The 124,986-nt window shown below is 53.9% G+C and overlaps 3 protein-coding genes across 8 annotated transcripts; 1 reads left to right on the top strand and 2 right to left on the bottom strand.

Moving 5' to 3' along the window:
• Nucleotides 1-3,649: 3,649 nt before the first annotated feature.
• RRBP1 (ribosome binding protein 1) lies at nt 3,650-61,466 on the bottom strand. Of its 6 annotated transcripts, none has more exons than XM_036824441.1 (24): nt 61,228-61,464; nt 38,673-40,671; nt 26,720-26,868; nt 25,528-25,650; nt 21,000-21,152; nt 20,195-20,313; nt 18,068-18,221; nt 16,339-16,477; nt 14,411-14,580; nt 14,264-14,298; nt 11,726-11,816; nt 11,160-11,252; nt 9,316-9,408; nt 9,157-9,237; nt 8,955-9,044; nt 8,407-8,499; nt 7,988-8,059; nt 7,446-7,541; nt 6,902-6,985; nt 5,288-5,404; nt 4,647-4,730; nt 4,399-4,497; nt 3,927-4,070; nt 3,650-3,700 (listed from the first exon to the last, which is right to left on the bottom strand). In XM_036824441.1, the coding sequence occupies exons 2-24, from the start codon at nt 40,648-40,650 to the stop codon at nt 3,659-3,661; spliced, it is 4,299 nt and encodes a 1,432-aa protein (XP_036680336.1). In that variant the 5' UTR covers nt 40,651-40,671; nt 61,228-61,464; the 3' UTR covers nt 3,650-3,658. The 6 variants fall into 6 exon arrangements, with proteins under 6 accessions (XP_036680336.1, XP_036680337.1, XP_036680338.1 ...); XM_036824442.1 differs by having other exon boundaries at nt 5,297-5,404; nt 61,228-61,462; XM_036824443.1 differs by lacking the exon at nt 6,902-6,985 and having other exon boundaries at nt 61,228-61,466.
• Nucleotides 61,467-77,828: 16,362 nt separating this feature from the next.
• BANF2 (BANF family member 2) lies at nt 77,829-110,647 on the top strand. The gene is made up of 3 exons (XM_036824234.1): nt 77,829-77,882; nt 102,229-102,357; nt 110,456-110,647. Exons 2-3 carry the CDS (start codon nt 102,232-102,234, stop codon nt 110,600-110,602), a joined length of 273 nt encoding a protein of 90 aa, XP_036680129.1. The 5' UTR covers nt 77,829-77,882; nt 102,229-102,231; the 3' UTR covers nt 110,603-110,647.
• Nucleotides 94,169-94,647, bottom strand: LOC118880572 (NADH dehydrogenase [ubiquinone] 1 alpha subcomplex subunit 6). The gene has a single exon (XM_036824233.1). It carries the CDS (start codon nt 94,640-94,642, stop codon nt 94,256-94,258), a length of 387 nt encoding a protein of 128 aa, XP_036680128.1. The 5' UTR covers nt 94,643-94,647; the 3' UTR covers nt 94,169-94,255.
• Nucleotides 110,648-124,986: the final 14,339 nt, after the last annotated feature.

Here is a 124,986-nt window from a genome sequence, read left to right as displayed (position 1 = left end):
TGCAGGTATGTCGGGGCGGGGGGGCTGCCGTGGGGAGGGTTTCGAGCACAGGGATGTGATGTGATGTAAACAGCTCCCAGCGCTCCACTTGACTCCAGAAATTGGGAAATGCTAATAGTCACTTATATCTCTGCCTAGGGGAACTTTTGGATTCCTGAGGTTGGGGCCCAAGAATCCTGCTAACCAGCACTCCAGGTAATTCTGCTGCAAAATTAGAGTTTTGAGACCTCAGCTGACATTGGTGAGGAATAAAACCACAGGTATTCTCTGCTTTCAACACATTTACACTTTTATAAGTGTTAACACATTGCAGAAGTGTGTGTGGAAAGCTGACTTAGGGTTCATTTAATCATTACTCTTTTGTCCCGAGGAAGAAGCAAATAAAGCCACTGCTAACAGAAGTTCAGAGCTTGACTGTGAACTTTGTTACTCAGAGAATATTAATCTCTGAGAAAACAGTGAACACAGTGACTCAGTAAGATTAGGCTTAGTCGAGTGGTTTCCTTTTTTTAGAACTCCTCAGAGTGCCGGCTGGTCCACACACAGAAGTGCAGCTTCTGTTTCTTCACCAGTTCGTGCCTTTTGGACTATCAGAGCCTGGATATGCCCAAGGGCAGACTCATTACTTTGTCACGACTTGGGGCACTTCTGAAACGTGCAAACAGTCTTTAGACCAAGTTCCAGCCGGGCTGCAGCTGGAAGAAGGGACACTGCATGGTTGGCTGGGGGGGCAGCAGGAGGGGACTTACTGAGCCTGCAGCCAGTGCCTCAGTAGTCAGTCCAGAAGTAAAGTAACTTGTCTAAGGTCACACAGCTGGACAGCTCAGGTCTCGTTTTCTGGTCCTAAGCTATTCCCATCACGCCCCTGGTGAGTTCTTCATTTCTAAAATCTGGAGTTCTGAGATTTTATTCGATTTGGGGCGGGAAGGAAAACAACACTGTTCTTTTGGGTTTTGAGTCCTGTTGGCCCCAAACCTGCAGGAAGCTCAAAGAGAAAGCGTTTGTGGAGTGTCTGGTGGCTTCTAGGATCTTGCGTCTTTCCTGCCTGCAGGCCAGGCATCCCGGTGTTTGTGCGTTTTATTGACCCTCACGCTAGTCCAGAAAGCCGCCACCAGCGTGACGGGGCTTCTGGGTCTGGAGGGAATGTTGATGGGCCTCGTGACCCTGAGCTTCAGGGTCAACCCGGGAGCCTCTGCAGGGGGACTTTTGGACCAGATGCTGTCAGAGCTCCCAGCTCTCCTGTCGGGGCCTGAGAGGGCAGGTGCCCGCCCCACTCCCCAGCCCGAGGGTGGGACCTGGCCCAGGGACAGCGAGGCCCGTGGGCTCCCCCTGCCGGCCAGCCGGGAGCCGCTGCTGCTGGGCCTCAGGGCTGGGGGCGGGGGGTGGCGCTCACCCTGCACTGGGCCGCCTTGTCCCCACAGATGGGCACTGGGCCCCACCAGGCGGTCTGAGGACGGAGCCCAAAGGCGGCAGCTCGGCACCCCCAGGGTCTCTTGTGCCTTCTTTCCCGGAAATGACCCATTCCTGTGCCTTCAGGGGGCTTCTGCCCAGCATCAGGGTCCTCAGTTCTGCAGCTGGTGTGGTGAGGGAGGGGAGCTTATTGGAAACGCAGGCTCCTGGACCCACGGTGGCCACTCTGATGGCAGAGACCTGGTTTGGGGCACGAGGCCGGCCTGTTTCCCACCAGAAAACGGCCCCAAACCCCTACCCTTGCGTGAAGGTCCTTGTGTGCGGGAGGGTGAGTCTTGAGCTGGGCGTGGGCTCCAAGCTCACAAACCTCCCCAGGCCTCCTGACCTTGGCTGGTGTTAGAGGCGGGCCTGAAGCCTGCCCAGCCTTTCACCAGGGGAGCCACTCTCACTTCTGCAGGGTTCTTTGCAGGATGGGGGAGGTTCACCTCCCACGGGCACTGAAAGATGTCACTTGAGAACCAAGCCTGTGGCCAGGCCCGTGGCCGGGTCAGGTGTCATCAGTCACTTCCGCTTGGGCTCCTGGCCAGAACCTGTGTCCTGCGTCCCGTGGGCTCCCTCTCCACTTTAGCCCCCTGCAGAGTTCCAGGACGGGTATGACTGTCCCCCTCAGTGCCCTCCTGTCCAGAACCCTTGACTTCATGAGCCGGCTACACAGGGCCCCGGCTACACAGGGCCCTCCCACTCACTCAACCTGTGTGCCTCTGCACCACTGTCCCCTTGGCCTTGACCCCCCTCCTCCTTCCTGACAACGCCTCTATGCTGAACTCCAGCTTCCGCTCACATCTCTGGGGAGCCATCCCAGAATTTCCAGCACCCTGATCCCAACACAGTTGCAACATACAAGTGCCACACAGCAGGGCCAGGTGGCCCGTGTACCAAGTGCCCCTGAAAGCCAGGCCCAGGTCTTGGTTGTGCAGACTGAGATCAGCACTGCCCGGCCTCTGGCAGTGGCTCACGTGGGGCCTTGGGCAGCACCCTGATCTCTCCCTCCCCGAGGTCCTGAGGCTCCTGTGACAACCACCCCCGAGGGGAGTCAAACCCGCCACTGCGATGCATGGGATGCAGAGCTTCCCCAGCAGGTGGCGAGACCCCAGTACTCAGCTGCTTTCCCTGGAGCACCACCCTCCCTCCCATCTGGCTGTACCTGCAGTCTAAGTTCAGCCCATCAGACCCCTCTCCCAGGATTATGGGTCCTGGAACTGAGCTGAAAGTACCAGCGAGACCCCCAGGGTTGCTCTGATTCACCTTCTGTTCCTAGGTTGGTACAACTGCTCCTGTCACCCTGCCTCTAAATCCATTTTTTTTGCTTGAGCTCCAGGTTCCTTACAAAGCCCCTGACACACCTCCTGACCAAAGATTCTGTGGGCCCCTCAGAACACAGTGGGTCCGAGGATCACCCCAAGTTCAGCTGGCTGCCCCCCGCCCTGGGCCAGCCCTCCTGCAGCGTGGATGTTTGCCCAGGTCCGTGTTCATTCCTGGAACTCACTTCACATGACAGCCTAGGCTGCCCACAGCCCTGCTAGGCAACCGCCTCAGTTCCTCGGGGTGGGGCCATAGGGCATCTGGCCACCAGGTGTCACAGGCCCTGCTCCCTCATCCTGCCCGGTGGGCGCTGGGGCCCGGGTGGGGAAAGCGCGTGGGGACCAGAAACCACACTCATTCTCTTCCTGAAGTGCCGGGTGACACGCGGGTTTTAATGGCATCAACACCCAGGAGGTCACACGTCAGTTGTGGTGGCAACTTCTTCCAGGGGTGAGAGCTGCTGCCTCGCTGGGCTGTGACCCTAGTCTGCGCTGCAGCCTTCAGGACTCACCACCCGGACCGCCCATCGCCCGACCGCCAACCCCACAAAAGACACAATTGCACTGCTTGACTGACATACACACCCCAAGGTCCCAGCCCCCTAGCACACACCCGGGTCTGTCACACAGCTGCTGAGGGCTTTGGCATCTGCTGGCCGGTGGTCCAGGGCCAGTCCTAGGGAATAGTGTTTATCGAATGTGACAAAGATTCTTTTACAAACTGGGGTCTGGAAGAGCTACTTCTGGTGCTAAGAGACTCTCGTCTCTATGGCTTCTCAGAGCTACCCAAGTTGGGCCCAGATAACGCTGTGTTGGTTTGTTTATTGGTCAGGAATGTGTAAGGCATTTTGGTAAGTTGAACAGTGACTTCTTTTTCCGCAGGAAGCTCAGACAGAGGTTCCCTCCTTCGAGCTGCTGCTGCCGGTCTCCTGTGAACAGAGGGCGGGGGAGGGGGAGGCTGGGCCTAGGGGCCTCGTCCCTACACCACCCTAACTACCTACCACCTTCCACCTTGAGAGGCCCCTGGGGCTGGAGGAGGCGCCCGAGGGCTTGGCGGGGCGGGCGACAGGAGGAGAGGGGCCCGTGGGCAGCTTTCAGGCATCCCGGGGCGCCCAGCCCTGCCCAACCCCCGAGGGGATGGCCGGCGGCACTCACTGGTCTGTCCAGCTGCTCCTGCAGCTTCTTCACCGTGTCTTTCTCCTTTGCCAGCTGTTCCTGGGTCGTCTTCAAAAGCTCCTGTAGTTTGGTGGCAGCGTGTCCCAGGTCACTGGTTAATTTCTTCTCTTTTTCTAGTCTCTCCTGTGGGTCAAAGGGTTGAAGGGGTCAGCCTTCACGTGACGCACAGCAGGAAGGCCACCTGGCTGCGCCCGTGGGGCCGAGGGTGTGAGGACGCGGCCTCCGGTCACAGGGCTGTGCTTCAGGGTCGGGCACTGGCTGCTGAGCACCTGCCCTGTGGCCGGGGAGACGGAGGAGCTCCGTTTCAGTTCCACTTGATTGAAATCGTCACACTGGTGGCCTCCAGCTGTGACACTGGAGACTTAGGGATCCCCCCCGACCTCGCCAACCTCCAAATTAGGCTGGACGCTGCCCGAGGGGCCTCCGGGGGTGACAGCGGGGAGCCTTGTACCTTGAGCCGCATGGCCTCCTCAGCCTCTGAGGACCCGAGGGCGCTGGCACAGCGGAGCTTCTCCAACTCCCCCTGCAGCCGACTCGCCACGAGCTGAGCCTGGACGGAGCGGGGCGGCGGGTCAGGCCCCATGCGGACAGGAGGCGGGTGACGATGGTGCAGCGAAACCCCCTTGGGCGGGACGTGGCTCGACCCCCAGACCCGCTGCCCTGACCCAGAGAAGCCCCGATGGCGCAGAGCAGCCTGACCTCCTCGAACTCGGCCGTGAGCTTCTGCCGCTGCGTCTGCTCGTCCTCCAGGATGGCTTCCGTCCGCTCCAGCTGCACCTTCAGCTGCGTGCAAACACCGCAAACATGCTCGGAACCTGGGGCGGACCCTCCTCGGCGCCCAGGGCTCCGGGCAGCCTGAGACCTGGGGCCAAATCTTCTGGCTGTGCCCCGGGCCCCCTCGACCCTGCCCTGCCTGGGACAAGCGAGCGGGGAGGCCTGTGTGCCTGAAGCCCCCCCCGGGGGAGGCAGGGCCCTCACCCCTGGGGACGGAAGCTGGTATGGCTGAGAAGAGACGCGGACACAGCCCTCGTGCTGAGACCCCAGGACAGAGAAGCCTAGGCCTGGCACGAGCCCTGGCGGCCTTCCCACCCCGGCGAGGCTCTGGGTGGCCGCCGCCCGGATCAGGGGTCTGGAGGGCAAGGGCCCCACCAGTGATGCCCCAGCCCGCCGCCCCCCCCACCCCCGACTCTGGCGTCCTGAGGAGTCGGGCGTCTGGGCAGTGGGGCCGGGAGCTGCGAGTGGCCGGAGTTTAGCCGGAGCAGAGGCTGCCGTCCCTGCCCTCCAGATGGGTGGAGGGGCCCGCACGGCGGTCAGTGACGGACACCCGGGGACAGGCTCACCACCCTAACCTCGACGGGGTCCTGTTCTGCTGAGGGGGCCTCTGGGGGGGCAGCCAGGGACCCGGCTACGTCACCATCCTCTACGTGGCTCTTCATCTCACTCAACTGCTGCCTGACCTGGAACAGGGAGGGTGGGTTTGTGCCTGGCGTAGCTCGATGCACGCCCGCCCGCAGGCCCCAGGAGGACGGCAGGTGCTCTCAGCGGCCGAAGCCCACGGGGGACCTGCTCTGACAGCTGTGGCCTGTGTTGGCTCCCATGCAGGTTCCCTGGCGCAGGAGAGCCAGCGCCACGAGCCCTCACCCGAGCCAAACTGCGGCCGAGGGGCCCGGGCTGACCCCACGCACATGCTCCATGGCAAGACCAGCAGCGCGGGGCGCCCCCCGCCGGGAGCCAGGTGACCCCCGAAGTACGGTACGCACGGGGCTACGGAATCTGAAGAATGGCAGGCGGCCGGTGGGCTCGGCGCGGACACCACCGCCTGCCTCCCGCTGCCCTCCTGGATGTGGTCCCCGTCAGGGCCTTTTGTGGGGTCCCCGACGAGCTGACACTCTTACCTCATAAGGTCCCCTCACCCCTGAGCTCCACTGCTGGGGGGCCCTAAGCCCCAGACCACTGAGCCTCAAATCTGAAGGTGCAGCAGTGTCACCCACAAAGCTTGGGTGAAGGTTCCCAGCGGGGCTCTGGGGGGGGCCCCTGACAGAGCCGCCCCAAGTGTGTGGGGCCTAACCCTCCAAGTCCTTTCCTCCAAAGGTCAACACCAGACCGCAGAGACCAGTGACGAGGAGAAACTCGGGGCCTGTCCTCTGCATGTGGCCCAGGCCCGGCTTGGACATGGCTTTGGAGAGTGACCCTCAGACTCGGCACCTGCCCTCGCAGGCGATGGTCCCCGATCAGGCCCGAACGACCGGAGGGGGCACCCAGGGAGCCAGAGCGTGCACCCAGCGAGGGGGCTGCTCGGTGGATGTTGCTTTGGGAACGCCAGCCCCCCGGACCACACCTTGAGTCTCCTCGTAGAAAGCCAGACACGAACGTTTTTCACACACACACACACACACACACCGCCCCCCGCCGGTGGCTCAGTGTTAACAGCCAACTCATGATTTAATAAAGACCGTGCAGATCACACGGACCGTGTCTGTGGCCTCACGCGCTGGTACTGGAACCGGAGGGCCCCCCCCCCCCATAAGGCCGGGCTGACCTGGCCAAGGAGCGGGGACCAGAGTCACACATCAAGGCTGAAAACCGGAAGAACCAGAGGCCCCCGCGTGGCTGGGAGCTCCGCGCGGCTGCGGACGAGTCACCTGGTACCGCCCAGCGTGGAGCAGGCCGCCCTGCACACCGCAGATCTGACTGACCTGAGCCACCGCTGGGTGAGGAAGGACCCTAGTCCCACAGAAGGCCACGGGGCAGAAGGACCCCCCCCAGAGCTCCCAGAGCAGACCCGGAGCCCCGTGGTCCCGGCAGCCACAGGCCCAGTGTGCAGCGTGGAGCAAACGTGTGAGGGGCCGTCCTCACCGGGCCCAAGCACAGACCGGCACACGTCCCCTTTGACGGGACGCAGAAACACACACACCCGACCGCAGGGCACACGCCGGCCACACCAGTTCGCTCACCAGGGCAAGCTCGTCGCTTTGTTTCTGGGCTTCACTCTTGGCTGCATCCAGCTGAGACTGAGATTCTAATAAAAGCTGCCTCAACTTGGACAGAAAACAGACCCGGGTGGTGGGAGAAAAGGAGAGAGAGCCAGTTCCGGTGAGTCAGCACCTCACACCCAACCAAGCACATCCACATACGCCACCCGGAGAGCCTGCGGGGCGTGGGGGAGGGGTGGGCACAGGCCCCCGGGAGCTTCTGCTCTTTTTTGAAGACGGAGGAAGGATCGTGTTCAGTACACGCTAGTCTCAGGCCTTCGCAAATGTTTATGGACTGTCTTTTGCAGAGCGAGGCCAGAAGTCAGAGATCGAACCAGGATCGGGGGTGCCAGGCTTGTGCTCTCTGCTCCCCGAATCAGAAAACACTGTCAGATTTAAATGCCTTCCCCGCAGAGATGGTGTCTCCACACCGGGTAGAGAGAGCCTCTCGCTGCCAGGCCGACCTGGCTGCTCCCTGCCCTGGCCGCGGGGCCGCTACCAGGCCCACCCGCGCCAGGACACTCACCCCCGCCACCTCCGTGGCATAGTTCTGGCACTCGGCACTCGCGGCCGCCATGTGCTTCTCCAGCTCGGCCTCCAGATGCGACGTGTGCTCCCTCACCTGGACACGACACACATCAAGGGCCTCGAGCCGGCCGCGGGAGGGCACGGGCCACGGGGCAGGGCGATGGGGCCACCAGGCCCTGGGACAAGGGCTGAGACAGGCCCCTGTGGCCTGATGGCTACGAGCCAACTGAGGCCAGGCAGGGGGGTGCCCCCCAGGCCAAACACCTCCTGAAGAGGCACCCTGGGGCAGCACGTGTTCTCAGACCTCAGCAGCTTTTAGATTTACTTGCAAGGAGGGTGCGGAGTGCGGCGGGGCCACCCGGCAACCCTCCCATGGTTCATGAGGCCACGGCAGAAGCCATGGTGCACTGGGGGGGCCCAGCCACCCCGAGGTCATAACGGCTCATTAAGGACAGGCAGGGACGCGCGGTCGGGGAAGGAAAGCCGCTAGAGGAGCCTCTGTAGCAGGACGGCAGCCCTCTGGACAGCGCCCGCACGCACCTGATCGGCACTTTCAAGTTCCCCTTTCAGCTTCCCGACAGTCTCTTCGAGATGCTTCACTGTGACCCGCGACTACAAAGCAAGAAGGGGGAGGGCCGTCAAGCACGAGCCCCGTGGGTCCGTCCCGGGATGCACCCCACCTCTCGGGAAGCCCTGTGGTGCCCTCGCCCCCCCAGCCAGGTATAAGCAGCAGCCTCTTCCTGGGGGTGGGGCTGGGGGGGTCTCCTTGAGACCAGGACTCAGCTGTCGGTCATTCCACAGTGACACTGTATGTGGCATCACCAAAACCCAGCAAACGTGACTCCCAAGTGACCCAGACGACCCCGTGGGCGTTCCCCCTGGATTGTATGGCATTCTGAGGGAGTGAAGTTTGGGCTCCGAGGGAAGGTGGGCCCTGGGGAGATGGGGCCGCCCCGTACCTTCTGGAGCTCCTCCTCCGCGGCGCTCACCCGGGCCTTCCACACCTGCTCCTCCTCCTCCACGCTCTTCTGCAGGGCTTTGAGCATGGCCTCCTGCGGGGACGGCACTGAGCAGCGCCTGGAGGCCCCCCCCGCCACGCACACCCCCCCGTGGCTCCTGCCAACCCCCTGCAACCACCCGGCTTGGATCCCAGTGCGGCCGGCAGAGCGGGAGGAGGGGGTACAGTTCTGGAGGGGGGCCCCCGGCCGGTGTGCGAACAAGGTTGTCAGGACTCTCGTCTCCGGTGGGTTTGCACCAGGTGGGCCTCAGCAGCCCAGGACGGGGGGCCCAGGAAGGGGAACCCAGGACCGGCCATCGCAGAGGGAGGCTGAGCGAGCGTGGCCCCTGGAGTCGCAGGAAAGCGGATTCAAGCCGAACACTGCCCTATCCCTTCCCAGACTGTGCCCCAGACCTTCAACCTGAGCTCACCCCCTTCACCATTCAGCCAAAGAAACTGGGCCCAGAGAGGGGCAATGACTCGCCCAAGGTCACAGAGCCCAGGCCTCACCGTCTCGGCCAGGATGCTGCGGTACTGGTCGCACTCGGCCTGAAGGCTGCTCTGCGTCTCCTCCGCCTCCCTCAGCTTGGCAGCCAGGTCCTGAGGGCGGAGGGCAGGACAGGGGCCTGCTGAGCCAACACCCGATGGCCGGCTCCAGGCACCCTCCATCCCGCGGACAGGGCAGGGCGCGAGCGACCGCAGCCGCGCTCACCGAGGACTCCGTGTTCGCTGGTGGCTGCTGCAGCAGCTCTGGGCCTTTCTCTCTGAGCTCCTGCAGCCACTCGGCATAATCCTGCGACAAAAATGTTCAAGGTCGGGCGGGACGTGCCCCCCACCCCAGGGGTCCCCAGGGAGCTGCCTCCCCTCCTACCTGGTGGGTGGGGGCAGAGAGGCCAGGGAGCAGGGCCAGCAGGGCCTCCCTGGTCTGGGCCTCCGTCAGGCTGAGCTGCTTCTCGGACTCCTCCTGGGGGCGGGGCGGGTGGGGCGTGAGGGTGGTCAGCCACGGAGCTTAGGGCAGCCCCGGGGGGGCGGGGGTTTCACCCCAGAACACGTCCTCAGCCCTTTAGGGGAGGGACAAGGATCAGAGGAGACCAATGGTGGCTCCGTGGGGCCGGCTGGGCGGGGGTGTGTCTAACCTTAGCAGTCAAGTTCCGGCCACCCCACCCCAGGCCTGGCCAACTTTAGACAAACTCAGCTCTAAGGAAGCGGGATGGCAGCACCCACTACGGGACGTGCAGGTTCGCGGACACCTCCCAGCAGACACTCAGGCTCAGGTCTTTCTGAGCGTGTGCATATGGGGGGCGGGGAGCGCAGAGAAGAGGTGCGGCCACCAGGGTCAGGAGCTCTTGCAACCCTGGGGGCGGGAGGATCAGGGCTCCCACGTGCTGAGGGGATGAGGCAGGTCGGGGTCTCGGCCCTCCAAAAGCTCCTGGGCCCCCTGCTGCAGCCGCGCTGGCCAGAGCCCCCTCCATCCTCCCTGATGCTCCCACTCCACGCGAGAAAAAGGACCCCAAGAAAGAGGGAAGGAGCCATAAGCAAAGCCGAGAAGGACAGCACTGTCCCTGGGGACATAACCCCTCCCCAACACCCTGGGGGCAGGGGGGCGGTGCAGGAGATTTCTGGCTGAAAGTCCCATCTGGTCACCGTCCCCAGCAGGCTGAGGCTGCTGCCTGCCCCTCAGGGCCCGAGACCTGGAGCTGTACTAGGAGCTCCCGGACTAGGGCCGGGAGTGAGGCTCTGTACGTGATTTGGGGGCGGGGGGGATGGATGGCCGGCAGATGGATGCCCAGCCGGACCACAGCACCACGTGCCTGGACTTGAGTCTCAGAAGCTGACCCTTCTCGCTCACCCACTGATCCGTGGCCTGCCGTGGGCCCCCGACCTCGTGACCCCCATTCAGGTGCCCCGGTCATGGGAGTCCAAGCAAGGGCCGAGGACCCAGAGGCCAGCTCCCTGTCTTCTATCTGGCTGTGTGACCACAAACAAGTCAGGTGACACCTCTGGTCACAGCTCTGCATTTGCCACAGGAAGGCCAGCCAGGCGCCCAGGTCACTTCTGGGGAGTCTAAGCGTAGCTCCACACGGCTCCCCAGCTCCGCCTCTCGGAGGCCTCATCTGACACACCCTCGGGCTTCCTGGGAGGCTTGTGAAAGTTGCTGCAAAGCTCATGGTAACAGGACAGACATTAACTCTGCATTGGGGGCGGGGCGGGGGGCTGGGAGGGCAGGCCTGGCCAAAGCGGGTGGTGAGGCCCCGCCTGCTCCTGCTGCAGCTGCAGACCATGTCCCGGCCAGGGCCCCGGACACTGACCCACCCGTGCTCCCCCGACCTCGGCCTGAGTGCTTGCTACTAAAGACTGTCCTTCCCCCAAAGCTCAATCACGGAGCCCCTGGGCCAGGACCGCAGGGGGCCTGAGAAAGCAGACAAACATCAGGGGAGAAGAATAACACGAGCGAAGTCCATGCACAGAACCATCTCGGGGCCCCCATGGCCTCTGAGGGCAAAAGGCCCAGCTGAGAAGCAGGAGACAAGGGCTCACCGCTCCCCGCATCTCGGGGAGAAATGCGCGGCAGGAGGGCAGGAGGGCGGGCAGGAATATGCAGCGGCCGGGCCCTGGGTGGACTTCTGAGACGCCCTGAGGCTGGGGCTGCCCTGCACGCAGTCTGTGGGGTCTGCTGAGCTGCTAGACCGAGGCGAGCCCGAGGCCGACGCTGACCTTGGCCTGGGTCAGGGACCGCAGCTTCTCCTCGCAGCCCCTCTCGGCCGAGGCCAGAGCCTCCATCGCCTTCCAGTTCTTCTCTCGGAGGTCCTGGGAGGAGAGGGGAGACGGTCAACAGCCAGGTTGGTCTCCGCCGGGCGGGCGAGCCCTCTCCGACCCATCTCTGGACCTCACAGGCCACCCCGGGCAGCACTGGCGCCAGGCTGCTCTCGGGTGGCCGGGGCCCGCGGGTGCCTTTCAGGGAGACTCTTCTGCGGGGGGCGGGGGATCTGCCGGCTCTTCAGTGGCAAGAGGGTCCGCCACCAAACAGCCGGCTCTGGCCCAGCCAGGCCCAGGGAGGCACGGAGTGTGTGTGTGGGGGGGGGGGGGGGGGTCCGGGAGGACAGCCCGGGTCGGGGGGACGCAGCCGAGGCTCCCATGCGCCCACCGCAGAGGAGGCGCCCTACAGCCCCCTCCTCACGCCAGGTGACCACATGACCATGCCGACCCAGTGGGAGTCAGGACCCCCGAGCCCACCACGGGGAGCAGCCGGAAGGGACAGGGAGAGGCCCCTCGACACTCACATTGTTCTTCACTTTCTGCTGCTCAACTGCCTCCTTGAGCTCCGTGGCCTCCTTCTCCAGACACCACACCTGCGACTCCAGCTCCATGAGGCTGAGGGGGGATGGCGGCGTCACTGTCGGGCTCCAAGGGCCCGCGGCCCCCGTAGGCCCTGTCTCGGGGCCCCTTCCTCTGCTCCGGAACACCCGTGGGGCCTGGGGCTGCGGTCAGTCCCCTCCCCAAGCCTGGCACTGGCTTCAGGGGAGCCCCAGCAGCCACCGTGGCCCCTCCTCTGAGGGCTGGGGGCCCAGAGGCCAGCAGAGTCCCACTTGGTGACAGTGGCTGCGGGGACGGCAGCGGTCAGGGCTGCCACAATGGCCAGCGCGGGGACGCGCCCTGGAGGGTCAGGTTTTCAGATGCTCTTTCTTCTGGTGAACTGAGCCTGGTCCCACTCTGTCCCGCAGCACGCGTCGGCTGGCCCTTTCCTGCGGCCACAGCTGCCCTCGAGACTGGGCCGGGCCTCCTCGGAGGACGCCGGGGCCGGAGGCTCGGGGGGCACCGTGGCCTGCACACCCATCAAGTGCATCCCTGCTCTCAGCGCTGGGACCGTCCTGTGTCCAAAACCTAACTCTGCTGAGACCCGAAGGCTCCCCCTCAGTCCTGCGCCCGGGCTCCAGGGAATCAGCCCGAGACGACCCCGGATGTGTGCGGCTGGCAGGCCGGGGGGGTCATCGTTTCACACTTCTCTCCGGACTCTAGGCCCTGCGGCTCCGTCCACCCCATCACCCGGAAAGCGAGGGGTGGACGCTCTAGAACTGCTCTGGCTGTTCTGAGGAAGACGCTTCAAATAGACACTTAATACGTCACCTTCTACGTTAAGATTTAGGACAGGGAAGCCCCGGGGTCGCATAAAAGCTGACATCCAGAAGCTGCCAACGCCGACTTGAAGCAGCACAAGCAGGGCCCCTCTGGGAGCAGGAGGAAACCCGTCTGAGGACGCCCCTGGGGGGGGACACGTTCGTATTTCTCCCCGTGGGCCGGCAGTACACCACGCTAAGGAGGAGCACGAGGACCAACCAACCTCAGCGAGGCCGTGCGCGCTGCCCGCCCTGACGCCCCCAGCACCATCTCACTGTCATTCTAAGTACCGTTTGCACGTGGCCTTGAAGACGGCTGTCGACTTCTTGGATGTTGGTTTCAGGCCACAGAACCTGACCCCACCCTCAAAGCTCCATTGGGACCCCTCGCAGCTTCTCCTCAAGCCGCCGGCATTCTGCACCAGGTGGCCCCCCGCACACCCCTGCAAGAGCATCCCCAAAGGCACGAGGCCCCGGGGAAGAAGGCACAGCAGGCTGGTGGCAAGGACATGCTGACAGTCACCCCCTTGGTAGCTAGTGCCCGAGTTCCAGAACATCTGGGGCCGGATCACTCATCTCCACCCGAGAACACGATGGCCTGGCCTAGACACAACTTCCAGATAAACAGTCTGAGAAGGAAATTTTAAAAAACCCTAATTCTGCCAAACATCTACATGATGCAAAAAGCTAGAATCAACCCTGCTTGCAACATGACTTAGGTAACTAGTAATTAGCTGTGCAGTCCAAGAATCTGATCTTAAAATACAAGAAGCAAAACGCTAAACAAACACAACCTCTCTACCCCGGTAAGTACCATGAGAAATAGTTTGCCCAAGCTTTCTGGAAAGGTGCACGGAGAGGGTTTGCTTGAGGCTCCAGCAAGGTGTTTTGGGGCCTCCGTGAGGCCGGCTTCCTTCCCCAGCCCCCAAACCCAAGCCCAAGGCCACGGAACATGGGCCGTGGCCTGGGGAGGCGCTGGGGAGGGGACTCACTGGCTGCAGCAGCCGGAACAAGGGAGGTTGGTCAGTGGACAACCCGGGACATGACCGACCACCTGCACGCTTCACCCCACGTGGCTGCCCTGGGGACCCCCAGCCACGGCAGCCAGGACCAACCCCCCGAGCTCATGGGCATCTGCTGAGGGACACACACCCGGAGCCAACGGTCCTAGGACTTCCAGCCCCCTGGCTTGAGGAGCCCACCAGGTCTTAGCAACAGCAAACACACAGTCCGAGCAGGCCTGGGGCTGGGCCACTGAAGTTACCCGGCATCAACCCTGCGACCTGGTCAGCTGTGAACCACACCGCATCCCAGATCTGTGCAAAAGCCCGGGCAGCCTCCCAGGTTCTCCACTCTGGGCAGGTAACCACTTTCCCGTTTGGGTTACGACTTCAGCCCCTAAATTCCCTCGCCCTGTGGACGTGGAGAGAACACCCTGACCAGCCGGTCCTTCCCAGGGAGAGAAGGATGGATGGATGCATGGATGGACGGATGGACAGCAAGAGGCCCATCCCCCTGCCGAGGCGCAGCCACTCTCCCCACAGCCTCGCTCCTCGAGGCAGGAGCTCCCTGCAATGTGCCCTCTTCCCTGCCCAGCCCGTCCTGGTCCTCGAGGTCGCTGGAGGAATGGGGAAAGGCAGGGCCTCTCAGAGGGCTCCTCCCTGGGACCCCCGCACCCAGGCCACAGCCCCTGCCTCCTCTTACCGGGCCTGCTGCTGGTCGGCCTCCTCTCGGCTGGCCTGGAACGAGAGACAGAGCCCTGCAGTCACGACACCACCTGGCACGACAAGTCATCAGGGCAGGGCCCCTATGGGGTGGGTGGGGATGCTCCCGGGAGGAAGTGCAGCTGACCTGGGCATCCCGGGCCTGGCTCGCCTCCAGCAGGGCCTCGATGGAGCAGATCCTCTCCGTGAGCTGCGAGTTCTGCGCCCTGGCCTCGTCCAGCTGCCCGTGGACGCTGCTCAGCTCTTCACACTTGTTCCTCACCTCAGCCTCGGAGGACTGCAGCTTGCCGTGCAGCTCTGCGGGGAGGGAGGCCAGCGGGTTGCGGGGTGCGGCGAAGGCCGGCACGGACGCCCCAGGCTGCCCAGGGCACGCCCGCGGGCTTCCAGGCACTCCCCTGACCCCTGGGTGTCCTGTTAGCTGGTGGAGAAAGTCACAGCCTGGCTTCCTTCTCAAGGACTCACTAGGGCAGAACAGAACGCCCCCGGATCACTCAGGAAAAGATGGAAATCTGAATGGGCTCCTGTTGCAGTTTCTAAAACCCTGCTCTCTGGGAGATGGGCTCACGTCGCTGAGACCAGGGGCAGGGGGGCGCCTCAGCGTGTCCTCCCTCGGTGACCTCCGCTAAGCCCCACCGCGGCTCTGAAAGTCCTCCATGTGTGTCTGACTCCGAACAGCGGCCCGGCCCTGGTCTCCTCCCCGAGCCTGGGCTCAGCCGCCGGCCACATCCACACACAGCTCTGCTCAGGCCTCCTGGTCCCCTCTCTGTGGCTGTTCTGCTTTCCTGTGCCCCCACCTCTCACTCATCTACCAGGCCTGTGGATCCAATGTCCACTGCCTGCCGAATCCACCAGCGCCTCCGTGGCTGCCTGGGGCCAGCCCAGGTGCCTTTGGTCCGATGACTGCAAGGCCCCATCCCTGGTCCCCACCTGGAGCCAGAGCATCCGGAAGTGCAGATGGGATCCCGCCAGCCCTGCCCAGACTCCCAGCCCCCTCATCACTCCACACAGCCCCTGAACTCTTCAAAGGAGGGTCACCCGGCCCTGCCCGTCTACCCCACACTAGCCACTGCCTTCTTCTCCAGTCTCGCTTGCTGACCTGCGTCTGTTTCTTATACAGGCCAAGTTCAAGTTCACTCCCATTCTCAGGGGCCCCTTCCTGGTTTCTGTGAGGCTGGCCTCTTCCCATTATCCAGACCTTGGACTTAAACATCCCTTTCTCCCCAGAGAGGCCTCCCCTGACCACTCAAAGCCACACCTGGCCCATCACAGCAGGGGTCAGCAAACTAGGCCCTTGGGCCAACCCAGCCCACCACCTGTTCTTGAAAATAAAGCTTTATTGGCACGCAGCCAGGCCTGTCTGTCTAGGGTGGCTTTTGCACTGTGGCAGCAGAGCTGAGCAGTTGTGACAAACACCATTTGGCCTACAAAGCCAAAAGTATTTACTGCGTGGCCCTTCACAGACACAGCTTGCCGTTTCTAGAACCTGCTCTAGGTCACGCTGCCTACTTGAGGCCTGTTGACATGGATCCATCTACTGTGCCTGTCTCTCCTGCCGGAACACGGTCCCAAGCCTGCTGCTTCACTCCCGGCCAAGCCCCGGGCGCCCACAGGAGTGCTCAGCCCCCAGCAGTGGCTCCAGAAGTACTGGTGAGCTCTCACCGGCACGGTCTGCCCTGCTTCTCCAAGGGCCCTTGGTGCCCTGGGTTTCGTCACCACCTCCCGTTTGAGAAGGTGACTTGTGAGCACAGGGGGACCATAAAGCCACCTTCCAAATCTGGCCTCCAGGCCTGACTGGGTTGGAAGAGAAGGCCAGCAGCAGCCCCAGGAGCACCACGGCTCCACGTGGGCCCCACAGCGAGTGAGGCCGAAGTGGCAGCATCTCCCACCTCGAGCCCACTCCCATATCCCGCCCCACGGGCCCCGCCCCCCATGGCCAGCCCTCCGGAGCCCAGGCCCGACCCCGAGCACCGCCGGCGCGTCCCCTGACGGGTGGGGAGTCAGGGGTCCCGGCTGCCCGCGCCCCCCGCACGGAGCCGGCCCCCACGCCGCCCTCACCGGCCATCTGCTGCTGCTGTTCCCGGGCCTTCTCGGCGTCCGCCCGGAGGCTGGCGTGGCTGGTCTGCGAGCGGCACAGCTCCCGGCTGACCTCATCCAGGCGCTTCTGCAGGGCCTCCTCGCTCTCCTTGTGAGACGCCTGGGGGCCGGCAGAGGGAGGAGGGCCGGGAGGACGCGGCAGGAGATGGGCCCTCAGCCGGCTCTGCCGTCTAGAGCTCCTCACACCCTGCCATCCTGTGCTGATGACTTATATAAGCCTCCTGGATTTCCAGGTCAGTTCACCTGCTAGAAGAGGCCACCCTGGCCCCTGAAGAGCGGGCTCCCGGGGAAGAGGCCTCAGGTGAAGGCAGGACAGTCCCAAAAAGGCAAAGCCCCATCTTCACCTGAGTGTGGCACAGGGAGAGGCTTCCTACAAGGTAAACGTCCGGCCTGAGCTGGAGATTTCCCGAGGGGGCCTGGTAAAGGTCATGGTTGTTAACCAGTTCTGGTCAAGGCATCTGTGTGTGTCAGCGTGGTTAATCCCCAGCCACCCCGAGACACAGGTACCACCACCACCACACCCACATTACAGGTGGGGAAACTGAGGCTCTGAAATCCGAGGCCTCACTGTCAATACCACGGGGACTCTGGGACCTCAGAGGGAGGAGACGCTTGCGGCCTGGGGCTTCCTGGCTACAGTGATGGTGACAACCCGGGCGCCAGAGCGGAGGCTCCAGCCCCGGAAGCACCAGGGCCACCCGACAGCCTTCGGAGCATAACCACCAGGCCGTCCCCAGGGGCTCTGATCTCACCGCTCAGGGTGGACCTACTTTACACCAAATTATCCATCTCAACTCCAATCCAAACTTTATCTGTGCCTGTTCTTAGGCACACACACGTCAGTCTTACAATTTCGTGTCTGTCGTTCTAGTCCCTTCTATAAAACAGCCCCACTGCCCCACGTGCTACAGCCGAGAGCTTCAACGACTGAGCAGAAACAGGTGCAAAGCTGTGTGGGTCTCCAGGGTTTCCTTGTCCTCCAGAGAAGTTACACGCACAGAGGTATGACAACTGCCCCACGCCTGGTCACCCTGCCCCGAAACAGGCCAGCTGGGGGACGCAGCACTCGTCGGGCCAATGAGCAGGGAGGCCCCGAGACTGAGGGGCCCCACTGGTTGCTGCCCAGCCCCTATGGGGCAGGGAGGGGACAGTCTTCCTCCCTCCGGACAACAGGTGTCCCCCTGGGAAAACACGAACTTCCGGGCCACATCCAGAGGCTGAGAAGAAAGAACACCCACCGGGCCTTAAAGCCAGAGGCTGCGCCTGCCGGCCTGGCTGTGGCCGGAGCTGTGACACCACAGGTGTGGCAACTGTGGGACGGTGACCGCTCTGGGACTGCTCTGGGGCTCAAACCCTGGCTCTGGGTGAACTGGCGGAGTTGCTTAACTTTGTGCCTCCAATTTCCTTCTGGGTAAATTACAAATAATAACAGTATCTACCCCATAAGGTTACAATGAGAATTAGCTAAGCTTATAAACGTTCAGAACAACGCTTGGCACACAGAAAGCACCCACTTGATGCTGACCAGGTATCACTACTAACAAGGCCAAGGTCGAGGGTTCCAGCCCCAGCCCTGCCTGGGTCCACTGCGGTCACAGTCACAGCTGAGAAGGGAGGACCCAGGGTGGCCGTGCGTAGAGCTTGGCGGGCAGGATGCACGGGCACCGAGGCGGCTGCCACCCCAACTCACCTGCAGCTGCAGGACCTGCTTCTCGAAGGCGGCTGCCTTGGCCTCCAGGGCCTTCCGCTGCAGCTCCTCCTGCCGTGCGGCCTCCGACTTCTCCACCAGCTCCTTGCTGACCTTGCCCAGCTCCTGCCGGAGCTTGGCCAGCTCTGCATTCTGCCTGCAAGACAGTCAGGAGCCCCCGCATGACGGACAGAAGAGGGCTCAAGTCAGCTCTCGCCAGCCCCGAGAGCCGCCCGGGGAGATGGGACCGGAGGTCTGAGCCCTTCCTCCGGGGCACCTGCTCTTTCTTAAGTAGCTGCCCAAGTCTTGGAGCCCCTCTGAGACCCTCTATATAATCAGCCACGTGGGTGTGATGTGTTTTGTTGAAGATGCTGTTTTACAAGCACGGTGGAGGGACCAGCAAAAGCCAAGGGCAAAATGTGCACTAAAGCAGCCCACGGAGCCCCTGACAGAAGTGGCTGATTCCTCACGGCTGATCTGGGCCCAAATGAGCCCTGGGATGCTGCCTGCAGGGCCGGGGCCAGCGGCCCATTCAAGTCCACACGCTGGATTCACCGGCCAACTGGACCGCAGCCAGGCAGGGAAAGAGGCTGCAGCATTTTACACGAGACCCCTCAACGCTGCACAAGAGCAGAGTCTCAGGGCCGGCGAGGAGGTTCAGGAGTGATGGAAGGAGATGCGACTGACAGGACAAGGGGCAGCTCCGGACCCGCCTTTCCCAGCACGAGGAGGTCGTCAGCGTGCAGCCCCCTTCACAGCACAAAAGACACCTCTTCATGGCAGGACCGACCGTCTGGCCAAGGGACAGTACCAGACCAGGCGAAGGCGACACAGGAGACGGTCCACAACGCTGGGAGGCAGGAAACCTGGCCAAGACCAGCTCTGCCCTGCTGCCTGGGGAGGGGAGATGTGGGCTCCCCGTCTGCACAGGGGAGGCCGCCCCAAAGCCCTCTGCGGGGCCCTCAGCGCACGCTTTCCAGGGCCAAGATTCAAGACTGGGGAGCCCACGCGAGGCTGTACTCCGGTACCAGGGATGTGGATGGGGATGGGGGAGGGAGGCCAGCTGGGTGGCCCCTTGGGACCGACATGAAGCTCTGGGAGGGACGCAGGGACACCCGTCCCACAGGGCAGAGTGTCCGCAAGCTGATAGAGTCAGCAGCCCCAACTCAGGGCCAGGCTTTAGAGCTGTCTCCAGGATGGAGCCAGTAGTGGACCCTACATGAGAAGGAAGGCAATGTCCCTCCGTCCCCACGGTCACCTTCTGCCGTGGCTGCTGAGGAAACCGCAGCCCCAAACCATCAACCTGCCAGCAGGTCAGGACGGAGATGAAGACAGGGACCCCTGAGAGAAGGGATCAGCGAGGAGGGTGGCCGTCAACCTCACTCCGAGTCAGCAGGGCCGCCAGGAAAAGCAGCCTTGTGAGTACAGGCTTTGCTCCCGGTGCCGCTCGTGGGCGACACTCTTCCCACCTGCCCTCCCGCTACGGACGCCTGCGCTCTCTGCTCTCGTCAGCCTCCTCTGGGCGAGAGGGGATGCTCTGGGGATAACAAGCACCCCAGAAATCCCTACAGGACACCCCGGACGAGAGAAGGCAAAGAAACGGGAACCAAGAGAAAATGCAGTGGGGCTTCCTCCTGGCCAGCCTGCTGGGACGGTGATGCTCAAACCAGGGACACAGAAGACAGTGTCCCTAACAGGGTGAGGCTGAGCCCTGCTCCCTGCGGAGTGGCCTCTGCCGGCTCACGGAGGCCTCCCGGCTTCAGCTCCTGAGCGGCAGACGTCCCCTCCTGCACAGGAGACCCGACCAGGGGGATCAGGGCACTCAGGCCCACGGCAGGGCCCACACCACACCAGACCCTCATCTTGGATGGTCAGCCTGGCTCTGATACTCTGGGCCAGAAGCAGGGACACTGTGAAAACAGACATGAAAAAGTATCTGCTCTCCCAGCAAAGCCAGGACCTGAGGGGATCTGGTGACACGGACGCTGGGCACGGGCTGGAGCTCACTCGCCCTCCCAAGGGCCTGACCACACGAGAGGTTGCCGGCCACGTGTTGAAGGCTCAGAGGGACCCTGCCCACTCCGGGCCCTCGGAGAGGTGCCAGGGTCTGGCCAGGGGCGCAGGGCTTACTTGCTCTCCACCTGGCTCGTGGCCTGGTTCAAGGCGTCCCTCAGGATGGAGTTCTCCTGCTGCAGGCGGGCCAGCTGCGTGTTGGGGCCGTTCTCCAGCTGCTCCTGGAGTGTCCGGATCTGAAAGGTCATCCAAGGGGCATCAGAGGCCGCTCCGCCTGACAAAGAGAGCCACCTCGGAGCAAGGTCGGCAAGATCCCAGCCCGCAGACAAAAGCCCGGGGGGCTCCGCCTTCTCCACCTGAGGTGGGGAGGCCCCTCAGAACAGGGGCCGGAAAAGTGCAGAGCCAAGCACTCAGCCCAAAGCCCCAGACGGTGCTGGTGCGCTCTGCCCCGACCAAGGGTCTGAGACCCAGCAAAGGGCCACAAGCCACAGCCTACGGTTACCCCGAAGATGCCCGTTCCCTGCCCTCTGACCTCCTGGGGCGCGGCCCGCTGGGAGCGGAGTGCAGGGCTCTGACTGTGCAGGCCAGGGCTGGCCCAGCCCTCTGCTGGGGCTGTGCTGTTTTTCGGACCTCTTGTTTTACGGTGTTCTGCCAACCTCGAGTGGAGGAGGTGGAGCCGGCATGACTCCAGGGTCATGGAGAGGCTGCGAACTTGACCCATGGGCCCCCAGGGAAAAGGATGCAGTGCTGACCACTTGGGACCAGAGTGCTTTCAGAAAATGCTCTTTAAAATGTACATACATCTTCCTGGTCATTAACGTTAAACACACACACCATCTGGACAGGTAAAACAACCTTCCCCCAAACAAACCCGATGGTGAGGACCTCCTCCGTGGGCATCCGTGCCCGCCCTGCTGCCCACCTTGCCCTGCAGCTGCTGCACCTCCTGCACATGTTCCCGGTAGCTGGCCTGCATGCGCGCCTGCACGGCCGTGATCTCCTGCTCCCGGGCCACCAGCTGCTTTTTCACTTTGGCCTCCCCGGCTGCTGCCTTGGCCTTTTCCGCTGCCAGCTCCTGGGAGAAAACAGAGGGCAGAGAAGCCGGTGAGGCGGGTGGGCGCAGCTTATCAGATGAAACCAAGACCATCATGACCCGGAGCATGACCTGGGGCCAGAAGAAGCCTGACAGCAGAGCCACAAGACCCCCGTCCTGAGCTCTCGGACAGACCCGAGCAGCCACAGCAGAGAACGAGCAGGGGATGACGAGGGACCCCCGGAATCCCTGCCGGCCTGACTGGTGGAGGGCTGGCCATCAGGCCTTGAACACAGTGGGCGCAGTGGATACAGGAAGGAGCTGGGGAACATGGCATCCTGTCCCCGGGCTCTCCAGGGGCATTGGCTGAACCCTGCTGGGATTACAACACCCTGGTTTGGCTCAGTCCCCGACAGCCAGGCCCCAGAATGCCTTTTCTACTTGAGTATCTCTGTCAGGACCGACAAGGCAGCAAGCCTTGACAGCTGAGGGGTTAGCCCACTCCTGGAGGGCCTAGGTCCCTGTGGACAGCCGCTCGGTCCACCGCCCTATCCCTGGAATGTCTGCTCTGGTCAGTGCCAGATGCCCACAGTGAACACGGGGCGCGGGGCCTGGGGGCCCAGAGCCTCAGGCAGGGGCGGAGCGCAGGGTGGGAAAGGCTGGCCGAAGGACGGGGTCTCCATCATCACAGAAGGAATGGCAGTGGACGGAAACCATGGGGGAGCAGGAAGTGATAGTGTAAGGAGGGGTCCGTGCACCGGCCCCCGGGTGGGGGTGCTCTCTGTCGAGGGGGCCTCTAGCCAGACTGGGGCACAAGTCCCACGAGATTCAAGGCCCCCCCCTGTCCTGGGCAGCGGACCAGAGAAGCGGGAAAGCCTCCTCTTCTCCAGGCCGGGATGCTAGGGAGGTCCATCCCAAAGGGCCAGAGGGTCCCTCCCGTCTGAGATGGGGCAGAACCGGAGGCCAGGGAAGGGCTGGGCTGAGCGGGTGGCCGCTGGGTGCCCGGGCAGCCCCGCATGCCTGGCGTTCCCTGGGACCATCCGGGACCCCTGGCCCTGCTCTTCAAAGACAATCCTCTTCCTGGCTGTGCCCCGGGTGAGGGCCCACAGGGGCAGAGGCCACTCTGGGACACGCATGTGTCTCGTTCCTTCAATCCTCTCAGTAAGGCGAAGCTCCCCATCTCTGGTTTGAAGCTGAGCTCACAGAGCCTCGGGGAGGACACGCTTTCGAAGGCCGAGAGCAGCCCTAAACGACAGGATGGGCAGGAACCTGGGGCCCTGTGAGCCCACGAGGGTCCCAGAAGGCATGGTATGCGCGGCACCCCTCCTCTGGCTGAGCTGGCCGCTCGGCGGGGATGCAGGGCTCCGGCAGGCGTCCTCTGACCCGTGCCTGCCACCCCACCCCAAGCGGAACGGAGGCCCCTAAGTACACGGTCCAGCCCCTGATGAAGAAACAAGCACAGAGATGCCCTCACGGCCACACAGAGGTGGCCCTCCGCCCACCATGCCGGACGCCCAGAGGCTGAGCGTAGGTCTGGGGACGGCCTTCCCCACCCTGAGCAGGCCTCGGGCAGTTCTGGGCATCCACCCGGCTTAGGGTGTAAAGGTCCCAGTCTCCTGGGACAGGATCCCAAGGCCAACAGGATTCAATGGGATTTCCCTTCCTTTTGCCCCTGGGACTTTTTAAAGGCAAAGAAAGGCCAGATTTTCCTCGAGGTCATTTGTTTCATCCTCCACGGCTTCTCTTTCTTCTAGGAGCTCAGAATCCCAGGACTCCTTCTATCTGTCAAATTCTTAGTTCAGTTGCAACGGTTGGACTTATTTTTTTGAAAGGCACGCCCGCTGGTGGGGGCCGGAGCCCCGTTTCCTCTGAGTGAGCTGGGAGGCACCGTCACGACACCACCAGCCCAGAAACTCGCTCTGCTCCCCAGGCCAAGCGGGCCCCGCACCGTGAATCTCCCGAGGCGGCTGAGGCGTGGACTGGAGCACCCCCGCCCTGAGGGTCTCCTTGTCCACCGAGGATTCGGAGCTCAGCCTCTCGGGCCCGAGTGAGGACAGGATGGGGTCCAGCCCAGAGTGTCACCTCGGGACAGAGGCCCTGGTGCCCAAGCAGATGACAGCTGGAGAGACGGTTTTCCAGAAGGACGGCTCCGGAGCCACATGTGGTTCCTCAAATCCCTGAACACGTCCCCGAAGATGCTCAGAAACCAGGACGGAGGTCTCAGGACGCCCGAGCCCGTGAACTGGTGCCCGGAATGGTCTTTGAATCCAACTCTGTTGACTTCACTCACTTGCAAGGCGCCCACTTGATCTGGCAGACGGTCCACACGGCCTCTGTGTCCTTTAGCCACAGACCACGAGAAAAGGAATTCACCAAAACCCTCTTTTGCAACCATATAAACTTCTCTACAAGGACAAAGAAATCGTGACAGGAACTAAACATGAAACGTGGATCCTATCCACCCCCCAGCTCCTGGGAAGATCAAGTTAATCGGAACTTCTACATTCTCAGAAGTTTCTCATATAACTTTACTCAACGGTGCTGGGCTGGGAGACGTGGCACAGCAGTGGAATCCCCTCCGCTCTGCTTGAAACTCTCAACAGAGAAATGCAGGGACTCAGCATCCATGGACTCCAGGGCACAGAAGGACAGATGGCGATGCCTGGGCCTCAGGGGCCCCTGCCAGGCAAGGTGACCTCTGAGCTGAGACAGGAAAATGGGGGCCCCACCCTGGAGGGCTTCCTGAAGGAGGGGGCTCTTTCCAGTGAGCCAAGCGGTGAAGGGCGCTCAAGGCTAATGCAGGAGCACGAGAGGCCCCGGGGAGGCAGTGAGGAGCAGGTGCGTCGGGGCGCAGACTCGGGTCTGAAGATTGGGAGCCACCTGCACGTGAAGAGGCAGCCCTCCCAGGACCGTGTAAGCGCTGAGAGCCCGGGAAGACCCCCTGCGGCTCAGGGAGGAGGATGCCGTTGGGGAGGCAGGGCCCCAGCTGGACGCACCGTCGGACGTCTCGCCTCAGAGCCAAGGCCTGGAGCCCCAGGGACTGCGCCTGTGTCTCATGGTGGGGAGACTGTGCCTGGGTAGGGCTGGAAATGCGTCTGGTCAGGGAGGGGGAGGGGGGTCTGTGGGGCAGCTGCGCTAGGGTTTGGAAACTCAAGTGGCCGCCCCGGAGGGGAGCAGCAAGTGTCCTGCACGGGCAGCAGCACCTAAGGGGTGGCCGGAGACCCCAGCAATGGCCACCATCACCTCAGAGGCTGCACCTGCTCGCTCACGACACGCCCAGCCCACCCTAACCTCAGGGCCTGGCACGAGGAACTGGCCGGGGAGCCACACGGCCACCAGCCGCAAGAACAGTCGCTCCCCTTTCCTCTCACGTGAGCATTTTGGGGGTCAACACGTTTCCTCAGGTTGTCCAGAAAGAGGACACGGAAGAACGACCCCCAGAACCACAGACTCCACAGTGGCTGCTGGCCGCGGGCCCTTGGGGCAGGAGGCCGGTGACTCACGGCCCACTTCCACGGTGCAGAGGCTCCTGGCCTGCGACGCGCCAGCAGCCGGGCGGGCAGGGAAGCGCAGTCGGCTCTTGGGAGCAGGGTGAGTGGCTCCGGCCGCCCTGCATCCAACCAGCAACCCGAGGCCGCGAGGGACACTCCCGAGAGAGAGGACGAAGCCCACCGGGCAGGAGGCTGCCCTAGGGGAGGCCTCGGAGACCGGCCTTCCCCTTCCGCCTCCGGGCGGAGCCGGACCAGGAGCGACCACAGCAAAGCCTCGTCTTCCACTCCCGCCGCCCGCCCATCCCCCACTGAACAAACCTTCCCGTGTGGCCTGGAGCCACGGCCGTCGCTCGGGACAAACTCTGACGCCTCATGAGCGAGCGACGCAGGCGCCCAGACGTGTGGGACGTTCCGAGGCCCTGGCCGCCTCCCTGCACCTGCTGGCCCGCGGAGGAGGAGGGCGAGGGCCATGCAGGGCGCGATGCTGGGAAGGGCAGCTTAGACGGGGAGGGACCAGCCCCGCTGCAGGGGACCCGGACCTCCTCCTCACAAGGAGCGGCCGCGTGCCGCCCCCTCCTGAACGAGGCCCCCAGCCCGTCGGGGCAGCACGGGCCCTCGAGACCAGTGTTCACTGGGTACATACGTGTCACGTGCTGAACCACCACGGGACCGCTCCCCAGACAGCGGGGAAGGGGCAGCAGTCCCGCTAAGCCCTCCCCACGGCTTTCTGCTCCAATTCTCAAGAAAAGGCCCTGGGACCCACTGGGCCCACCCTCCTCTCAGGGCATCACCCTAAAAAGACGGGGCCACAACCACGGAGCCGACTGTCCCCTCCCACCCGTGTGTTCCCAGTCCCGAGAGGGACCCCGCTGTGCAGGGGTCCTCACGCAGCCACAGCCCCCGGGCCGACCCGGCGCCGGCCCTACCTTGTTGAGCTCCCTCAGTTTGCTCTTGGCGGCGGCCGCGTCCTCCTGCTCCGTGGCCAGCAGCTTCTCCTTCTCTTCCAGCTGGCGTTTCAGAATCGCCACAGGGTCACCCTTCTGAGTGGCCTAGAGATGCCCACAGAGCCGCGTTAATGGGGGTGGGCAGACACCTGGCTTGAGACTCACCCCGACCATCAGACCCTGACCCAAAAGCAGAGCGGCGGGCTGACGGTGCGGGAGCGGCGCCATCCGACGGCACACACTTCTGGGGGCGGCCCCCGCCTCTGCCGCCCGGTCGGCCAGGCCTCGGGCCCAAAGCTCCGGACCCCTGGGGTAGTTGTGGGAGCATGGTGCTTCCCTAACCCAGGTCGATGGTGGCCAGGGCCTCTTCCCGGCCTGCTGGGGGCCATCGGCCATCGTCTCTGGCTTGGTGCCCATCCCTCAGCTGCTGGGGGCGGCCTGCAAGCTGCCAGCTGAAGCGTGGAGGCCCGGGTGCAGGGTGGGGGTGGGGGGTAGGTACCTGGGGACAGTGGCCTGAGCTGAGTTCAGGCCTCTCTTGTTGGAGGGGAGTGGCCACCTTGACCTCTGGCCACTTCAGGCCCAGGAGACGGCCCAACGCTCACTGAGCAAGGAGCTCCTGTAACCGCAGGACCCGTCACCACTAAGCAAGGGCTGGGGCAGGGGGGGTGGTGACCCCAGTGGCCTCAGGACACTCCCAACATCTCTCACCACTGAGGTGCCACAAAATCCTCCAGCAAAGTTACCTACAATTCCAGCTGTTTAAGGAACAAACACGCCCCGCGGCACCTCCTGGGGGCAGCTCGTGGCCATAAGCACCAGACAGAGAGAAACCAGAGGGACAAACACCCTCCTTCCTGAGCCCGAGCTCCGGCCACAAACCAGCGGGGCCCAGCTCCTGGCCCCCCAGACGCCCCACCCCGGCCCTTAACAGCCCTCCTGCTGCAGCGGCTGGGCTGCAGCTGAAGCAGAAGCATCTGCAGGTGATTCACGCAGCCCGACCTGGGGAGGGGGACAGAGTTCTGCCGAGAGGCAAGCGGAGGTGTTCCAGGAACACTCCGTGCAGCTTGTCAAGGCGGGTGCGGCCAGCCTGCGGGGCACCACCCAGGGGAGGCCGGGGCCCAAGACCAGGAAACCACTGCCACTCACTGGCCCCTGGGGTAGGGGGAGGGCGCACCTTATGCCACGTGTCCTGGACGACACCTGCTTTCTCGGACAGGATCTCGATGAGCCGCTGGGCCTCGCCCTCACTGAACACCATGCTTCCGACCGTGGAGACCAGCGTCTTGTAGGGGAGGCAGAGCGGGCTGTCGGTCTCTGGGGGCCCTGCACAGAAGGGAAGGGGCAGGGACTCACACTCGGGCACCAGCCACCACGCCCGTCACACCCCAGAGCGGCAGAGGGCAGTCAGAGCCGAGGCCTCCGTCCGGCTGCCCAGGGTCCGCGGGCCGAGTGCAGCGAGCCCGCCCTGGGGTCTCCGGTCCTGTTCAAAAACGGCCGCGGGGAAGGTCCCCAGGAGAGAAAGGCTGAGTGTTCCTGGGTTGGAGGAGATGTCCCCCTACTTTTTCATCATCAAAGTGAGCAGACTTGGGCAAAGCATACTTTCCCATAGGTGCTTTTTTCCTTCCTTCTTTTCCCAGCAAACTGCCTGGGCCAGCTCTGGCTGCGCGCCACCCAGCGAGGCTCACGCCCCTGCCGAGACAAAGCCCCACCGTCGGGGAGCAGGAGGCCGCCTCCCCGACGTCCTGGTTCAGACCCTCTATTTCCAGCTCTCCCTGGATGAAGCTTAAGGCAGGTTTCAGGACAGGGATGGCTGGGTTCGTCCAGAACAGGGCTGCCTGCTCGCCGGTCCATTAGCGCATGACCTGCTGGAGGACACAGAGCCATGTGCCAACAGCCAGCTGTCACTCCTGGACGCCCGACGCCCCCGCGAAAGCTTCACTCTCGCGCAGCCCCTCACACAGCCCCAAAGACACGAAAGGGTGAACAGAGACGCCCCGTCTGGCAGCTCCTCGTGCTGAGGCCCCAAACTGCCCACGAGCTGCGGAACGACAGGGCCCCAAACAAGCTGAAACAAAGCCAAGCGGCCGCCTGCAGCGGCACCTGCAGCCAAGCCCACCTCACTGAGGACAGCCAGGGGAAGGTTTCCATGGCAACCTGAAATTCTCTGGCTTGTCACAATATTTTCACTCCCTAGTCACAATATTTTCATTACAAGTCAAAGCACTTAGCAGGATCCCCTAATAAAGGGGACGTGGCACGTGGGCGACCTGGTTGCTACGAGCACCTCCACTTTAGAACTTTTTACCCCGTGAAGCTCGGGAGTAAAAATAACCATGTTGATGTTAAAAGTCTAGGAGCTTGAGGGTGTCATGAAAACTGGGAGGTGGGGGGAGGCCCCCTTCAGCCTTCATTCCTTTCACTGAAATATGTACGTAAAATAATTTTAACGGTAAACTTCTGCACCCTAGAGACAATTCAAGTACAGCTAAACCAAAAGAGAAGGAACCACTCGGACGAAAACCTCACGTCACCACCACCAACCACCGAGACGAAAATCTCGGTCAGCATTCTGGTCTCTGGGCTTCCTGCTCTGCCCCGTCGGCCTGCAGACCACCGTTTCTGCCAGGGTTTTTCAGAAGAGGGAGGTCGGCCGGAGTCAGACTGGGCAGGATGGCCTCTCTGAAGCTGGCCACTCAGATGTTTTCCTCTCCGGAATCACAGAGGCCTGTTCCTGCGCTGCCCCACATGCTGCCCCCAGCCATGCCGGCTGCCAGGCACCTGCCATGTGGCTGGTGGTGGGAACTGGGGTGGCTCCCAGGGGAGCACACACCAGATTCTGAAAACTTGGTATAGAAAAACAAAAGAATGCAAAATATCTGCAATAATTTTTTTACACTGATTGCATATTGAAATGATAGCATTTTGGATAACTGGGTTAAATGAAATATATTAAAATGAATTCCATGTGTCTCTCATTTGCCTTTTTTAGTGTGGCTCACAGTGTATTTCTGTGGGGCAGGCTGGCTACTCCTTTCCAGCCCTGGGGCCCCAAGGCACCGCCTGCTGAAGCCCTGGCAGCCCGGTCCCTGCAGAGGCCCCAGCGTGACCAGACGCCTAGGCCCCAGAGCGCCTGCTGCACTGCCCCCACCCCCGACCGGGGGAGGGGACACAGACCTGGATGACACAGCTACGCTTCCCTATGGAACGCCGCATCCTTCACGGCCACTACCCCAGTGGTCTCACAAATGCATTCCCTCCAGGAGGGCCCTGTGCACAGAACGTTCCTGGGAGTATTCTGGGAGTGTCATTCTAACACACGTTTGTTACAACTTTCTCATGTAATTATACTAAATTGTATTAGATGTTCTAGTGAACAAAGTCAGGAAAACTTGTAACAAGTGGAACACCCCAAAGCTATGTAACAGCAGAACGTAACTCTCCTTGCCCACCCCCCACAGAAACTTCCACGGCCTTCTCCATTCCCATACAAACACTTCAGAATTATTTTTAGAGAGATATGACTTTACATGTTTTCATTAAGGTAAGAACGGTGCCATCTTTATTCTCCCCAAATCAGGGGAAGTAAAACTGAAAGAAAGCAAAGTACTGGGAACCAGAACTCTGGGCCTCGTGTGAGTGGCATTTATTTCTGGGTTTCAGGCCCACGAGGCGGGCCCGCTGACCCATACACAGAGGACTAACGTGTCCCCCGGCAAAGGCTCGAAGGCTAGAAATAATCCTTGGGGTTGTCAAGTCTTAAGGCCCGAAGAGAAATTTGTCAGAGACTCAACATCTATTCTGTGGAGCCACAGGCTTCACAAAGACCACGTGGCAGCAAACTCCCGTGAGACGGGAGCAGCCAAGGCTTCGCCCACGTTGGTGAGTCTGAAATTCCAGGTACAGACGGGCCTGGACGCCTTGGGGAGGAACCAGGCAGCAGAAGGGCACGGTGGCCGGGCAGGGCCGGCGTCTCACTGCTCTGGAGTAACCCGGGCTCCTGCCTGGCCAGGGACTCAGCGAACACCCCAAGCGCTGGGCCCTGCAGGGACGGGGCAGCCTCCCCTGAGCGGGTGGCCTTGGCCGTGGTCCTTTCCCTCCAGGCGACAGCTCCCACGGGGTCCAGGTCAGAACCCGCAGAGCTGCGGACGCATCGAGGAGAGCTAGAAACGAGATTGCTGTGTGCCATCTCCTGACCTTTAGTGCTGACAGCTAACTCAGTGAAAAATAAATAAAACCACCACGGAGCTGAACACATCCACGGGCCGTTTCCGGCCTGCAGGTCATCCCTGTCCTTGGGCTGTGGGAACCCTGGTCAGAGCAAGGCCCCTGGAGCCAGGTGGTCTGGGCTTGAATCTCGGCTCAGCTCCCTCCCACCTGTGCATCCTTGGGCAAGCGGCTTCACCTCTCTGAGCCTGTTTCCTCGTCTGTGAAATGCGGGCAACGGCAATGTGCTGGGCACAGGGTAAAGCACGGCAGAACCGATCAACAGGGCCAGGAGCACCGCACACCCTGACCCCTCCTTGGGCAGACAGCGCCCCAGTGAGGAACTTGGGTGGGGAGGCAGGGGGTGAAGCAACTCTGCCTTCCTCTGCACCCCCAGCTGGCGCCCACGCCCCCGGGGACAGAGCGCTGGGGCCCAAGGCCCCTGCTCGCACCACTGTCTTTGCACACGAGGTCAAGCAGGCAGCACATTTAGGGAAACGAGGGGCCCTCTGCCTCCCTGGGCTCTGGGCTGCGAAGCACTCAGCGCTTGGATAACGTGCCTCAAATTCCAAAACTACGCTCCCTTTTGTGACCACGCCGGGAGGCTTAATCACCTCAAATTAAACCTGTCCTGCAAAAAGGGCTTAGGAGTCTCCCCTCTCACCGTCGACCGTGGGGTCTCAGCCACCGGGGACTTGGCGCTGTTTCAGCAGCAGCCCCTCCAGGTCCGGGCCCTGGAAGCCCTGCCTGCTCATGCCCAGCTCAGTCAAGCGACCAGGAGGCGTCAGAACAGCTGCAGGAACTGCGTGCACACAGCTGTGATCGAGGGAGTTACTGCCAGGCCCCGGCACGGGCGTCAAGAGCTCCAGCTCCACTCCAGCTGCTGCTGCAGGTGCCCGGCAGCCCTGTGCAGATGGTCTCCAGACATGAAGTATGCACCTACTGTGTACCCTGCAGTCTGCAAAATCCTGGAAAGGCCGGTGGGACTCCCAGCTAGGAGAGGGGAGGAGACCCCGGACACGGAATCAGGCAGCAGAGCCACAGGGCACCTGGGGAAGCAGCCACGGCAGCAATGCCGGCGAGGCTTTTAACGCAGGAGATGCTTGCGCCAAACACTACCAGGCGGAGAGCAGGCGGGGCCAGGGCTTCCGGAAGGGGAGGGAGTGGCAGGGATGACCCGAGGCTGGTGGAGCAGAGGCAGGTGGCGCTGGCGTGGGTCCCAGGGATCCGGGCTTCACCTCGTGGGCAAAGGAGCAGTGCCAGGGAGTGAGCAACGTTTGCACTTGAGGACACCTGGGGGCCAAGGCTGGAGGCAGGTCAGGGAGGAGCCCAGGGCCGGGGCTGAGCGTACTCAGGAAGCGGGGTGGCGGTGACAACCCAGGGCTCTGACAGCAGACACGGGTGGGGTCCTGGAGGCCGGAGGAGAACTCCAACAGCAAAGACGCTCACGTCCCAGGGAACGTCCAGACCGGTTCTGAAGGCCTCTGCTCACACACACAGGTGCAGGCCAAATGGCAGCTGCTAGCTCGGGACCCTGCAGGGGCGTCACCCCAACAGTGTGGGTGGGGGACCTGCATGCTCCCCCCAACAGGAAGCCAGACCCCAGCCTCGGGAAGCCCCCCAGGACATCCCCAATCACCTGAGCCAAACTCAGGTCAAAGGCCAGGGCCCCAGGAAGGGCCCCTGTGCCTCCTGGAAGCCCAGCACTTCCCAAGCAATTGTCAGATTCAGAAACAGAGCCAAGCCCCCAACTCCCGCTGACCCCAAGTCCAGAGGGCGGCCACCGTGTCCAGAAACAAGGAACCTGGGCCACCCCCGCAGCTGCACGTTCACGGACAGTGGCCGTGAAGGGTCCTCCTGAGCCTTCGGGAAAGCAACCCTTCGAGGCCCTCGATGGAAGATCCACCAAATGCGTCAAGAGACGCAGCTGCAGCTCCTGCCGCCCTCACAAGCTGCTGGTCTGCACCGTGGCGGTCAAGGGCAGCACACAGGCGGCCGACCCCAAGCCCGGCTCAGGCTGAAGCCCAGCACTGCCCAGGGCCTCTGCCTCCCGGCAGGGTGCAGCCTCAGATCAGCGGCTGCACTGGACCCCGGCAACGGCGTTTTAAGTGCACTGGAGCAAAGGACAAATAACGTCAAGAGCAACCCTACTTGGGGCCTTTGAATCAGGCCTTTTCATTTGGTTGGAGAAAAAAATAATCTCTTGACAAACTGGGAGACTGTACACATAATGACGTCTAATGGAGTTTTTAAAAAATCCTATAAATCGAATGACTGTATTTTTCCCTTTATACTTTTGCTTTTCCCCCCAAATTTTAACAAAATCAATTTTAAATCTGAAAAAAGAACACATCACAGTATTTCTTAAAGAAATACAACCCCTGGAGGGCCTTTGCGCAAGCTCCTTCCTCGGGCCTGAGGGGACCAGGAGGTCTGACCTACTGCCTGCAGGAAGGACGGGGGACGTACAACCTCGGGCCTCCTGCCCTGGCAGTGATGGGAGCCACAGCGCCACCCCATTTGACAGGACTGAACGGAGAGCCCTGGAAGACTGTCTTCCAGCAGCTTCTCTGAGACGTGACACCAGACTCGCTTCCCCAGGGGATGTTTTGTTCTTTCAAAAAGAAGAAAGGGAAAAGTTGAGTTTGAAGAACTTGCACAGAAAGTGAAAAAAGCTCATGAGCTCTGCAGTTATCTTCAGAGCTTCAGACCCTGAGAAAACTAAGTTAAGTTCAAAAGAGAGGCTCAAACGTAATCTCCACACACCCCCTCTGTGCCTCGGCCTGCGCGGGAGGGGTAGCTGCTGGTGGCCGAGCCTGGGTGGGCGCAGACGGAGACCCAGGCCCGGGGTCCCAACTCTCCCTTCTGGGAAGTCTTGAAACAGAGCTGAGCTTTGGTTTCTGCTATCCTAAAACAGGTAAAAATACAAACCCACCTTAAAGGAAGTTGGGGGATAAATGCACAGAAAGAGCCCCTCCCCACACACCAGGCTGGAGCGCAGTGGGGCCCGTTCCCCGGGACCCCGGCCTCAGGCACAGCAGCCCGCGGGGCACAAAGGATGGGGGGGCGGTGGGACAGCAGGAGGCAGGGGTACAGCTACCGTCCAGTCACACGGCTCAAGATGAGGCCCTGCGGGCTACAGACACCCCGAATGAAGGTCTCCTGGTGGGTCTGGCCCCTGCCCTGTTACGTTACAGAACATGACCCTATTCCTGCATCTCCCGGGGTCCAGCAGCGGCAGGAGGCCTCTCACAGCACGGAGCTGACATCCCTAGGATGCTGCCAGGTCCCGGATGCAGCAACTACCTTTATCTCTCGTCTGACCTCAGTCACCACCATCTGCTGGGTGCCCAGGGGCTGGGGCAGCCCAAGAAGCACTGGCCACTTCCCCTCCTCAACCTGCGCCCCCGAAGGAGCAGGAGTTCTCTCTGCGGCTCAGAGGACACTCGGGGCCCTGAGGTCAGGGCTGGGCTCCCTCGTGGCGCCCGAAGGGGTGGCACCTCCACTTTGGTACAAGGAGGGCCTGTTTCTTCAACTCACAGACAAATAATGGAGTTTTGGTTTCTCTTCCATTGACAAGAATACGTGTTACAGAAAAACTGGAAAATGCAGAAGGGTGAAGGGAAGAAAATAAAATTCACCCACAGTCCTCCCCGCAAAGATGGCCTTTCTGCCCCGTGGACCTGTGAGCGCATCGGACTCAGCCGTCGTGGGGTCGTGCGGGCCGGTCTGAGGGTACCTCCACCTCCTGGGGGCTGGCTGGGCCCTGACATGATGGCCTCTGGTCCCCGGTAGATGGCCCGCGTCCACGTTAAGGGCCAAGGTCTGGCATGATGCCAGGCACAGAGTCCAAGAGGAGGGCCGCCCGGCCTCAGCCTCGCTCGGCAGTGATACCCGCAAACCAAGCCCCCGTGGCAGCACAAGTCCCAGGGCTCGGGCCCAACTCAGTTTCCAGAAGGTGCCTCCTGTCCGGCCCAAGTCTGGGTATCCAGTTCCCCAGGCCTGGCTCGCACTGTGTTTGTGTGGACTCCCTTCCAGGAGCTGAGGAACGGCCCTGCCGAGACGGCCCCAAACCACCCCCATGTCCGCTCACTTCCTGGGCAAGAAGCGTGCTTTCCTGATGAACACGAATACTTGCCGCGGTGGCTCTCGGAGAACAAATCAGCAGAGGCCTGGACAGTGCCGCCGACTTGGAAGCTTCAGTTCTGGAAGTTTCCACTTCGTTATGATTCCGTGAGTCCCCTCTTCTCCAGACACTGGGAGAAGAATCCGTGTTTCTGTTTCAAAACCAAGTGTTTTCTCGTAGTCCACACCTGGGCTCCTGACGGCCCTGAAATCGTCACCATCTCCACGGAGCCACGTGAGCCAAGGTCAGGTTGGGGGGGTGGCGCTCGCGTGGGCCCATCACCACGGGAACCGTCCGCTGCGCCAGGCCTCCAGAGGGTAAGGCAGATAGAGCTTGTCTTCCTAAATTAAGAAGGCATCTGCCTTCTGACTTAGCAATCACCTACCTAGGAATTTACGTTACAGAGATACTCACCCAGTGATACATGTACGCCACTGCAGCATTAATTTTAGCAGCAAAAGAACGGCACACTGCTTCATGGCATTTAAATAAATGACGTTATGGTCACGCCGTGGGCTATGATGCAGCTGAAAGCAGCAGCCCTGGGGTGCGCTGAGGAACAAAGGAGGCAAGTCCGTCTCTGCAGCGCAGGCCCGCTGCGTGTGCCGTGTGATGAGCGGGGCATCTCCGGGGCCCCCCAGGAGGTGGGTGGTAGCTGCGATGGAGTGGAGAGGAAGACTCTCAATTCTTACCTTCCACGCTTCCATACTGTTTGAATTTTGTTTGCTGCAAGCACACATTTACACAATAAATTTTAAAAAGGATTAGGAAGGTGGGTGTTCACTGTCAAGTCTGGTCAGGGACAAGGGGTGAAAACCTGTCACACAGCCTCGATTTGCTCCTGTAGGAAGATCAGATCAGAAGTTCCGGAATAGCTCCAACTCGGGCCTGCGGAAGTGTGTCCTGTGCCCGATCTCCTCTGGGGCTCCTGTCAGCGGAGGCCCTGCCGGGACAACCAGGTGTCAGGTAAGGCCTGGACAACTGAGGGAGCCACCCCAGCTCCAGGGCTGGTCTTGCTGCTGACGTGCCACATGTGTGGGCCAGCCACAGGCTCTGGGAGCTCACTCACGGCTTCTGTGATGTGTGGGACAACGGGGAGCTCACTCCCACCCGACTCAGGACACAGACAGAACAAAGACAGAGGAACTCCTGACGCCACCACAGGGCTGCAAAGACAAGTCCATTTTCACGGGGCCTCCTGCAAGGTGACCCAAGAGGCCCCCTCACTCCCGATGGCTCTTGTTTAGAAAAACTTTGTCCAGTAGAACCTTCTGTGCTGATGGAGATGGTCTTCATCTGCACTGTCCAAACGGGCAGCCACTGGCCCTGTGGAACTACTGAGACCTTGAGTGCGGTTTTCACTTTGACTTTTGATTGATTTGAATGTTAACTGGCCCCACGTGACCAGCAGCTCCTGTACTGGTCAGCGCAGCCCCAGAACCTAGCTCTCTGGTGCCAACGGTTAAATCTCGTGGCCCTGGACCCTCCCCTGCCCGAGTCCAGGTCCCCTCCCCCAAGCTCTCTTCCTGGCCTGCTCCACTCCAGTGACGCAGACCCCCTCCCCAACCATCTCCCCCATCCCCGCAGCATGATTATCAGGACACCTCACTCCCCAAGGCATTCACACCTCCAGGCCCCCGAGTTTCTGGATGCCCAGGGCCAGTCAGCCAGCGGGGATCTGTCCACAGTTCCCTCGAGGGGGTACCCATGGCCCTGAAGAAATGGGGTGGGTGACCCCCAAACCGACTGAGTCCCGGCTGGCAGGCAAGGAGGTCAAGGGCAGGCAGCTGGGGTGACCTCAGCCTTTCAGGTCAAGGGAGGAAGGCGGAACACGAGGTGTAACTAAGTGAAGGGAACACGGCCTGCTTCTCACTGGGCAACGCGGCCACAGGGGCAAAAAGCTCGATGTGAGTCAGATGAACTGGACCCCGAGCTCCACAAACAAGCTGTGATCGCAAGGGAAGTGTGAGCCGGTTCCATGAGCCACGGGAAAAGCCGAGCCGCCCGTCCACACCCGTCCTCGTACCCTCAACCATCATGGCTGTGGCGGACGTGGCTCAGCGGGGAATGCGGGGTAAGTCAGACCGACAGGCTCACTGTGCCCTCGGGAAGCGGTCCTTCACAGGCGCAGCTGCAAAGCTGCTCGAAGCCACGCCCTTACAGAAAGAGCCCACCTCCCCTTCCTGCCCCTGCCCCCAACCCCAGCAGACTCGGGGCCCTGACCATCCCTGCAACAGCACCAGCATCTCCGGGGAGCTGCTTAGAAATGCAGCACCTCGGGCCCCGCTGGGAACCACTGAGTCTTTATCTTAACAAGACCCTGCACGTCAAAGCTTGAGAAGCCCTGCCCTGGGGGAATCTCCACGGAGACGGGGGGTTGGGAGGGCAGCGGCGGACAGGGGCCTGCATCCATCTCGAGGGCCCACCAACCGTGGGAAAACGGGGGAAAGCACGCGGGGCACGTTCAGGAAAATGAAAAACCACAAGCGTGTTCCCCACGTTTCCGACTCTTCAGAGTTGAAGAATGAAGCAATTCACCGCTCAGGTGTCACATCACCCGCAGGCCACCCGGTGTGGCTGTGCTCTCTTTGGGGCCTGTCCGCGTGCTACGTGGCTGGCCGTGTGGCCCAGCACCCCACCCTTCGTGATATTCTCCCTGCAACCTCGGAGTCACAGCCCCCTGCCACCTGAGTTGATCAGTACTAATTTCGGCCATCTTTCCTATTTTCTAGGGTTTGATTTCTTTTTACTTTAACTCTAATTGATACACACCTGACATTTTCACAGGGGCTGAGCAGACCCTTCCAAACCTTAAACATCCTGCCCAGGATCACTGCCTTGACCTGTCCCCTCCCCCCACTGAAGCTCAGGTGAGATGCAGTCTAGTTAGGACCACTCTCTTCCCTGACCTGCTGGCCTCGGTCCAGAACCCTATCGTAACTACAATAGTTTGGGACTGTGTTCACACATCAGACAGACCGGCCTTCCAATAGCCACTTAAAAATCTATTCAGTATTCTTACCTATTTTTCCCTCCAGAGGGGACTTTTAAGCCCACTGAAATTTTGGCAGGAAGAACAGTAAACTACTAGGTTAACTTGGGAGTGACTATCATTTTATCTGTAATACTTAATCTTTCTTATCCTGAACCATGGTATTTTTTCTGTTCAAATTTCCTCTTATATCACCTCAGGCGAGCTGCTCTGTGGGTTCACACGGGTGGTAAGTTAGGTCTTCCTCCCAACAAGGTTCTTTATTATCTGCAAATTAGGACAATTTTGCCTTCCTTTCTAATATTATCATGTTTCTGTTTCATACCTTACTTCAATGGCCAAAGCCATACACAGTAACGATGACCACAGGAAGCTCTAGTGTGAACACACCTGATGCGCGAGAAGCCAGAGAACAGGCGGCTCTCACCTGTGTCCCCGTCTTCGGCCTCGAATGCCCGCCTCCCAGGGGCAAGTGGAGCATCACTGTGAAGACAGGGCAGCGTGCTCTCCCTCCGCCATGGCGTCAGGGCTGAGGCTGAGTGCCTGGGCTTTCAAAGGGCCTGAGAGGCTGGCGTGGCCTGTGGGGCAAGGTGGGCCGGTCCCTGACCCTCACATGGGACGAGTGTCGCCTGAGTAAATACCCCCCCAGAAGTTGGGGCGGAGGAAACAGCAAAGCGGATACAGCTTCACAGAGGGACAAACGTAGGGCCCTGCCTACCGGGCACAGGTCCAAACGTTTCAAAGCCCCTAATGTACCTCACCGAGACAAATGCAATTAATTTTCCAAATCAACTAATGGCTAATCTAAGAAAGAAAGAAATCTAGAGAGAAAGAGAAGAAGAGAGAGAGAGAGAGAGAGAAAGGGAGGGACGGAGAAAGAAAACATCAGACTACTGTATCAAGTGAGTGATGAATATGAAAGAGGAACTCACGGGCCCAATTTCTACAGTAATCCGTACTAAAAAGATAACGGAAATTCATGTTCTACATTATCTAATATATGTATCTGATACATAATATCTATTTTAATGTTCTATTAATGCTCCATTACATAAAGGGCGTGGTGGGGTAGCAAAGAGGGAAAACTGGGAGGCAGGGGTGTGGATGCCATTGTTTCTCAGAAACGTCATCCTACTGCTATTCATGCAACAAACATCTAGAAAAGAACAAAGCTATGCTAAAACACCAGGTGAGGTAAGAACGTAGAACAGGCTGACGCAGCCAGACGTTTGAGAAAGACTGCAAGACACGGAACTGTCCTAGACCGGGTGGTGGATGGAGTCACGGCTCCTAGTCCTCACCTCTCCTCAACTCACACCTTTTCCCAGGTCACTCCGCAGTCCCTCCCACTGGGGACAGTAGACTTCCTGCCCCTTGACTCAGGCTCAGTCTCATGGCCTGCTCCGGCCAACAGGATGCTGGTTTGAGCAGTGCCCGGTCACAGCTCTGCAACAACCGTGGGAGGGCCTCTGCCCTCGAGAGCCACTGATGCCTCGGCCAGGGCCCCAGAAGAAACACGTAGAAGAGACCTATGTTCAACCTGCAGCAGGAGCTGAACCAGTTAAACTGCAGCATGAAGCAGAGCCACCAGCCGAGATAACCCCAACCAGTCAACCTCCAGCCAAGTCAACAGAAACATGAGCAGGAATAAACAACTGACACTGTAAGACCCTGAATTCTGGGATGTTTGTTATGCAGCCACGTGGCAATAGCTGACTGATACAGATGGCTTCCCCAAAGGGAATCCATAAGCCACTTAAAGACAGCTTTTCCCTCCAAATTCATAAAGAAATCAAAGCTACTCACCAGGCTCACCTTTCTTCTTAGACCCAGACTTCTTCTTCGCAGGAGCCTCTTGCTTTGGTGCCTCCTGGCTCTGGACCATATCTGCATTTTTGCCCTGGATAGGAGCTGACTCTGCCTTTTTACCCTGATTGGCAGATGCATCCACCTTTTTGCCCTGGTTGGGGGACCCTTCTGACTTTCTGCCCTGGTTCAAGTTTCCCTCTGCCTTTTTGCCTTGATTGGGGGCCCCTTCTGCTTTTTTCCCCTGGTTTGCAACACCCTCCGCCTTTGTGCCCTGATTAGCAACCGAATCTGCCTTTTTGCCCTGATTCTGGCCCCCCTCCGCTTTCCTGCCCTGGTTGGGGGTCCCCTCTGCCTTCTTGCCCTGGTTGGAGGCCCCGTCTGCCTTCTTCCCCTGGTTGGGAGTCCCCTCTGCCTTCTTCCCCTGGTTGGAGGCCCCTTCTGCCTTCTTGCCCTGGTTGGGGGTCCCCTCTGCCTTCTTGCCTTGGTTGGGGGTTCCCTCTGCCTTTTTACTCTGGTTCTGAACCACTTCTACCTTTTTGCCCTGATTGGGGCTCCCCTCTACCTTTTTGCCCTGGTTTGGGGTACCCTCCTCCTTTTTGCCCTGATTCTGAGCTCCCTCTGCCTTTTTGCCCTGATTCTGGGCCCCCTCGGCTTTTTTGCCCTGATTCTGGGCCCCCTCTGCCTTCTTGCCCTGGTTCTGGGGCCCCTCTGCCTTCTTGCCCTGGTTGGAGGCCCCTTCTGCCTTCTTTCCCTGGTTGGAGGCCCCTTCTGCCTTCTTGCCCTGGTTGGGGGTCCCCTCTGCCTTCTTGCCCTGGTTCTGGGCCCCCTCTGCCTTCTTGCCCTGGTTGGGGGTCCCCTCTGCCTTCTTGCCCTGGTTCTGGACCCCTTCTGCCTTCTTTCCCTGGTTGGAGGCCCCTTCTGCCTTCTTGCCCTGATTCTGGGCCCCCTGTGTCTTCTTGCCTTGGTTGGGGGTCCCTTCTGCCTTCTTGCCCTGATTCTGGGTCCCTTCTGCCTTCTTTCCCTGATTCTGGGCCCCCTCTGCCTTCTTGCCCTGATTCTGGGCCCCCTCTGTCTTCTTGCCCTGGTTGGGGGTCCCCTCTGTCTTCTTGCCCTGGTTGGGGGCCCCCTCTGCCTTCTTGCCCTGGTTCTGGGCCCCCTCTGCCTTCTTGCCCTGGTTCTGGGCCCCCTCTGCCTTCTTGCCCTGGTTCTGGGCCCCCTCTGCCTTCTTGCCCTGGTTGGGGGCCCCCTCTCCCTTCTTGCCCTGGTTCTGGGCCCCCTCTGCCTTCTTGCCCTGGTTGGGGGCCCCCTCTCCCTTCTTGCCCTGGTTGGGGGCCCCCTCTCCCTTCTTGCCCTGGTTGGGGGCCCCCTCTGCCTTCTTGCTCTGCATAGCACTGGTGGCAGAGGCACTGCCCTTGGCACCCACTGGGGACACAACCACCATAGGGACCTCCTTGGGAGCGGCTTCCAAAATGGCAGCCTTTGAGGCAAGAACCTGGATGGAATTTACTACAGAACTGACTGCTGGTTCCACCTTTGCCACTTTTTTCTCCTTCTTCTTTTTGTCCTTAGGGGAAGAAGCCGGCTTCTCCTGGGGCATGGCTGGTACCGTGGCTACAGGGGGAATGACCACGGGGGACTGGACTGGGGTTGGAGCCACCGCCACTGCAGGCGCCCGCACTGGGTCCTTGGGGAGGATGGTCACGTTGGGGCCTGGCTCATGGTCAGGTATCTTCCCGTTGGGTTTCTCGTCCTTTTTCTTGGTCTTTCCTTTCTTCTCCACTGTTTTCTCCTTCTTTTTCTTCTCCACTTTCTGGTGGTGAGTCTTCGCCATCTCCTTGCGCTGGTTGGCTAGAGCTTCTTCATACGACGTCTCCTTCATGGAGAACGTCGACACCAGGAAGATGCCGATGGCGGAAACAACCATGAATCCACCAAAGACCACAACCCCCAAGGTCTGGGTGTCGTAAATATCCATCCTGGTTTGCTTTCCTTTCACCTGCCAAATACATACGTGTCAATTACTTTTTGTAGAAACTGAGGTATTCAACAACCGCCACCCCTACCCCCAACACTTGACTTACGGTTTCACTAATTCTTCAGACTGATAAAGTGAAGGAAGAAACAAACTCAGGCCATCTCCGACGTCACCCGTTCTCCCCGCCCCCTTCAGAAGTGAGCAACTCTTACATAAGATATTCCATTAGTGCCGGGACATACGAAGCCATGGAGAGATGGCAGCGAGGAGCTCTATAACCAGGGCACATAACACCCAGGAGACTCAGATGCCGTGATCCCAGTTCACGATGTTCCCCACACAGGGGTCAAAGATACACATGAGCACAAGCACCGGCCAGGTGTGAGACAACTGGGAGTAGTGAGGACTGTGGCAAACTGCCCCACTACATTAGGGCCAGGTGACGCCCAGCCACAGCTGATTACTGTAGACATGCGGGCACTGTGTTGAGAGATCTTTTGCTTTCTCACATTAGGACAGAAATTTTTTTTTCCTTAACGTGAAGTTGACTGATTTTAAAAATGCCATGTGAGTCAAACCAAACACAGCTGCCGGCTCTCAGCCACAGCGTCCAGGCCAGCAGGCCCTCGCGAGCCATCTGACTCTGCTGCCTCCATTTCCTCCAGTGCTGATAAACACAACTACCCAGGGCCAAAGATGAGAACCTATGCATTACAATCCGGAAAGGTGATCAAAATTTGGTGAGGAAAAATGGCCTTTAACCAGTGATAGCTCCGAAGAGCTATGCAACCTGCAAACTTGCACATTAGGAAACAGGAAATATCAGTCTTGGGAAGTCGACCAAGTAAGACTCCAGGTTTGGAATTTCACATCCAGAGGCTGCAAAGAGGGAGGAGGACAGTGCCACCAGGTCCACTCCTCGCCCTGGGGAGGGGACCCTTTGCCTGATGACACACTCCCAACCGAGAGGATGAACCACCCCTTCTTGCTGGCCGGGGACCAAAGTCCATAGGGTCAGAGGTGGCCAGGTCCACACCCATCAGCTGTCAGCCGGGCTAAATCTGACTTCAGTGAGAAACTCCAACAGGTTCATTTCTTGGATACATTCAACTTTTATCAACTAATTTTGATGCTACTACAATCACATTCCAGTCCCCTGAACTGGGGAGTGAGAAACAGCTCCCCCAGGAGGACCAGCAGTGGACCTGAGAAGGGAACGCAATGGTGAGAGGTGGGGGAGGAAGGCAGAAAGGGGGAGAGCTGAACGGCCCCCGGGTCCCCAGAGCCGGGATAGGCTGGGCCCAGGCTTCTCGGTGGCTTAAAAGTTGAGATTCCTCTTCCAGTGGCAGTGGGGGTATCTAAACAACAGTCGTGAAATCCAAATTTTGACATTAGGGCATTTGAAAGGAGGGACTGAGCAGAGAGACTGTTGTAAATGGCTCAGCATGGTGCTCTAGAACAAATGCACAGTCTCGCCGTCCTTCTGCAAAACCCTTGCGGAAGAGGGTGGAACGCGCTCTGCTCTCCACGGTGGTAAGTCTCTCAGCTGAGGCTGTGACACTTACTTCACCCAGACTGTCGCCGGGCCTGCAGCTCCAGGCCAAGCTCCACATTCCACTCCTCAGGCCCGAGGTGGAATCCTGGGGCGGGCTCTGACCCCGGGCCATGGGTTCTGGCAGCGAGATGCACAGCCAGGGCCCCTCACACATGACAGTCGGGAGAGGCCACCCCACACGAGCCCTTCGGGATCCTCGCAGCCGAGTGTGCAAAAGGCCTGGAGGGGGGTCCCGTGGGCGGGAGGACAGGGGCAGGAAGCTGGAACGTTCCAGGCCCCGTTCTAACCCCGCTGCTTGGAGGGCATCCACCAACCGAAACTCCGGGTCCTCACAAGCACCCCTCAGAACTTCACGTTTCAGGTACAAAGCAACACCATAACCACTATATCCATCCTATTCAGATGACAAAAACCCTTTGACCTTCTGTACAGCACACGGAACTCTACTCAATGCTCTGTAATCACCTACATGGGAAAAGAATCTGAAAAAGAATGGATATAAAAATCCTTTGAAACACCCCTTCTCCAGAGGCAGCACCACGCCAGGGGCCCGGGTCACCCCGGCTGCGGGTCCGTAAGCCCCGGGTGGCGTCCCCAACAAGCCCTGGAGGGCGGGGCCCCTGGAGCCCCAGGGCCACCAGCCCCCACGATGGGCGCCTGCCCCCCACCGTGGGCTCTGCAGACATGTGGTTTGGTTAGAAAAGCCACGGTTGAAAAGTCAGCTTTGACTCTCAAGTTAGGCAAACACGGGATACAAAAATATATTCTCTGTCAGGGGCACAGAGTGGAGAAAAGCCAGCTGGGAGAGCACCTCCCTCCGCAGTGGACAGACGGACGTCTGAGTCCATCACAGATGTGTCTTCCCAACTCTGCAGGACCGCTGCTCCAGAAAGAAACTGCATCCCCACCACTAACTCCTGAGTAAGAGTTTCTTTGAAAGGACGCTTTCACAGGAAAATGAAAAGCCCTAGAGTTGTGGTAACTCAGTGAAACAGTGAAGGCTCAGGACACATCACCATCACCACGGACAGCCAAGAAGTCGAGGTGGAAGCCGCCTTCCCGCTGCCCCGCAGAGTTGGCTCCTGCTCGAGGGGCGGGAGTACCACCCGTGCTCACAGGCACAGCAAAGCCAGCGAGGTCTCAAGGTCAGCCTTCAAGGTCAGCCTTCCGGCGCTTCGCTTCTGAAATCCCCACCATGGTAAAAGGCCCCCAGCAGGGATCTCCCGCAGGGTTTTCCCAAGGGCCGTGCCCAGGAGGGCAAAGAATCCGGCCAACCGTGCCACCGCATCCTGTGTGGGCTGACCACAAAGAACCTGCACTCCGTCAATGCCGGAAACTTCTATGAAATGTGCACTCTTATTTACTGTGGCCAGTCTGCTTAGAATGCAAAGCAGAAAGGTGAAGGCCCGCCAGGGCAGGGAGCAGGAGACTGCCCAGAGGCTCGGGGACCACTCCCAGGCTTGGCCAGCTGACACCCCCGGGGCCACCTCGGGGCTCCTGAGAGAATGGCTTTCCTCTGTTCCTGGGAGTAAGGACTCGGGAACAGAAGTTAAGTGGACGCCCCAGGCACGGACTACATTTGCTGATTCGTGTGGCCCGACCTGGCTTGTCCAGTCTGGCCAGTTCAGTCCAACTTGGCAGTGGGGATCTGGGGACGTTTTGTGAAAAGGCCCCTCAACAGCACCCTGGGGTGGGGTCTCATCACTCTCCAGCTGCTCCTCGGGGGCCACGTGTGGGCACTTGGAGAAGCCACGGCAGGGGTGCGCGACGAAGCCTCCCGACTGAGCCCAAGCCCCACCTCCCGGGCGTTAGCTGACTTACCAGGAAGGCACAATCTAAAACACAACGACGGTAAAATGGAGACACTAGCAGATACGGCTGCATCAGGATCACTGTCTCCTTGTTTTTGTAAATATTATGAAATATTTCAAATATACGGAAGATTAAGAAAAATACCGTGAACGTCCATTTACCTACCACCCAGGTTTAGCAAATCCAAACATCTTTCCCCATTTACTTGAGACACATATACGTAGTATCTCATCCTTCTCTCCAGAGAGAACCAACACTCAGAATGCCACCACTTCCACACGCGTGCGTGTGTGCTTACACATGTCCAGCACCGCTACGGTGAGGGCTGCATGAGACACCACTGCGGGCATCACCGGGCAGCATTTCATCCTCTAGGACACACCGCCGGGCCCAGGGCTGCTCCCCCAGGGCAGTGCCGCGAGCCCCGCCCTCCGCGTCCCGCACCATCTCCTGCGCTCACACCCGGATGCGTCCCCATGTGCCTCCCATGGGGAGCAGCCCTTCACGCTGCTTCCACGACGTTGTCTGCTCATACCCTTGGCCCATTTTCTAAAGGGCTGTCTTTTCCTCTCATTTGTAGGTGTCCTTTACACATCTGGATATTAACCATTTGTATCCAAGTCTGTGGTTTCTTTTTCAACCAATTTTGTTTGAAAAATTGTTTCACTGTTTTGTTTTACAGTGTTTTCTTGTTTCATTGCTACCACCCCAGAGTCAAAGAGAACCTGTTTCCTTTTTCTTTTTTTAAGGAAAAATCTGTTGCTATCCTTTAAATCTAAATAATTACTCAGTTGTGTTGGAGAAAGGCAACGAGGCAAAAGGAACAAAGGGGTTGATACAGAGTGAAAACCTCCCTTTCACCCCTGACTCTCAGCCACCCAGGTTCCAACCACTGGGAGAAAAGTCCTTTCACTGTTTATTTTCTTCTACAAACTTCAGAACACTTTTCATAGTTGGGTTTCTAATCACCTGGGATCTACTCTGGCATAGGACAGGAAATAGGGTCAGCTTCCCCCACGGCTTAAGTTACCCAGCGCCCCTTCCGGACTGGTCCATCCCCCCTACCCCCCGACTTTCACAGCCGCCTCTGTCCCATCTGGTTTGCAGTACACGTGGATCCCTCACTGGACTCACACTTTGTTCCACCTACGTGTTATTTACGCCCTGCATCAATACTACATTTTGGCCTATGCATCCCTTCCAAAAATTCTACTGGAACTTTTATTTGAAATGCACTGAATTTACAGGTGAACATGGGGAGAGCCGATGCTGTATACCATGGGAGCTGTCGGTGAATGGAGCGTGTAGCACTCCACTTATTTCAACGTTCTTTTATACTTGCAGGGAGCTTTTATGATCTTCTCTATAGAAGTCTTACACATCTTTTTTGTTGTTGTTAAGGTTATTGCTATTTTTAAATGTACTAGAAAAAGATATCTTTTTCTTTTCCTAGCTACAACCAGCAAAGTTATTCATTTTTGCATGTGTCGTTTACCTAAATATTATGCTAAACTCTCGTCAAATCCAGGAGTTTGTGGATTCTCTTCAAGAAAAATCACCTATGAAGAGAGTAATTTCTTGCTTTCTAAGCCACACCATCGCTTCTCTCTCGTCTCACAGAGCCGGCTCCAGGCTCGCTGGTCTCACGGCCGAGTCTCCACTTCTGATCCTTCACTGTTAGATGCTGTGTTGACTGTAGGCTTTTGGTAGAAACCTTTGATCACGTTAAGCTATCTTATTATATTCCTAGCTACCTTTCCTTTTTTAATAGGGTATTAAATTTTAGCAAATGCTTTCTCTTTACCACCTGACATTTAATCTGAATTGGATTGAATGAAAAGAATATATTCTAATGTTAACTCACAGATGGCTCTGATGGCGTAAACACTTCTTGACGGTGGGTCTTTTCTTTTCTAATCCCTCACTAGATTTGGTCTGTTCACATTTTTATGTGGGATTCGGGTGGCTGTGCTGTCAAGTGGGGGAAGTCAGAACTCATTCTCAGACTGTTCTTACCCAGTCTTGGTAGCAAGGTCACTTCAGTCCCATAAGATGAGCTACAGAGCACCCTTTTTCCTCCATCCTTTGTAGGTTCACAAGAACTTGCCTGTAAAACTGTCAGAATCTGGTTTTTCGAGATCTGTTCTTGGAGGGGGGGAGAGTGGGTAGAGAGCTGATTTTTCTTTAACTGAAGTATAGTTGCTGTATTTATATAAGTTACAGGTGTACAATACAGTGATTCACAATTTTGAAAGGTTTTTAAAGTATAAACCTACTCCATTTATAGTTATTATAAAATATTGGCTATACTCCCCATGTTGTACAATAGAGCCTTGTAGCTTATTTTATATCTAATAGTTTGTGCCTCTTAATCTCCTACCCCTCTCTTGCCCCTCCCCGCTTCCCTCTCCCCAGTGGCAACCACTAGTTTGTTCTCTATACTGTGAATCTGCTTCTCTTTTGTTATATTCACTAGTTTGTTGTATTTTTTAGATTCCACATATAAGTGACATCATACGGTATTTTTCTTTCTCTGTCTGAGTTATTTCACTTAGCACAATACCTTCTAGGTTCACCCATGTTGTCGCAAATGGCAAATTTTCATTCTTTTTTATGGCTGAGTAGTATTCCATCGTATACATATATATAAATATATATGCGATATATATATCACATCTTCTTTATCCATTCATCTGTCAATGGACATTTAGGCTGTTTCCATGTCTTGGCTATTGTAAATAGTGCTGCTATGAACACTGGGGTGCATGTATATTTCTGAATTAGTGTTTTTGTTTTTTTCAGATATATACTCAAGAGTAGGAGTGATGGGTCATATGGTAGTTCTATTTTTAGTTTTTTGAGGAACCTCCACACTGTTCTGTTTTCAATAGTGCCTGCACGAATTTACATTCCCACCAACAGAGTATGAAGGTTCCCTTTGGCAGACAGCTGATTTTTAATTGCTATTTCAATTTCAATGATGATTCCAGAACCAGCTTTTGGGTTTGTGATCCAATCTATATAATTAATTTTCATTACTCCTTCCTCCAACTTCCATTGGTTTATACTGTTCTAACTTCTTGACATGAACACTCCATAATCATGGATTTATCAGTTTCTCCTGGGAATCTGTCAATTTGTGCTTTATTTGGAGGGCATCTTATTAGGTGAATATAAGATCAGAATTGTTACATCTTTCTGATAAAGTGCCTACTATTTTTTCCTCTATTATAAAGTGATCCTCTTTATCCCTAAGAATGATCTTTATTTTTTCCACTTCATTCTGATTGTATGTCTGATTTGACATGAATTACACTACTATGTATAAAATAGACAGCTAGTGGGAACCTGCTGCATAGCACAGGGAGCTCAGCTCAGTGCTCTGTGATGACCTAGATGGATGGGATGGGGGGATATATGTATATATATAGCTGATTCACTTCGTTGTACAGCAGAAACTAACACAACATTGTAAGGCAATTATACTCCAGTTAAAAAAAAAAGTTACGCCAACTTTTGGGGGGTTAATATTGGTCTAGAATCATTTTCTGCTCTCCATTTGCAACCTTTCTGGGTTCATATGTTTTAAGTGGAGCTCTTAAAAACAGCATATAGCTGGATTTTATTTTCAGGCCAGCATGGCAATTTGTCTTTTTAACTGGTAGGGTTAGTTCACCAACATCTACTGTGATTGCCTATGTAACAGGACTCATTTATACCCTTGTTTTGTTATTCCTATTTGCAATACTTTTTCTTTGCTTATTCCCCCCCTTATTTATTTGCATTCCACTGGACATCTTTTCCTCTGTGTTTGAAAGCTACACTTTTCTGTTCTTTTGTGTGTCTGTGTGCAAGCGCTCTTTTTAAAAGCTGTCATGAAAATGTCTCTTCCCCTTACGTTCTCCTAACATACACACCTGACACTTCCCAGGAGCCTTGGTGCTCCACCTGCCTCTCCCTCGCACATACCTGGGCGACCTGCGGGCGCTCGGAGTCCCGGACACTCGTGTGAAATGGACCCAAATGGTTCCCGATCTGTAGCTGGCCACTGCTTCCTGCACCTCACGCCTTCTTTTGAGTCTCCCCAAAGTACATCCTCGACTACTTGTTTCAGCAAGAATGTCCTCTTACATCCTCAGTCCTCACAGCCCTGGAAGGACTTCTTTCCTCCACCCTCGCTCTTCATGAATGGATTAACTGGGTACAGAATTCCGTGCTGACAGTTATTTTCTCTCACCACTTGGAAGATTATTATTTTATCTGTCTTCTGGCTTTTTTGGTTGGCAGCCGTGGCAGGGTGTGTGCTTACTATGGAAAAACATGTTGTTGAGCTGTCATTCCTTTGTAATACCTTTTAAAAATACCCCCTCACTTCTAAAATCCATCTTCGGGGTTCTAAGCCTTCACCAGTGCCTTTAGATGTGTATTTATTTTTACTGTCTTAGTCAGGCTCACTGCGCTTTCGCATGTTTTTCACCAGTTCTGGAAAGCCCTTGGCCACTTAGTTCTTTGCGATTTCCTTGCTCCTGTTTCTTTGTGGTAGAAGTCCTAACTAGACTTCAATCTCTCTGTGCTACCACTCGGACATATGTTCCACTTCACCAATTGTCTCTTCAGCTGAATCTAACCAGCTCTATTATCAGTCCTTTGAGTTATTCTATTTTTTTTCAAGTTCGCCTTGTTTTCTCCCTGGTGTTGTTTTTTCCCATTAATGTTTTCCACTACCTACTTTTATACCTCTGACAGTGACTCTGGTGGGACTTTATTAAGTTGCAACCCTGTCTGGGCTGAATTTCAGGCTTGTCTCTAAAGAGCTATTTTACCTTTGCTTCAACGAGGGCTTCAGAGAAGGCAGCAGGTAAGGCCACATTTTTAGATGCAGCAGCTCCTGTTAAATATTCCCAGGAGACTCTGCCTACCCCGCCTCAGGAGAAAACAGATAAGCTCCCGTGCCATCTCCCCTGGCCACTAGTCTGTCCTTTCAGTGCAGGTTTTACATGGGAGTGTCAGTGGGGTTCTCACTCCCCCCACCCAGCTCCCACCTGGACATAAAAACCAAAGACCCAAGACCCAGACTTTGGAGGACTACGCGACACCCACACTGCAGGGTCAGCTTACTTCTGGACCCAGACAGTCCCCGCCCTTGGCTTAGGGGATTCGGTAATATCTTTTACTACCTTGTAAACTCAGCTATGCTTTTTAGAGAATGCTTATTAGCTCCATCTAACATTTCTAAATGTTTATAGAGAAGAGACTTTTCAGGTCATCTCATCTAAAATTTTAAGTGTAACCTCTAATTCTTCTTTTTTTTTATTTTCTTTTTTTTAAACCTAAAACTAAGAGAAAACCTGGTAACTAAAAGATATAGTATTCGGAAATAATTTATTTCATGTTTTAAGAGGATGGAAATAACTGACTTTCTACTTCAAAGAAACAATGCTATTCCTTTTAAAGAAAGATAAAACACTAAAAATAGAAATGTCTTCTATTCTAAGCCTTGGCTTATTCATCGGCCATTTCAGATTCAATTTCTTTGCTAAGGAAAAAAAACAAAGCATTGACATGCTTTTGTGTTTCTCCAAAATAACAGTCTTTGGAAAAGTAGGCACTTAAATAGACCTAAATCTTCTGAGCGCTTACGAGGAGCCTACAGGGCTCACTACACGCCCGAGGTAGGGATCAGGAATCCTGAGTCCTCAAATCACCCACGAGCAGTTCAGATGTGCAGAGTGCTTCCTGCAGTGGACACGAAGCGCCCCGGAAGCAGGATCAGTAGTCTCCCCACCGTGTCCAATCACACCTCAGCACATCCACGCTCCAAGCGTCTGCTGTGTGAAGGCTCCACTAAATACCAATCAGGCAGGGGCCACTCATTTACACGGTCACATGGTTATGAGAACCACCTTGAAACAGAAAAGCACAGGCATCCTGGTGGAGGAAGAGAACACACACTGTGGGGTCTCACACGCTTTGGGAAAGAGTTATTTTCTTCTTGGTTTTTCGGGTTTTACACTATTGCAAATGGGGTCTCTCTTAAATTTCATTTTCTGTTTGTTGCTGGTAATACTGACATGTAATTGATTTCTGTAGGGTGGTTCCCCCCGAGCCCCAGCAACCTTGCCTAATTCTACTAACACTTTCTTCCCAATCTTTCTATCTTCCGCTTCACTTCTCTTGAATTTTTGCACAGGGCAGGACCGCCAACACCGTGCTCAAGAGAAGGCGTGTCTGCTGGCATCCTGTTCTTCCTGATGTCAAAGCAAAACTTCTGGGTGTCTTGCTATGCAGTGCGATGTTTTCTGTAGGCTTTCCTGTAGGTGTCCCTTCATCAGGTTCTTGGTTCTCTTCTTAGCTTAGTGTTGTTAAGTTATATGTTCCCAGAAATTCACTGATGTTGTTAAAACTTGCAAAATTATCACCATGCTGAGATGAAAAAAGAAGGCTTATATGTACAATGTGTGGTAGAGCCCCCTCCTCTGGTGGTTAATAAACACCTATGACACTGCTTTGTTTTTATTTATTAGCACAAGTTGTTCATGATAACCACTCATCTTTTTAATGTCACCACATCTGTAGTGAAGTCCCATTTTACACTCTTGATATAATTTGTGCCTTTTTCTTGACCAATATTGCTTGATATTTGTCAACGTTATTCATCTTTTGTAAGAATGAACTCCACTGTATATTTACTTGTTTTCTGTTTCATTAATCCCTTCTCATTGTCACTTCCTTCTGAGTGGTTTATTTTGACTTTGTTACTTCTAGAGACAGATGCTTACTTAGCTCATTAATTTTCATCTTCTTTCTTAATATATGTATTTAAAGTTATCAATTTCCCTATAAATAATATTTTAGCTACATCCTACAAGTTTTGATGTGTAGTATCTTCATCATCATTCATTTCAAAACATTTTCTATTTTCCTTTTTTTTTGACCTACAAATACATGCTAGAAGTGTTTTATTTTAATATACACATACATGGAGATACTCTATTTATCTTTTTATTCATATTTCTAGTTTAACTGACCTCTGGTCAGACTACCTGCTCTACATAATTTCAATCCTTTCATTTGTTGAGACTGACTTTAAGGCCCTGGATACAGCCAATCTTTGAAAATTCTGAAGTCAAATACGTATTAGCTGGCTACAGTGTTTTGTTTTATTTATATAGAGCCATAGATCACATTCCTAATTTTGTTCAAAGTTCTAATCCTTAGTGATTTTTGTCTGCTTAGCTGTCAATTACTGAGAGGATATGCTAAAATTCTCTACTATGCTTATAGATTTGACCATTTCCTGTAGTTCTGTCAATTTTTGTTTTATATATTCTTTCATTTTCACCCTGTCTCTTGTAAACAAGAGTTGGATTTTTAAAATCCAGTAAGATATCTTTATGTTTTAACTGGAGTATTTAGTCAATTTACAATTTTAAAAAAAAAATTTTTTTTTTTTTTAATTTATTTGGTTGCACTGGGTCTTTGTTGCGGCAGGTGGGATCCTTAGTTGCGGCTTGCGAACTCTTAGTTGCAGCATGCACGTGGGATCTAGTTCCCTGACCAGGGATTGAACCCGGGCCCCCTGCATTGGGAGCACAGAGTCTTAATCACTGTGCGCCATGAGGGAAGTCCCCAGTTTACATTTTAAATGCTGATATAGTTGAGTTTAACTCTATAATCTTATTTTGTGTTATTTCCCCACCCATCCTGGAGTTCTTTTTGTCTCCTTTCTTATCTCTTTTTGGATTGTTTTTAAATCACTCCATTTTTTTCCCCCTCTACTACTGCAGAATACAGTTTCTATTCTTTAGTGACTACCTTTAAAACACAATAATATGTGAGATTCACAAAGTTCAAAGTTAAACAAAACTTTACTCTCTCCACTAATTCTAACACCCCTCTAACTTAGGTGTCATTAACCATACCCTTTTTCCAGCGCCCCCCCCCCAAACATTATTATTATTCTTTCACATTTGTTTAGAGTTGCCCAAATGTTCCCACCTTCTTCATTCTTCTTTCCATTTGGCACTATTTTCCTTCCAAGAACATCCTGGAGAATTTCCTTTAGCCAAGATGTCACTAATTAAGGGTCTTGGTTTTTGCCTTAAAAGTTACCTTCATTTCACCCTCACTCTGGAATTTTTCCCTTTGGTTGCTGTATCACTACACTTTCTACATGTGGGTGTTTTTCCCTTGTTTGGATGGGTGTCTCCTCCATTCTGTACAATTCTCAGTCATTATTTCATCCAACACGGGCTCTGGCACACCACCTCTTCTCCCTGATTCTCAGTTGGTCTTAGAAGTTACTGCCCTATTTGGTTCTAAAGTGAAATCTGTACATTCTGCTCTATCTTCCAGTTAATCACGCGCTGCAATCCATTGGGTTTTTAACTATAGTGGTTGAGCTGCCCATGGCTAGAAACTGCACCTGATTCCTTTATCAAATTTGCTAGGTCACTTAACAGTTTCCTTTCTTTGTAGGTATTTTCCACCTTGTCTATTACTTTAAGCAGAGTAAGAAGCGCTTTTAAACACTGTGTCAACCACTCACTGTCTCTGTTTTCACAGACGTTCCTGCTGGTCCTCATTCGCTGAACGCGCGGCATTCTGTTTGGTTATTCTCAACCAGGGATGCTTGTTTGCCTTGAAAATTACACGTGGGGATTCTCTGAGCCGAGGATAAAGGCGCAGTCCTTCAAAGACCTGCTTGCTTGTGGACTGGCCCTGGAGCACTCTCTACAAAGAGTCAGAATTGGCTTGAAAATGTCCTACCTCTGAGGTCACGGGATCTGCATGAAGGACAACATCTCAAGAGGGGACGGGCTTACTTCTGACTCACCTTCACCCTGGAGGTGCAGGAGTCCTCGGTGGGCACAGCTTCCATCATCCTGCCCACCTTGGTCTCTGCCCCCTGCGCCCAGAGGTGCCATCAGAACTCCCAGTTTGCCCAGTTCACCGAACGCCCTCAGGACTGTGCTCACCATCCAGGGTTATTCTCTGCACTGAGACTCTGGTCCCCTCACTACCTTCCTCAGGATCTTCCAAGCCATTCAGTGCTTTCCGCAGGTGCTGTTTTCATCTGCTCTGCAGCACTTGCCCCACCAGAGGGAGAAGACTGCTCTAGTCCACCAGCCCACCCTGCCACCGGAACACAGGCCGCCCGCCCTTCTTCAAGCTACTGACATTTGGCACTGCTGCCACTCATGGCCAAACCAAACCCCAGCCAGGCAAGCTCTTAAAAGGAAAGAGGTCATCCCTGCGATGTGACCGGAGGGCTGCTATGTAGGGTGACTCCCAGATCCAAGCCTGGATGCACATCTGTCCCAGGAGGAGGGGAGCCTGCCCGGTGCCCTTGCCTCCTGGCCCTGGGCTCTGCGCAGGGTCCCGGCAGGTGGGCAGAGGCTCAGGTGGAATGACCTCTGGTACCCAACAGCCAGCTCCCTTGTTTTGAAGAAATCCACTTAACACTCCAACAGTCACTACATTTACCTTGCTGGGACCGGGGTGAGGTGGGGGGTCTGATGAAGAGTCTCACCGCAGATCAAAACTCTGTGAGCCCTCCCTCATGTAATGCGAGGGGCTGCCTTTCTGCTTGGAGAGCATCTGCTCACCGGCAGTAAAACCTGACCCTTTTCCGCAAGCCCTATGAAAAGGCTCATCTTTGATGAACCATCTCCAGGACACGGGGAGGGCAGCACGAGGGGGTGCTTCTTATCAGTAGCAGTGGTAACTCAACTTCACCCTGGTTCCTTGCTGAAGTCATGTTCCAAGCTCCTATGCTGCCGGTGGGAGTACAAACGAGGACCAGCACCCTGGGGAGTCCGCACTGTTGTCCACGGCTGAGCATATGCCTCCCGTGGCCGCAGCCCCACGCCTGGGAACAGACCCAGCGGGAAAGTGGACACGCGGCCGCCAAAGTCAGGGGCAAGACTGTATTTCACAGTATCATGTAATTTAGAGTACATCGAAACAGAAGCCCCAAAGTGGAAACTATCCAAGTGCCCCGGCACAGTGATGTGCAGAGCATATACAACAGGGGGATGAACTACAATAGCCCAAGACCACGGACGGACCTCATGCTCACACGTAACGTCGAATGGGAGGCCACGATGAGCACAGGCCGTGTGTCCACTTGCCCCGAGTTCACGCACAGGTGGGAGGGACCTGTGAGCTACAGGTCAGGGGTGTGGTTACCCCCGGGCACGGGCAGCTACCCGAGGGGCACGAAATGAGCTGCTGGGGGACAATGTTTCTTGGCCGGCTGGTCACATGGGGCGCTGCTCTGCAAGCTGTAGACGGGACAGTGCATTTTTCTGTATTTGTATTTTACTTTAGTAAAGAGTTAAAATATGTATATACACACATGCCAACTTTGGTAGGAAAATGAATCCACACAGCTCGCAAAGGAGGAGCATCTCTGATGCCAGGCGGGTCTGTCACGGCACATCCACTCCTGCCAACCCCAGGCCCCTCACGTGCGCTCACCACGCAGCTCCCAAGAGAGGGGAAGTGGGGACCAAGGTCACGGTGGGCACCGCCTCCCGCCTCCAAGCCCCACAGACCTCGCTGTCCCCGCGGCTTCCGAAACCAGACTGTTCAGAACAAATCTCAGGGCTTCCCTCTGAGGTTGGAGGCGACAACACAGGCTACAGTGGCCGGCTCGGCCGTGGCTAAAGCCCCGTCCACGCCCCTAACGACACGTCACTAACGAGGCCGCTGTTGACGGTGTCGTCACCGCTCACTCTTGCGCACTGACCCCTTCCCCGAGTCACTGCAGTTACTACGAAATTGCCCAACTACGACGATCTAGAACTCACCAGGAAATGAAAACGTGTTCAACAGAAATAAAGCTGCATCTAATTCCTATGCAGGATGAGCCTTAATTAAAAAGGAAATAGTTTTTGCTCCAGCTGAGTTGTACATTTTAACCACTGAATGAAAAGTTCCAATAGAATATACTGCCTGGGCTGAGGGCCAGAACCCGGTCTCTCACGGTTCTGCGTGAAATGCGTAGGCCAGATCCTCCCGTCAGGAGGGGCCAGGAATCTATGATCTACTTTTCCATTGCTTTGCCTAAAAGCAAAGGCAGGCAGAGAGGAGGCAACGAGGGATGTGGGCTCGGCCTGGAAGGGGCTGCGACCAGCCAGCCCGCCTGGCTCCAGTATCCCGCACCTGCCCAGCGTCCACGCCCGGTCCTCGAGGAAACGCCATCTGGGAGGCGGGAGGTTCATCTCATCCAGCCCTCTTAGTCCAACAAAGTCTGACTAAAAGAAGAGAGAATGGAATGCCAACTACCAGAAAAGAATTTCCCCTCCTACCATGAAGGAACACTCTTGCTCACGAAACACGAAACCCACCTCTTTTCAGAGGCAGTGCACGGTTCAAACCAAAAATAACGTTTTGTTTCCTGGTGAGGGCGTCGTCACCGATACGCTCGGCTGCTCTGCAAACCCATCTAGCTCATCAGCTCCGCCGGGAAATAAAGGATGCTCGCTGCGAATTCTCCTCCTGGAACCAGCGCAGGCACCTGGGAAGGGCCCGGTCTGGTGAGGCCCCCGCCTGGGTGACGGACAGCAGAGAACAGGCAGCGCTGAGACCAATCTAACCGGCCTGCAGGTGCAGGGCACCTGGGAGAGAGCGAACGCCCAAGCCTTCTGCCAAGGGTCACTTCAGAGCCTTGGCTTCTGCTGGCGGAGCAGGATGGGCCACGTGTGGCAGCACCGCCATGAGTGTAACGGTCAGTCTCCCAACTGGAGCCAGGCTGGAGGGAATCCAAAAGTCGCTTGGCTTTGGAATATGTTTTTTGTGTTTATATTTGATGCTCTAGGAATCCAGGCTACTTGAGGCTAAATGATAATGTACTCACAGAACACAGGCACTAGAAAATCATCTGTTAGCTCGGCAAGGATGGGCACCTACTGTATGCCACTGTCCAGACACTAGGGACACCTCGGGGAAACAGGGGGGCCACATCCCTGCACTGGGAGAGCTTACACTCCAGTGTCAGAAATGACAAAGTCAGTCACGTATGTGACACATCAGGTGGTGATAATGAAAACAAAGCCACGCAGAGAAGTGGGACAGGGGTCACCGGGGCTGTCACTTTAAATAGGGTGGTCAGGGAGGTCACAATGCACAGACCTGAGGATGGTGGGGGAGCAAGCCACATGGCCGTCTGGGCAAAAGCTCCCCAGGGAAAGCAAGAGCATGTGCAAAGGCCCTGCGGCAGAAGGGCCTGCCCGGGAAACAGAGGGAGGCCAGTGTGACCAGAGCAGGGGGTGGGGGTGGCAGCAGTGAAGCCTGAGGGAAAAGAGGGGCCTTGGAGGCCACTGGACAGACTCAGGCCAAGGAGGGTCCTGAACACAGGGTGACACGATCTGCTCTGGGAACAGACCAGAAGGCAGGGGGTGAGGGCAAAAGCAGGCAGACCACTTCAGACCTAGTGAAATAACCCGGGGGATGAGGGGTCTGCACCAGGCTGGCACCAGGGGATGCGGTGAGAGTGGACGGAGCTGATAGGTTTGCCGTCGTAAAGGATACAAGTGTGAGAAGGCACGGAGTGAAGGATAAACCACGATGTGTGGCCTGAAAGATGGGGCCAACTGGCCTGGTTTCATATTACACGAGGAGGAAACTGAAGCCAAGGGAGGAGAACTGTCACATCCAAGGTCACAACACTTACTCTGGGGACTAGAACCCAGACCAGTGCTCCCCCCGCTGCCCCAAGCTGCAGCCAGTGGGGGATGCTGGGGACTACTCAGGTCACATGCGGACGCCCTCCAACTCCTCCTTGCTCTTAGACGCTGGGGTAGACAGTGTCCCTTGGGGACCGCCGGCACCCAAGCACGTACTGTGAGTGAGGCTGGGAGGAGAGCACAGCCCCTGCCCAGGGAAGACAACGACAGTCTACGGCTGCCACCCAAGAAAGCAGAACTGGTGTGCCCAGAAATTCCCACTTTCCCCAAGAGGACCCCAAAATCTAGATGTTAACAACAACTTCTCCAATTTTAAAAGGTGGCTTAGTTGTTTAGCAACCCGGGCCTGAACAAACCTCACGTGCCAGCCAAGTTCCATCCACGCAGGGCTCCAGCTGGGAACCAGTCTCAAGACAGCCTGAAACACACCTGGTTCACTCACAACTCAACCAGGGTCAGGGCACAGAATTAAAGCTTTGGGTCTAAGATGGTCTTCTATTCCGACTTTGGAGCCAGCAGATGATATTCACTATCACTATAAATAGCTGATCACTTCCGGCACAACCTTAGGGGCCTCCTGTCTGACCAAGAAGAAAGTAGCTGTCTATCACTCTGGGTTCTTTGTTAACTGGTTTGACGTTACTCTACACAGTGTACTAAGATGAGGCCACTAGTACAGCCAAGAATTCAGAAATTCTCCCCAAATACTATCCAGTCATCCTTTCAAAGTTCTATGGACCATAACAAAGCCCTGCAAATAGCCAGGAAACAACTGCCGCCAGCCAAACAGGAAAACGCCTGTACCCTGGACTGTGTAAGGTTAGGAGACCGGCAGCTGTTCCAGCCTTGCCAAAATCATCAAATGTAGAAATTACAGAACTTTCTTTATAAATTAAAGTTGCCCTGCGTTGCTAGGCAGGTGGGAGATGCATGTCACTTACGGCTCTTAAAGGAAACACGCTACATGTGTCTGGCCTTCAGTCGTGGGAGTCGGCCTGCCTGTTTCAGGAGACTCATCAGAACTTGTGTGCCTAAGAAAACAGCCTCCTAGGAAGTCCCCAGGTTAATTTTCTATAATGCTAAGTGGCCCTCTTGCCCAGGCTCTCTCACTTAGAATTAAATATTTACTTTCCCTACAAGCCATGTTTTCGGCCCAATACCTATTTTCTGTGTCTGTTACATTTGACCACTTTGATGCCCTTGGTGTTAGGTAAGGAGCTCTCCAGGGCATGACCACTGTCTGTGCTGCGCCCCTGCTCCCCCGCCTTCTTTCCCTTAACATGCAGTTTATAATGCACACCAAGAGTCAGGAACAACTGCTTTCTAACGGTGACATCTTATTAGGTGGAAGCGCATGAACTGCCACTAGTTTAATTTTATTTAACTTTAATTAAGTTGAAATACCTCCGTGTGGCTACCGTACTGGACAACACAGTTCTAGATGGAGTGTCTTCAGACACGAACGAGGTTCGTTTGTGGTGTCTAAAGGCCTGGCACACAGGAGACGCCTGACGAAGACATGAAATGAAAGCACTGTCTTGCTACTGCCACACCCCACACTGACTCCCCGCCTTCGTTTCCATCTTCCAATTCCAGGTGCTCCCTGGGGTACTTACTGTCCCAACGAGTGTGGAATTATACGGCCTGTTAGGTGTTGGTGAACATTCAGAAGGCCGTGCCCACATCGCCCAGCAGCTGGGCAACAGGAACTGACCTGCTGGGCCTCTATGTTCTCATCCACAGGATGGGAACAACCACATCTACGCTATGGAAACGGGCTGCTGTGAGGCCGAGATGTACACCAAAGCTGTGAATCTGACTCTAAACAGTAAACCTTAAAAATTAAGTTGGGCTGAGCTTCAGTTGTCCAATGAGATAGCTGGAGAAAATTTAACAGGTGTGCTGGTCTGCCTCATTTCATCCGCAATTATTGTGTTACGGGCCAGGCCTTAACCATCGCCGGGCCAGGACGTACAGATGGACAGCACTGTCTCCACTGTCATCATTCTCACTGACCATATTTTTCTCCCAAAACAAGATTTTAGCACAGAAAAATATGGATTCTCGAAAGAACTATTGACTCCCTGCCTATATGTCACTCACCTCCTCGTTACAACTCCTTGGGATAAAAGAACAAGTAAGAAAAGTCTGGGGTCCTGACATTTTAAAAAGGCATCCTTGCTACATAATAAACCAGTATGCCAATCAAATTGTTTGCATTCAGCCACTTACGTGGAATTTGGTGCTGTATCATCACTACAGCCTACTGACTTAGGGCTCGTTTCAGCAAAGAGCATAATTGCTCAAATGTGACTCAGTGGCTTGGGATTTATTTAAAATTCTCCCATCACCAAAAACTATTCATGCACCAAGGTACCAAACTAACTTCTTAATCTCTGTAGAGATGTTCAGAGGCCGACTCCTAACTGTGAAAGCGAAGAGTTCTGATCCGGCACAGTGCCTGCGGCTCCACTCCCTGGTGGCTGTTTCCAGTCCCCGAGACACCTTTCTCTCCTTATCTGGCCACCCACCCCGCCACCCCGCAGCTCAACGGGTCCAGAAGCCCTGAACGTGCAAGCCCTGCTCCGCCTCCTGCCTCCAGCTTTCCTCCTTCGCTTCATCAGAGAGGGAAGTGGCATCTCCAGGCCCTCAGAACCGGAAGCTTCTTTCTGGAAGGGAAACAAGTTGGCAGCCCACAGTGGGCCTGACCTTTGGAGAGTTCATAAAGGAACAGAGACGTCACCACAGCCCGCTGCGGGATCACCGAGCCTTCTCTGGGGTTGGATCAGGGGGAAGTCAAGACAGCCAAGCACAGAGAAAAGCGTAGGGGGAGGCAGAGTGCTCCCCAGCCCCGCGGGAACAGCCAAAGCTCTTAAGAGACCTCCTTCCCCAAAGTCCAGAAAACGCCACGCAGACGCCCCCGCTCTGAAGGTTCCAGCACACCAGCAAAACAGTGACCCGCAAGGCTCCCAAGAGCCTGCAAAGTTTCAGTTTCTAAATGCTTCCTAGACTCTGCTGACCTCCGAACTCCAGGAGTTACTGCCAAACTTCCTTCTGCTGGCACAAGGTCCCAGGGTTTCCCAGCACTTACCTGGGAGGCTGCCGGACCCTACAGTGAGTGGGTGGTTCTATCTCCAGGCTACAGATAAGGAAACCCGGGTTCAGAGAGGTTAAGCACCCTAAGCAGAGGGTCTGCAGCGTGGCAGGGGTGGGATCCAGACGACAAGACGTGGCAAGGCTGCGTCCGCAGCGGGCGGGCCAGAGCCAAACCCAGACCCCACCTCCCTCCCGGCCCGGACACCCTAGAAACTCATGCAAAAACAGTAACAGTCAACACCTGGGGACTACTCCCTACACGTGCTGGGTCTTCACGGTTCTCTCTCCGGCAGCCCGGCTGTTCCGACGTGGAAGCGGACCCCGGAGTGTCGGAAGCGGACCCCGGCGTGAAACAGCCTGGCCGACTCCCCACGGTGCCGGCTTTCGGAAGCCCACCCCTTAGCCATGACACCACCCGAGCTACCGTTTGTGACCTGCAGTGTGGGGAGGGTTCCCCGAGGCTTCCCAGATGCTGCCCGGGAAGCGTGGACCCCAGCCCGCCCTCCCAAGCCCGGCGCCAGGGCGGGAGCCCGGGACCCGGGGCGGGAGCCAGGCGGGGTGCCAGCGCTCTTGACGGCCGGGCCGGAGGTGCCACTTCCGCCGGACCTGGCACCGCCGGCCCATTCATCGTTCCCCCGCCGGACGCCCTCGCACCGGGTCCGCGAGGCCGGCCGGGCAAACAGCGCCCCCGGCCCCGCCGCCAGGGGGAGCAGGGAGCCGCCTCCCGCACTCCGGGAAGTTGCCACCGCGGCCGCCGGGCGTCCGGACCCGGACGGTCCGAGTCCCTGCACGGCGGCCCCTGCTGTCCTGAGCCCGGCCCGCCCCGTCGGCGCCTTCCGGCCCCGCCGCGCCCCCGGCCGCAGCCCGAGACGGGCGCGCTCGGCCCGGGCCCCCATTCAATCCCGCCCCCTCCCCCGCCGGCCCCCGCCGCCTTCCGCCCGCCCCCACCCCGCCAGCCCGGACTCCAACCCGGCAACGTCATCCAGCCGCTTCCCGAAGCTTAACCCCTTCCTCCGCCAGCTGTGCGCCGCCCCGCCCCGCCGCCAACTTTCTTCGCCCAACTTCGGAGCGCGCCGGCCGGCCCGACGGCCCGGCTGCGAAGGACGGAGAGAGGTGGGGGGGGGGCGGCCACGTCTCGCCGCGGGGCCGCCGCAGGTCCCGCAGGCGGCAAGGGCGTGGGGTCCACACCTCGGGCACGCTCGGCCAACGCCCCTGCACGGGGTTCGGCCCGGCACACGCCCCCGGGGCCCGCCCGGACCCCCAGGGTCCGCGGCCGCAGCGACGGCCGGGGGCGCCGCCGGGGGAGGGGCCGCCAGGGAGACGTGTCACTCTCGGCGCGGCCCGCCCGGCCCGGCCCCGGCGCCCCGACGGCCTGGCCCGCGCGCCGCCGCCGCCGCTGCAGGGCCCGGCCAAGTTTCTTACCTGCAGCCGGAGACGCGGGAGGGAGAGCGAGAGGGCAGGAGCCGCCGCCGCCGCGGAACCGGGAGAGAGGAGCCGGCCGAGCCTCCGCCGAGAAGCTGCCCCCAAGCAACTGCAGGCGCCGCGACCCCGACGCCACCCGCCCCGTCCGCCGTCCGCTCCGGCCGCTCGCTGGCTGCGTGCGCGCGTGTGGAGTCGTGGCACTTTCTGCCTCGGAGCTGGCAAACGGCCCCCTCCGCCGGGATCACCGCCTCCTGCCTTCCCCACCCGGGCCAGCCATTCATCGAGCCGCCTCTCCCCATTGGCCCGTGCCCCGCCACTCCGCCGGCCGCTGACCAGTCAGAGCGCGGGCGGCCGAGCCGCGGCGGCGGCCATTGGGCGGAGAGGCGGGTCTCCGCTTCGGCCAATGGGAGAGGGGAGGAGCTGCGGGGAGCCGCGGGGGCGGGGCCGGGGAGGGGCGGAGCCGCGCGGCGCGGCTCTCGGCCCTGCGCGGTGGCGGGGCGGGGCCGGAACGCGCGGCCGAACGGGGGAGGGGGCGCCTCCCGGCCCCACCCACCCCGGGCCAGCGACCCTGCTTGCTGGAGCTGATTCCGGGAAGGCTGTGGCCCGGCGGGCCGAGAAGGTTCGAATCCCGGCGGCGCCGCGCCTGCGCCCCTGGCCCCTCCGAGCTGAGATGGCGGTGGGTGTCACCCTGAGCAGGGTTGCGCAACATGCGAACAGTAGGGAGAAATGCTTCGTTTAAAACCAACTGACTTCCCCCGCAGCAGCGCCCCCTCCGGGCCCTAGATGTGAGGACAAGTTCTGCTGGGGGTCAGTCCAGAGAGGGCACGGCACTATCTTCAAAGAGATTGCAATCAGCACCAGAAAGAATTTTCTTGAGTAAACTGGGGCGGAAAGGCCAGACGGTGCAAGAGGAATGGAGGGTGGACGTCATTTGCACCCATTTTTAGGGAGGTTACAACTGAGGCACCGTCCAAACCTCAACTGGCAGCAGGGCAATGACTGCAGTTGACCTTCTGGCATTTTACTCCACAATGGGGAGGGTGAGAGGGTCTGACCCACATAAACTCACCCACTTTCCAGAAAACGGAGCAAACGGTGCTTCATGACAGGACTTCCTTCTCGACCCCTACTCCACCACCCGCATATAACCCAGCACTCTCTCTTCGTAACCAAATAAGTCTTTCAATTAAGATAATTTTAGGCCTGGTTTTTAACCATTATATCAGTGTCTCTTAAAGCTAACTCTTTGAACTTGAGTCAAAGCCACTTTCTTTGAAATTAAGGTTTCTGGGAGGCCAAAAGGGCTGCTGCAGGCTGAATTGCCCTGTACCACTTCCCCCACCCCCGTGGCTGCAGAATCCTGTTCCTAATAGCTGTTTCTTGGACAGTCTCGCATACCCCCTCCCTCTTTGTCACTGGTACTGTACGAGTTGTTAGATGTGGAAATACAAGCCATCATGAGGGAATAAAGAGGGGCTGGGTTGAAATTAAACCGTTCATTCATATTTTTAATCTCAGCAGTTCCCTAGCATATTAATGATTAATCCGCGGGAATTAACCTGGATTAGCTTTCCACACTCAGTCTTCTTCCAGTGGTGAGCCCCGGCTTGACGTAAAAGTCAAGAATCCCAGCTTCTGGGTGGCATATGCTACCAACTAGTTCTGATTGGCCGTGGGTAAACCAGTTAGCCTCTCTGAACATGGATGTACACTTTTAGGACAATTGCTCCCCTCTCTGGGTTTTGGAGAGTCATTCTTCCATCCACCCATCCATCCCATCCACCCATCCACCCATCCATCCCATCCACCCATCCACCCATCCATCTATCCATCCATCCACCCATCCACCCATCCACCCATCCACCCATCCACCCACCCACCCATCCATCCCATCCATCCCATCCATCCACCCATCCATACACCCATCCATACACCCATCCATCCATTCATTGGTGTCTGTCGAGTGCCCGGAATTCACTACAGGCTGGGCAAGCAGCCTAGAGTGATACTCAGACCTAGTAAAGACCCAACTGCCCTCGGAGGCCTTGCTGTGGGCACAGACCTCCTTCATCTTATTCACACTGGTTTTCCCAGAAGCAGATCCTGACCAGGAGGGTTTGGGTGCAAGTGACTCATTTGAGGGATGATCACAGGAAACACTGGTAGGAGAGTGGGATGGGAAGGGGCTGGTGAAGAGCACAATGTCAAGCAAGTGGCCTCTGCGGGCAGCCAAGGCTCAGCATCGCTGGGCACTAGGGAACCGTGTGGAGCCCGCCCCAGAGGTGTCCCACCTGCGGTGCCGGACTCCCAGTCCTCGTGGTGGAGGGCTACTTCTGGGGGGCTTTAACTCACCCCGATGCTCCGTCAGTCAGAGAAAGTCTTCCAGCAGAGAGAAGCAGCTGTTTGCAGCAAGAAGCCTTTGGCAGAAGGCTGAGTGCCTGGGGCGTCTGGGGGCCACGATAGCATCTTCTACCGACCCCACGCCTGCACAGAGTAGGGGCTCCGTAAATGCACATTCCATAAATGTTGTTAAACGAATCATAGGATTACAAACTCCCTACGAGTGAAGGGTGTTTACAAAAAAGGGTCTGTCTGCTCCCTCCCATGATTGACGTTTTGTTTGGCCTCAACACAACATAGGGATCAGTATGGACGAGTGGCCTGGCCTGAGCCTTTGCCTTTGCTCGGTCCCTGCCCCTTGTCCAGCCTCCACGAGGAGGTCAGCCCCTGCCCCAATCCACCCCCACCTCCTAGCCGGCCTGACTCACAGCCGCTGCTGTGCCTGCAGACTGCCCCCCTCGGCCCTGCTCCGCCTTCTCAGCGTGTCTCAGCCTTGCTCTCTCCGAAGGCGTGTCTGGGAAAAATGGGAACCACCCCCAGGACTAGATGGACAGGGGGTGCCTGTGGGGGAGCGAGGGGCTTCCCCCAGGCTCAGAGCCCCTGGCCCTGCCGCAGGCCTGTAACCATCAAGCCACCCAGCACGAGAGGGATCCCATCGCCCAGCGCAGCCTCCAGGTCCTATCTGCTCAGTGCCAGACACAGGCTGGAGCCTGGGAATCAGGTCCCTGCCGCCCCCTGGATGACAGGCCAGTGAGGTCTGTCACATAAAAACAGGCCAGAGAGAGGACGAGGCGAGCTCAGACTGCGGAGAGCAGAGGGGTGAGAGCAGAAGCTTGAAAGAGAAGGGGGATTAGCCCGGCCAGAAGGTGAGAGAACAGGGCGGGTGGAGGCCTGGAATCTAGGTAGCATGGTGCACGAGGGGCCCGCCGATTTGTGATGTTTTGCCAAAGCTTGAAGGGTGAAGGAGAGGGTAAGAAGAGCTGAGTCTCAAAAGGTGAGCCTCACGGGCACGAGGGAACCATTTAGAGGTGATGTAAACGCTCCACACCTTGGTGAGAGTGACAGTTACACGATCAAATTATGCGCTCTTGAAAAGGGCGAATTGGTTTGTAAGCAAATTATTCTTCAATCAACCTGACTCAAGAAAAAAAAAAGGATATGTCCTTTTTGGGTTTTAGTTGTATATTAAAAACAAATAAAGCATTCTTATTGGGAAAAACTAAACATACAAGAATAATTACCTAGAACAGCCCATGAACTCATGACAGGGCTTTGCTTTCTATTACTGACTTGCAAATATTATTTTTAAAGAGTAGGCAGAAAGAGAAGATATCATACAGTGTGAAAAGAGGTTTTAGTTTATCAACAACTAAAAAAGGATGATAAATGACAAGCAGAAGAAAAATATCATGTGAAAAAAAGGACGTAACATTTTTAGGTCTTATCACGTGCCAGGCACTATCGGAGATGCCTTACAAATAAGTAAAATTATTTAACCCTCAGAACAACCCAGTAAAGGAGGCACAGTTATTATCTCCACTTTAGAGATGAGGAAACGGAGGCACAGAGAGGTTGAGTACCCTGCCCTTTGTCACAGGGCTGGTCAGAGGAGGGGGGTGGGCGCCAGGGTCCATGAGCGTAACCACTGCATTTGGTGCCAGATCCCAGAAGGTGTGCTGTACCTGTGTGGGTTGCAGTGGTGGTTCAGGGAAGGGTTTGTGGTCAGTGACAGCCAAGGTCGCTCCCGTGGGCCCCTATTTCAGCTGACTGTGATGCTCAGCTGGGTTGGGGACCCACTGGGTTGGAGGCCATTGCAATAGTTCTGGTGGTGAGGGCTTGAACAGGGCAGTGGCAGCGTTGGGAGGTGTAAGGGTCCTTCATGAGGGTGTTCAGGAGGTGAAGTAGGTGAGGCTTCGTGACCACGGGAGTGAGGGACAGGGAGGAGCCACCTGTGAGCCCCTGTTCTTGGCCCGAATGACAGGGAGCATGGTGGTGTCACTGCAGGGGCAGGACACGCAGGAGAATGAATAGGTGGGGGAAAGGAAGCGGGGAGGATGTTGCCTGTTGTTCTGACATGTTGAATTTGAGGAGTCTTGGGGAAGTCCAGGGGGAGATAGTGTTTCATTGGGTCTGAAGCTCAGGGGTGGAGGCCAGTGTGGCTATTACAGTTGGAAACTTGAGCACGAGAGAAGGTTCAAACCTTAAGGACAGAGATGATCACACCCAGCATGTGAAGCTGGGAGCTGCACGTGGATGGGAACAGGAGAAACCAGAGCTTGAGTCCTGCACAGAGAAAGGAAAACCCACAAAAGAGTCTGTATCAATCTGCTTTTGCTGCATAATAAATCACTCCAAAACTCAGTGGCTTATCACAATTCTGGTTTCCTATTAGAGCTCACACATCTATGGCAGCTGAAGCTTGGCTGATCTTGGCTGGCTCACGCATAAGTCACGCATGGGTGGGCTGGGGGTTCACTTCTAGTCTGGGCTTGACTGGAGCATCTCAGTGCTGCTCCACAAGGCTCATTCCTTTCTTTGGGAATCAGAAACTAGAGAGGGCATTCACTTCTCATGACGATGGTTGAAGCAAAAGAAAACAAGCAGAAATACACATGGAAGGGAAAGAGTTTCAAGAAGTAAAGAAGGATTAAATGCAGACTGGAAATTCAGCAAGATGAAGACTGAAATGTGTGTTAAACGTGGCAACTCAGGAATCAAAAGGGACCTTCAGGACAGTTTTAGAGGAAGGGGTGGGTGAAAAGTTGGCCACCGAGTTGTGGAGGGCTGAGAAGTGATTGGAGCTGGGGGGGCGGGGGGGCGGGGACAGGTAGAAGCAACGTGCATCCATTCATCCAACAGATGAATCCAACTCAGGACCTATCACATGTCAGTCACTGTTCTAGGAGGTGAGGAGACAGCCTTGAACAAGGCAGAGGGTTCCTTTCGTGGAGTTCACATTCTAGTGGGGAAAAGACGGTAGCCAAGTCAACCAATAAATAAGCAAGGTGAGTCAAAATGGTGCCAAAGGCTACAAGGAGCGAGAAGAGGCTCCTGTGAAGGAGAGGGGCGGGCTTTGGGAATGGGGGGTGCAGAGGATGTAAGAGGCCGGTCAGAGAAAACCCCTCTGGGGAGGTGATGGTTGAGCTGACACTTAAAGGACGAGAAGAAGCTGATCTTGTGAAAAGAAGGAAGAATAAGTGAAAAAGCCCTGGGGTGGGGAGGAGCTTAGCAGCTGGTTCAGGGAACAGAAGGAGGGCTGTGTGACTGGAGCTCAAGGAGGAAGGGAGATAAGGCAAAAGCCGTGAGGCAGGAAGGTGCAGACAGGAGAGGGGCCTTAGGATGTATCTGAAGCCAGGGGAGCGGGAGCCTTAAGTGGGAGAGTAGTGCCGTCTGATCTGCATTTTTTTTTTTAATTTTTAAATTTTATTTAATTTATTTTTTTTATACAGCAGGTTCTTGTTAGTCATCAGTTTTATACACATCAGTGTATACAAGTCAATCCCAAAAGATCACCTTAGCAGTGGTGGGCAGAAATGTTAAGACGTGGAATGGAGGATCCCAGGACCAGGTAAGAGGCTTTTGTAAGATTCCAGGCAAAATATGGTTGATGTGCTGGTAAATATTTAACTATTGGCTACTGGAGGTGGGGGGCAGGGGAGCATTCCTAATTTGCAGCATTTGCCAATTTCTGGTGTGTGAATACTCCCATCGGAGCTGATTTCAAGTCACCAAACACAAAGATGGGAAGAAATTCACGGTAACATACCATTATAAACCGTACAGATGACCTCATGAATAATCTCAAAGGCAGATATAATAGTAAAATGTAGTCAAATAATTAGGAAGTGATGAGGATGAGTATTTATTACTTTTTTTACTATAATCTATGTCATTGTAAGTTTATATCATAAAATGTTTAATAATGGCTGTGTTTAATGAACTGCTTGAAAAATTCCTGAAAATGCAACAATCAGCTCTTATGAGGTGGCTGGTTCCTTCACAGCACTGAATATAACAGTCACCTGGACTGGAGTGGAGGGTGAGTTTGTGTGTGTGTGTGTGTGTGTGTGTGAAAGAGACTCAACAGGATTTGAAAATGTTAGAAAATGAAATCCTGTTCACGCTCACGTTGACATTTCTGCACACATCTCACGCCACGTCTGAGCTGTGGACTCATTGGGGGCAGTGGCTGGAACTGATGCATCATTCTGTTCCCTGAAGACCCACCCAATGCCTTGATTCTGATAAAAACTCACCTTAGGTTGGCTCTCCTCAGAGGAAGACCTTGAGAAAAAGATTTGAGTGAAAGCATTTTATATGGAAGGTGATCCCAGGAGTCACCAGGAAGGGAGTGAAGAAATGAGCCAGGGAAGGAAGACAGCCAGTAAACAGTGCATCACCAGCAAGTTTCCACCGTGAGCAGTTGAAGCTTAATCCCGCTGAGGAACCCTGGGACATGGGGGTGTATGCCTCAGAGGTACCACCCTGAGAACCGAGGAAGCCAGAGTACTTACTCACCAACACCTACCCATCACTGGTTGAAGACTGCTCCTGGCATTTCCAGCCCACACCCCAGAGAAAGACCTGAGGATGGGTGCTGGTGTTTGCAGTCAGCGGCTGTGGAGATGCCCAGGAATGGCAGAGGGGATGTGAACAGGGCACCAACTGGGCTGATCCCAAACTGATAAATATTTCTTCAACGAATGAACAAACGAATGAATGTAGGGCCCTCTGAGCTTCTATAAACACAAATTTAGGGTTTAAAAGCTTTGAAACAGAATGCAGATCCTTCCACTCCACAGTCAGCACATTTATCTTATACTTTTGCAAAATCTAGAGCAGGGGACCTATGACATCCCAGACGATTTAGGTTCTGCAGCAGTGTTACTCGAAATCAGAGTAATGTTGTTATACACTTAAAGAAAAATCTCTGTAGATAGATTATACTAACCATCAAAAGAAAAATAAAACTTACGCAAGAAAATAGATGTAACAGTGATCCCAAATTACAAATTTCTATGGTTGCTAGTGGTAGTAAAATATACCTTGGCCAAAAATGTTTGGTTTGTTGTGTGGGTGATGTTGGAAGTGAGCTTAGAGATAGGAGATTTTGCAAAATTGAGGACTGACCTGGGGCTGGCTGGGTCCCCAAAGAAAATATGGGGAAAAAAAATAGATGGATGATGTTTGCCTGGTACTTTCCTATTCCTAAAGTACTTTGCAAATGATCCTTACTAGAACCGTGGGAGGGAAGTATTATTATCATTACCTCAGTTTACAGGTGAGGCAGCTGGTGTTCAGAGAAGTGCAGTAGCTTGCTCAAGACCCCACACTTATAAATGACAAAGTTAAATAAGTCTAGAGACTCCAAAAATGGCATCTTTCCATGATACAACCCTCTGCTTTTGCCATGGAAAAAAACAGTGGGGAAATGAGCAGGTATAACAGACCCTACATGAGTTAATGAAACCTTTCTCCTTTCTACTGTCCTTCCAGGACTCCATGTGTTTCCCCTTCAGCCTGCTCCTCAGATAACAGTGAGCACTTGGTAAGCTGTCAGAAATATTTTAATTGAACTGAATGTGGTCAGCCTGGCTTGGTTAGATGCCTCACACTGAACATTCAGATTCAGAATCTGAGGGCCATCAAGTTAAAAGGCTTTCCCTGAGCAGAAAGCCTCCTTAACTAGTCTAGCTAGTTAGACGTCTTGACTCTTTTTAAAGATTACGAGCAATGAAGAACTCAGGACTCCCGAACTTTGTCCCTCCTGCCCGGTTTACTTTATTCATTCATTCGATGAATGTATCTGGAGCCCTGCTACACACTAGGGTCTATGCTAGGTGCTAAGAACTCAGTGGAGAACAAGAAAAACAGGACCCTGTGCTCGGGGAGCTTGTGGTGTAGTAGGAATGGGCACAGGCAATCAATAATTCATCAGCCTAACGTTCAGCTTGTGGTAAATGCTCCAGTGTAAATAGAGTGAAGTGGTGTACAGAGCTGTGAAAGACCCAACTGTCTTTCTTCTCTCGCTCTTTCCAATCCATCCACTCGCTTTTAGCAAACTCAACCTTCCAAAACCGGTGCTTTCATGTTGTCTTGTCCCCCCTTCAGGAGCCTCAGATGGTCCCATCTACGTCAAATCTTTGTTTCTCTGCCTGACTTGTGTGGACTCCCGTCGCCTGGTCCCCCGGACATTCGCCAAGCTCTACACATTCCCTCCCGTGCCCATGCGGTGCCTCGGCCCAAAGCACGCTCTCCCCAGCCTCTTGCCGTCCCCTCCTGCCCCAGCTCTCAAAGACTGCCTTTGCTCATTCATCCCGGAATCAGGCACTACGTTTGCCAGGCCCCCACTTCTTGTGGTGCAGAGCTGCATCGAACTTGGTTTCTCTCTGCCCTTGAAGAGCCCTCAGAACTGCTTCCTCCACAAAATCTCTGAACACATTTTTCCCCCATCACTGGCTCCATGTAGAAGCTGCCCCAACACAACCGGGCACTAGAGTTTGCTGGCAGATTCTGTGAACAGGAATTAGAACTCTTCAACCAATGTTAAAACTTATAAAAGGCCTGAGTTGTACGTTTTTCCTTCTGAATCCACTGTGATTTCTGGTTCTGCAATGAGATGCTTTTAGCTTTTGGGAAGTCCTTTGTTGTGCCTATCTTAAATCCCTCCTACCTCCTTCGTACTTCTTTCTTAAAGTCTTATTCTTCTTGGCTTTAGGGCACAGATAAGGCACCCCCATGCAATGTCCGTTCAATGTTCAGGGAGTGCGTCTCAGTTGATTAAGTGCCTGGCACTTAAAAATCATGATTCTATCCCCTCCTCTGGGTTCTTTTCTCCAAACTGCAGCTCTTTAAACCTTTTTTCCACGTCTTTAAACCAGAAGCAAAAAAGAAAATAAAATCCAGAAAGGGCCTGCAAGGGCGATTGAGCTCAGCTCTCTGCCTTTGGCCTGGCAGCCCCTTCAACCAGCTAACAGATCAAGCAGACTGTCTCAGTTCGGCACAAGCATCCAGCCTCCAATCTGAACATGCGCTGTAGACAAATTAGATTTGGTGGGATGAGAACATAGCCTGTGGCCCCATTGACACCTTCTTTATTTATTTATTTATTTTTTTAAATTTATTTATTTATTTATGGCTGTGTTCTTGTGCGAGGGCTTTCTCCAGCTGCGGCAAGCGGGGGCCACTCCTCATCGCGGTGCGTGGGCCTCTCACCATCGCGGCCTCTCTTGCTGCGGAGCACAGGCTCCAGACGCGCAGGCCCAGTAATTGTGGCTCACGGACCACAAATACTGAGTTGCTCCGCGGCATGTGGGATCTTCCCAGACCAGGGCTCGAACCCGTGTCCCCTGCACTGGCAGGCAGACTCTCAACCACTGCGCCACCAGGGAAGCCCGACACCTTCTTTAGATTGCTGCTGGTCACTGCAGTCAGAAAAATCCAGGCCTGGGCAGAATTTAGTTAGCTGGTTTAATTTAGGCAACTTGTATTCCTTCTTCCATTGTGAGACCATAGACTCTCACAGAGTTCTGGGTGCCACCTGTGGGTGTGTGTGTCCGCGTGCATGTGTGTGTTGGGTGGGGGGAGATGAACTCTGACTAATTCACACTAAAGTATTACTGGCTTACCATGCAATGCCTCTAAAGGCAGGGGAGGGTGAAGGCAGCCATTGAGGATGGGGCTCCAGCCTCTAAACCATCTGTACCAGGAAGGCATTAAGGTTTATATTAAAGATCCATGTGATTTTTTGCATTCTTCTCCACAATATATCCACAAAGGCAGTTTTTCTAAAAATGGAAATCATTTTATTGTTATTTTTATGACACGAGAGTAACATATATGAATACATAATGCAGATAATACAGGAAAAGCTATCAAGAAAAACGTGGAAAATCACCTGAATTCCCAACCCCTGCCATGTGACACTTTTTACTTTTTCCCTTCTACACTATTTTCTATTAATAAATACAGTTTGTTTTAATATATATTAAATATTTAACATTACAATATAATATATATTTAAGATGTGTATAATATAATATAAAGTTTTAAATTATTTACTACTGTGTAAAAAGATCCTGGCAATTTACCTGGTAGTGTCAGGTCCAGGCAGTGAGGATGGCTCGTCTGACCTCAGGAGTGACCCCTCGGTCTCTGCCCAAGTCTCCCAGGCCCTGCCCGGCCCTCAGCCCATGGCAGCGGGCAGCCGCTGGTGTGGACAACTCCAGGGCCTGGCAGGTCTGTGAGCGCTGTCGGTGCGCTGGTGTCATTCCCTGAATGACCCACCTACAAACCTAGATTCATCTTCCTTGCAGAGAGGCCTCACTCTCCTCCAGCAGAAAGAGAAACACGCCCATTCCTAAAGAAGTGTTTTCTTTCTTTCAGGCAGGAAAATTAATGAGCTCCATCTTCGGCATGGATTAGAAAATTCCACCGTGGCCTTGGCAGGGCTCATGCCAACACCAGAACTTTAAAGAAACCCCACATTGAGAGCTACGAGGAACAAAGGTAAGGCTGGCTGACCTGATTTCCTTGCTCGCAGTCGGGAAGAGAAAGGGGAGAGGAACAAAGCACCTGGCTGGAGAGGTGCGCCCGGTTGAGGGAGGTGCTTCCCCCCCTTCTCCGAGCTGTTCTCGGAAACAGCAGCACAATGCCCTCCTTATTCCCTGGTCCTCACCACACGGGCTGACGTAGAGCCTTCCCCGGCAAACGTTCAGACTGTGGCCGCCAGCACGTCTCGGGCAGATTCCTCCAGCCACTGGGGTGGGTGCCCGGTCTCAGCAGAGGAGGAGAAAGCCGTGTTTGCTTCACAGTCTCTGGTTTTTGGAAAACAGTTGTCAGACTGAATAAATACAACATGTTGCCTAGTTATCAATAAGTATCTGTTCACTCTCAGTACATGATTTTTGAGCACCAACTTTGCTCCAGGGGCTGGAGACATAGCAGTGAACAAAACAGACAGAGACCCTCTACCCAAGGAGGTTTGGGATGGGAGGTGGACAATCAGCACTTAACAAACAAAATAACTTCAGGTACTAATAACACCAGATGATGAGGTAGAACATGGTAGTGGGGAGGAGGCTATCTCAGGATGCTCAGGAGAAGCCTCCAGTGACGTTGTTGCTGAAATCTGCATCACCTGAAGGATCCAGCGGAGGCAAGATGTGGGCACAACAGTCTTCTAGGCAGCGGGAACAACACGTGCAAAGGCCCTGAGGGGGGAACGTTGTTTGACAATTTCAGGGAACTGAGTGGAAGCTGATGAGGAAGGGGTGGTAATGAGCAAGGCATAAAGAAAGGCAGAGACCAGGTATATTACAGGAATCATCACATCTAACATTGTAGAGTGCGTTACAGTTTGCAGAGGGCTTTGAACACACACTATCTCAACTCAATCATTTTCCTTAACGATATTCCTTACCCAATAGAGGAAGAAACTGAGACTCAGGAGGTAACTTCCTCAAGGTCACAAAACTAGGAAGTGATGGGACAGGACTCTGACCAAGGAGTCTGTTTGCACAACTCCAGAGGGCTCCATCCACGTGGCAGGGGAAGATATTTGTATCATTGCTTGGAGTTTGTGCAGTGCACGGCCTGTGCCACTGTACATAGTGACCCTGTGCCAGCTCAGGTCTATTTTCTCCAGATTTCTGTGTTTTTTTTTCTGTGCTGGGGCTATTGGAAACCCAAAGAATAAAAATATTATTTCAGCCCTTGGTGAGCACATGATGTGGTTAAAGAGAAACAATATAAGAAAAGATGGTGGATGATAACAGTATTTGTTTCCAGCAAAGACATTATGGATGATTTGGTAGGGGCTGTGAGATTTGCACCTGGTTTGAAGACTTAGATTGGTGGGCATACAGGAAAAAAATCACAGGACTTCATGACACAAACATGCAATTAATACCTGGTGAGGGGCTTCCCTGGTGGCGCAGTGGTTGAGAATCTGCCTGCTAATGCAGGGGACACGGGTTCAAGCCCTGGTCTGGGAAGATCACACATGCCGCGGAGCAACTAGGCCTGTGAGCCACAACTACTGAGCCTGCGCGTCTGGAGCCTGTGCTCCGCAACAAGAGAGGCCACGACAGTGAGAGGCCCGCGCACCGCTATGAAGAGTGGCCCCCGCTTGCCGCAACTAGAGAAAGCCCTCGCACAGAAACGAAGACCCAACACAGCCAAAAATAAATAAATAAATAAATAAATTTTTTAAAAAACCAAAAAAAAGGCAAATGAGTTTTTAAAAAAAACAAAACCTGGTGAGTCGTCGACCACCGTAAGTGCTTGCCTCCAGTGGCTGCAGAATTTTTTTAAAATGAACGTTTATTATTCTATCATATAAAAAATAAGATCGGGCTTCCCTGGTGGTGCAGTGGTTGAGAATCTGCCTGCTACTGCAGGGGACACGGGTTCGAGCCCTGGTCTGGGAAGATCCCACACGCCGCGGAGCAACTAGGCCCGTGAGCCACAACTACTGAGCCTGCGTGTCTGGAGCCTGTGCTCCGCAACAAGAGAGGCCACGATAGTGAGAGGCCCGCGCACCGCGATGAAGAGTGGCCCCCGCTTGCCGCAACTAGAGAAAGCCCTAGCACAGAAACAAAGACCCAACATAGCAATCAATCAATCAATCAATCAATAATAAAATAAATCTTTAAAAAATAAATAAATAAAATAAGATCATACAGGTAAAATTTTGGCAAATCTGAGAAGAGAAAAAAGATCATCTATAATCCCATTCATGAAACACAACTGCTTTTCACATTTTAGTGTAGTTCCATCTGTTTTTTTCCCCAGGGAAGTAATGTGTGTGTGTGTGTGTGTGTGTGTGTGTGTGTGTGTGTGTGTGTGTGTGTGTATTTATACATACATACATATATATATGTATCTGAACATATATATATGTAATACACATCATATATACACACACCGCAAGTACAAACACACACACATTCTCACCTTTATTGCAGTATAATTTACATGCTTTAAAATTCACACATTTTAAGTGTGAGGGTTGACAAGTTTTGACAAATGTATGCACCCGAGTAACCACCACTATACTAAAGATTAGAACATTTTCTTTTCCCCCAAAGATCCCTCGTCCCTTTACCCCATGCGCCCCAGGCCCTTCCTTCAGGCAATCACTGACTCACTTCTGTAGCCTTGGACTAGTTTTGCCTGTTCCAAAACTTCACATAAATGCAATCAAGTGTGTACTCTTTTGTCTCTGGCCTCTGTTGCTCAAGGTATTTTTGAGGTTTATCATGTTAGCTTGTATGTACCAGTGGTTTATTCCTTTTTATATCTGATTAACATTCTATTATAAGAATATACAAGAATTTGTTTATTCAGTCACCTGTTAATGGACATTTGGGTTGTTTCTGGTTTCTGGTTTGGGGATATTGTGAATAAAGCAACTATGAAATTCCTGTACCAGTCTTTTTGTGATGTTTTCATTCACCTTTGATAAACACCTGGAAGTGGAATTACTGGGTCATAGGGTGGGTCTCACTCTATGGAAAACTACCAAACAATTTTCCAAAGTGGTGTAGCATTTACAATGTACAGAATTCGATTGCTCCACATCCTCGTCAACACTTAGTATTGCTGCTTTTTTTTAAGCGGTTTTTAAATTTTATTTATTTATTTATTTTTGGCTGCGTTGGGTCTTTGTTGCTGCACGTGCGCTTTCTCTAGTTGCGGCGAGCGGGGGCTACCCTTCATTGCAGTGTGTGGGCTCCTCATTGCGGTGGCTTCTCTTGTTGCAGAGCACGGGCTCTGGGCGCGTGGGCTCGGTAGCTGTGGCTCACGGGCTCAGTAGTTGTGGCATAAGGTGCATTTGCTCCGAAGCATATGAGATCTTCCCAGACCAGGGATCAAACCCGTGTCCCCTGCATTGGCAGGCGGATTCTTAACCACTGTGCCACCAGGGAAGTCCCATTTTGCTCCTCTTTTTGATTTTAGCTATCCTTGTGAGTGTGTGGTGGTTTTAATTTGCATTTCCCTGATCACTAATGATGTTGAGCATTGTTTCACAGACATGTGTTTTCCTAGTTGTAATTCTTTGTATTCATTGCTTTTAAAATTTATACTTAATATTACCATTCTTCTCTGTTACCTTGTAGTCTTCATGACCACTATATTAATGGCTTCTAATAGTCCAATGAGGGAATTCTATACAATTTATTTAATCATTCCTCTATTAGACATTTGTATGATTTCCAATTTCCCACATTTCTAAATAACACTGAAATTCACATGTGAGTGCATAGATTTCCCCCTTATTTTAGATTATTTCCTTTAAATTAATGACAGAATAAAATGATCAGGTCCAAGGCATTTTTGTGGCTTCGGGAGGGTAAAATATGAGGTGAACATTGAGACCACTGTCTTCAAAGGCACAAGCTGAGCCCCCATTCCCATCTCAGTTCTGTGCTGGGGTCTCGGAAGGGGACCCCTTTCATGAATGTGAGCCTTTTGTCGAGAGGCAGAGCTAATGATGGCTTTGCAGCCGAATACGTTTTGAGTCCTGGGTGATGCTGTTATTGATACCAGGCTCCAGTACAATGGGCTTCGTTTTCCCTCCAGCCATGTTGAAATGTGGGGCAAGAAGAACTCAGGTGCCTTGTCCCCTAAGAATGATCTATGCAGGTGCCCAGCCAAGCAGCCTTGGGCCCCTCAGTAGCAGTTCCAGAATTTCTGTACGTGAAGCGTCCGACTGAAGGGGGTGGGAACTTGCCTTGAAGGGTATTTTGATGCCATGCCCAGTGTTTTCATCTGGGCTGTGTGTTTGTTGGGGGCCTCGGGAGAACTGGTGATGATGGAGAGGCGCGTGTGGAAAGAGTGGGGGGCTATGGCCCCCTGCAAAGCAGTGGGTTGATCCTGCCTAGTCCAGCCGTGAGGCTGGGCACCCTGGAAAGCATATTCATCCCATCGGCCAGCAGAGACCCTTATCAACCCCTCTCCAACCATCCCACAGCCGCCCAAACCTAATAAGAGCCATATTTTATACAGTGTCTGGTCCCCCTCCAAATTCTTATTTCAGGAAGAATCGTCCAGGGAGGTGGAAACCAGGAGGAATTTGCATGGCAAATCAGTCCCCTGCGGGTACCACATTCAGGCCTCCCGAGAGGAAGAAAAGGCCTTGGGGCCAGCTTGCCGAGGCCCCTTCTTCCCGCTGGCCTCTCCTGAGAGTGTCAGCTGAGCTCCTGCGTTTCCTCAAGGTGTCCTTGATGACACTCCAAAGAGTCACCAGCAGAACATCTCCCTCTGCCCTGAGACCCGACACTCACCAGCAATTCCCAGAAACTCCCGATTGTACTAAGCCACTTTGTCTTTCCTCCTCTAAATGTGAACTTATCAAGGACAAAAACCATTCCTTATTCACCATGTCCTAGTTTGGGCTCCCCTCAAAGCAGACCCTGAAAAGAGGATTCAAGGGAAAGTCCTTTACTTGGGGTCTGATCCCAGGAAATTCTGGTAGGGGAGGGGGGGAAGTGAGTCAGGAGAGAGGCAGCAAGACAGGATGTGTAACCAAGGCGGTGACCACTGCGGGCAACTGAGGCTCGGTCCCAGGGGACCTCTGGGAGATGGTACAGAGCCCTCCTCCAAATGACCACACCTGAGCAGGAGGGCGACCAGGTGGGGAGACTTTAACCCCTGACCTTGCAGCTGCACCGCCTCCAGGCAGGGTGGGCTCCAGCAGCTGGAAAAAGCCCCCCCCCCACCGCAAAGAGACACAGGTGCTGGCAGCTCTGGCAGCTCCCTAGTGCACCGAAGGGGTGGAGCCAGGAGGCTGCAGGCAGCCAGGGCACAGACAGCATCAGCCGTGCCTCGCCAGCACGACTCGGCACCCGCAAGGGACAGATCCTCAACGGAGCAGGTTGTTTGAACCCAGAGGGTTGGAGGTACCCCCGGAAGTCAGTTTGTGAAGGAAAGCTTTACAAAAGATGGGTTTGTTTTAACTGCGTTGACCCCGGCCAGGCAGGGGCAGGGACCCCCAGCATCGGGGGGTGGTTCAGAGCTGCTCCCAGGCTTGCAGGACAGACGCCTTACTGCCTCTCCAGCAGTGCCGGCCCAGAACAGCACCCAGAGAGGTTCAGTTCTTGGTGGGGGGGTGTCCCCTGACACCAGCAGGGACAGCAGGCTGTGTGTGGGCCGCCCCAGGGTGTGACATCACAATGCAGTCCATTCAGGATCTGGGGACTGACTTGCCCCTGGGCCCAGATATAAGCTGAGCCCCCAGGGCTGGCCTGCACTTGCGGGGCCAGGCAACCGAGACACGCTGACCTTCGGCGCCGACCTTCCAGGCACCCTCGGTGAGTACTCGGGCTTCCCGAGAGCTGTGGACACAGAGACAGCCCGTGGTGGGCAGGCCGAGCCCTTCGGGTCTCATACTCAGAACAGCATTATCCAGTCTGGGGGCCAGGACTGTACCAGGACCAGCCCAGGGCCCTTCCTGGGGAAGCCAGCTCACCCCACCCAGGCACCCCTTTACCAGCCCCTGCCTGTGGGGTTACTGGCTGCAGGAAGTGATATTCTAATCACCTCCAAGGCCTGCTTTGCCACCTGGCCCCGCTCCCTTGGGCAAAGGTCAGCGGTGTGCTTGTTAGAGGCCCCGGGGGAGGATGGCCAGGCTCTCAGATGACAGATCCCAGGGAGGTCGTAGGCCGTCCTCGGGCCCAGGACACACTCACAGCCGTGTGAGCAGGTGGAGCCTTGGTGGCGCGAGGGATGCTGAAACCACCGCCCCTCCAGAGACGCACACCAGGACCCTTCCTCTCTGTACACGCTGCTTCTCTGGCGGTTTTTAAATCAACTCCCATGGCCCTCAGGTGTGTCAGGACTCTTCCTCCCCTTCGGGGACAGTGAGGGAGACTTGAGCCGCTGGTGGGAAGTGGGTGGATGGATCAGGACCCCAAGAGAGCAGGCAACACGGAGGAAGGGGGTGGGGGTGAGGCAGAGATGGAAGCCACCTCTCGAGAGGACGCTGGCTCTTCCCAGCCGGGCCGCCAGCAGTCGGCCAAGGGTGGTCTGCAGCCAACAGTTGGGGACCCACGCAAGGGCACCAGGAGGCGGGGCCGGCCTCCCCGCAGCCCCCTTGCGCTCTCCTCCAGCCTGTCCGTCCATCAGCTTCAGGCGTCCAGACGGGCCACTCACCGTCTGTGACGGGGCACCCGCAGGTCCCCACAGCATGCCTCGCCCGCAGGGTGTTGTTCTGGGGCCCACGGTTTTGAGCAGCTCCTGGCTTTACCCGAGTGTGTCAGGCAGTAAGCGAGACGGGTGCGCAGAGAAACCTTTTACCCTGAGGCTTCACCATCACTCCTTCGTCTTCTTGGGATGCCTGACCCCTACCCCGACTCCTCACATGCGAGCCCCTGGTGTCGGGGGTCTCCAAGTCCGCTGAGAACACTGGCTCCACCCAGGTCCACTGACCGAGAAGAACAGTCTAGGGGCCAGAGATAGAGGGCCCCTGCGCCAGCCCCCACTTGGAGAGGGGGGAGGGAACACATGTGAAGCACCTACTGTGTGTCAGACCTGCTACCTATGCCATTGCTCTTAATTCCTGCCACCAGGAAGGTGAAGCTTATGGACACAGAAGCCAAGAACTGTGTTTCAAGAGGGGCATTAACCTAGAATTTATATATACTCTGTGTTCAGACTGGCTCTCCAACATGAGAGCACTCTGAAAATAGAACGAGCTGCTTTGCCAGGCAGCCAGGGTGCACCTTTGGAAGCGTCCAGGCAAGCCAGGTGCCTCCGCCAGCAGGGCTGGGACGCGACCCTTGTGATCAGTCGGGAGATGGACCAAACGATCTTTAAAGGCTGCTCTGGATCCCAGATCGCAGGATCTGGGTCTCAACACCTTGCTAATCTTCCACGTTTGAGTCCAACTGGGTCAGGCCTCCCAGGGCGGCTGCAAACTTTGTCAGGAGGGGAGAGCTGAAGGAATCACAGAGATCAGCTCTGTGGACCTGCGGGGCCCCAGGGGTCCAGGCTGGAAAAGGGTGTGGTCCAAGGCCACAGCCAATCCGCAGAATGAATGTTTGTTGAATGAATGAATGAAGGAGTGACAGCGCCAGGGTTGGAACCAGCCTGGATGTGAATCAGACATCCCTTCGCCCATGTCGCCTCCTTTCCTAAGACTCTTCCCGATCAAATTAGGCTTCGGCTAACACTTACTGAGCACCTGCTGTATGCCAAGTGTTGACAGAGATTATTTCATGCAGTCTTCCCCTAACCCATCAGGTGGGTGTCCTCGCCCCCATTTCTCAGATGAGAATGATCAGGTACCTGCCCCAGAGGTTGGTGAACTTGCGGAGGTGTCACAAACACTAAACAACAACGCGGTCCCGCTAACTCCAGGAAGGGCATGCGTCTCCACCTTCGGCCTCCCGGCGCGAGCAAGGAAGCACTGCTCGTCCTCACCTTCCTAACACAGACTGCCCACGACTTGACCGGTCCCTCAGGGGCTGTCTTAGCCCCGCCCCCCAGACTTTGGCCTGGCTGACATCGGGCTCCCCGTGGACCCTCCTGGTTCTCTGCCCGTGCGTCTCGCTCTGACAGGACACCAACAGATGTTATGTGCCAAGGAAGAAAATATGCTAATCGAAATCAGCCTCAGCTAATTGTAGCAATTTCCCTTCTGCGAGTTGCCCTGAAATAGTAGCCACGCTCTGTTCTTTTTCACATCAGGGAGCCCCAAATTGGCAGCTTAAATGAGGTTGCAAAGAAGGCAACTAAACAGCCTCTTTGCTGCCAGTTACTGTGAATGAGGCCTTGAACACGTTCTCCGGGCAAGACCCCAGCTCCGCTCTCTGTGCACTTGGCATCTCGCTGGGGATTATAGGGACCCGCTCTTGGGCTGGAAGAGCCTCACTGAATCCTGGGGAAAACCAGAACCTCAAGGGATGTAATGAAGTACCAAGCCCAAGAGCACACAGTCTGACCTTGAACCCTGGCTTACTTCTGATTTGTTCTATAGCCAGCGCCGCCCAATAGGACTTTCTGCATTGACAGAAATGTTCCCGTCGGCGCTGCCCCATATGGTAGCCACGAGCCACATGTGGCTGTTGAGCTCTTGAAATGTGGCTCGTGGGACTGAGAAACTGCATTTTCAATTGTACTTAACCTTCATGTAAGTTTAAGTTTAAAGTAAGATAATAGCCTTGTCTGGCCAGTGGCCGCTGAACGGACGGTGCCTCTGTAGCCCTGCCAACTTCTGTGACTTCATCCCCACCCCACAGACCGGCCGCCCATGCCTCAAGTAGGCAAAAGTGTCCCCCGCCCCTTGGCTGCACCCCCTTTCCTCTGGCTCAACATCAGGACCTCAGGTCAAGTATGTCTCCTCAGAGGGACCTTCCCCACCCCGACTCCAAATCGGTCCTTATCCCTCTGAAGTCATCATGTGTCTTAGTTCAGGCTGCCGGAACTAAATACCATCGACTGGGTGCCTTCTAAACAACACAAGTGTATTGCTCCCCGTTCTGGAGGCTGGACGTCTGAGACCAGGGTGCCAGCAGGGTGGGGTGGCAGACGGCCACTTTTTCACGGATCCTCACGTGGTGGAAAGAGAGGGAGAGAGTTCTCTGGAGTCCCCTTGATGTGGGGACTCACCCCATTCACAAGGGCTCCACCCTAATCACCCCCCAAAGGCTCCACCTCCTAACACCATCACCCCAGGGGTTAGGATTTCCACCTGTGAATCTGGGGGGACACAAACATCCAGGTCACTGCATTGTGGTTGCGTGGTCTCCTGTCTATTGCTGTCTCCCTGGACAAGAACGTCAGTCCTGCGAGAGCAGGCGTGCTGTCTATGCTTGCACCTCCACCCGTGCCTGGAACAGCATTTGGAACAGCGCCTGGCAGGTGGCAAGTGCTCAGCACAGGGTCTGGAGCGAGTGAACACCCTGCAGATGGCCCGGTAGCCATTCCTCAGCTAAATAACAAAATGACTCCAAACTTAGTGGCTTCAAACACCAATGATGAGTTATTTCTCCTGATTCTGTGGGTGAGATACTTGGGCAGGGCTCAGCTCCATGTGATATCAGCGAGGGTCATGTGCTCAGCTGCATTTATCTGGGGGCTGGGCTGGATGAGGCGGCCCGAGAAGGAAGGCCCTCCTCACTCGTTTGGAGCTCACAGGTCCTCAGGCGGCATCCCCACAGGGTTAGCCTAGAGTCGGACTTGTTATATGGCAGCTGGCTTCTGCGGGAAGAAGCAGAGCCTCCAGGCCACTTGAGGGCCAAGCAGGGCACGGAAGCACCACTTCTAGCACATTCCTGGGCCCAAGCAAGTCAGGCGCCAGCCCAGATAAAAGGGGAGGGGAAACTGTCCACCGCTGATGGCCGAGGCAACGGTACACGCAGGGAGGACAAGCTGATGTGGCCACAGTCACCACAAGGTGTTTCTCAGGCTGGAATGTGCACCAGACCACCTGGGGTCTTGTTAAAATGCAGATCCTGGGACTTCCCTGGTGGTCCAGTGGCGGTCCTTATGCTCCCAACACAGGTGGCACGGGTTCAATCCCTGGTCGGGGAACTAAGATCCCACATGCCACACCACGTGGCCAAAAAAAAAAAAGTGCAGATCCTGATCCAGTGTGGGGTGTAGCCTGAGACTCCGCATTCCTAACGAGCTCCCAGGAGACGCCAGGCCTGCGGGTCCCCACCCACACGTGGTGGCGCAAGGCTCTCTTAGAGCACAGCCCATCAGCGCTGGCCCTCTGTTTAGGTTCGGCCTCAAAGAGCCTCAAATACCACCCCAACTGCATCCCTCCACGGGGTTGAGACTTGTGCCGTATTGCTGGGGTCCGTGTGATCTGTCCCTTCTCCTGGCACCCGGGCTTGCACCCACACCATCATGGGGAACCATCCCACTCCATGTCCTGAACAACTCCCTGCACTTCACCCTTCCTCCTCCCATTTAACATTTGATGCTGCCCATGCCCCTGGCAAAATTGGTTGGGGCTCTTTCGGTTACAGGATTAGAACTAAACTCAAACTAGTTTAAGGGAAAAGGATTGATGGGAGCATGCAAGGGCTTCAGGAATGGCTGGATCCAGGGCCTCAGTGATTCCAGAAAAGTATTTGTCACCATCTTCAGCTCTGCTTTCTCCTGGGGTCTTGCTGGCAGACTCTCCAAAGTGAGGAAGAGACGCCCCTCTGCTTTGCACTTTCCAGCAAATGTGCCAGAGTTCTCTCTGGTTGGCCTTGTGGGGTCCCCTGCCCACAGTGAAGCAATCGCTGTGGCCAGGAGGATGTGTTACCTCACGGCCAGGCCTGGGTTCTGTGTAGGTCCTTGGAGCCAGGTGGTGAGACCAGCCCCCGTGAGTCACATGGAATGAGGGCAGGAAAGGTGGGATTCTCTGTGGAAAACTGGACAGGAGGAAGAACTGCTGGGACCTCAGGAAACGCACGGTCGACATGAGATAGGTGCTGTATTATGGCGGGGGAAGCAGAGGGCAGGGGCCCTATCAGTTCCAGGGGGCTACCTGGGCCTCCTGTCTCCCAGCACAGACTCAGAGGGACTGCTGAACTAAAGAAGAACTTTAGCACCAGAGGAGACCTGCAAATTAGCCAAGGCATGTTCCACAGAACCCTGGCCCAGGGATGTGAACTGATGTTATTTCAAAGGCCGTGTGGTCCAGGAAGGTCAGGAGACAGTGGGTTAGGCCATGTCAGGGCCTTGAATAAGCTGGCGGACACTGTGAATTGACAGGAATTGGGGGGGAAAATTAGAGGCTATTGTTCTGTTGAGCGCACTTTGGGAAATTATTAACCTAACTCTACCCCACTCATTTTATGGACGAAGCAACCAAGAAAGGGAAGCGACTTGGACAAGGTCATGCAGCTCTTCAGTTTCAGGCTGAGCCCCACCTGCTGCTACGGTGACCTATGTGACGCTGCATAGACGCATCACCTTGTGCCTCAGGGGGCCCTGTCCCAGCCCTGGTGGTTTTCCTTCCTCTGGAAGGTGTTCTCTTTTCTCTTAGATTTTCCCGCACAAAGGCCCTGTGAGGGGCTGCCGGCGCCCAGAGGGCTGCCCAGACCTGAAGGGACTATGGAAAGTGCAGGAAGCGCGTGGGTCTGCACTTAGGAAATCGCGGCCTCCTGACAGGCAAGGTGGCCGCATTGTGAGGTTGAAGAGGCTCGATGCCTGCACAGACATGGAAGAGTCAGCAACAGCCAGGGGTGCCAAGCCCGTCAGGCAGGAGGGGCCAGAAGGAAGGTCGTGTTCCTGGAACCAAGCATGCACTCTAAATCCAGACAGAGGTTGTGCGTCAGGGCCGCAGCGAGCTGACGTGCATGACGGCTATAACAACATCGTGTTTGAGGACCTGGTCTGGGCACTTCTCAGCCACTCCAAGACCCGCATTCATAAAGACAAAGCGGCTGTCGGTTAGTCGGTGGGACTCACAAGTATTAGCTACACACGGAGGATTCAGGGTCGTCTCCTTGCTGAGTTCACCATCTTGGCTCTGTTATTAAACTCTCTAAGCCTCAGTTTCTTCATCTGTTAAATAGAGCTAAAACGCATTCCAGCCTCATGGCTCTGTTAGGAGGATTAAATAAGCCTGTAGCAAAGGCTCCTGAAGTGGCCGCGGGAATGGAGAGGTGGGATCAGGGCCAGGTTCCCGCTGCTAAGGGGCAAAGCTAAAATCAGACTGCGTCCAGCCAATGCCTCTGCGCGGCTCCCTCCGGCCCCTACACTGCCACTCAGAGAGAAGCAGCATCCGCGAGCAGACAGCGGTGGCTCGGAGCCCAGAGAGGTGCAAAGGGCTTCTCCATATGGGGCAGGGGGTGTGTGGCATATGTGTCCCTGGTCACTTCGAGGTGACTCTATCCGAAGGCCAGGCGGAGAAGCAGATGTCGTGAGCAGAGTGGGGTGTGTGTACCTAACCCTTGAGAGCAGAGCCAGCGCCAAGCGTGGCTTGGTGGACTTCGGCCATCAGCACTCAAGGCCACCCGGAGGGAAGGGACTGGAGTCCACACCTTGGCATTTTGGGCCGGGTTTGCACACACAGGAAGTCAAGCCTTCACCAGCAGATGCTTTGACAGTTGAAAGTCCCAGTGGGGACTGAAGGGGAGATGCTGGGACTGTCTGGCCACTGAGTGGGGGATGGGAGCAGAGGTGGGAACGGTGGTTACCTGCTTGTAGATACACTTCGTGGGGAAGGTCAAACCACGTCCCCAGGAAACCGTGTCCGAGGTTGAAGATGAGAACCACTCTTGTAAGAGATGAGAGTGGCAGCAGAGGTTCCTAATCTGGGGCGCTGGTCCACAACCCCCAAAAACAGATGTCAAATTTTATTTATATGTGCAGGTGGGGCGTTTTTCTGGAAGGAGAGTCTATAGTAGGAGAGGCAAACTGGTGGTGTGGCTTGGTTTTTTTGGGTCCACACTGTGTTTCAGGTATTTGAATTTCTGCCCAACATTTAAAAATTGGGAACTTGCATATAGAAATCAAAACTTTTGTGGGGCTTCCCTGGTGGTGCAGTGGTTAAGACTCTGCACTCCCAATGCAGGAGAGCCCAGGTTCGATCCCTGGTCAGGGAACTAGATCCCACATGCACACCGCAACTAAGAGTTCGCATGCCACAACTGAGGAGCACATGTGCCACAACTAAGGAGCTGGCGAGCTGCAACTAACACCTGGCGCAACCAAATGAATAAATTAATTTTTTAAAAAAGTTTAGGGGCTTCCCTGGTGGCGCAGTGGTTGAGAGTCTGCCTGCCAATGCAGGGGACACGGGTTCGAGCCCTGGTCTGGGAGGATCCCATATGCCACGGAGCAACTAGGCCTGTGAGCCACAATTACTGAGCCTGTGCGTCTGGAGCTTGTGCTCCGCACAAGAGAGGCTGCGACAGTGAGAGGCCCACGCACCGCGATGAAGAGTGGACCCCGCTCGCCGCAACTAGAGAAAGCCCACGCACAGAAACGAAGACCCAACACAGCCATAAATAAATAAATAAATAAAATTTTTTTAAAAGTTTAAAAAAAATAAAAATAAAAAATGTTGGTGTCTCTCGAAATAACTCACAAGATCTGGCCACCTGGGACCCACACCCCTGAGAGGGGCTACCTCATTAAGGTGGGGTGTGGGGCCCGAGACGGCCACATCCGCACCACCTGTGGCCACCTTGATGAACCCCAAATGCTACTCCACACTAACCATTGCCCTTGCACTGTCTTTCCTCATGGATTTATTTTGTTCACTTGCCTGGATCCTCTGGCTTTTGCGTTTGTAACCCCTAATGTGAACTTTGAACAGAGGCTCAAAATGGTGTGTTTTCAACAAAGGCCATTGAAACTGAGATCCCTTCCAGCCTAAACTCTTCCCTGACAATCCAGGGTGGAGACTGATGCTTAGTGGGGGCATATCACAGCCCTGCCAACGCCAGGGAATGCAGAATCTCTTCCCCGGAAGGAATGTAGTTATGCTCTGGGTCCAGGAGCGTGTTTACAAACGGGCAGGCTTATCTCGTGATGGCTACAGAACACCCAAAGGTCTCCAGAAATAACTGCAACTCCTCCGTATAGTCTCTGCAAGGGTCCTCTTTACAAAACACATAGTTCGTGTTCTGCTCAGATGATAATGTAATGAGTGAAACCAATGGCAATCTTTGGGGAAACCTTTCTTTATGGCCTCGAGAACCTGGCTTTTGAAAGCGGACAAATGAGAAAGAGAACAGAACTCTGGCTGAGACCTCCTCTCTGAAGCCAGAGCTAACAAGACTCTGAGTCTTAAGTAGGACTTTGCATTTGGGAAGATGGGGCAAGTCACTCAGAGCTGCTTTCTGAGCTGAGACTCACAGGTGCATAGACGCCTATTCTCACAGCACTTAGAAGGTACTGGACCTGCTGCGCTGAGGACCCAGACAAGGGCAGGCACACAAGTGTGAGAGCAAAGGGATAAAGGAAAGTGGAGTCTTGGACTAGAACTTGGACTAGAATCTTGGAATCTTGCCAAAGAGCAAGTAGAAGACACATACGTACAGGCCTTGCATGTCTTAGAATGGACTGAACATACGGCTTAAAATGTGGCACGATAGCAGGTTTCCTCCTGTACAATGGCCGGCAACTGCAGCCCTTGCTCGTATCTGCACCAGAGCAGAGGAATTCAGTCCAGAGCTGGGAGGAGAGAACGTGATTGTCCAGAAATCCAGCGGAAGACTTTCTTGATGACTCAGTGTTTGGGAACCAGATGTTAGTCCGAGCACAGTCGGGTTTGAGGCCTGGTGATGCCCCAGGCCAGTTAATGTGTGATATCTGTAAAGGGGGCCATCGTAGACCCCGCTCCCTCGCGCTGCCGGGGAGATTAAATGAGATGATACACAAGAAGAGCGTCCCATGGCCCTGGAAGCCGGACCAGCGCTAACTGCTCTCTCGGGCTGGATTTCCCAGTCACCGACCCTGAGAATCTGATTTGAGTGCAAGAAGTAATTTGCCAGGGGATCCGGGTCACACCAGGGGGGCAGGGGGAAGGGAGTCAGGGAAGGGACGGCGGTGCGGTGCTCAGATCAGGTCGCTGCCTGGGGCCATCCACCTGCCGGTGCCCACCCGAGCTGTGCAGGGACTGGGTGCTTATCCACCTGCAGGTCCCTGAGGTGGGAACTGCGAGCCCCGCCCGAGGGGACGTGGGCGGGCAGGGATGGCCTCTGAGAAAACCGCCCTCGTTGTTCTGATTCTTCGAATTCCGACCTGGGAGAGGCAGGAGCCCCGCAGACCTCAGCTCACATCCATCCCTGCCCTCTACTGGCTGCGTGACCCTCTCTGCCTCTCCGGGCCTCGGTTTCCCCATCACTCAGAATGGGAACAATTCCCCACTGCTGCCCAGTTAATTCTGAGGATTAAGTGTGACCACAGCCACGGACAGGGAGAGGCGGTCGGTACCCTGCAAACGTGAGGCCCTTGATTGCGTTCCCCTCACTTCCCCGCAGTGGACGTTCTGTTCTTGCCCCAGGGTGAGCCCAGCCGGCAAAGACGGTCCATCCAGAGGAGCAGGACACGCTGAATCCAAACTAGTGTTTGCCTCCGAGGCGACTTGTGAGTGATGCGCTGCCCTACAGCAATGATCTCCTGGCCGTGTGTTATCAGGCTGTTTCCCCTCTAGCTCCATGGGTCTGTGGCTTTCATATCCAGAGAGGGAGGCAGAGGGGCTGGCCTGAAAGGGGCCAAGCCAGGAGAGAATTCCCAACAGGAAGAATTTCTGACCCTGCAGCTCACCGGGCAGCCCAGGGTCCAGAGTGTGGGCGGATCTAGGGGCTTCTGCTGAGTCGGAGGTGGGGAGAGAGCTGCCGGGAGAAATGCAGGATGCCCGGCAGAAACTGAATTTCAGATAAACTACAAATAACTTCTTTAGAATAAGTATGCCTTGTGAAATACTTGGGTCGGACTTAACATTAACAAGTTATTTGTTTATCTGAAATACAAATTTAACTGGGCATCTTGTATTTTTATTTCCTAAACCTGGCCACCCTAGTCTGGAAGAACAAACCCTCACAGGAGGTTTGGGTTAGAAATCAGCCCAGCGACCATCCCGCCGGCCCTGCAGGCCAAGGGGAGAGGAGAAGGGTCACCCGACCCCGGATTGGGCCTCCGGGGGCTTCACCCCAGGGCCTGTAACCACCCCCGCCCCAATTGAATCGCTGTTACCATAAAGCATCGTTAACCGTGCAGTGGAGTCGGTCACAAATGCACTCGCGCTGCACCCACACGTGCAAAGAAAATGCACTTCTTTGTTCTTACGCAGTGGGGTCCAGGCAAACATAGGCTAGCCGGTCAGTTCCGGCAAGCAGACCTGAGACCAGGATGCAGGTGCACGTGGCCCGGAGAGGGGGAGGGGGGAAGGGAGCAGGAGGGGGAGGAGCGAGCAAAGCTGTTGCCACTGGGGGCCCCCGCCCGCTGCATCTCACAGGAGCCGGGGAGCAGCAATGGTGCTAGAAAGCAGGTCCCGCCCCAGATGAGGGCACCGGGCTTTGTACTCAGTGTCAGGGTCACAGGCGTCTCCACGGGTGGCCGCTTCCACTGCAGGGCCGAGAGAGCCGCCGCTGAGTGTGGGAGTGTGGGTGGCAGTACTTTTAGCAGCCGGGCCATAGGTGCTCCGGCTGGTCCAGGGGACCTGGGCGTGCGCCAACCGCACCTAGTACGCGCTCTGTCTTCAGTTTCACGCTGTGTCCTTTCAGTGTGAGCAGTCAGCTATCCAGGCCGATTTAAAGAGTCTCTTTTGGGAGATGGTCTCCTTAGCAACCGCTCTCCCCCTCCCCAGCCTCCCTAAGGAGTTCTCTGGCTGTGGGGCTGGGCAGCGATGCTTATGCGTCTTTAAGGAGGGGCAGGGGGTGGGGGCAGGGCTTTGAGAACTCGTGGTGTCTGCAGGATGATGGCCTGACCCCTGAGGCAGTGGCTGCTCTGGCGGTCATCAGCCCCTTCTGGTCTTGTAGGGATATTTTGGCACCAGGTGCTGGAGTCTATGGCTCGGCCATTGCCCTGGTTGTAAGGTCCCCATTCCTGGGACCGCTTCATCCAGATGCCAGACTCTGGCTCATCCATCAGCCCTCAAAGCATCTTCTGCCTGGTGCTCAGGCTCATGTATCCAGCAGTTGCTCACGGCCGCTGCACCACTGACCCAAACACCTTGGAAGCAGCCTGTCCTTGTCATCTCTTGATAAGCCCAGTGAAGCAGGCCACTGGGTCTCATGCACCATTCTCAGGGCCTGGCCAGGGTGCCAGAACTTTCCCTCTGGAATCTTACGTGTCTGCCCACTATGGGATTTTTGTCCCAGAGAGGGAGCTCCCTGCCCCTATTACCTGCTTCCCAAACAACCTGTTCTCTCTTGTGGGTAATGGGGTGAGCTTTCTCCTTCCTCTTTCTAGAATCTGCGGCAGAAAAGGTAGATTCTCTCTTCTTTCTTTCTTCTGGGGAAGCTCCTTCTCCTTGTCTCTGGGGCTATAATGGCAGAGAGAGGAGGAATCTAAAGCTCTACCCAAAAGGGGGTATAAATCAAGAGGTGAACAAAATTGATCTGTTACAGTACACCCATGTTCATAGCAGAATTATCCACAATAGCTAAAAGGTGGAAGCAACCCAAATGTCCATCGATGGGTGAATAATGATAAAATGTGGTCTGTGCATAAAATGGGATATTATTATTCAGCCCTAAAATTCTAACACTTGATGCAATATAGATGAACCGTAAGGACAGTATGCTAAGTGAAATAAGCCAGTCACAAATAGACAAATACTGTACGATTCCACTCATATGAGGTCCCTAGAGGAGTCACATTCGTAGAGACAGAAAGTAGCATGTTGGTTGCCAGGGGCCGGGGGAGCTGTTGTTTAACTCCAGTACGAAAAAGTTCTGGGAATGGATCACACAACAATGTGAATATACTTAACTCTACTGAACTGTACACTTTTAAAATGGCTAAGATGGTAAATTTTACGTTACGTATATTTTTACCACAATTGAAAATAAAAGTGAGGAAAAAAATATCTGTTACAAAAGCAGATGTCCATGGAGGGTAGCTAATACACTCATCCGTTCCTTAGGTGACGTATTTTATTAGATCAGCCCTGGATCCTTTGCAGAGAACAGGGCCCCAAAGAAGAGGAAATACTTTCATGAAAGAAAAATGCAACCAGGAACAGTCTCAGCTAGAACCACCACCCAGACAAAGGCTATCCAGCAGAGACAGGATTTTAGAGACAGGGCAATTATATTTAGGGAAAGGGGGTTAGGAGACTGAGAATCATGAGACAGGAGAGGTGACAGCTGGAGAAGCTGTGGCTTCTTCAGGGGACCGTTGCAGGTGGTCTCAGCTGCAGGCTGCGATCTCAGCTCAGATCTATAAAGCCTTACTCAGAACCGCTGGGGCTACAAGTTTTGGGGGACTCAGATTTTTTTGGATTTTAGAAAAGCAATGTGGTGCCTATTCTGTGCATCCGAGACCATTCCCAGCAGAGTCTGGCTCGGCACCCTGTAAACAAAGCCATTAATATGCCTGTGGTAAAATGTATAAATATTCACACTAAGTGGGATAATAAAGACTATAAATAGCCTCATGTCAGTTCAGACTAGGTTTTGCTGCCAAAGAAGTTTCAAAAACAAAAAAAATCTTCTGGTTTCCAGAGCTTTTTGGATTCTGGATTTGAAAATGGCAGAATAGGGATTGGGGATGTGCGTGAAGTCTGCACCATCTACAGACTATAAATTAACAAAGACACATGATTTTGGGAGGGACCAGAATGATGAGTTCCAGTGAACCCAACGTTCTGATTTTATAAATATGAAACAAAAGCTTCTTGCCCAAGGTCACACTCCTGGTCGTGGGCAGAGCTGGGATCAGACTCAGGTCTCCTATGCCCAACCAGCACACCCAGTAGGGGTCTAGCCGAGGCCTTCAGACCCAGATTGCGCTTTGAGTGGAGTCTGGAATCCGTGAAGCCAACCCTCCCTCTCCTTTCTAGTTCCCTGAAGAGGGGACCTCTTGACTCTAGGCATGTCCTCCCGCATAGCTGAGTTCACCTTGTTAAATTTTCTCTGGGCAAGGCACCCACAGAAGGACTTGTCCTACAGGTTCATAGACAACTCAATGCCTTGCATAGAGATGGTGCTCAGTAAAGATCTGCAGAATCATTTAATTTTTTTGGGGTATTCATCACTTGTAGACCCATCTAGAGAAAGAGCTATAATTAAAAGGCCACGTGGGGGCTTCCCTGGTGGCGCAGTGGTTGGGAGTCTGCCTGCCAATGCAGGGGACACGGGTTTGAGCCCTGGTCTGGGAAGATCCCACATGCCGCGGAGCAACTAGGCCCGTGAGCCGCAATTACTGAGCCTGCGCGTCTGGAGCCCGTGCTCCGCAACAAGAGAGGCCGCGATAGTGAGAGGCCCGCGCATCACAATGAAGAGTGGCCTCCGCTTGCCGCAACTAGAGAAAGCCCTCGCACAGAAACGAAGACCCAACATAGCAATCAATCAATCAATCAATCAATCAATCAATCAATCTTTTAAAAAAATAAATAAAAAAGGCCATGTGTAAGACAGCCACCAAAGATCTTGTTTGCCATTGTAGAACTGGAACTAAGGGCAAGGAAAGCAAATATTACCTTTATTTTTGAATGATGAACATTAATGGTCATTGAAAATTGATTTTTCCATCCCTGATGCCTAAACCATGGAACTGATCCTGCCCTGGGTCTCTGGGCAGAGTGAAGATGCTTTTGTGCCTAGAATAGTACCTAGCATATACTAGGTGCACCACCTCAAATGTTGAATGAGTGAGTGAAGGAATGAACATTGGGGGTATATTAGTTAGGACTCTTTGTTACAAATAGCACAATCTCAACTTAAACTGATTAAACAGAAGTAGAAAATATTGCCTGACGTAATTGAAAAGTCTAGGGGTAGATGCCTTCAGGCGTGGCTAGATCCAGGCCTGCAAATGATTACTGGGGAACCTCTCTCTTTCCGTATCTCAGATCTGGCTTTCCTATATGTTGTTTTCCATCTTAGGCAGGCTCTTGGGAGCAGGTGATGGCAAAGATGGTTACAGCAGTTCTGGTCTCACATTCTACCAGCTGAGTAATCCTTGCAGAGAAAGACATCCTAGACTTGGCCTGGGCTAGGGAATGCACCCATTTCTGAACCAATCACTGAGACCAAAGTGATCCGCTAGTTTCATTGGCCAGGCCTGTGTATGGTTGCCCCCTGGAGCCAGGGTGTTGGGAAGACAAAGACTGAGGTTTGGAGAAGAGAGGTCACCGAAGGGAAGTGGAGGTGATGGTCCCTGAAGCAGAAGGAGCACGCACTGAGCAGGGGTAGACAGCTGACGTCTCTTACAGAGCTGGATGCCAAAGCGTCTTCCCATGGCATGTGAAGGATGCAGCAAGCTCATGTTTTAGAAGATGATCATGCTTAGAAACAACAGACACCAATTTGATCCTATACCCACAGAGAGTCGGCTTGAGGAATAATGATTGAACACAACCCCAATGAGTCAGCTCACCTGGAGTGGAGCTTACTCTATCCCCGACTGTGCACTAGGAGTCGACATTCTTGTTTGATCTGAACAGTCATCCTGGGGTCACTCATTATGCCCACTTTACAGATGAGGAGACTAAGTCTTCAGTTCAGGAATCCTCTTGAGCTCTCCTAGCTAGTAAGCGAAGGGGCAGATGATCCCACCCTCTTATTTCTGACTCCCTAGCTTGGGCACTTCTTGGGCCCATCTGTGTTGCTGGGCCTGCCATCTCTCAGATCTGCTTTTCCCCGTGATGCTTGCCCCTCGCCCCGGGGGTGGCACGGATGGCCACCCGCAGGCTTGGGTCCCCCCAGCCGAGCACTCCTCGCAGAGAGGCATTCATGGGTGCGCCAGGATGTGGCCTGAGAAGGTGAGGGGGAGGTCCCACGCCAGCCAGCCCCAGGCCATTGTGGTGAGTATGGTGTGGCCTGAAGAGTAATTCTTGAATTGACTGAACAAAATGGAGCCCTGGTCTTGAGCCCATGAACTTCCATCCTAAAAGGGAGGCGAACTTACAGTGGCTCCTCGGACCCTCAGTGGATTAAAGGAGAAGGAGTCAGACCTCAACGCCACAGGAACACCACCACCCTTCCGAGGTGGAAGGGCCAGACCCGGTCATCTGAAGGGAGAAGACTTGCTCTGAGGAGTGGGGCAGAGTTACCAAGAGCCTGGGGTGGTATTTGACAGACAACGTATCCTTGGATCCTGATGGGTGAGAAGTGGGTAGTATCCTCACTCCCTCCTGGTCCAAGTCCATCAGAACTGAGTTGAGTGCACTTGACTGCAAACGTCCATCCATCCTCTCACTGGAGGCCCAGGGCCTCCGCGGAGACCATCCTGAGGTCACTCTCACCCTCGCTCTCTTGGTGCTACACAGCTACCGTGTTTTGAGGACACAGGAAAGGATCCTGAATTTTCCCATAAATCTGCTTAGTTTAGGAACTATTTATATTCTCCATAGCTTTCAGGCATTGGGCAACTTTTTTTTTTTTTTTTTTTTTTTTGCAAACAGATCAGGTCTTTAACCTGGGTCAAGATTTATTCTCGTCGCTAGAGCTACATTCCAGTTTGCAAAGGGAATACTTCTGTGCGTGCATTGAACAGCTGTGTCCCTAGCAGGATGCCTGATTGAGAAGGAAGTTAACTTCATCTTAAGGACCAGTGCTTGTTGCGGATAGGGGGTTAGGCCTCTGAGCAGCCATTTTCTTCAGAACCCAGGGAAAACCAGCCCAGCTTGTCAGCTCTACTTCTGGGCCTCTTAGTGCTGCTCGGATCCTCCTCCAATAGCAAGAGCTGGCGGATTTTGGATGATCTGTGCCATTACACCAAAATATCCAATCCTGGGGGCTGTAGAAACAGCTAAGTTAACAAAGCCATCCAGCATCATACCCAGAACGGCAGTTTCTGAGCAGATGGCCTCACCATTCCTGTTTACCAACATGCAAGGCTCTGAGAAAAGAGAATCTAATTTACTAGAAACACCACACTTCAGGAGAAGGGAAAGAACAGGTGGTGTGTTCAACTTGTTCAGACAAAAAGTGAGACTGCAGAAGTAGAGCTTCTCATTGGTTCACCAATGGAATTCTATCATGAAATGACCATCATATATTGAGTTTATTTGTGCTCTAAAATATTTAAATATCAACATGCACTTTTCCATTGAGTGATTTCACGGGTCGTGCCCAACATAGAACTTGGACAGGAAATCCTTTGGCCTTGGTGCTTCTGTTTCATGGAAAAACCGCATAACGTGTGTCCGCTGCTTCCACACTTGAATTGTTTCTTCCAGTTCCATCTTTCCCTTAATGACCAGAAGATCAACCACCCTGGGGTCTATGACGTGGGCATTCTTCATAAACATTTCTCGGACTTTATCCCGTCCCTGTTTCACAGAGATGTCTAGCTGGAATAAATGCACAGTGTTCGGCACCTCCCGATACCAGGCGCGGTAGAGCTCGCGCACCCTCCGCTTGGCCTCGTTCATGTCCCGACTGAAAATGGGCTTCACCGAGGTGGTGGCCGCACCAGCAGCCCGGCGGAGGCCGCTCGCCGCCATCTTGCGAAAAGCTGGGCAACTTTTTAATCAAGGGTGTGAGGACTTTGAATACATGAATTTAAGTTTTAAAATAAAGGGAGAAAGAGAAAATGAAGACATTGAGTTAAAGAAGCAAACATGATAACTAGGAAGGGAGGGAGGTTTTAATCCACGCTAGTTTCTCTATACGGTTGTCAAATTTAGCTCAAAGATTCCTAGTAAAAAGGGAAATAGAATGTTTGCAAGTCCTTTCTGTCATAAAGGTAGAAATATGCCAATTTTGAAAGGTATACTTTTTTCTTCACATTAAATTCCAAAAGATGTATCTTGTGGGACATTTTATAGAACAAGATGTAAGCAGCAGAATGCTCCCCTGTACCCCCTATTACTACCCCAATAAAGGGTGAGGGCAAAACACAAAGTCTAAGTATTAAATATACCGTAGTTTCCTGGGGAAGGCAATACCATAAATGCCTGAATAGAAAGCAAACACGAAAATAAGATAATCTTTCGTTTGCTCAAACTGTTTTTTGGCTCTTTGAATATATAAACTCTCAGGGATATAGATAAAATAGTCTACATATACTATTTGATTTTATAATTTAATTACACACATTTAAAGTCACATATTGTATAAAATGGTATATTTAGAAATATATCACGTTTCCATTTCCATTTCAGGAAAACAATAGTATTCTAATTATATTCCTGTACGGTCCACTTCGGTGTCTTCCTCACTGGGGTTACATTTCGTGTCATCTCCCACGGTTTTCAGAGAATAATGACTTTGCTTCCTGCTAATGGGTGTTGAGCGACATCACCTTTCGAATTCCCATATTATGTCCCCGCTGGAAACGGCATCCCAAGCCCCACATACCCATTTGTCTGGTATCAGAGTCCCCCCCACCACCCCATTTATCTAACGGGGCGGATAAATTTGTGATCACCTCCTCACAAAGACCGATTGTGTAGATTTTTTAAATGATCTTTAAATGTCTTCAAACATTTGCAACTAGAAGGTCATTCCTTTGAGAATCGTGATCAAATTCCCTTGCCTTGTATTCTTTATTTAAACAGGTGACTCCTCTAAGCATCTAAACCCAGACTTGACCGAGGTCATTTCCTGCCATGTGTCTTCCCCAAACACTACTTTGAGGTTGAAAACGATGTAATTGAGAAGAACACCCTGTAACACAGGAGTCTTGGGCGGGACGACACTACGTTAAAGCATTTGCAGTCGTTCTGTCATATGGCCCTCGAGCAAGCGCTTAATCTGACCCTACTGCAGCCCCCCATCCTGAAGCCACCCCCCACTGGGAAATGCCACTGACTCAGAAGGGGGTGCCCTTCTGGGAAGCAGAGCCAGCCGTGCTTTGCTAGCTGCATGGTCTTGAGCAGGTCACGTAAACTTTGGGGCTTCCGTGTTCTCATGTGTGACATGAGGGGTTAGGCTGGATCAGAGAGGGGCCGGGGAAGCACCGGGGGCCACCCGACAGCTCCGTGTTTGGGGCAAGGGTTGGTGTTCTCACCTCGTTCCCAAGTCAACAGAGTAATTCTGCTTTGATCTACTTTATATAAAGGGATTCCAGGTAAAATTTCCTTTGAAGTAAAGATCCCTTTTTTTTAAATTTTAAAAACAGGGGGATAGGTCGTTACTGAGGTCTGCCTGCTCTGAAGTTGTCTGACCTCAAAGCCGTCAGGGTCATAGTTAAATCTTCCTGTTGATGTCTAATGAGGGTATGATGTGCCTGGTGATCGGGGCGGGAGTGTAGACAATGCCTGAGGGTTGGTGAGCTTATGCCATCTGGCAACACAGATGGTGGAGACTCCACCGTAAAGTCCCGCTTAGCTGGAACCCCATCATCCTAGAAAACCAGCTCATAATTTTATGAGAAAGAAGCAAATGACACGGCAGCAATGGTTCTCAAACTTTGCAGCATATTGGAATCACCTGGGGAGTTTTTAAAAATTCCAGTGTTCAGGGCATACTCCACGTTAATTAAAGCAAACTCTGGAGGAGGGACCTAAACATCAGTAATTTGTAAATTTCCCGATGTGAGTCTAATGTGCTGTCAAGTTTAAGAATAAGTGGCATTGGTACAGCCACTATGGGACACAGTATGACGGTTCTTCAAGAGAGTAGACATAGAATTACCATGTGATCCAGCAATCCCACTTCTGGGTATGTACCCAAAAGACCTAAAAGCATGGTCTCAAAGAGATGTCTGTACACCCATATTCATAGCAGCATTATTCACAATAGCCAAAAGGTGGAAACAACCCAAGTGCCCATCAATGGATGAATGGATAAACAAGATGTGATATATATGTACAAGGTGAGCTTCCTTAAAAAGGAAGAAATTCTAACACATGATACAGCATGGTTGAACCTGAAGGACATTACCCTAAGTGAAAGAAGCCAGTCGCAAAAGGCCAAATACTGTATGATTCCACTTATATGAGGTCCCTAGAGCAGTCACGTTCATAGAGACGGAAAGCAGAATGGTGGTTGCCAGGAGCTGAGGGTGGAGCAGGGTGGGGGTGTGGAATGGGGACTTGTTTAATGGGTTTAAGAGTTTCAGTTTTGCAAGATGAGAGACTTCTGGAGATCAGTCGCACAATAATGTGAATATACTTAACACTACTGTTAATACTTAAAAATGGTTAAGGTGGTAAATTTTATGCTACATGTATTTTACCACGATGAAATATAAAATAACATGAAAAGAATAAGTGGCATCACGTAATGCCTTGCTACTCAAAGTGCGATCCATAGGATGGGAGCGTCAACATCTTCCAGGAACTCTTTAGAAATGCAGCGTCTCAGGTCCCCTCCAGACCTGCTGCATCTGAACCTGCATTTTTCTTTTTCTTTCTTTCTTTCTTTTTTTTTTTAGAAAGATAGTTCCACTATCACGGTGGGAATTTTATTTATTTTTTTAAATTTATTTTTTGCTATGTTGAATCTTCGTTGCTGCGCGAGTGGGGGCTTCTCTCGTTGCGGAGCACGGCCTCTAGGCACGCGGGCTTCAGTACTTGCGGCACGTGGGCTCAGTAGTTGTGGCTCGCGGGCTCTAGAGTGCAGGCTCAGTAGTTGTGGTGCACGGGCTTAGTTGCTCTGCGGCATGTGGAATCTTCCCAGACCAGGGCTCAAACCCGTGTTCCTTGGCAGGCGGATTCTTAACCACTGCGCCACCAGGGAAGTCCCTGAACCTGCATTTTTCAACAAGACCCCCCGTGTGGTTGGTGCGTGCATTAGTCTTTGAGAAGTGCTAGTTGCGATGGACCGAATATTAGTCCAGGGTTTAGAAGATGGAGCAGACAAGGTTATTCGTCCACCCGGCACCCACCTCCTCCCTTCCTACTTCCTGGAGACCCCAGCATTCTCCAAGTAGCCGTGTGCTCGGGAGGATGACCTCATACACTCCCCCCACCCCATGGTCTTACTCCCCCGGCCAATGACTGGTGTCGGGCTGGGCATGTGGCCTGGTTTCGGCCAATAGAAGGAAGGGAAGTTCTGCTGTAGAGGTTCTGGGAACACCAAAGCAGAAATGACCTCTCCTTCCTTTCGAAGTTCTCATGTCAGGATGGGACCCGAGCAAATTCTATAGGCATCTCGGGACCTTGGGGGCAGCTAGACTGGTACTTGAAAAACGGAGCCACTGACTGACAAAATCCTGGGTCCACCTCACCAATGGATTTCTGATTATGTGAGATTAGAAATGTATTTATTGTTTAAGACAGTTTGAGCCAGGGTTCTCCATTCCTTGTAGCCCAGGGTTCCCCATTCCTTGTAGCCCAGGGTTCCTCAGCCTTGACGCTCTGGATGTTTGGGACAGCATAATTCTTTGTTGTGGAAGGGCTGCTGTGTGCATTACAGGATGCGTGGCAGCAACCCTGACCTCTGCCCATCAGACGCCAGTGGCACTCCCGCCCCCCCAAGCTGTGACATCGTGTCTCCAGACGCATTGCCCCATGTTTGGAGGGGGTGAAAAGTGGCCCCCAGTTGAGGACCACTGTTGCAAAGGCACCCTAATGAGTGCAAAGACCTTTCCTCGGTGGTCTGTGAGGAGGGTAAAAATCGCCGTCTATGCTCCACAATGTCTCAAGGATCCAGGTGTGTGAGAAAAGCAAACACACAGGTGTTGCTAATGACTGGCTGTCTTTGATGCTGCTGGTGCTTTGATAACAATGTTGTACTTTCCATTTATTCTTTGAATAGGCAGAGATGTTTAACTTAACAGATGGCCAGTGTGGATAGGGAGTGGAATTTTCCCTGGGCAAAGTTGGTGACCCGGCCAACACTCTCTCGGGCTTTTCCTCCCGCTCAGAAATCCTGATCTCTTACCGCCAGGCCCTGAGCTGGGCCACCAACCCCGACTCACCGTCCCACGAGGTGATGGGCGCTGCAGATTCACGCGGTATCGCGTTTTCACAGATTGAGAGATGTTCATATTTAACTGCTGAAGAGAGAGATCTGTGTCCTCCATGTAATGTTGTATTCGCAGCTCACACATCCGTGGATTTGAGACTCGCAGAGTCGGGGGCTTCTAGACAAGAATCAGTCGACACACCGAGACCACTTTCCTTAGGAGCCCCCTGGCCCTGAAAATCAGTGCATTTGGATTCATCACTCCTTGGAGAGTTTAGTTTCATCCAAAATGTTCCCTGGGGCAGGAAGGCTTACAAGGGGAGCTGGGCTTTACAGGAAGGTCTGGAGGAGAGATGGGAGCATGGGGACGGGCTGGGGGACCAGTGCTGTGAAAGCCACAGATGCTTCTGTGGTAGAGGTCAAGTGTTTCCCGTGTGCCAGTGCAGTACTCAGCACTGGGGCTGGGTGCGGAGCAAAGGCCGTTTGGGAGGTGCTGAGGCCCTTGGGGGCCTCACAGCCTACTGGGGAGTATGTGGAGGGTGCTGGGTTTCTCTCCTACCCTCAGCCCGTATGGTGGCCATTTCCCCAGGTAAGTGCCCCCAGGAACACGGCGACTACCCTGATTTTGTGTCCCATCCCCGCCCCTGCAGCCTGTGTGCTTTGCAGGTCACTAACCTGCTTTCTGAACCAGAGGGAAGACACATGTATCAGGCCGTAGTCAATGTCTTAGGCCTGACGTACGATGATTTGACTGGAGAAGGCACACATTCACAGCTTCTGGGGGAAAAGCAGTGTTTTCCTTTGGGGGAGGGGGCGTGGCTTGCAGGCCCGGCTGCAGCCCGATTATTTCCAAATAGGAGTGGAGCTGAGGGCTGAGCCGATGAACCAAGGGAGGCAGAGTCGAGAGTCACAGGGAAATCAAGCGGGAGCCTTGATCAGACCACATGTGACCCACCTCGGGACATTTAGGTGGCACATGCTAGTAAACCTCCGTTAAGTGCAAGCCAGCTGGAACTGGATTTTCTGTTGCTTGCATCATAAACTAGGGAGCAAACCTCCAGTGGGGACTGGCTGAGAGGACGCATCCAGGCAGAGAGGAGTGAGGGTGTCTTCACACAAACGAAGAGGACAGTGACCCTCGTGTAGGGAAATGGCTGGTTCTGGTAGGCCCGCTTCACCCGGGGACACAGGCCTCATGTGTATGGAGACTCGACATCTGGAGATCGACAGGATATTCAGGACGCTGGGTACCTCTGCATCCTCATTAAGGCCCTAGGAGACTCACATCCAGGGGGAAGGTGGCCCATTGGCGGGGTGAGAGGGGTGAAAATACAGCTTTGCTAAGAGAGGGCGTTTCTGCCTGTGGCTTGAGCAAGTCCTGCTGGGTTGGAAAAGCTGACTTTTCTGGCTGAATTTAGAACGCAGGCAACCAGTCAGATGACTTAACAAGAGAAAGGATTAGGGCCCCGGAAGAACACTGCCCCAGTTCCCAGGTGTCTCCCGAGCCTCTTGTCTGAAGGATGTCACGCTTGATAAAGGGGACAATTGCCTTGCTGTGAAGATGCAGCTGGGATGCAGTGGGGCAAGGAGCAGATCTGGGGCACCTCCCCACCTCGGAGATGTAGTTAGATGTCCCCAGTCTGAGGAGCAGGGCAGCAGGCAGGGCACAGATCAAGGATACAGACCTGTGAAGATCTCCACTCAACCACCAGCCCATGGACTTGAACAGAAGAAACCCAGTAAATTCTGAAGGGGGCTGAGATGCCAAGGAAACTGGCCAAGTAGTGGCCTGAGATTGCCCATCCCTCAGGGAGATCCCTGAGCTTGTGCCCACAAGAAGTGGGGTGCTACAACAGTGACTCTCCTTGGGAGGCATCAACACCAAGCCCCTCAGATGTTAACAAGGCAGTGGATGGGGACCCACCCAAACCCAGAACTGGGGACCACCATCTTGTCTGCTGGAGGAGCTGGCTTTACCACAAGGGCAAGGAATCCTCAATATTTCCTCAATACCGTATGTGCTATCGACCAATGGCAACTGAGTGTGTTTCCCACCTTCTCCTTCTCCAAATGGAGAATTCCCCTTCTGGAAATTCTTACTGCAGCTATCCTGGTTTGTCCCATCGTTGCTGGCTATGTTGATGATGATGAACTTCAGAATTTAGTTCATAGGTTACCATCCCTTGAGTAGCTACTTCCAGACATGATGGGGAGTATGATGCATCTCAGAGAAAATATGAACTTGAGTTTGAATCCAGCAACTGGATGAATCATAGAGCTCCACCCTTTAGGGGAGGGGTGAGTCTATTTCAGCCAAGCGTGGGTATTTTTGATGGTTACATAAGGGAAGGAGAGTGTACCAATGTTAGTTCATCAAAGGGGTGGACCATAGTGGGACGTTATGGTTACTGCCTTCACACCCACCTGCCCTTCTCTGGATAATCATCCTGATTTTGTGCAGGCAACTGTACTTGAACTCACAGCTTGTACAGCTTAGAGAAAGCGGACTCCACTCCCAGATCCAGGACTGGACATACGGCCGGATGAGGCTCTGCTTGGAACTCCCCAGAAACAGTTTCTCTCTCTTTAGAAACTTCTTCTTTTGGGGTTGAGATGTTGGGGGGGGCATGAGTGCTGGAGCAGCCATTTCATCACCATGAGGGGAACCAACCCCAACCGAAACCAACACAGGGAAGAAAAGCTGAAAGAATCAGAGAAAAGGATCTGCAACCCTGATGGTACCAGACTCACCCTCACTCTTGGGCTTCTGACTTATATCATGTCTTCTTTAATATTTGAGCCAGTTAGAGTTTTCTGTTCCTGCAACCAAACAACCAGCTATTACAGAATGAGATAAAAGCTAAAATAAAAATATGAAAAAAATGTTGGCGAAGGTAGGTTCACTGGCTAAGAGAAGCAGGCTGTTTCTTTAAGCATTTAGGGTGGGAAGGTTGGCAAGGAACCCATCAGAGCTCTTAGCATCAATCCCACCCTTTTCATGGGGATTTATTGGGCTTATCTGAGACCATCACTAACGTCCCCACCTAACCCGTGCAGGTGGGGATGCGTATGTATAGCTTTCAGAGCAGGGCGTTGCACCTGGTATCTAAAAGTCCCCAATAAATGTTGGGTGGTGGGAGAATACTCGCCGTCTGTTGGCCCCAGCCCCCCACCCCCAGAAGGCCGAGGGAGTTCCCCAGCTTCCTAACCGTCTCCCTCCCCATGGCTGTTGCAGAACATGGACCACATGTCTCCCAGGCTGAGAGCCTTCCTCTCTGAACCCATTGGAGAAAAGGATGTTGCCTGGGTAGACGGGGTCAGCCGTGAGCTTGCAATCAATCTGTGCACCAAAGGTTTCAACAAGGTAATTCCTCTTTTCTTGTTTCTCCGACTTCTCTTTCAACCTGTATTCCCCTAATCCTGCCAGATGGCAGCCGGTGCCACGTGTCCCTGCCAGTGGCTGTCAGAGAGCAAAGCTGCCACTTGGCCGGGCGCCACATGCTTGGCCAGAGGCTACTGACCCCGCATGCTTGGGCAGCCGCCAGGGTCCACAGATAATGGGCAAATCGAATCACTGTGGCTCAGGGCAGCTGGGCTGTGCATGATTCACTTGGTGTTCAAACACCCAGGGGTAGACAGAAGTGAGCCGGCCGCCGAAGTCTGGGGCCGAGCTGTCAGGATGGATGATTTGGGTGCACTCCCCACCCCCATGAAGAGACTTGGGGGTCTCTTGTCCTATCAGGCCCTGGCAGGTGGAGTCATAGCAGCCTGGTGTCTACACCAGAGTACGAGGAAGTGAGTTATTCTAAGATGTCACTAGCAGTCCGAGAACAGCCTCAGTGATGGCCAATGGAATCGGAACGTTCTCTTCTATGCAACTGTTTCTATGGTGCTATATTATATAAGGCTGCACGAACCTTAGGAGAGGATGGGGGATATTCCCAAAGAGAACCCAGAGAAAGTGAGCGGGTGGGAATTCACAGGAGCATTGCACACTCGGTCGAGAGAGGCACCACCAGCAGAGGTACTGCTGCTCGTTCCCTTCGGCTTTAGAGTCAGCCCTCACCCCTGGGCGGGAAGAGGCTGCAGAGACGCCCAGGGAGGCGGGGAACCGCTGAGTGCGCAGCTGACGGTGAGATTGGTTTGCACCGGCCCAGCGCACGGCCGAGTCCAGAGGGCAGCTGGACGACTGGGTCTGTGGTTTTCTGATTGACACGCTGCCCTGCGCCACTTGTTAAACATTCTGAATATCACCCGAATCTACCACAATCTAATACCCAATAGGTGGGATTGTCAGGAAGACGGATTGAGATAGATTTGCTTCTTTCCTCCCAGATAAAGCAGAGAGGACCATTCCCAAGCAGAGAGTAAAGCAGGCAAGCCTGATTAGGGAAGACATTTTAAATTAAAAATTATTTTTTAGAAGAAATGATCGTCCCTTTTACTTTTCTATTGTGGTATAACATATCCACACTGATGTGATAGGTTCAGCTCAGTGAGTTTTTACATAGATATACATGCATAGATCCACCACCCGGGTCCGGTGATCAGGATCCTCGAGAATTCCAGAAGGTTCCCCTGTGTCTCTTGCCAGTCAACTCCACCCCCCACTCCCAGAAGTCACCGCCATTCTGGCTTCTACCACCATTGGTTTAATGTCTCCATAGTTGTGAGGTTTTGTTGTTGTTCAGCCATACTCATCGTTCAAAAAATATTTTAATTTACATACGGTAAATTTCACCTTTTTTAGTACACAGTTCTGCAAGTTTTGACAAATGCATGTAGTCAGGTAGCCACTACCACAATCGCGGCCTAGAACAACCCCATTATGCCAACATGTTCCCTTTACCCTTCACATTTCCCACCTTCAGCCCCTGGCAACTACTGATTTGTTTTTTGTCCCTATAGTTTTGCTTTTTCCAACTTGTTTCAAGTGACTATAGGTAGGATGAGAGGCATATTAAAGATAAAGGAATGAATGAATAATGGGAAGTTTTCAGGCATCCGAGAACTTGCTACACAGAGTCAGGGCTATAGGGAAGGAGGAACTGGCCAGGTCCCTGGAGATCTGCTCCTCTGTGTTTCCCACCTCCTGGCTAGCTGTGACCAGCCCTCCCCTTTTAGGCTCTACTCATTCCAAGGGCCACTCATTCCAAGGGCCACTAATTCCAGGCACTGATGCCAGGGGTTCACCTTTTCCTTTGCTTTGAGCCCCTCACCCACCTGTGAATGAGATGAGAGGTCGCTGTCTCCACTTTACAAACGAGGAGACAGAGGCTCTGGAAAGTGAGTGACTTGATCAAGGTCCTGAGTGAGGACAAGAACGGCCATAGATCATATGGTCACAAACCAGGCAAGAAGATCAGGACCAGGAGGTCACCCTGGCAGGGAGGGGGCTTACACTGAGATTTGGTGATGAGACCCTGAATCGAGTGCTGGAGCCTGGCTGGGCCTATAAAAGGATTCAGGAGGAGACCCCAGTGTCGCAACCTACAAGATGAGCAGGTGCTTCTGGGGGGGCCGGGGCTGTGGGCGGGGCCAGCAGTAAGAGGCAGGCAGATCCCGACAGGGCGGCCGGCTCAGATGTAGCAAAAGAAACACAGGTTCCTGTAGTGCTGTCCATAGGCTTTATTTTTTAGAGCAGTTTTGGGTTTACAGCAAAACTGAGAAGAAAGTGCTGAGAGGTTCCGTATACCCCTGCCCCCATACACAGCCTCCGCATTATCGGCATCCCCACCGGAGTGGTAGGTTTCTTACGGGAGAACCTACACTGACACGTTATCTCCCCGAGGCGCAAAGTTGACATTAGGGCTCACGCTTGGTGTAGCGCATCCTGTGGGTTTGGACAAACGAGTGATGACAGGTATCCACCATGGTGATGTCCTACAGATCGCTTCTCTGCCCCACAATCCTCTGAGCTCCTGGGTTTTCACGCCCTGCCTGCAGGAGGCCTGGGCATGGCAGGCCCCTCCCCAGGCTGGGGGTCCCTGGGGTTTCTTGGCTGTGAGCAGAGATCCCCTCAGGCTCCACCCCTGCTCATGGTGGCTTCCTTGGCCTGTCCCATGGGTCCTGGGACTTTCGGAGGACCTGCTGGGATGCAGACGTGTGAGGCTGCCCTCAGCCCTGCCTGCCCTCAGCCCTGCCTGCCTGGGCCCCTCACTCACCGCTCCCGAGACACCGGATGCTGGAACCCAAGGAGATGGGACACCAGCCCCACCCTGGGAGCCCAGTGTGCATCTGGGGGGGTCGATCGTCCCTCTAGGGCTGTGGACCTGGACAGGGGCAGGCATGGAGGCACCTTCTCAAGCTCCCACCAGCCTCTAAATCGAGTAATTTCTCCTTGATGCCTGCCCCACACAAGTCAAACTTTCATTTCTTCTTCTACAGAGGCATGAAGTGCTTGGCGGGGTTGCCCCTATATCTCTCTACAGTTTCCCAGAACTTTGTCTGTGGCTTGAACAGTTCTCTGGCTCAGTTGCAGTCCCGACTTTCCAAACTATGGATTCACCCAAGTCTCAAAAGTCAAAAATGTGGCTGCGTTTTCTCTGGGTTTTTTCGTGCCTGCCCTTCCCTGGGGCTGACAGCTTCGGCCTGACGATCTACATCTTGGCCGTCCAGCAAGGCGGCCATGGGCCACTTGTACCTGTTGAGTACCATCTGAATTGAGTTGTGATATAAATATAAAATACACACGGCCGCGTTGAAGACTCAGTGCCAAACAAACAAAAAAATGGAAAGCATCTCATCAATAATTTTTTAATTGATTACATGTTGAAATGATAATAATTTAGATATATGGGAAAAAAATAAAAATTATTAGAATTCATTTCACCTGTTCTTTCCCCCTTTTGCTGTGGCTTCTAGAAAATTAAAAATTACACGTGTGCTGGCCCACATTAGATTTCTACTGGACAACGTTGGTCTAGATTTAACGGTGAAAGGGCTGCAAAGGTGAAAGGAATGACCAGAAGAGGGAAAATACATCGTGCTCAAGATGCTCAAGGTGTCTGCGCCGGGTCTAGCTCCGCCTTATATTCTTCTGTCCCTCCACCCTCACCCCCATGCTCCACCAGACTGTTCATGAACCACAAACACATGGGGACCACCCTCCCGCGGACCCAAGGCCCCTCTTAAAATGAACTTTTGTCTCCTTCATGGGCCCACTCATGGCCCACCCCCTCCAGAAGCAAGCCCTCCTTCCGCCCACCCACTCTGGCCGGACAGGCTGCTGTTTCTAAACACTGAGTACCCAGTGGACCCCTTGCTGTCACATCCAAACTATTGATTGTTTTTTCCACGCGTTCTGTTAGAGGCACAGCTCCCTTTGGTGTCCTCCCGTATCTTCTCTGAAGAAAGGATTGTTCTGGGTTTCTTGTACTCCTCCTCTCCCTATGAAAACCCAACGGGAAGGGGGTGAATTTCCAGGTGCTCAGTAAATTCAGAGTCATGGGCAGTGCCCTGTGGGGTTACTCCAACAGCGTGGAAGTAAGTTTCACATCCCACAGAATCTGGTTTGGCTCAGTACTCTTTGAAGACCCTACAAAGTCATAACCATGAGCCTAAATCTTCCTTCTGAAAGTTACTTGGAAGATGAGGGAGCAGCAAATGTTCTGGATGCCCACCTGCTCCCCGAGCCTTTCTCACCTAATAGAACCAGCACCTGACGTTTGCTCCATGTCAGGCACTGATCTGAGTGCTTTACATATACTTATTTCATTTAATTACCAAAACATCCCATAAAGTATACTATTTCGTCTCTATTTTACCGATGAGAAAACAGGCACAAAGCAGCCAAGTGCATCACTCAAAGTCACTCAAGGTTAGAGAGACAAAATCTGAATCTGGCAGACAGGCTCTGGGGTGGGCAGTAGGGCAACGGACCCCACCCCCCAGCCCTGCCTGATGCCCGGACCCTACAAGGAGTCAGTCACAGAAGCTTGGGGTTACCCTATGCAGGGTTGCCAGGTAAAATACAGCACGCTCAAATTAAATTTGAGTTTCAGTTAAACAATGTCTTAGTGTAAGTGTGTCCTAGGGAGACAGGCAGGAGGAAGAAAGCACAGTGGATTGAACATTCACGCTTCAGACGAGGAGTTTTACACTGGAAAGACTGACAGAGGCTGGATTTGCGAGGTTGTCTTTGGCACTCAGTGGCCCTGAAGGCTGAAGAGCCAACGTCCAGTTAGAGAAAAAGAAAGTTGTTCATCACACAACGAAGCCTGGTGGTGCTGTAAAGTCCATTCACCACGGGCGCTGAGGGGATGGGAACTGGCAGGGTGTAAGCTTGACAGTGAGGGGCCGAGACTACGTGTCTCTGTTTGAAAGGCCGGGTGTCATAATGGAGGTGGAAATTTTTTTTTTTGGCCGCTCCACGCGCCATGGGGGATCTTAGTTCCCTGACCAGGCATCGAACCTGCGCTGCCTGCAGTGGAAGCACGAAGTCTTAACCACTGGACCGCCAGGAAAGTCCCTGAAATTTTTAATGAGCGTGGACCAGGACCTAATCTGCGGGCCCAGTGCAAGATGAAGATGGGCGGCCCCTTGTTGAAATTCATCAGGAATTTCAAGATGGTGGCAGCATAGCAGCAAACCAAGTGGGGCTCTGAGCGCAGGGCCTGTGTGACGGCATTTGTCACTCACCAGGGACCCCGGACTCAAATATTGCTACTGTTTTGCAAGGAACAGGCACGGCACACCGGAGGCTGGTCCAGACCTGCTCACGACTGGGATGTGGAGTTGACGGTAGTCTTCCCTCGAGCTGCCATCCTGCCACACGGGCAAAGGCTGCCTCGGGAAGGAATGAACGTCCCTGGCCAGGGTGGCGGGAGGTGGGGACCGTCTGTCAGGGTATCTGCGTCACTCTCCCTGCAGCCAGGTTTTTGTGAGCTTTGGCCCAAGGAGGCAGAGGGTGGCTCCTCTTCCTCCTGGTTAGGGGCTCGCTCTCTAGAGCCCGCAGAGAAACCCAGGGGGCTTCCTTCCATCAGGGCCATGATGGGAGCCTACGACTCCTGCTTCCCTGGGGAGCAGGGAGAAGCAGGCCCGACTTCCCAAGAGAAAGGGCAGACGGGAGCATCAAGTTGCCACTTGGGTCTGGAGGCCCTCTTGCCTGTGGCTTTCCTGGAAAGTTTGCCTCTGGTCCTGCGAGCCACGAGGTCCCTGGCATCCTGGCTGCGTGGAGGGACATGGAAGCTCTGGTTACCAGAGCAGCCGATGCCAGACCTCAGAATGGCGGAGGTGCCAGGCCAGGCCGCGGATGGGTGGGGTGTGCTGGAATGGGGCCGAAGACAGGCGTCTTACCTCCAGGGTTCTCAGTGACCCATCTGGAGAATGGACGGGGCGCATGTCAGGATCCGAAGCAGAAAAACATATCAGGGGTCTGAGCCTGCCCACGGTGCTCAAAAGCGTCACTTACTACCACTATCATCGATGTTCTCTCTCCTGGGACAAAGCTCTGCACCTCCCATACCTACTGCAGCAACGGGCTCAATCAACATTCAGTAAATGTTCATTTTTTAAAACGTTGAATTAAAAAACATCTCAGGGACTTCCCCGATGGCGCAGTGGTTAAGAATCTGCCTGCCAATGCAGGGGAGACGGGTTCGAGCCCTGGTCCGGGATGATCCCACATGTCGCGGAGCAAATGCGCCCATATGCCACAACTACTGAGCCGGCACTCTAGACCCCGCGAGCCACAACTACTGGGCCCACATTCCACAACTACTGAAGCTTGCGCGCCTACAGCCCATGCTCCACAACAAGAAAAGCCACTGCAATGAGAAGCCCGCACACTGCAACGAAGAGTAGCCCCGACTCGCTACAACTAGAGAAAGCCCGCGTGCAGCAACGAAGACCCAGCGCAGCCAAAAATAAATAAATTAATAAATTAATTAATTTTAAAAAAACACACACAGTAAAATCACCCCTGAAAAGACGAGGATGCTGACAAAGTAAAATGAGATCATTCTAATCAATTACACCGCTTTTTCAAAAAGATGATTAAAGTAGCAATTTAAAATGACCATGAAATCCTAGCTTTTGTCTCTTTTCAACAACAGGATCTGGCCTAAAAATTTTTTTAAAACCCCAAACTCCAATGCTTGGGTATATTTTATGACTGGAATTCAGCTTTTATTTAATTTGTCTTTTAAAAAATGCGTTCATTTTGGTTAAGATGAAGTTTGCTTGGTTTTATGTAAGTGAAATACATAGACGCCAGTGGGTTTTCCTGGAGGGGGCCCAGGACTCAAGGCCTGGACACTGGTTCCCATTCATTCCAGGGCCGGAGAGCCGGGCACTGAACGTGGCCTTCCCCGTTCATGTCCCGGCCAGTCTGTGGCCTTGGATGTCTCTCTCTCCTTGTGGCCCTTGCCCCTCATGACTATCAGTGATGAAACAGCACGAGAGGAATGAAAAGCTGTGGGACCAGGACTCAGAAAACCAGAGAACACTGTACAACTTTGACTTGTGGGGCACTTAATCTTTACATGTGTTTTTCATCCAGAGAGACCCTTCAGAAGGGGAAAAGGGGCAAGGTTCAGCGTGCTTGATACCTTGTCTGCTCCTCCCACAGGGCTGCAGGTCTTCCAGGACCAAAAAGGAATTTGCATTTCTCCACTGGTCTCACACTGAATTCACTTAATCCAATTTGCAGGGTGGGGCGGGGCAGATGAAGGGCCTTCGGAAGATGCAGAAACTGAACCCCAGGCTCTGCAGGTTCTCACTTCGGGTTAAGTGAGTTGCCTGGAGTCACGCGGCGGGTTTGCAAAAACAAACTGATGCTAAGGTGCCCTTCACCTGCCAGTCCCAGGTGCAGTGGTTCTCAGTTGAGGGAGATTCTGGCCCCTGGGGGACGCCTGGCAATGTCTGGAGATGGTCATGATTGTCACAATTCAAGGTAGGGGGTGTACTGCTGGCATCTAGTGGGAACAGGCCAGGGACGCTGCTAAACTTCCAGCAGTGCACCTGAACACAGAATTATCCCAAATGCAACAGTGTCAAGGGTTAGAAACCCTGTGCTTGAACCATTGAGAAAGTGGCAGGGTGGGGAGCACCTCTAATTCCTGTGTGTGTTTCAAAGAGAGAAATATTAGATCCAAGGCCTGAAGGGAGCATCAGAGGTACACGAGGCTCTTGCTACTCAAAACATTGTTCCGGGACCAGCATTAGAAATGCAGAGTCTCAGGCCTCACCCCAGACTTACTGAGTCAGATCCTGCCTTTTTAACAAGATCTCAAGGACATGTTCAGGTTCCTTCCAGGCTAGACAGCCCCCCAAAGCCACCTGTAGAGATGGACATTTAACTTGACCTCACATCTCACCCAGGCCAGTGTCCGAATCCTCTTCGCCAGGGTCAGGGTTTCAGGGATAGCCCTTCTCCCTTGAATCTGACCTGTGCCCCCTCCTTTGATTTGCCAGGGGAGGAAGAGCACAGCTGAGTACGTTTCCCGTGTTCCTCCATGCAGGCCTACACCCTGTTGGGACAGTTCCTTCTGATGCACAAGAACGAAGCCGAGTTTCAGAAGTGGCTCATTTGCTGCTGCGGTGCCACCGAGTGTGAGGCCTGGGAGAGCTCGAACTGCCTGAAGGAGTGGTGCTCCTGCTTCCTATAGACCCTCCCCCGGCACTGCCACTAGGAAATGATACCTCTGCACTGACTCTGGGCTCCAAGTCGTTATTTTTCTTTTCCACTTTATTGACACACACTTGTTATAAAAAGTAGTTCAAGAATGTAAAGAAGGACAAACACAAGAAAAATGACCCCCAGATTCTACCACCCAGAAACGGCCATCATTCACCTTATTCACCAATATCATGCCAACTGTCTCTTAGCATAAATTTATCTAAAGGAATGGATAATTTTATTTAAAAATAGGAATTAAATTTTAAGTCAGCATAGCAGTTATCTATTGCTGCATAACAAATGAACCCAAAACGTAGCCGCTTCACGCACACAATCATTTTGTCTCGCTCAGTTTCTGAGGGTCAGGAACTGAGAGATGCTTAGCTGGGTGGGTCTGTCTCAGGGTCCCCTGTGAGGTTACAAACTGTGGGCCGGGGAGCAGGTTGGTAGGGACTAGGGGACCCACTTCCAAGAAGGCTCCTCACGTGGCTGGTGGCCCGAGGCCACAGCTGGTCTCCGAGTGGGCCTCCCTCGGGCTGTGATGACCTGGCATCTAGCTTCCCCCAGACCGGGTGACCCAGGAGGGAATAAGAGAGCAGGAAGCTGCAGTCTTTCATGACCTAGACTCTGATTCACACAACATCACTTCTGCCTTGTTCTAGTTTTAGAACCAAGTGCCTACACCCTCAAGGGAGAATTAAACTTTCTTGAAATAGCAAATAGTATGCAAACATTTTTAAGAGCATCACAGACAGATTTTTGAGGTATAATTTACATATGGTAAAACTTGCCCTTTTGAGGTGCATAGTTCTATGAACTTTGACAAATGCATTGTCCTGTAACCGCCACCATCATGGAGATAAACAGCATCTGCGTCACCCCAGCGAGTTCCCTGGAGCCTCCCTGTAGTCATCCCTCACTCCTCCCCAGCCCTTGGCAACCAAGGGTCTGTTTTCTGTCCTTAGACTTTGGACTTGTCCAGAAAACTGTATAAATGGAATCACACAGCATGTAGCTCTTTGAGGTACATTGTCTTCTTTCACTTGGTATAATTCAGTCGGGATGAATCCATGATACAGGCTTCTTAAACTTAAGAAATGTAACAGGTGTTGTCGGTGTCCAGCCCATATCCTGGTGGCATTCACTGTTCTAGGAGAGTCTGTTACTTCCCTCAAAAGCACCTGGATCCCCTCAGCTTGAGGGGTTCTCTGGCTGCAGGAGTGGGGTCAGCCCATGCACAGGGCAGGGAAGAAGTGCCTGGGAGTTAACACCCAGGGGAGCCATTAATCATGGGTGGAGGTTGATGGCCAAATGCCCCAGGTCCTCTCCCTGTGGGTGGGACAGCTCTGAGGCAGTTTTCCCCAGCTCTCCACTGGGGCTAAGCCGAGCTCCCCATAAAGAGTGGCCCCTGCTCTTTAACACCCGGCCTTGCTTCCTTCCCCTCCCTGCCTTGATTTCCCACTCCCCTACCAGGGCTTCCTGGGACCACCCTCTATACACAATGAAATACTCAAATTTTAGAGTCTGCTTCCAGAAGAACCTAACCTAAGACAACAGTGTTAAGATTTAATTTTATTTTAACAGAAGAAAAAAAGTGGAACTGAACTGAAAGAATTGCTGAACTTCAGTGAATTTTTTTCTTCATCACTAGATATAGTAATTTCTAAATCAATTTCTTCTGAGTTTAAAGAATAATGTGGAGAAAACAGTAAGAGAGAAGTTAGTATCATTAGGCTTATTTTAAACTTTGTTTTTCAATATTAGATGGTATAAACTCCTACCAAAGAAAGAAATAAAAGTAAAAAAGAAATGAACACTTTTACTTCTTCCCTCTCATTTTTTAGTTGGTTTTATTGTTACTTTTAATTTGTGAAGGTTTAGATAGCATATGCATTCTTCCATAAGCATACCCCCTGCAGTTACTTAGTTTCAGTTGTATATTTAAGAGCTTATCATTAATCTTTGTATCATTATTTTAAAAATCATAGCTTTGTCATTCCTGAATTCTTTATTTTGATACACCTGTTTGTTTGTCGAGTTGGATCACTGTATCAGTCAGAATAGGCCACAGGATGCTGCTATAACAAACAAACCCCCAAATCTCAGTGATTTAGCCAACCAAGGTTGATTTCTCTCTCATGGTACATGCCCAGTATATGTCATCAGGAGAGCTCAGGAGCTGAAACGTCTGTGAGGAAGAGGGGTCGACACTGACTCTTGGCCCAATATCTGTAGTCTGGGGGCATCCATGACTCAATACATGATTTCAATGAGTATTTATGGAGTGTCTAAGGTTCTGAGCATGGTTAGACACTGTGGGAAAAGCAAGGGAAATAAATATGAGTTTCTGTGGTTTCAAGGAGCTTACAGCCCAGAAGTGATAGGAGAGGGGAGGGCAGAACAGCCCAGAGGTGGTGGGGGAGGTGCAGGTGGGGGTAGGGGGTGTGGCCAGGGGGCAAACAGCCAGTAAAGGGGTCTCTGTGTCAGGTGCGGGTCACGCTTTATCACTGTGGGCAGCTGACCTCAACCCTGCTGGGGACTCAGGAGTCAGTGTAGACACGTGTTAATTCGCCCCACCCTGGGGTGTCCGTCACACCTTCTCTGTCGTTTGTTGAGGGCTACTCCCCTGGGAAGTTAATCACTCAGCTCCCAAGCCAGCCGCGTGGTGAAAATGAACCCCACTGAGAAGATGTTCAGGCCCAGAACGGCAGGCACGGGCAGCCAGGTGTCGGCCAGCCACGTGCACCCAGGCAGCGACGGCAGGGCACACGGCGGGGCAGGACACAGCTCTGCCGCAGGCGGGGTCTGGAGTAGCCCTGGCTTGGAGAACAGAATCCACCCCTCACCACTAGTTCTAAGACCTTTGGAAAGTCAACCTCTCAGCCCAGCTTCCCAGCTGTCAAATGGTGATAATAACAGTATCTGCTCAAGTGTCCAGAAGATTAAAATTCCTGCACCTGGTAAGAGCTTCATGTGTGGTAGCTCTAAAAACCTAAGTTTTAAAATGTGCAGCACTGACTGTGTATCGTTACTGAAAGAAAGGGGAGGTGGGTATGGATGAGTGTGGCCAGGGAAGGCTGCTAGGAGGAGGTGTTAAAAGGGGAGGTCAGGGCTGAGTGAGCTGAGGATGGAGAAGAGGGAGGGGAGGAAGCAGGGGGGCCGGGAGGTGGGGAGAGAAGGAGCTACGAGGGGAAAGACCAGCCCAGCTGGCCCAGAGTGAGTGAGCTGAGGACCCTGCAGGAGAGGTAAGGGGCGGGGCTGTGGGCGGCCGAGTGCGAGGCTCCCCCGCCCCTGCCGTTTCCCCCAGACAGAGGCTGAGTGTGAGCTGCTAGCCGGCCCCATTTCAGAAGCCTCCGTCTTGAGGAAAGCTAGTGCTCTCAGCAGTTGGCAGGACCAGGACACATCTGGGCCGGTAACCCAGGATAGTGGGCCCTGCTCCCACCCCTAAAGAAAGACGCTGTAGCAACTGATGTGAAAAATACCCACAACCCTCCGCTCCTCCTGGTACCCACACCCTCCACAAAGACCCTGCAGCTCTGCCTGTCAAGAGTCCATCTCCCTTCCTGCTGCATCTGGACTGACCCTGTGACTTGCTTTGGCCAAAGGCGTATGGCAGAGGTGACACCGTGACAGGTGTGAACCCCCTGTGACCACCACGCAAACAAGCCTGGGTTTGCTCGCTGGAGAACAAGAGACCCGTGGCCACTGCCTCGGCCAACGGCCAGCCAACCTCCAGACATGCAGGTGAGGCCTTCCTGGACCAGCGCACTCATCAGCTGCCCTCAGACCCGTGAGTGAGTCCAGCTGAGGTCAGAAGTGCTTGGCCCAGATGAGAAAAACCACCCAGCTAACCCACAGACGCGTACAAATACATCTCACTGTTTTAAACCACTGTGTTTTGGGGGCAGTTTGTAGGGCAGCTGTAGCTAACTAATAAATTCCCATGTGAGGCCTGGGAGTGTGGAGTATCTCCAGGTATAAACTGAGAACCTCCTACTTTACCTATATTTTAGAAAGCCTCCTGATGGCATCCTGGTGGGCGGTGGTAAGGAGAGGGGTCACCACGGGTCACACACAGAAGCCAAGCGACTGTGATGGGGGTGGAGCAGGAGAACAAAATATTTTTTTAAAAGTGTGTCTTGGGGTGGGAGGAGGTGGGACAAAGCTGTGACAATCTCAGGGTGAGAACGGAGTGTCCATTGTGTGACCAGCTGTGGGTGGTCTGGGGTGACTGAGTCCTGGAAACCTCTGAAAGGAAGCTGGAGACAAACATTTAAGCAAGTGTTTCTGGAAATATATATAAATTTTAACCGATAGCTGCTCTAAATCTTTACAAGTAGGAATACAAGGGGTTGATTCAGCACACACTACACCAGCACTTCACTCGCATTCCCCAAATCCTCCTGGGGTGAGAAGGTGGCATTTTCTCTGTCTTACAGGTGGGGGCTCTGAGCAGCAAAGAGGTTAAGTAACCCGGTCACACTGACTGACTGGTGGTTTCAATCCGGGTGTGTCTGAAGCTGTGCCTGCTGCCTGCAGAGCCGCCTCGGGGGTGGGAGAGGGAGTGTATCTGGTGATTTCAAAGTGCTCTCAGGGACTCAAAGGCGGCATCTACCAGGAACAGACAGGCATTGGAAGGAGTGAGGGAGACCTGTTCAAATGGCCATGCAAAGATGACCATGAGGTAGTGGGGGAAAGAGGTCACTGAGAAAGAATCATTCAACAGATGTTTGCTGGGCACCTACTCTGTGCCAGGTGGTTCTTGGTACAGGAGAAAACACAGCAGATGAGACTATCTTCCCTCAGAAGCTGGCATTCTAATGGGAGAAGGTGGGAAACAAAGGTGAATAAGTAAAATATATATTAATCTGAGTGGTATGAAATTGACATGGTAGGGGTCAAAAGTGGTTGAATATGGACAATTTTACGTGGTTCAGCCTTATAAATTAGTTTCAGGATGAGTGAAGAAAAGAAGGCAAGGGGGACTTCCCTAGCGGTCCAGTGGTTAAGACTTTGCCTTCCAATGCAGGGGGTGCGGGTTCGATCCCAGGTCAGGGAGCTAAGGTCCCACACGCCTCGTGGCCAATAAAACCAAAACATAAAATAGAAGCAATATTGTAACAAATTCAATAAAGACTTTAGAAATGGTCCACATCAAAAAAAATCTTAAAAATAAAAAACAGAAAGAAAAGAAAGCAGGGGAAGGGGGTCAAGACTGTTAGGGAGACGGGAGATTTTAAACAGGGCAGCCAGGCCAGGTAAAGGCCTGGAAGGGATGAGCTGAGAGCTGTGGGAAGCCTGGGAGGAGGCACTCCAGGTGGAGGGAAGAGCCGGTGCAAAGGCCCTGAGGTGGGGTGCGCCTGCTGACTTCAGGGAGAGTAGCGAGCCAGGTCGGGGGCAGCAGGAAATGAGGTCAGATCGTGTGTGCCTTGTGGGTCATCAACAGGACTTTGGCTTTAATTGGGATAGAGATGGGACCCCACTGGAGAACCACGTGGTCAGACACACGATTGAGAAGATCACCCTGCTGTGTTTGGAAGAGTCTCAAGGGGTCAGTTAGGAAGCTATGCAGGAACCCAGGTGGGAGGTGATGGTGGGTCAGCAGATCTATCCTGAAAGTAGAGCCGACGGGGGTGAGCGACGATAGAAAATGGGAGTGGATCAAGGGTTGAGAAGGCAGAGGGATGAGAGAGAGCTACGAAGGGATGGGGCGGGATCACCCCAGAGGTTGGAGGTTCCTGATGCTGCAGGAAGGCGGTGTTTCCGGGAATGGCGCGGGGTGGGGGGGGCACCTGTGTCAGATGCTGCCGACAGGTCAGATGGGTGAGGATTGGGAATCAGGGCCGGAGAGAATTTTTTTGCAGCGCTGTGCAGAAGACCCCAGAGAGGGGAGCCCTGGGGATGCGGGAGAGAGAGGGAAGCGTTGCTGGCACTGCATCCTCGAGCAGGTGCCGGGTGGAATCCAGGGCACGGGAGGAAGGACTGGCCTTGGCTGGGAGCACACAGGCTCCTCCGCAGAGGACCACAGGAGGGGAGGAAGAGCAGGGGCCTGACGCAGGGAGGTGGGAGATGTGGAATCTCTCTTCCCACAGCCTCTCTTTTCTCAGTGCAATAGGAACAAGGCGGCAGGCTGATGACGCAGACGGGGTGGAGTTAGTTGTCTAGGACAGCGAAGAATGGGTGGGTTTTAGAGAGGGATTCAGTTGTGTACATAATGTAGACAGATAGATGGATAGGAGATCAGATAGATAGATAGGTAGATAGATTATCACTTGAGCTTTTTATCAGTAAGTATTACTTTTGTGATCAGAAAAAAAACCAATAGAAGACATTCCATTTTGGAACACAAAGGACGAGAGCTCTAGACACAGGTGGACGAGGCCCTTGGGACAGCCATCCTGTGCATCCAACGCCCCGTCCTTCCCCCTGGATTCTCCCATATGGCTGGCCTCACATCCCGAGCTCTGTCCTTCTAGGCAGAGAGAAAGCTCCACTTAGAATTCTCCAACTTGGAGACTTTGGGACCTTCTTTTTCACTCACTCCCCCTACTAGTTCACTCTAGTTCCCACTTAACTTCCTTAAGTCAAGGTTACCTTGGAGAACTGGAAGAGGGTAGTTGTCTTTCTGGATCCATTTCTACCAGATTCTCCATAGCTATGCATTGTTTTCCCCTCTGGTTTATTTTAAGGACAAACCTTCCTGCACAAACTATGCTCTTTGATTGCTTGGCCTAGTCCAGTGACTGGATCTTCTCAGACCAGACTGAGGGTCTGCTGTGGCCAGGACACTGGGCAGAGATTCAGAAGACCTGGATAATGCCACAAGTGGGTCTGAGACCACAGCCAAACCCCTCGACTTGTCTGTGAAATGAGGAAAATATCTGATTCTTCTATCTCTCAGCTTTGCTTTAAAGAGAATGCAAAAATAGACAGAAAGCCATCTGAAGTGGAAAAGGCGCTGGGGTGCCCTCCGGCAGTGCGGTGTGTAGCCGCGGCACTACTTTATTGCGGCAGCGGCTGCAGGCTGGCGGCGGCGACAGCTCAGCTCTCCTTGTTTGCGCACATTGGTCAGTACCTGCTAGGTTGTGCTGTGACAACAGCAACGACAAACAAGAGCTCAACGACAAACAAGAGCTCGGTGGCTGAAAACAATCAAGCCTTGTATCTCAGCCACATCACAGGCCCATTGCAGGTCTGCTGGGGACGGGTCTGGACGGCCCTCCCTCCAGGACCCGGGCTGACGGAGCAGCTCCTTGTAGAACATTTGAAGGCTGCTGCAGCAGAAAGAGAGCCCTGGGGGTGTCTCACACTGGCAATTACATGGGCTGGCTCAGAGCTGACAGGTCCCTTTCACTAACAAATCATTGGCCAGAACACGTCGTATAGTTTCACCCAGTGCCCAAGGGGACCAGGCAGTGCTGTCTGCCGGCAGAGGGGAGTGTGGAAAATTGGGGCAAACATCTCAATTCACTGCCACGGAGTCCTTCTGGGGAGGGGGTGAGATGCACAGAAAGTCCTCCAGAAGTCTCTGTTCCATGCCATATATGTCCCTTTTCTTTGTTTTTTTGAAAATTTACCACCATTACTCAAATATAGGAGAATTTATAGGAGAAAATTCATAACTCTCCCCAAAAAAACTATCAATACCGTCCAATATTTTATTGTATTCCTTTCCACTCTTTCTTCACTGGCATAGGTATACATTTGTTAATAACAGCTTTATTGAAATATATTTCACACATCATAAAATTCACCTTCCCGAAGTGTACAGTTCAGTGGTTTTTTAGTGTATTCACAGAGTTGCGCAGCCACCAATGCTATTTAATTTCAGGATATTTTCATCACCCCCAAAAGAATCCCCATTAGCAGTTCCATTAGCGGTCACCCCCCACCCCCCAGTCCAGCCCCTGGAAACCACTAATCTACCTTCTGTCTCTATGGATTTGCCTATTCTGGACATTTCATAAAAATAGAGTTGTACACTCTGCGGGCTTTTCTGACTGGCTCCTTTCACTGAGCATAACGTTTTCAAGGATCATCATGGGAGAGTAAGTGCATGTGTCCATTTAAATCAACAGACGGAGATTCTATCAAACATCAGTTATCCTGTTTCCTTCATTTATATGTTTTAAACATTTTCCCTCGTTATGAAATCTTTGAAAAATAGTCTTTACTGGTTATATAACAATTCATCAAATTTATGTGCAATCATGTATTGAATAGTGACCCTAGTTTTGGACTTTTAGGTGGTTTCTGTGAGCAGGTAACCATGTTTTATTGAATGAATGAATGAATGGAGGCTTAAATATAAATCTTTGCAGCATTCGCCATCTTTCCTTTAGGAAGATGCCTAGAAATGGATCTACAGTGGGAAAATGGACATCTTCAAAGCTTTTGATTCTCACTGCAACTGCTTTTCTGCCAAGGTCGACCCAATCTGCTGAATGTGGCTTTGAGTGGGTCTGACCACATCTCACTCCGTTTCACTCAGGGCAAAACCAGATTCCTTATGTGGCCCAGAATGCCCTGCAGTCTGGCCTGTCCCTCCCTCATCCCTCTGTCTCTGCCTCACTGGCTCTCACCGCCCGGCCAGGCCAGCCTCCCTGGTGGTCCTGAAACACATCGCACCCTCTTGCTGGCAGGGACCTCTGCACGGCTGTTCCCTGAGCCCGGAGCCCCTTCCCCATTCCCCGCCCGGCTCACTGCTACCCTTCAAGCCTCTGCTTTCGAGACCCTTTCTAAGCAAGGCCCTCCTGTTAGAAACGTCACCCCCAGCATCTCCTCTCCCAGCTTTATTTTTATGTTTCCCCAGAGCATTTATCACCTTGTAATATACTGTATAATTTGCTTATTTTGTTTATTGTTTCAACCCTCTAAAATGAAAAATTAGGGCCTGGCCCAGGGCCTGGCATGGGGAGGCGCTCAAGAAGCAAGTGTTGAATTGAGTTGGCGGCCAGCACGAGGGTCTCCCTATAAAATTGGGGGCCGCCCCGACCTCCTCCTCTGGATGTGAGTGCAGCCTCTGGTCTCCCCTCAAGTCCTACTCAGTGTTCTTTCTTGATTCAGCTGGGGAGCCAGGTGGACAGGCGGCTGGCTTGAGGGCTGTTGGGTCTGCCCTGTAGTGAAAACTGGAAGGGGTGGCCCCTGACAGACTAGCCCCCGTGACTGGAGAGCACAAAGGCGTGTTTGGGGAAGGAGCCCAAATCTTCCTGTGTCCACACAGAGCAAGCCCACCAGTGACCCACCCGGCCCCCAGCCCTGGAGCTTTGGCCTCACCAGGCCTCCAGGGAGCAGGGTCCCAGCCTGGACACAGATGGCAGCCCCCGTTCTCTGCAGAGCAGGCGGTCTCCTGCACAGGCAGCGGGCACAGCACAGTGAGCGGGGAGAGGAAGCGCCCGCGGGAAGCTGGGACTCCCCGCTCGGCCAGGCTGGCAAAGCAGCAGGGCGTCCCTAGGAGCCTCCCATTTGGGGCTACTTCTGGCCAGGCTTCTGGGGCTTCCAGGGTGGGCAAAGGGCAAATGGCCCCAATCCCAGAGCTGCCCCCAGGTCACCTCCACCAGCAGGCTGGGCCACCTCAAGGGCCAAAGGGCTTCCCTCCTGATCTGCCCCATGAATCCATTGCCCACCCAGACCCCTGGGACCCAGCCACTGTAGGGGGGGGACACCCAATCCTAGCCGGGAACATTTCTGGAATTCTGCCTTCAGAATGACTGTTAACACTTAAAATGTTCTCTTAAATATTCTCAATATGTCAAATCTGTGTCTTCTGAAGGTCCATTTGAATTTTGGGAAAAAGTAAAGTTACTTAAAGTCTTATGAATATGATGGGTGATCGAGTTATGGAACATGGTCTTTTAAAAATGTTTTATTGACGTGTAATATACACACAGAAAGGCACACGAATCATAAATAAGCAGCTTGGTGAGTTTTCAGGAATGGAATACCAGCCCAGGTGGAGAACAGGGCACTACCAGCAGCCAGGAGGCCCCTAAAGCCCCTTCAGACAGGTCCACCTCCCCAAGGCTATCCTGACATCTAGCAGCAGAGGTAGCGTATCCTGTTCTTGAACTTGATGTCATGGGAGCATGCAACATGCACACTTCTGTGTCTGGCTCTTTCCATTATGTTTGTAGGATTCATGCGTGATATCGCAGGCACAATTCTTTCTTTTTCGTGACTGTATACTATTCTGTTATACAATTGGACTAATTTTTTTTATTGACAAATAGTGCTGCAGAGAACATTCTTGTACTTGTCTTTTGGTGAATGTATTATCATTTATCTTGGGCATATACCTCAGAGTGGAATTGCTGGCTCATAGGTATATGTATATTTAGCTTTCCCAGATACTACAAAACATTTTGATGTGGGATAAAGTAACTTAAGTGTTTCTCAAGGGGCTGGGACCTTGGGAGGAGCATGAGTACCTCTCATGCTGGCATTTCAGGATCTCTACAGATAGTTTCAAACTCCCTCTCTCTCCCTAAACCTCGAGATTCCTGAGCGCCCATCCAGGGAACCCTGACCCCTGGTTGAGAAAGTCTGTCTGATGGTGGGGGGTGAGGGGTGGGGGTGCGTCCTTCCTCCAGAGGGTGTGAGCTGCTGTCCTAACATCCCAGGCAGGCTGGAGAGGGTGACAAGGGACAGCCCCTTTTAGGGGCATTGCCAACGGCTCAGCCCGGATGCGATCACCACTGCTGGACCCCAAAGGAGTGGTCTCCCCTTCCTCACACCCCCGTCCATTTCATCACTTGGTGCTGTCAACCCCAACTCCAAAATGCATGCATGACCTGCCCAGTTCCTGAGCTCCCCGCCACCTGGTACTGCTCTCGTCTGGAAGATGACAATCCCTTCCCCCCTGAGCCTCCTGCTTCCACGTTTGCCCCCCGTGGCTCATTCTCTGCCCAGAAAGATCATTTAAAAACAAGTTTAAAGACCTAAATGTAAGACCAGACACTATAAAACTCTTAGAGGAAAACATAGGCAGAACATTTTATGACATAAATCACAGCAAGATCCTTTTTGACCCACCTCCTAGAGTAATGAAAATAAAAACAAAAATAAACTAATGGGACCTAATTAAACTTAAAAGCTTTTGCACAGCAAAAGAAACCATAAACAAGACGAAAAGACAACTGCTCAGATGGGAGAAAATATTTGCAAGTGAAACAACAGACAAAGGATTAATCTCCAAAATATACAAACAGCTCATGGAACTCAATATCAAAAAAACAAACAACCCAATTTAAAAATGCGTGGAAGACCTAAATAAACATTTCACCAAAGAAGACATACAGATGGCCAAGAGGCACATGAAAAGATGCTCAACATCACTAATTACTAGAGAAATGCAAATCAAAACTACAATGAGTCACACCGGTCAGAAAGGCCATTATCAAAAAATCTAGAAACAACAAATTCTGGAGAGGGTGTGGTGAAAAGGGAACCCTCCTGCACTGTTGGTGGGAATGTAAATTGATACAGCCACTATGGAGAACAGTATGCAGGTTCCTTAAAAAACTAAAAATAGAACTACTCTATGACCCAGCAATCCCACTACTGGGCATATACCCTGAGAAAACCATAATTCAAAAAGAGACATGCACCCCAATGTTCATTGCAGCACTATTTACAATAGCCAGGTCATGGAAGCAACCTAAATGTCCATCGACAGATGAATGGATAAAGAAGATGTGGCACATATATACAATGGAATATTACTCAGCCATAAAAAGAAACAAAATCGAGTTATTTGTAGTGAGGTGATTGGACCTAGAGTCTATCATACAGAGTGAAGTAAGTCAGAAAGAGAAAAACAAATACCGTATGCTAACACATATATATATGGAATCTAAAAAAAATGGTACTGATGAACCTAGTGGCAGGGCATGAATAAAGACGCAGATGTAGAGAATGGACTTGAGGACACGGGGGTGGTGGGGGGAAGCTGGGAAGAAGTGAGAGTAGCATTGCCATATATACACTACCGAATGTAAAATAGATAGCTAGTGGGAAGCAGCCACTCAGCACAGGGAGATCAGCTCGGTGCTTTGCGACGACTTAGAGGGGTGGGATAGGGAGGGTGGGAGGGAGGCTCAAGAGGGACGGGATATGGGGGCATATGTATGCCTATGGCTGATTCACTTTGTTGTACAACAGAAACTAACACAGCATTGTGAAGCAATTATACTCCAATAAAGATGTATAAAAAAAAAAAAAACTAGTTATGGCCGCACCTCCTTAAAGTTGCAGTGCCCTTTCACTGCACTTAAAAAACATCCAGACACCCCCAGACTGCCCCCCCGCCCCATGTGACCTGCTCCCGTTTCCCTCTGGGACTTTGTACTTCTCTCTCTGTGTCCTTATCAAAACTTTTCTGTTCCTTAAGTTAGACCAGTAAGCTCCTGCCTCAGGGTCTTTGCACATTCTGTTCCCGCCTCCTGCTATACCTTTCCCGCTGATATTTGCATTGAGCTCAAAGTCACCTCTTCAAAGAGGCCTTCCCTGATCATTTACCCTAAAGTCCTCTCCTCTCCGTTACTCCCTGTCACATCACCCTGTTTATTTTCTTCCTGGTGCTTGTTTCCTCTAGAGAGATGGTCCTTTACCCTGAATGCCTGGCTCCCAGCACCAACATGTCAAGTGGTGCATCCCAGAACTTCCTGGCATATCTGCTGAGTGAAGCAGAACACAATTCCAGCGCAGCAGGCGTGGTCCTCTGGGTTCCCTCACCTCACGGGCTCACAAAACCCGTGGTGGCATCCCCACCACTGCTCGCAGGCTGCCTCACTCAGGGGCCCATAAGGGCACACGGGCACATTGGTCTTTCCCCCGGGCCTTGGCCACCCCTGGGAGGTGGGCTGCCCCTGCTCACGTGTTTGGGCGGCAAGTCTGTGACTCTGGGGCACCACTCCCCTCCCGCGGACGGTGCCGTGTCTGTCACAGAGCTGGAACTGCCCCCTCTGATAACTGGGAAGCCGAAGCATCAGGCGACGTTTAATGAGACATCTCTGAGTACCTGTGTGCCAGGTGCAGAGCTGGGCACTGGAGTTAGGAGCTAAAGTTCACAGGCCCTGTCCTCGGGAAGCTTACAATTCAGGTGGGAAAGAGAGGGAACCAGACAAGTGCAATGCTATTGGTTCAGAGGTTGCAAACATCTCACAGTGCAAATATGCTGTGAGATGCCTTGCCCGGATGCCCTCGGCCTGCCTCGGGGTCACCGGCAGGTGCAGTGGACCACCCCCACCCCCCCCGGGCACGCCGCGGGCCACTGCTTCTGTCAGCACTTGTGTTGCTTGAGCGCTTGCAAGCTGAGCATGTGGCCTTGCAAGCTGAGCTTGCAAGCTGAGGGTGGCCTGCAACTGGGGAGCACAACAGTTGGTGGGTAAATACCCCGGCTTCCCCACCCTTGAGGGACCATCCTGAGGCAGGTTCTACAGTGTTTCCCGGAGCAGCCCAGTGGGACAGAGCCCATTTATCCACAGGCAACCCGGCCATGGACATACCCCTTATTGGCTTCCTTTCTCCCCACCTCACTCCTCCAGCCACTCCTTGTGCTGCTTGGATTCCCTTCCCAAATGAACTACCTGCACCCAAGTTCTCATCTCAGAGCCTGGTTTGGGAGGAACTAAGACAGTGAGAAGCAGCTGGGTGTCATACAATAGGGAGCAGCGGGGAGTGTGGCAAACTGCAGTGTCCACGCCCCTGAAAGGGAGCAGCTGACACTCAGCCATATTGCTAACTCCTTCAGATATTCAAGAGTTACAGAAATCCAGGTTGTCATGTGAAGGCTCCCAACTTTTTAATGTTATAACAAATGGCAGAAGTCTGAAAAATACAGTAAAGAGCAAAGCACTTCAGTGACTGTAATCTGCCTTCCAGCCAGCAGTTTGCTGGCCCTGGAGAGCTAAACGAAGATGTGCCCAGGGAGCCCAGGGACCCAGCCCAAGGGTGCAGGAAGGGGAGAAAGCTTTCTGAAGGCGGGATCCCTGAGCGGGGTCTTAAGGAGACAGCAAGGGGACGAAGGTGAGAAAGAAGAGGAAGAGGAGGTCAGGCAAAGGGAGAGGTGATGGGCTGGGCCACACGTGAATAAAAACGGAGCCTTGGAGCTTTGGGGGTGTGTGTGTCTGGAGAGCAGGGTATATGTGGGGATGGGGAGAGAGACCCTAGATTGTCCATAAAGGCGAGAGTCCACTATATGCCAGGCCCAGTATTAAACACTTGTGTGAAGTTTTCATTGCATCTTCAAAAGTTGGAATTACTGTTTGCTTTTTTATGGAGAAAACAAGGCACAGAGAGGTTAAGTTATTTGCCTAAAGTCACACAGCCAGTGTGTAGAGAAGTCTGGACTCAATTGGTTACTAGGTTACTAGC

Source organism: Balaenoptera musculus, chromosome 15 (genome assembly GCF_009873245.2).
Source record: "Balaenoptera musculus isolate JJ_BM4_2016_0621 chromosome 15, mBalMus1.pri.v3, whole genome shotgun sequence".
NCBI lineage: Eukaryota > Metazoa > Chordata > Mammalia > Artiodactyla > Balaenopteridae > Balaenoptera > Balaenoptera musculus.
This window is presented reverse-complemented; position numbering and strand designations above follow the sequence as displayed.

What these genes read in the sequence shown, in the direction of transcription:
- BANF2 (XM_036824234.1), top strand. Translation starts at nt 102,232, where the DNA reads ATGGACCACATGTCTCCCAGGCTGAGAGCCTTCCTCTCTGAACCCATT. An exon ending in GCACCAAAGGTTTCAACAAG is followed by an intron (nt 102,358 to 110,455) that starts GTAATTCCTCTT and finishes TCCTCCATGCAG; the next exon opens with GCCTACACCCTGTTGGGACA.
- RRBP1 (XM_036824441.1), bottom strand. Translation starts at nt 40,650, where the DNA reads ATGGATATTTACGACACCCAGACCTTGGGGGTTGTGGTCTTTGGTGGA. An exon ending in TCTCTGCCCCCACCCACCAG is followed by an intron (nt 9,238 to 9,315) that starts GTAGGAGGGGAG and finishes TTTTTGTCGCAG; the next exon opens with GATTATGCCGAGTGGCTGCA. An exon ending in CGGAGGAGGAGCTCCAGAAG is followed by an intron (nt 8,060 to 8,406) that starts GTACGGGGCGGC and finishes CTTGCTTTGTAG; the next exon opens with TCGCGGGTCACAGTGAAGCA.
- LOC118880572 (XM_036824233.1), bottom strand. Translation starts at nt 94,642, where the DNA reads ATGGCGGCGAGCGGCCTCCGCCGGGCTGCTGGTGCGGCCACCACCTCG.